We start from the raw sequence: 144,179 nt of genomic DNA on the forward strand, positions 1-144,179 counted from the left end.
GAGACCAGATCACTTCAAAATTTAAATCACCGATAATCTTAGATCACCATAATGATCCCCTTTTAAATTACCAAACACCACCTACGGGCTTGGTCCCTTCCAATAAGTTTAATTCCCGTCATTTGCATCTAAAAACTCGATTTTTCACACAGCCATGAAAGCAAACTACGGATTCCAGCATAAGAGGAGGAGGATAGCCCAGATATTTAATCATGAAACAAGGATTTCAGTGGCACAAAATGCGGACAAGATAAGGATCGAAAAGATGCTTAGTCATGATCAGAGGTTTTAGAGCCATAACGGGTGGACAAAACGTGACAAATAGGTTACGAATGTAATTTTAAGATACGGACGCAAGGTTGATAGCCCACCTTGGACACCAAACATTTTACTGCCAATGGAGATAGCTCTTACCGTACTGCAACTAATTCCAGAAAATTACTTCAATCCATTTGGGAACATGAATCCCCCAAGCAATGCTGCACTTTTCTACGGTTCTCTCTCTCTCTCTCTTTCTCTCTCTACTTCAAGTGATCTTCCATTCCGACCTAAATGGGCTACATAGAAATCTTCCCAACGAGAACAAAAACTACAGAGCCTCTTACGACATTCCCAAGCTCTGTTCCATCCAAAAAAATAACTATGACAAATAAAGAACAAAAACTGCAGTGTGCAAGCAATTCACTGATAAATGTTTCTTTACATGCACAGCCAACTTTATACACCATCTTAAACCTTTTCCAGCACTTGTCAAGGGCAGTATATATAATTAACTATAAAACCGCAAGCAGTACAAAATATTTGCTTCAAATCCAGAAATAACAACTTTGTCTTCACTCTCCGTCTGGAATACACCATACGTACACATCCCGCCCCACCACTAATGATGGCATTAGATGAAGCCAGCACCATCTCTCACAAAGCTAAAACCAAATTTGCTTACATCCTTTCAAATCAATTCCATTTATGCCTATTTGTTAGCAGCTTATGATGTACTTTGCCCATGCTCTGGTAGCACATGAAAAGGACAATCTCAAATATCAATCAGGAGATCAGGGTATTAAATTGGACAAAATGAATTAGAAAAGGAAAAAAAAAATCCTAACATTTACAGACCCCCGGTGGCCTTGCATCTTAAAAAAAAGGAACAGGCTCTAAACCTCTGAGGCCTACTGAAGAAAAACATCACGACACCTTCAGCCAAAAAAAAGTCGGCTAACAAACCCGTTCACAAAAAAAAGTGAAATGTTCCACTAGCCTGAATTGCATACGAGCATGTGTTGATGCTTCAGGCTAACCAAGAAGAAACCTGAATACATCACTTAGTGAAATTATGCCTTCAACATGCTTGCTTCCAGCCTCGACAATGATGATGCGCCGCACCCCTGAAATCAGGAAACACGTGGAACTAGGATGTGAAATTCAAAAATAAGAAAACTAGTATGAGATCCACTTAAATGTTACCAGGATTTGCCAACCGCTCCATCACTTTCTGCAGAGAATCAGAGCGGAGACACATCTGGCATCTCTTTCCATTGAAAAATCCATATGGAAAATTTGTATCTTGCCCAAGTTGAAGAGCCTAAAATTTAGCAGAGCATAAGATGGCCTCCAAGGAAAAAGAAGACAAGTGTCAAGCAACTGCTATTTAGTTCGCTAGAATATGCACATGTTCCAAATCACATGCTATCGCTATGTCCAATGCACATCAGAGACAGAACAATCAGATACAGTGAAGATACATGTCAGATATTCTAATCCTTAAAAAATGAAAAATAATAATAATTTTAAAAAAGAAGGCTTCAGATAGAGGAAACACCTCAAGATATGTTGGGGATCAGGGGAAGGTTTTACTTTTCCTTTGTTGTTACCATCAACGCACATGATGTATCAAATATGTGATGTTTATGTTGTTCTATGAAGTTTAGTCTATAGTCTATAAAGTACAAACTGAGAATGATGACCAAATCATGTGTGGATATCCATGTTATATTGGAGAGTGAGCTATGTTATTGCAATCACAAATTTCTTTGCAGTCATGTCCCAGTTGTATAGAATAGTAACCTATCAAAATTGCCATATCAATGTATCCATATCAAGTCATATCTATATTTCATATCTGCTAAGTGGACCTCATAAGGTGTTCATCATGAAACTTAATCCTCTTCCAAAGGACCTTCTGAGCTCCCCACAGTAAGTTCTTTCCTAGCAAATACTAGTTTGAGCACCCAACTAAATGAACAATGCAGTTTCTAGACTGTCCATTCACATGATGAAGATATTTAAAATAGCGGCAAGAACAAAATTTGTCATTGAAATCTCTCCTACACTAGCCTGCCCATGATTAGGTATGTCAAGAGACATGACCAATAATTAATTATTCAAATACCTGGCTACAATATGTTGGTTACATTTGATTGCTAGATATGTTATAGGGTAGTTTATCAAGTGTCAAGTCAAAGAGTAAATAAATAAACAGTGTAAAGAAATGTAGTTTTGCTAATGTTCCTACATTTGTTTTCCTTGAAATTCCACAGGTCCGAGACAACACTGCCAGCCTGATTTCAGTCTCGCACAATCGGCTCTCAAGTTTCTCCTGTCTGTGGCAATCACAAACCGTTTCAGTTTTTCAAAGCACGCTCCATTCATGAAACCCACTCCAGAAATGTTTTCAACGATCTTCCATTTTTCCAAGAAATAGATTAAAGATAAAAAGGATCATCACTCCATACCTCTAAACTTCTCTCCAAACAAATTCACACTAAATTGCATTCCATGTATTCATTTTTTCATTCTATATTCTCCTAAGCTTTCCTCTATATTCTGGTTTAGAATTCATCACCATCCTAAAAAAACCCACATATAAGCATGATAGGACCTCAGCCAGCATCTTGAAGAGCCATTTGCAATCAACTGCCCCTTGATACATCCTTTCATGTTGCCAGCAGAAAATTCTAACATGCATTTTCTTTTCCTTAGGAAATTCATGACAGAAACAATTGTAAAAAGAGGTAATGTATGATATTGAATAAGTGATGTGTAATATGCAACAATAGTTAAGTGCAACGAGTACTGATTTAAAGCAATGCAACAAAGTCATTTTTCAGAACAATAAAAGTGTCCAACATTAATAACCGCAACCATCAGTTTCTCCACAATTTGGGGAACAATTTTATATATCCTTGTGATCTATTCATTCTTCAATCTTATAGAAAGAAAAGATGGATCACTGCCTCCTTAGAGCATATAATTTTCTATAAGAGTTGGTTGTTTCCACACAGAGAGAGAGAGAGAGAGAGAAAGATGGTTCTAGCAATGGTATAGAGGTAAGCAGAAATGTCGCAAATCTGAATATGTTGAACTGCCTACGCTGGTGACTGAGCCTGTATGGAGTCAGCCTTTCACAATTGCCAATAGTACCAAATCATGGTAACTGACAAGTGAACTAATTATAGTAACCAATACAACAATATAACTTTGGATATGATTAACTAACCTTTAAAGAAAGATCGAGGAATTTTCGGAGTGCAGAAGCACCTATACAGTTTTTTCTTGGTTTGGCAAAAATGCAATTTAGAACAAAGAGAGCTTGCTTGGTGAATTCATAAATGCACACGTAAACACACAGAAACATACCCAACATAAATTGTTGATAGCTGAAAGAAGACCTGTTGACACGAGTTATATGGAGATACGCAATGTTGATTAACGAAACTAGAGTGAATATATCAAGGATATATAACATAATGCAGTACTATAGAAAAATAAAGTCTACTGCATAGAGAATCAAAATAAAGCATAAGGATTGCAATTTAGCAGGAATCTCGGAGTCAAAGGTGTAATCGAAATTGAGAGATAAAAGAATTCTCAAGCAACCAGGGTCTAAGAACTGCAATGAATAAAATTCCTGCAATAAATCAAAAGATACAAGAAAGTTCCTCCAATTAGGCTTAAAGCCAGGCAGACCCTGATATATGCCTAGAATGTGTCATGTGGATAATGTATCTGTGAGACACCTACAGTTAAGAATTATCACCAAGTTCAGAAAGTTGAGTAGCCAGTAGTGTCCATTAACATAAGCATGTTAAAGACGAATACGTTTTAACGAATGCGTGGTACAGTTAGGAGAATCTTGTAAGAAGTGAGTCGCAAAAAGGAGGATGAGATTGGGAAAAGCTATAAGAGATCAAAAAACTTGTTTAGCGATGTACATGCCAGTCACAACCATTATCTATAACAGGATTTTGAGTGTGGGCCAGAAGACCAAGAATGAGCAAGGAAGACCAACAAAGATTTGGTCAGAAATAGCGATGACTAATTTGAGGAAAGTTTTCATTTCAGCAGATCTGCCATAATAATAACTGATGGTAATGTAGGATCCATATAAAAATCCCAAACTAATTAAAAGATCGTTTCACGCATGTATACTCTTTTACTAGATGGATGATAGAACTCTTGGGGTTCATTTGAAATTTTGAATCAAACAAAGTTATGATGAATCATCTCAGCATTTTGCAATAAGATACACCTGGTGATAACAACAAAGTAGTCAATACAACTGAAGGGTAAAGGGTTTGTTCATTGGGCAGGGCAAGTGATGGGGAAAGGGGGAGAGATGGATGTGATTAGGAGTCTGTTGAGTCTTGAGATGTAGGTTATGATAGAAAGATCTCCTGTTTGAGATCCTGCTATCCCAATTTTATTGAATGCCCACCCTCTTCTAAAATTTAGGACTTGTAATCTCTCCTTTTGTCTTAATAGTAAAATATACTACAGAACTTTCTGATTGATGGCCCAATAATGATATATATACTGTATGGTCATTTAATGAGTATATGCCATCTACAAAATCAAATAATAGATAATAAAAGAGTGCCTTACATGCAACTAATGCCCTGTATGCAACTTCTTACAGAATTAATACAAAAAAGAGCTTTATTTACCTGATGAATACTCATTTCATCAAGGCGAATCAGTGCATAAGCTCTGTCTTTAGCCAAAGCCGTGATGTCACTAGAGATGGAAGCAACAGAACCTTAAAAACCAGATATGAAGAACATCTAAATCAGTTTCAAGCATACAAAAAAATGGAAACATCACATACCTTCTTGAATATGTGTCCAGCAACGAGTCATTGTCATCAACTATCGGTATTGAACTAACTCGGGCTGAAAGCAATTGATACGATAACATGTGTAAGATACCTCATAGAAGAATTGATTAATTCCACAGAACAAATTAATGAAGCCAATTAATATATGCATAATTAAATTCTCAATTGCCACTCAGAAGCATGAAAAAGAAAGAAACCATGCATGCTTCAATTAAATATGTAAAATTAAGATTTATCATCATAGAAGTTGTAGAACAATATTCATCTACCCAGTAGTGAAAAGATAATATCTTCATTAATCAAGAAAGAAAAACCTAATAAAAAGTTCCATCCCATTGGTCATCATCACTCCATCTAGGAGCTGTCAATAGCCACTAGCTAGAGCAGGCCCAAAGTCCAACATGCTTACAACAACACAGGTTAGCCTCTGAATTTAGTCTATGGTCAAATGAAACATTAACCTTCGTTGCAATGAAAATGGAATAAAAGAAAGACGAATTAGTGGAAAAAAAGAAATGCAAGAAAAGAAAACTAAGTATTTTCTCATGGTTGGTTAAGTCATAAAATTGCAAAGAAAATTGTTGAGGAAGTGAATAAGACCTGATTTTCTCGAACCATTTGCCTACTTGTCATTTTTCTCTCAAAATCACTTCCTTTTGGAGAAGAACTTTAATCGGCTTGTTAGAGAAAATTTTGTCATTTATTTTCTCTCACTGATTTTCTTTTTTTTTAGTACAAAACAACTGAAAACAACATCCCTCCCTAACTTTGTCATCTTTCACTTAACAAAGAAACAGAGCCTAGCTTCAGAAAGTTCTATATTTTCCCAGATCCAATGATAGTTATATTTTATGAGTGTCAGTTAGATATCCACTCTGTATCAGCTTCCCAGCAAATGATTGTCAAATGCCTTGGAGAAAAACAACATTTGAATGCGTTAGAAACTCCTCACTGACAGTCGTCGAGCAGGTTGTAATGGTCTAAAGGCGCCGTTACAGAATTGAGGACATAAATATCTATTTGACTTTATTTGACAGGTAATCTAGTTGGTTCGATAAATGGTTTATGTTCCCTCAAATTTAAGTCACTGGAGCCAATATGTTAGCAGCAATGCCGAGTGCAAGAAACTGGAGAAGAACAAAATATAAAAGTATTATACATATCTCCTCTTTTTTCCATTCTGAGCAAGGACCGCCGAACTGGAACCAGAGCCCATGTTGGCCGGCCAACGGTACGGTTCGGTATAGGTCTGTACCGTTCTATGCCGGGCCAAACCGACAGAGCAGAGAAGGGGAGAGGGAAAAAAAAGAGAGCAAGAGAGAGAGGAGGGGGGGAATGAGGAGAGGAAGAGGGGCCCGACGGCCGAGGCCGGAGGAGGGCCTCCGCCCTCCTCCCGTACGAAACAAGGGTTCACTCTTATTTCGCTTTTTTTTTTTTTTTTTGCTTTTATCACACGAAGTTGGCAAGGTAGGGCCTTCACCCTCCTCCCGTGCGAAACAGGGGTTCACCCTTGTTTCGCATTTTTTTGGCTTTTATTGCACGAAGTTGGCACACCTTGACGGCCGTTGTGCCGTTTTGCACATCATAACCTGATCGATTTTCTGCCAATATGGTTCGATACGATCTGAACCATCCACTTCGGGACGGTTCGGAGAACGATAATTCCGAGTATGAGGGATCTGGATCTCTATATTTGCTAGAAAAGTAGAATTTATGGCTTGAGAATTCGACCCTAAAAATAATAAACTCAACCAAATCATCAGTCCATGATTTTCTTTAAAATTGATCAACAAATCAGGTCCAACCAGTTGTGGTTTGTCCACTAAGATCAACTCGCATCAAGTCAAGCTCCACAATTTTGTCCTAGGGACAAATCTGAGCACAAAAACACGATGATGACATCAGCACACTAGGTTACAATGCAATATGCTGGCTTATAGATTCATTTAGCATATTCGATGTTAATATAGTGAGTGAGATCCTGCATCAACCCATGCCTCATTCAAAGCAATCAAAAACTCTGGTACAAACATGGCCACCTCTAAAGTGAAATCTAAAAAACAGTGAACCAAGAGGTTGAACACACAGCACAGACTGAACATTTTTTTTAAGATGAGTGGCCCATGTTTGTTTTGAACATGCCAGTTGATCATCCCACTAAAATTTGGTGCTACAAAAAATAAGGGCCACATATAACATTTTCACTTCATCCCCCAAAATCAATCCTAAACAAGTCAAAAAATATGGTATATCCTGTTTTCTTGTGTGTACTTGTATCAACAATTAAAAAAAATGTATAAGCCACAGTAATAAATAAACAGTTAGCCAACACACTGTTATAATATATGGTAGTGAACTAGAATGCTATTATGCGAACCGACATTAGCCTTCATAAGAGCACATAACAATGTTGTAACTGTGTGACAATATTTTGCAAAAAATTATAATATTTCATACATATAAAGAACAATTTAAGATTAGAATTACATACGAGCAATAGATGGTAGGAAGGTCATATAGACGGCCAAATGGAGGCATATGATGTAGTTGCAACAGTCATCATGCATATGTCATGGTTTCAATCATATATGATCATGTAGATTCATGATGCAATGGACATGACTGAAACCTTTTCAGCAAACACGGCTTAATGCATTGAGAAACACAAATAGAATAGATGTCAATGATGCCATGATAAACCAAATAGGATCTGTAATCCATCTCAGTGTAATAACGTGTCTGATGTAACAACAGGTCTTAAAATATCTTTTTAGTGCAAATGGCAATAATAATGCAAACACACAAAGGCATAAAGACACACAAAATGACACAAATAAAACAAACAGAACCAATAATATATTAGAATGCTAGATTGTAAAAGAAGTTTACAGCAGTCAGTAAGAAACTGTAAGTCCACCTTCCACCAACAAAGAGAGGGCAGAGCTTAGTGATGCAGTCGGTCTCAACATTGCCAGTGGACACCCATTTGGATCGCCAATTTTTGGAACCCATGTACCCAAGGGAATTTTGCAAACTGGTTGCTGTAGAATAGGCAAAGAACTAGAAGAGTGTCTAAAGTGCCTGCAGATGCCTGGAAATGTAAAAGAGAACTGCTAAGCACGCGTAAAATGGCTAACATTATAGCACAATAGTGCCATCGGCATGCCAGGTGGTTATGGCCATGGGCAAGCAAGAAAGAATACAGCTTACATTTTAGAATTCCAGAAAGGGATGCAAGATGCAGCAATTGCGGAAATGTCCCATCCTGTGGTGATGCATGGATAATTGGAACTGTAGCTACTTCATTTTGCAAAATCTTTAAAGCCACATCTTTCAGAGCGTCGTAAGGACAAGCCTGCACATGCCAAACCTCCATGATAAGTTTCGAAATGTCATATCAAAATGCAAAATGACAATGGCAAAAAAGTAGGACACTAGCATAATCAAGTACCTGAAACAGCGATTCACTAGAAGGAAATGAAGTAATGAACCATTCAAAAAAAAATCAAGAAAAAAAATGCAGTAAACAGTAGTAAAAATCATCCATAAGTAACTGTCACACTGACAAAGGATTCATAGTTGGATCACGACATTCTGCACAAGAAACAAGGATCATCAACAGCACATGTATAGAGTTTCATTTTCCTCAGAAATCAGGCCACTAATTATTTCAGCTTCTGTTGTCCTACTATTTCTCCCAAAAGTTATTCTATGTATTCTTCATCTAAACAATCTACTTCAGACTCATGAATTGATGACCTTTTTTGACTGAAAAGGGTATAGGTCTGTATTTTAAATAGACCTACCCCAAGGGAGGAATCCCACAGCATCGTGAGATTCCAAAAGATAAGTTTCTTAGGGTTCAAGTCATTACAGCAAAAACATATGTAAAGACAAGGTCATCCAAAAAATTCAAAAGGATTTGATAAAATTCCAGCTTATTTATTTTTCCCTTCCTTTCTCCCGCATGAAAGACTAAATTTAAATCCAAGCGGCTCAAACTTGAAGATTTTCCCCATGATCATGAATTTGATCAAACCTATCTTTTTTCTTTTCACTTTTCTCAAATTGATTTCAAAATATGATTTTTTGCCAAAAAAAAATTCAATTTCTATATACCATCAAGGGTTGAAGTTGAACTATACCATTATGCTTCCCAACTTTGTTTCACCTCCTTGACATGCACATCAAATTGCAACGCAACCATATGAATTAAAAATCGACGAGCTAAAGAGGCATAACCACATTAAGAATCATGTAAGAGCCTACATGTATCAGGCCCCGTTGACATGGTCTCCCATGTCCATCCCTTTGCCTGTAAAGTTGTTGTTTTCCTTCTTTCCAAGCAGATATTGTGTGTTTCTCCAACTCTTCCTCAGTAAGATTTGAGCCATGATTTCCAAGCTGCAATAGGCAACACATTATCACACACAATAAAGAGAATAGAAAAGAAGAAATAGACAGAAGAAAAAGGTAAAAAGATTGCAAAAACTTTCTTTCCTCTGTCTGTTCACAATAAATGAACAATATAAAGCAGGCATTACTTTCAATTTTAATGAACAAAATCTTTCCTCTTCACAGAAGCATACGTTTATAATTAAGGCTGCATATGGGTCGGGTTGACCCATAACCCAACCCGATCTGACCCGCGTAAACCCGATCCGAACCATTTTAAAGGACCCGTGTATCCAGATATGGATTTACTAAATTTTGACCTGGCCCGATTCATAGAGACTTTTGAGTTGATTTGGGTCTTGAAATAAATGACCCGATCTAACCCGACCCAATCCGAACCAATCCCTCATCTCTCTTTGTTTCTATATTACATGAATGTTAATTTTGATCGAGCCTGCTTTAATATCTGTTGTTCTTGAAAATGCATTATATTGATTTTTAAATACTTATCTTTTAAAATTTTGTTAGAATATTTTGAATTTGGATTAATCAAGTCAAGGACAATGGTGAGGTAAATGTGATTAGACTTTTTGGATTCTTGGTTGAAGAGTGTGGGACATAGGGGCTCTAATAGTCTCATGCATCAAGATTAAAATTTATAGTGTAAATAAGATTGTTTATAGATTTTCTACTTATTGATCTTGTTATTTATAACTCCGACCAGAGGCGGAGCACCTTTTGTATTGGGGGTTCAATTGAATCCCCAAATTTTGGTGCAATACCCATTATACCCTTAGGGATATGTACATATTACTCAAAAAAACTTGTGTGTGTGTGTCTATATATATATATATATATATAACCCCCATAGAATAAAAAATCTTAGTTAGCTTAGTGGTTGGAACCCCCACCCTCCATCCCTCATGTCCTAGGTTCGAATTGTTTCTCTCACTTTTTTTCTTCTTTTTTCCCTCTTTTCTTTCTCTCTCACTTTTAATTAATGTAATGTTATTAAGTTTGTTTTTATTTATTTATTTATTTTAATTTGTATATTGAACCCTCAAGGTGAAAATCCTGGCTACGCCACTGACTCAGACCCAAGTCGGCCCAGATCCGGACCCGAATCATACCCGTATTTCAGGGAGCGGGGCTGAGTTATATATGAACCCAACCCGACCTGATCTTTTGTTGGGCTGGGTTTGGATCCAATATTTAGACCCAAGCAAGAAATCAGGTCGGATCAGGGCCACTCATGATCCAGTCCAACCCAACCCATTTGCACCCCTATGTTTATTTGACAAAAACAATAATAACCCCCAGATTCAGGTTTAGAATGTAGAAATACTTAACAAAAGAAAGGATAACAGTTCCCACATACAGAATTTAAACCAATCAAACTAGTAATTGCCAACCCCATGATTTGTTCAACCAAAAGCAAACATATGATACAAATTTGATGCTCTCATAAAGAAGGCAAGCATCATCTGCTAACAAGCAAATTACTAACTCAGCCACAAAATAGCTTCCTTGAGGTTATATGATAAAGACAATAACCAAAAAACAGATGCTGCTATTCCATACTTACTCCATTCCTGTACATTCAGGATGTACTTAAATCGAAAATAGGATGTGAATATACATGCAAGTTGACAAATGTTGCATACAAACCTCTCTCAGAATTAATATGAAATCCAATGCACTAAGCACACCAACAAATCGACCCTTGTAGGAGTCCCATAAAGGAGCCACAGGAATTCCCTGAAAATGTCTTTGTTTCAGAAAATAAATATCCCCAATAATCAACATATAAGCACTGGCATGAAAGACAGAAAAAGGCATATACATTATTTCACATTTCTAGTTTATAGCATTAAAGGAATCTTGCTTGATGTCACAATGGTTCTCTAGAAACATATAAACCTAAACGTTAACAAGCATCATTGCACCATCTACATAAAATCATGCTTGGGAAGATTAGGAACATGAAAAAGCTTTTTGCGAAGGATTCAATGAGGTAAACATACAAGGAAGCATGAGAAGCCTCCAGGGGTTCATAGAAAAACCCTGACCACGTTAACTTCACTGATTTATAAAGAGGCCAAAACAGGCTGTTTCTTTCAACATTTGTCATCATCTCAAAGTACCCCAGGGCATAAATGAAATGTCTCTTGCATAACCCCAGTGCCGAAATGGGGTCATATGTCAGTAAAATCAAGTCAATCAACAGATCATCAGCATCACACATATGAAGGTATGTGCCATCTGATATGGAGTGAAAACCATCAGAGACTTTGAATTTTACCCAATCCTAGAATAAGCTAGCCAGATCTCTTTCATTTCAAAATGCCATGGTCATCATAAGCAAAGAGGCAGGTGCATGTAAGGAATCTGCTACAGGTTGCCATCTCTCAAGAAAGAAAGAAAAAAAAAGGGTACATGAAAATTTTCAAAATGAAAATACCTGCTCATAGAGGATATGAAAAGCTTGCTTCACAGGCAAATTAACATCGAGGGCAATAACCTGAAATCTTACATGCATGTTGAATCAGTGGAAAAATGCCACCAAACAAAATATATGCTCTGATAATGTTCAGGTTCCTTGGAAAAGGTAAAGTTTTCATACTTTGCCCAACTCTGGAAGCAAATCATAAGCAGTATGCATAGACAAGAATAAAGAAATGCGACGGCGAAAAATCTGTATATCAGTCTCTGAAATCCTGTGAGTTGCCTCCTGCATGGCACCATCTGACAATGTCACCTGCTTGGTATAGCAAACATGAAATTGCTAAAAAGATTAAGAGAAGTAATATCCAGTTAAGCAAGAAAATTTTCACCACGAATAGACAAAAAAGTTCGACAAACTCAAGAAATTCAAGGCTTCAGCTCGAACAAAGAATCTTTACTGAAAAATTAAGTCCTGACATTCCGATTCAAAAAGAATAAAATAATAGGCCTCATGTTTTCCTGGCTATTAGTAGCAAAATCTTTAGCTTAATTTATTGTATTCTTTTCTTTTGGGTATACATATTGTTTGTATATTGTCCATTTTTTGGGTATGTATTCCCTATTTCCTTGTCTATTAGCAACAAATGCTTTATCTTACTCTAACTACCTCTGTTCCAGGACTCTCTTTCCTAAAGAAATAGAAACACGTTGGACTATGTAGGCAGCATGTGGAAGAAAATTTTACCCAGCACAAGGGCCTTCTTACAATTGGACATATTGGAGAGCTTCAATTCTAAGGAGAATAGTAAGATGATTGCTTGAGATGGTATTAACCATTACCGAATTATAGCTACCTAGAATTCATTTCTTCATGTTTATAATGTCAATTGAAATGGTTGAGAAGTTAAGTGTAATCAAAGTAGATTTCCATTAAAAAAAACAAGTAGATGGGATAACAAGGATAGGCACGGAATATTATCACACATTTAAAATCCAAAAAGGTACTTTAGCGAATAGATTTAAAATGAACCCTCAAAGCATGCTCTAAACCAAGACAGGTCAAAACATTTTCTATCATTCTGAATCCAATAAGATGGCCCAAAGAAGTAATGGGATCTTGTGTATGTGATCACTGACTTCAGTTTGGTATAAGAAAAATCATATCCAAGTGCCCGTATAAACCCATTTGTTCAAGACAGAATCATCCAAAATTTCAAGAGCTATATACTCATTGACAAAAGTTTCACATTTTAAATGGGATAATCTGTTTAGGTAAAAAAGATGAAGTCTTATGAGCAATACAAAAGATTTTTTTGAGGTGAACTATATATAGATGACACCCACATAAATCAATTACTGGTTTGGACAATGGGGACTCTGAATAAAGATTTGATGATTCTTTGGAGTAGAATGACAGTCTGGCTAAATTGAACAAACAGCTGATTAATATTATTTCCAGGCACAGAGGAAGAACATTGAATATTATGAGCAACTTGTGGCAGATTTGAGATTGTCATGGGTAGGTTAGAGAGACTGATAGAGATATTACATAGATTAACCAACTTTGTCATGTTGAAACATGTGTTTCCTAAATTTTCAAGCACTGCCTTTATAAATAAAGTACCCGCTGAAAATGATTGTGACACTAGTCTGGAGTAATATACAGAAGTAGATGGAGAGAAGAAAAGGTTAGCAATAGAACATTGTCATGGAACACATTGGCAAATGGATGTTAAGTGAAATCAATACAAATTCAAATTTAGACATGTGGATAAGGCTTAGATTAACATAATTTAACAAGGCCCATAACCAAGGTCTGCCAAACCAGTACTGAAGGTCATACTGATCGGCAACCAGTTCGGTACGGGTTAGTAACATACTGTGCCACAGCATACCAAAATGAGAGAGGATGGGGGAGGGAGAAGAAGAGGGCGGAAGAGAGAGAGAGAGAGAGAGAGAGAGATGGGCTCTATCAATGGGAAGCTTCAAGAAGAGAGAGAGAGAGAGAGGGAGAGGGGGGAGAGGAAGAAGGAGAGGAGACCGAAGACCCAACAATAGGGAGCTTCAAGAGCTCCGAATCTGGTCACGGGAACCCCAAGTGAGGGGGGGGGCATGCGAGAGAGAGAGAGAGAGAGACCAAATCCTTCAATGGGAAGCTTTGAGAGCTCCGGATCCAATGGTGAGAACCTAGAGAGTGGGAGCGAGAAAGAGAGACCGGATCCATCGATGAAGACAAGGGCTTTGAATGGGGATGATAGCTTCGAATGAGGATGAGAGAGAGATGCATTTATAAGCCATTTCAAAGGAGGTGAACTGTGCCAGTAACAAACCGATCACGTTCGATACCTCCTAAACTTGCCAATTCAGCATAGTTTCACTTCCCTAGCCAATAACAAACACAACTCAACTCAACTAGGCCTTAATCCCAAATTGGTTGGGGTCGGCTATATAAGCCATTTTCCTCCATTCTGCTCTATTTAGGGCCAAACTTTCTGAAAACTGTAGTGGAATCCCCGTAACAAATACCCAAACAATTGTAAGTTAGCTCCATAGAAACACCCAGTATTCAAATATGACCTTTTGGATGTGCACATTAGCCTAAATATATGGCAACAAAAAACTAAAGGACAAATCATAAGCATGTTCGGCATTGCGAAGATGCCTTAACACTTTGTCTACCAAAAAGAGCCCCTTAACACAGCAGCGCATTGATAGGTTCTGATTCAAGTTAAAAAAAATGAAAACAAAAACATGTAAAATATGAAAATGTGGAACCAAGTCTTTAGTTCCACAATAATTGATTCCTCAAAACTAATTTACTGTTGTTTAGGTGAATTCTTGATGGCACATTTAGCAAAAGGAGCCTATATAGCTCAAGCAACTGAAAAATACAGTAAATTGATGATGGCTTTAATGAGGTTCATTTCTGCTGCTATCCAGATTATGACCACATATATTTGAAGATTTGAGACCACTGGTGGAAAAAGAGGCAAATATAGCCTTGACTAACATAAAGAGCACTCCACAATGCCCACTTATTTAGAAAATCATGAAAACAAAAGATGGTTGACACCTACCATTGTTGATGTCAGCTAATTGTCAAGCACTAGGGATGAAGTTGATGATGCATGTGGCAACAGCACATTATGGTATTAGAATGGATATACTTCTCAACATCACAGTGTGTTGTATCATGTCCATCAACAAAGCATAAGAGTACCTAAAAAATCACCACAGTGACCATATTGTCTCTCATTTACAAGGACAGATCACCAAAAAGAAAAGAAGATCTACAGCCTCAATTGATGTATACCATGAAAGTGAATTTGTATGAGGTATCTCCTGTCACACAAAAAATGAGTTACAGCCTCAGTGTATACCATGGAAGTGAATTTGTAGGTATCTCCTAGAGAATCATTGTATAGGTAAAGGACTTGCTAGGAGGCACCTCAGGAATAAATGATAGGTGAAGGTCCTTTGATGATTTAGAGTTTGAAGCTTGAAATGATTTAACGCAGATAGAAAGAAAAGGATCAGAAAAGAAAATTCAAGAATTTCTAAAGATACAGGCATGATAGTTTTTATATGTCAACTTTTTTTTTGCTAATAACAGACAACAACCTCCATTTTATAATCATGAATTGCTTTTACCATTAAAGTTAGAAAAATTTGTTAGAGAAATTTCAAATCACGATCTCATTGTTACTTAAGACTGATAAATTTTATGGCAATGTTCAACATTGGCATTAGGTGCTGGATGAGAAATAAATGTTTTGCTGGTCAACAAATTGAGAAAGACCACTCAATTGCTTGACTGAAGTCAAATATCTATCTTGATATAGAACAATGCAAATGATGATTACAGCACCACTTCAAAATAGGCAGGATCATCTGATAAATCATTTAAATACTACTGGGTCGGCTTGGACAAGGGAAAAAAGAAGATAAGGGAATTGTACTCTGTAGTTTTGATATTGCATATATGTTATTGCCAAAAACCGAGTCAAGCTGTTACATTTTCCAAAATCAAGAAAGCAGAATCCAGTGATGCAATTATCAGATGCCAAAAGAAAAATGACACTATATCTGAACATTTATCATCATTCAAGTCAAGATATGTTGCATTTAGTCTTAATATGTTTTTTGAGGAACAAATCCAGTCCATAATTAACAAGTCATGAAGACCCTGCTGGAAAGACTATTTATTCCTTTTGACTATTTTTCTACACTTTCTTAATTAAAATCTTCATCTTTCATCTGAAAGAACTATGAAAGATCCTATAATTATTAAAACAAAGATGGATACTGCAGTTTATTTATCTGAAATTGCCTCTATATCTCTTCTGTACAGGACCCATTTGAACTACTGATTTCAAGATGCACCAATGGGAAGCAACATAGAAGATAGAGCTTTGAGAAGAAAATGAAATTTGTAAAATTTCCTGAAGTGTTGAGATTTGTTAATCTTATCTTTATTTTCCTCCCTATACTATGTAAATGGTTATGTTTGACACAACAAAAAAAGAGAGAAATCTCCATGAACAGCTAGGTTTCCACAATGTAGCTAATATATGAACTTATGGTTTAAATAAAGGTCTTGTATGCATTAAAAAATAGCTTATCAAACCCCTTGCAGTAACATACAACCAAGGATCGCCAACTCAGAATCGGACCCATGCCAGTGTGCCGATGGTATGAGTCTGTACGCCCCCATACCGGACTGTACCAAATCCATATCAACACGGAAACGGGGGATGAACCGGGGAGGAAAAGAGAGAGAAAAAGAGAGGGGAGGGAGGGACAGGAAAAGAAAGGGAGGCCAGTGAAGACACCTGCGGTGGCTATCGGAGGGCCGTGGAGGCCGCCTAAGAGCTGCCGAGGCCTCCCAGGCTCTATGGTCCTTCGCGAGAGAAAATAAGAAGAGAGAGAGATAGAGAGAGAGGGGAAGGAAGGAAAAAGGAGGGAGGGAAAGGCAGCAGGGAGGCCGCCGGGTGGCCACCGTGCTGCCGGACGGTCCAAAATACGCCTGCAGCCATCACAAATTTGAAATAGGGGCGAAGCCCCTGTTTTGTCGCATTTTTTAAAAAACCCGATACACAGTGAAGCCAAATTAAAAGAAGAAGAAGACAGAAAAACATCAGTTCCTTTTGCATTGTACTCTATGTCTATGAGTTTTACTTGTGTGTGCATGAGCATAGGCGAAACCAAACTATGTCCTTACCACATGCTGAAAGGCTTCAATGTCTACATCCATGTTCCTTCTGTTGCCAGGTGTTCCTGGGCTCAATATTGCAGGTATAGGATCAGGTTCCCTGGTTAAGAACAAAGTGTTCACTATCCCATAGTTCCCTGTCACGAAAGGTTGCTGTTCATCATGCCGCCATTCTCCATCAACATAGAACTTGTACTGCATGTTTCAGAAGATGGTGGAAATTAGATTATGATATTATAGATAGCAAGATACTATTTACTGAACAATGAGTTGCAGAAACATGAATTGCACAGAAATTTTATATGCAAATACATATAAATGCATATAAGAATGTGGACCCCTGAATTTGTACCTAACAATCATGTGGTTCAAGCATGCATGTGTGCACAGTCTACGTGAAAATTGCAACAAAATTAATTGGGTTGTCCACATAAACAACCAAGAACAAGAACCTAGGATATCAAACAAATAATCAGCCTAAGTTACATCGCTTAATACAAGTCTATTATTTGAAATATAAAATGCAAAAATGGAGCAATTTTATGGAAAGAAGCATTATTTACTAGTAATAATGATAATGACCACAGCAACAAACAAACAATAATAAGGGAAATGAATTGTCAGATTACCTGATGAAAACCAGGTGTCAAACTGCAAATAGCCTGAAATACTGTAGGACAACCCTCTACGGCAGACATTGGTAAATGTTCAGACCACCTGAGGCATGCATTTGAACAGAACTATCAGATAAGAATAATAAAAATATCACAAAAAAATAAAATCACATCTGCTCAAATTCTGTGGCTGGAAAGGTCCTGATTAGCATTAAAGCATATCGGTTAGCTAGCAAACAAAATGTATCCCTGAGAGGAACAAAGATGAGTGGGCATTGTCTCATTGGCTCAATGCTTGTATCAAACATGAGATAGCCACCTTGTTACTCATAGAGACTAGGATATTAATGTGCATGCAAAGAATGCATCATTTGGTAATGTTCCATTTAGCAAACTTGTCATAACTTATAAGAACTATTATTACCTGCTATAAAGAAGATTATGAACATAAGTAAAGCTAATGTTGTCATCCGATCACAATTTTTTTATCAAATAAACATACTTATTCTGGCAAAGAAGATTGAAACTTAAGATAATTACTTCATATAGATACGTCGTGAAAATGACAAATGATGGCCCTTGTTCCCATTACATAATTGCTGGCACAGACAGATGACACCTATATAGCAATCACCAGTTAAGAGTCTACTATTCACAAGAGTAACGTAATGGGAATCCTTTAAAGCTGTTGTAATGCCAATATAGCCTCACAAAAGCTGCTATTTTAAACATAAATTATTGCTAAATACAATTTTTATATTTTTATTAAAAATTTATTTGCAAGAACATAACATTGTTTTGGGTAGATAACGTCCTGGAAGATGATGGCAGTATATTTGGTCATTTAAGAAAAAATGCTATTTGACATTTTCAATTTTTACCTGATTTAAAAAAATTTTAATTTCAAATCTTCATTCTAATTGTAAAAAAAATATATATATATATATAGGCTTTACTAAATAATGAGATGGTGTTATTTTTATTTTTTACTATTCTTCATTATTTTTCATTTTAATCACTAGTAACACCCACTTGTGCATTTATTATTTTACTTTTAGATACATTCTGCTCTGGATAAGTAACAATTGTTGTTTCCATTATTAGGAAAGCTAATGAATGATTTTGAGGAGTTTGGTTGTTTTAGGAAGGCTAGTGACATTAGAAATAGTTATTAAGGAGGTTGGAGGGAAAATGGAGTGGTGAGAGCATTCGTGGAAGACAATGATGAAGAGACCATTGTTTGGCGGGATTAAGACTCTCCATCTTTGGGATGTCAAAACCCTTGTCACACCTTCAGAGATAAGGGTTTACTTCCGTTTTGACATATAGTTCGCCGTGTATGTAGGTGATTTCAGGACCTTGTGCACAATGGAGCTAGAGAGGATGGCATATATCGAAGTGATTGAGCAAAAAAAAGTGAAACTCCTTGGACTATGCTATGATGATATCTAGTCTCACAGGAAGTGGATCAAAGACATTGAGGTCCATAAGTTGCTCCCCAAGCCTATGAAATTAAGTTTTTACATTAAAAAGTACTTACTGATGTTGATTAGTCTGTCTAATGCAAGAATAATATATACACCAAGTGCCATGCAACATATGCAGTGCTAGCTGACCCTAAAAAAAGAGGTGAACCCAATGTAGTTCTCTATCAATTTATCTCTCCTCTTTTTTTTGTCCTAAATAATAAGAAGGTAAGCCTTGGAGTAATGGCAAAGTTGCTTCGTTGTGACCTGGAGGTCATAGGTTCGAAACACAAAAGCAACCTCCCCACACACAGAGGTAAGGCTACGTACATCCAACCCTCCCAAAGACCTTGCAATGGTAAGCCTCATGCATTGGGCCACCCTTTTATTTTTTTTTTTTATGTGAACAAAATGTTGCAATAACTAGCTAATTGGAGCCTTATGCACTTCTATGAACTCGAGAGTATCTCTTTTACAAGATATGATAATGCCAGAGCATATCATTATACTTTCAGAGCGAAAAGTTTACTTCACTATTATATAAGGTTTCTGATGCTAATTTCAATACCCACACTAGTACCCAGCTGGTACAATATTGGTACGGTCTGATTCTTGGTATCAAGACTCAGTCACAAGAGGCATATCAAGCATCGATGCTCTACCAAAATGAATCAGTACATCAAGTACAGATCAACATGTTCTGGTATTGAAAGCCATCTCTCTCTCTCTCTCTCTCTCTCTCTCTCTCTCTCATATTGGTCCCTCCCTCCCTTTCTAAGCCAAAAGCAATAATGGCAAGTTTGGAGAGGGTGATTGTGGCGGTAGCTATTTTGAAGAGTGTGGTGATAGCAGCAAGGTTGGAGACGTAAGCATGGTTGTGGCAACAATGAGATTGGAGAAGGTAGCTATGGTGTCAAGCTTGGAATTGGGCAAGGGAACAACAACGGGGAGTTTGAAACACAGCTGCCATGAGGGGAAACTACTGCAGAACAAATTAACTAAGCAACAATGGAAACAACAGCTAAGAAAAAATTTTAATTTGGGAAGCAAGAAATGTGATTATAAATCAAGGAATATTAAATTTATTTTATATATTATGTTCATATGCAAAAAATATAAAAAATCTCATGAAAAATCACTACAAGGAATCAGATTCTAGATTCCATTGGTTTCTCAAACATGGGGTGACTAAAAGTAATCATGAAATTAATATAAAAAACCCCTCTATTTTTTTTCATTTATATTTGCTATTTTCAGCCTTTTATAAGAGACAAAAAGGACATAACATGCCATTATAAGGGAATTATTTTATCAAATCCATCGAAGAGATTATTTGAACTCCTTATCAAGTTGAAGTCCTAGTTCTAGTGATTTCCCCCCCTTTATTCTCACAAAGTTTCCTTGGACACTTGATACACACTTTGGAGTATATTTCCTCAATAACCGAATCCATTTTCCGATTCTATTTCCCAAAAAACTCCCATGCAAGTGAGAAACCCATTTCAGGTAAATATGGTTTGGACTTTGGAGAGTGCAAGGAAAGTGGCAAGTTTGAAGACAACTGCATGGTTGATGGCTGTGCCGAAATTGGAGAGGAAAACAATGATGGTGAGTTTGGAGAAGGCGACAATGGTGCAAGATTGGAGATGGCAACATAGTCAGTAGTGATGGGCATGTTGGAGAGTGCAGCAAAGGAAGAAAAGGGCATGATGCGAGGGATGTCACCCGCAATGATGTGGTTTTTGTTGGCAACAAGGTCAATGAGGGGGTAGGTGGCCTGGACATGGTTGGCAAGAGGGTGGGCCATGACCTAGAAGAAGAGTCATCAGTGGGTCCATTGCTATGGAGAGGGAAGGGAGAAGGACAGGAGAGATCAATGAAAGTGATCAGGATGGGAAATTTAAAAATAAATGTGAAGTTTTGGATGCTTTATTTTCTCTTTAGGGTATATAATCCATATATATTTAATATTATTCCTCTGGAACTAACAAAAGCTCATAATAACTTGTGATAGAGATAGGTGCACAGCTCACAAGGGGGGAAAGAGGGAGTGAGATAGAGAGAAAAAGAAAGAGGGAGTGCATTAATAGCTATGAACAGTTTATCCAAAATATAGATGGAATAACCAATATATCTTTTGAGGCCATGTAAGTTAAAATAGGCAGCTAAAGTGAGGATAAAACTGCAAATAGCTGAGTCATTTTCAAACATTTTAATCTAGATAGGGGGATTCAAGGGCCACCCACGTTCTATAGAGTAGAGAGGTTCTTTTAGCTGAAAGGATCTACTTGTCTTTAAGAAAATTAACTCGTAGAGGGGTCATTGACAAACATTGCCACTCAAATTAGCAAGAGGGTCACATAATCATCAATCTAGTTGTCCTAACAAAGTGATGAACTATGAATATCAGCGAATCATAGATTTCCTTATCAGCTTATTCCAATAGTTGCCTACTGGTTCAATTCATGCAGTTATTGATTGTCAACATTAAGCCTTGATCAGTCACTCTGGGAATAAGCAGATTTTGTGAATAACATATGCAAAAGATTGGTGGTTGGTGGTAATTGCACCAGATGCTTAGTATTGATCTTCTCATATATTGTAGTTTTCTTCGTAACAGAGCATTGATGATTGTGTTAATCAACTGTCTGGCATGTACATGTATGGTAGTTAAATTTTATCTCAGTATTATTTCACATTATAATATTTATCGCAGAATAAAACTTTCAAATGATTTCAAAAAATGCATGTATATTTTAAAACATGGCTCTTACCTAAAATAAATTTACAGTCATATGCAATTCAAAGATAAACAACATAAGAGGAAAGACAACTTATAAACGTTTGAATGAAGACATAACTGAAATATGTAAAAGAAAACAAACAAGAGTGTCATATATGAAGTGAATGGAGCATGGATGAAAGGAAAATGAAGATAAAGAAAACAAAACAATTTAATATACCTTGTGAAAGAGCCAGTTACGAAGACCCTTTTCCCACCATATGGCCACACAAACCTTGTCGGAACTAGCATGGCCCCCGCAAGTCCACTGGGCTCTTGTTGAGAATCAATCCCCGAAGAAAACATTTTCTCTCAATCCTTCGAAAGAACTACCCCGGAAAAGATTGCTAACAATTTTCTTCAGTCACTTCCAACTCTCAACCAAGACTTCAATCTCTAGCCCTTAGCTTAACTAACGACCTTGCAATCCAATATTTCCCTTCACCACAAAAGCTCGTGGAATTCATGGGAGGAAGAGAGCATGCGCCACCGAAAACGCACCACCAACAAAAGAGGATTAAAAAAGAAAAGTCTAGCATTAATTTAAGCTTCTTCCTGCAACGGGATCCTCCACAGCATGAGCAGAGGACCCCTCAGTGATCACACATTCCGACCGAGGAGATAGTCGAGTGCCCAATAAAGCATGAGATCACCACAAACTCCGGTCAAAAGATATTTTTTTCCACTTAAGTCTCACCCCCACCCGCCCAGCAAAAAAAAAAAGAAACACCAACCAGTGTACGAGAAAATCTCGAATTCTACAGCACCACTAGAATCACCACCTCCAAGTACTCAAATCTCCACGTCTTCACACCTCCTCAGATCACAAATCAACGCTAATCCAAAATCCCCGTCAGCTGGCCCTGCAATTTTCCCCATAATCAATCCAAAAACACCAAAAAACAAACAAATCCAATTTAATCCCCCCCCCCAAAAAAAAAGGAGAAGAATCTCAAAATCCTGATTTCCAGCAGTACGAGAGATTCCACGAGCAGTCAGAGGCCAAATCCAGAACCCCTAAACCCAGGGAGAAGGGTGAGAAGAGAGATCTTACTGTGCATGCTCCTTTCCTTTCGGATCCGAGATAGCAAAGCCACGAGCCGAGAGGAGAGAAGAGGAAGAGAGTGGAACGGAGACGAAAAGGGAGCAGAAAAAAAGCCTGGGGAGGCGTCGAGTAGAGAATAAAACGCGAAACTACCAGCGAAATAATATTCCCGACTTTTTCTGTGGGTTAAAACTATGATGGAAACGGGCAGGAGAGGGAATCAGCAGGGGCAGATGGACGGCTGCTGCGGCGGGGAGATCAGGGCCGCAAATATCGAATCGTACGGTAAGTACTGTTCATCTGTGGGCCCCGTGGATCACGAGCTCCGGGCAGGTGGCCGCACGGGGCTGACCGAGATTCTTGGGCAAATGGGCCGATTACCTGGCCGGGCCGGCTCGGGCTGGCTCATGCACGATTCACAAGATTTGCAATCCAATCTTATTTAAAAATTTTAATTTTTTTGTATTTGATTTTTTTTGGTAAAGTTGTATTTGATTTTAATATTCGTATTCAAACAACATTTCAAAAATATGAAATATAAAAGAAAACCATTTAGTTAAATTCTTTTTTTAAAAAATATATTATTATTTATTACTAATTGATTTCTCCTACCTTTTGATCTTCTTCTCAAGAAAAATCAGAGACAACTGGCTAGGATCCATCAACAATCTTTCACAAATCAGGGCAAATTATATTAATATTATTTCATAGCATGATGTTGATGGTATAATGGTATCAAAAGATGGATACCATAATTATAAGATTAAGACACAATTTATTATCAAAATTATTTGCTGCACAAAAATCATATGGTATAAGTTTTATTATATATTTAAGAAATATAAATGATGCTTTATTTTATGCATAATATAGATAATTTTAAATGCCGAAACTCCCTAGCATAGCTTGTATGTAGGATCCAGTTTAATTGAAATTAATTACTAATAGAAACAATAAGCCATATTTCTGCAAAATATAACTCATGGTGGATGGCTTTGAGTAAAGCCAAAATCCTCAAACAGTTGTTCAGTGACCACCTAAGCATCTATAGGCATCATGTGGTTCCAAAAAAGCACTTATAATAAATTTCTTCCTGTTCTGTGAAATAATGCATTTATCCGTTTCAAATTCAAAAATACATAACATTGCAATTTTCAGATGCTTTAGTGAAGGATAAATTGTATCTCTGCTTATAAAGCTACTGTTGGATGTTATCCTGCAACAAAATCACCTGAAGCATGTGCCACCTTCAACATTTGAATAACAAATATTCATATTAGGCACTTTCATGCTTATAGTAAAACTGTATATTATAAATATAATTTTGTTTCCTTTTGTTCCACATTTAATTTGGTAAGTGCTCATTAACAGCATGGGGCAGAGAAAATATTGAAGAGAGGAAACTAGAAGCATAGAACTTAGATGCACACTCTCTCTTTTTTTTTTTTATTCATAGCTTTTTTTTGCTAAATAGATTATAATTTTCAATGATGCATTGGAAAAATCATATTGTATCATACTCTATAGTTTATCAAGTTCTTAAATATTATGCGGAGGAAAACCATAATAATTTTGACCCATCCCAATAATTTTGGAGAGGCAAACCAAACCTTGTTTGTTTCATTTTTTTTCTATATAAGATTACTACCCTTTTCCAGACTTGGCAACAACCAAATCTAATTAGTTGAGAGGGAAGAAAAACTCTCGTCAATGTTATGCAATGAAAATATTATAGATTTTAAGAATAAAATCAAAGTAAATCATGATGCTGAGATGTATATAGAGTCGCTCCTGAATAATTTCTAAATATATACTACAGATTTTTGTAAGATAAAAAAAAACAGGCATAGCATCAAGCACCTTATTAGTAGTTTCTATAATTTTTAAAAATAATTATATACAATCTAAAAGCTAAAATTAGAATTTCTAAAATGATATGATCAAGCTATAAGTTAAATCAAACCACTATATGCTAGGTTAAAGAAAACCTAAAGATAATTAATCTAGGTTATGAATATGAGTTTAAAGAGCAATTATCGTTGTCTTGCACCATGAGGCAAAATAAATGCTTTGGAGTTAACAAGATAGTTAATTCATAGCTTAAATTTTATTTCAACACAAAAAAAAAAAGTTTATAAAAGTTAACAAAGTAAAGTGTTTTCAGACTCATGTTTATACTATTTTTATATTTGCTAATTAATTCTTGTGCTTTCTATATTCCACATAAATTCTTGCAAAATTCTCTATTTGTGCATATCAATACTTTTGCTAGTATTTTTCAATTGAAACTTGATTAATGTTGACTATGATTGTATGATAACTTTAATGCCCTTGATCAAACCCATCTCCATCAAATCTGATTTGGAGGACAAACCCATTTCAAGATCAAGTGAATCAAAACCTTGCTTCCCCATATGACAACTCCAGTAGTAGAATTACTATTGTAGCTAGTAGCAATAATATAAGAGCATAATCCTCATGTTGATGATGATGGCAAAAATGATGAGTGTCTGGGGCCTTAGGATGAGCGGATCCTAATGTTGGTGTTCCACTCACTCAATTGGGACCTCACATTTGATATATGTCGGTACTTGCATCCCAATTGCTTACATCCATACCTCGCAAGTGAGAAGCAATAAGAAAACATGATTATATGCTGATTATTTCCTTCTTCCATGCATTTATGTGGGCTTTTGCTAGGACAATTAGCATGTGAGATGGTAGGAAAAGAATTGGTTAGTAAAGATCGTTTGACCTCCAAAGAGATCAGTGGGTTAAAAAGGATGAAAACCATGATATATTTTTTGTTGAGCATGAACCTATGCCAAAGAGAGAAATTGTCCTCTAAAGATATATATACATGGCAATCTTTCAAGCCCTCCATGGATAATCAAATAAGAGGAGAGCCATAATACCTCTGTACCATTTGCCTAGCTCCATCTTTTGGAATGAGAAATTATACTCCACACTAAATGCACCACATCAGTAGTGCCCCATAGAAATAATATGAGATGAGATGAGGAGCAACAATCTGAAAAGCTACATGACAAATAAAGCTCGCAAAAAGTAGATATCTGATTAGTATGAGATAATGCTAATATGATGCATCTGATATAAAATATAATTTTTCTTGGCACAACCTCTACGTCTCATGTACCCCTCATGTATCTCTTCTAGAGGTAATGTTCTTTCGCCCATATTGATCGCAAGGTTCTCTGTTAATTAATTAAAATATATATATATATATGATTTTCATGATCACAATATACAGACGATTTATCCACTAGATTAGGCGTCAAGTGTTTTATACTTGAACCACGATTGATTAAAAAAAAAACCAAACAGGAGATAAAAACTAAACCAAAAACCTTCCTAGAGGTCATTAGTTGTGGCAACCTGGGGTAGTTCCCTCCAGAGCCTAATTTTTTTTTTTTAAAAAAAAAAGGGGGAACAAATGATGGAACTAAACCAGAACCCCCAAATTCTAGAGCTTATCCGAGTCGTGGCAACCAGGAGCAGTCCCGTCTAGATCCAGGAATCCACCTGCTTGTCGGACCGTCGTTGGCTTCTTCACGGTCGCTGGCCGCTTCGACGGGCCGCTTTCACCTTGCTGGCCGCAGTAGAAGTGAGCGGCCGTGGAGTGAGGGGGAAGCCGAGAGCGGTGACGGGAACATGGCAAGCGATGGAGGGAGGGCTCTCGATGAGGAAGGGGCATGGCCCTCACATTGGCGCCACCACCCCGCGCCATGAAGAAACTCCCATCGTCTCCCTTCCCCGACTATACTCCGTTCCTTATTCGCCGCCTCCGAGCCTCGCTCGACCTCGCCTTCGTCGCGTCCACCCATTCCAAGCTCCTCAAGTCGGGCGGCTCCTCCGCCACCCTCGCCGCCAACCATCTCATCGGTGCCTATCTCCGCTGCCAGGCCCTCCCGAACGCGCAGAAGGTGTTGGACGAAATGCCCGAGCCGAACGTTGTATCCTGGACGTCCCTCATGACTGGCTACGTCAATGCCGGCCAGCCCGACCGCGCCGTCTCTCTCTTCCATTTGATGCACGACCATCAAGTCCTTCCAAATTCTTTCACTCTCACTACGGTCATTGACGCCTGCTCCCGCCTTGCCGACCTTAAATTAGGCCGACAAGTCCATGCTCGGGTCGAGACTTTTGGCCTGCAGCCTGATCTTGTAGTCTCGACTGCTCTCATTAACATGTATGGAAAATCCAACAGCATCACCGATGCCCGCAAAGTCTTCAATGGCATGATCGATAAGAATGTCATTTCTTGGGGCTCGATGATCTCAGCTTACACTCAGAATGCTTGTGGCTATGAGGCGATTGCTCTCTTTGCTGAATTCCTCCAGGAAGGCTTATCGTTGAACTTAGCTCCCAACCACTTCATGTTCTCGAGCGTCATCAATGCTTGTGCCAGCCTAGGTAGGCTAGGCATGGGAAGATCGACGCATGCAGCTGTAATCCGACATTGCTATGATGGAAATGATGTGATTGCAGGTGCGCTGATTGACATGTATGGGAAGTGTGGATGCATTGATTCATCGAGAAAGGTGTTTCATGGTATTGCATGCCCTTCATTGTTTCCATTCACCTCCATGATTGTGACTGCAGCAAAGTATGGGCTTGGGGAATACTCACTAGACTTGTTCAATGAGATGGTCCGACAAGGGGTAATGCCCAATAGCATCACTCTCCTCGGCGTTCTCCATGCTTGTAGCCACTCTGGCCTCGTAGACACGGGACTTCGGTACCTGAATTCGATGAGCAGTTGTTATAATATAACACCGAGTGTGAAGCACTATACCTGCGCTGTTGACATGCTCGGTCGTGCAGGCCGTCTTGATCAGGCCTATGAGATGTTGAAAGAAGTTCAAGCGGAGGGTGATGAGACATTGATGTTGTGGAGCACATTGCTCTCAGCGAGCAGGACCCATGGGAGGTTAGACCTCGCAGTTGAGGCCAGCAAGAGGTTGGCAGGGTTCGACCGGGATGTCGCAGGTGCCTATGTTGCAATGTCAAATGCTTATGTTTCAGTTGGGCAGTGGGAAAGTGCAGGGAAGGTTTGGAACGAGATGAGGCGGCGAGGGATTCGCAAGGAACCTGGGTGCAGTTGGGTGGAGATAAAGGATACTGCTTATGTGTTCTATGCCGGGAAAGCCTCAGCAGCAGGTGAGAGGGAATGGGAGGTGATGGAGATATTGAGGGAGTTGGAGGAGAGGATGAGAGAGAGGGGGTATGTTGGTGGAGATAATGGATGGGTGTCTAATGAAATGGTCGAAGTGGAGGGAAAGAGATTGATGGTCAGAGTGCACAGTGAAATGCTTGCTCTGGGTTTTGGGCTGATAGCTGCTCCCCCAGGAGTAACCATCAGGGTGATGAAGAACTTGAGGATGTGTAAGGACTGTCACGAGGCATTCAAGCTGATCAGCGACATTGTTGGGAGGGAGTTCGTGGTGAGGGACTTGAATAGGTTTCACCACTTCAGGCATGGGTTTTGTACTTGCAGGGATTATTGGTGACTGCTATGCTCGCGTCCTTTTATCATACAGAAGCAATACATACTATGAAATCATTCACAAGCAACTCTACATACGTTCTGGGCATCATGCTTTTCTCTGAATTTTTCTTGCAATCTGAGATCTCTTTTGCTGAATGACATGAGCGAGGGTTTTTTCTTTTTCGCTCTCAATCAATTAGACTTGGTTATTGCCAAGCCAGGAAAAAGGGGTCGTAGTTTTACACAGGAAAAAATAGAGAATGAGGATTAGTTGGCCCCAAAAATGATTAGTGGGCCAAGATGGTTGGGACAGGGCCAAATGGTTATGGTTTTCCTCCACATAATGTCTAAGAACTCGATTAACTATGGAGCAGGATAGAGCATGATATGTCCAGTGTGCCATTGAATATTGTGATATCTGTTTTTGATGAATTTCAACCAAAGAAGCTATGAATAAAAAAAAGTCGATTCATCTAGAAGAAAAGTAGCAGGTTGATGATTCCTGGACAGCGGGATTAATGGCGAGCCTAGCAAGCAGGATCCTACTTTGAACTCCTGAAGGCAGAGTGCTGGAAACTGGCCACCTACTGCAAAAGCACTAGAAGCTCTTGCTTGTGGATTCCTTGGCACAAAGTGCCAGGGAGGGCTACAAAGGCCACAGCATCAAGTACTTCGACATCCAGATGGTCACACCAAGCACAAAAATCTGTTGGAGCTCCTAGTTCTTCTTCTTCCAATCTTGATAGTATTAGCCCCAAATTATAGACTCTAATGTTGGTAAAAATGAAGAGTATAACATTCACAAAATCTACATAAGCATTTGAATAGGACTCTTATTCATCCTGAGAGGAAAGTGACTCAGGAGTTGGCATGTGTTGAGTCTATAAATGCTGAGGTTGGAGGGAGGGGATGGTCGTTAGAATGATTCCACTGCTTATATCATGGAAAACTTCTTTGATTTATACTTTGATATTGCACACAAGTTATTGAATAGGTTGCGAGGATATTCTGTTCATCTCTGTATCTTCAAATTGATCTGGTTTGTCTTCGCAGAATCATTGTTCTTGAGGACTTCACAGCATCATATAAGTGATTCTTTCAATTAAAAATGTCCACTGATTCTTTAACTTCATGTCCACTAACCTACAGAGAAATTCCTATATTCATGATTATGGGTCCTGATTGAATAAATCACAAAGCAACAGTGACAACCTTTCTGAGGAAACTTATGCACCGCTATGCAGGCAAGCTATGAAGGGCACCTTTCCCTGGGAAGAGCTCTCGCAACAAATATGAAGAAGCTTATCAACTTGTTGACTAGGCAAGATATGAAGTGTACCTTTCTCTGGGAAGGGCTCTCGCAACAAATATGAAGAAGCTTATCAACTTGTTGACTTAAATTGATTATTGCAATTGCATTTATAATCAACTATGTATGAATATTTAATTCATGTAAGGTGGCAATATTCTTTGTGGATGACAGTTATATTAGTGAGGGACTGGATTTTCAGGTTTGTGTATGTTGAAGCCTCCAAACTTTAAGGTGTTGATGCTCTTTCTTTTGCTGTCCTTTGATCAGCGAATGGTGGGGTTGGTTAAAGGCTTGCATGTCTGCTATCTGATGTTTATCTATGACTCTTTGCTGTTCTTGTTTCTCAATATATGGGGCACTTTTTATTCCAAGAAAATGGACTGACCAAAATGAATGAAATCTATATTAAGTCATTCTATTTTCATGCACTTGTACATTCATTCTAGCAAGCTCGTTGACAAACCGGGATGTTAGACTCATTTTGTTCATGTTCTCTGTACCCGGTCCTAATAAATGTCGGGTCACTCTTGCATCTATTGTCAACTATTTTACAGGTCAGTTTCATTCTGTATGTCAATTCTCTCTGCCCAATTCAATCTATATGTTTCACTTGATGTCGTGTTCATATGATTGTAGAACTAATAAAGGACAAACGTAAAACGGCTCATTCACTGCATTAACTTGAAGGACTTCTGGTACTTTCTAATTGTGAAATAGATTTTTACTCAGCTGCTAAACAAAACTATATATTTAGAAGGGGATGTTTGGAATTATGAAAATGAAGGACAAAAAATATGTAAACTATAATATGTATTCATACATCTAAAATAAGATTCAAATTAATGGGAAGTATGTTAATTGATGAATAGTTTGTGCTTATTTGATTTTTCAGGATTGCATGATTATTAAGACAATAAAAAATCTTAAACAGGCAAAGGTCTTGATTCAGTTCAAATAAAACACTCATCTTTACTCAAAATACTTTCAGGTCATCTTATTTTATAAATGATTCCAGAAAATGTCTCATTATTTTGTGCGCAAATACAAAATTTAGCTTCACACAGAAATATAGAGCAGTCTGTGGATTCTCTTTGACGGTAGTTTGCATTCTTGACTATTTATGCCCAATAAGAGCACAGTGACAAATCTTTCTAATTTCTCCGTCTTTTCTTTTTCCTTGACAGCATTTAGAACCTGAAGAAAAGAGATATGCTTGGTAAATATATCATTAATATATGATTTTCTGATCATTTTGATCTTATAATTTCACCATAAGATAGCATTAGAATAATGAACGACAAAGAACATATATAACTTTCCTCAATCTATCGACTTCTTGTGTTATCACACAATGCTGGTATGCTCATGAAGGAATGAAGCATCTTTAAAATAAGTATAGATAGGTTTGAAATTTCATTTCTGGTAGTGAGTGAGAGTTAATTGTGTTTGATGCTTTGACAGGCTGAAAGAGAACATAATTGTGGCATTTCCATTGAGCTTCAGTCAAAGGCATTCCTCATCTTTGGCAACTGTTCATTTTGTGTCCAAACCATTTCCTGCTGATTAATAGGGAAAATGGTGAATAGACCCCCAAACTCTTTATCATTATTACCACTAAAAAATATTTTTATTGGCTTTACTTCCTAGGAGCTTTAAGGTGGCTTTCTAAGATCCGGATCAAATTATGGGCAATGGTTTAGGGTATAATTCTAGTTAGTTTAAACCTAATCTAACTCGACCTAACCCATTGTTCGGATCGAGCGGGGAAGATAAACTTGATGGATTCTCACTCATCAAGCATGACACAGACCAAACCATATATATATATATATATATATAATTCCCAAGGTAGTTCCAGTTTAAACCCCCCTCAAATGACCGGATTCTATATAACCCAATCTAACATGACTCAACCCAAGTAATATTTGAATTGAATATCTATGTTTAGATTTGAAATTATTGAGTTTGATTGAATGTGATCATTTATTTTTTTTATCATGTTGGCTTTGGTTAACTCTTAACCCAGTCCACCCCACAAAAAATTGGAACATATCTATGCTTCCACTAGAGACTTCAACACTAATTGCAGGATCCCATTGTAGAGCCTAAAGCCGTGCCCTACGATTTAACTAGCCTAACGGCTAGTTCGTCATGCTTTAACCTATGATATAAGACCAAACAAGATATTATTACACCCATACCTGTAGCACTCGACTTAGTTATCTAGCGATGAATTGGCATCTAAAATGACCCCTGCATGGGCCTTGATATATAAACTAACAACCCTGTCACACTATCACATGGTTAAGTATGCTATTATTTAATCACAACAGTGTCGCCATTAGTCCGATTAAATTAACACATATGTGACCTAGGAAATTGAGGCGGTTGACAGAAGATCATGCGGTGGAGATCTTGGGATCCATAAATTTTAGGGGAAACTTTGTGTGGTCTTGTTGTTGGGATACCAAAAAACAAAAGTTGTAGAATTGTAGGCTCTAACCATGCCATATCCTAGGTCGAGACTTGCTTTCCTTATATTAGTTATCATTCTTTTTATGGTCATAGTTTTTCTTCTTTGGTTCATAGGATTCATAGAACTCCGGTCTACTTAGCTACATGGGGGGTGACTTTAGGTCAACTTCTCGAAGGATGGGATTTCCCAAATGTCAAAGTTTCTGAAACAATTTTAACTTGCAGCTTGGGTTGTGTTAGTCTGTGGGCTCAGCTCAAGTTAAATTGACCTTGATTTGTTGCAACCGTAATTTGGATCAGCTTGGAATAGGGTTAGGTTGGGTTAATATCAACCTAAGTTAGAATATTTGGTAAAGGTTCAAGAAGCAAACAATCATGCTTCTACTCCTCCAGTAGCACTCGCAACCCGACTCAACTCAAACAAAATTAGTTGGAATTTGAAATGATGAAATCATCATTATAGATTCACGTAATCAAAAATTGAATCGAGGGGTACGTGCCATTTGGGTTAGGCTAACCTTATTCAAATTGCAGGAGGCTTAATTTTCCTAATTTGATCTAGAAGATTATACCTGTTGAATCAGAATCTGCTAATGTTTCATGCAAATTTAAATGAATAGGGCATTGTTGACGTCATCAATTAGTGCATAAGAGGCTGCTAATGACTTAGCCCCATCTAGTGTGTCATTTGCTCGCATGAAATGCCAGCAAACATGGCCTCTATTGATTGGGAGATTCAATCGATTGCAAACTGCTAGGTCCACCTAAATCTACACCTTGGAATTTGAGCATAGGTATGAAATTAACAGTTAAGGATTCATTCATAAATTAAAAATTCGTTCGTTAATTCTTTGATTCAAAAGAAAAAAAAAAGGCTTCATCTTCTTAAATCATAGTTGCTTGGTGATCAACCCCTCTCTGACTTTCATTCATTATCTCCTGAATTCAATCAGTATATCAACTAGGAAAGTCTCACACATAGTTTTGTTAGAGTTGTAGTTTCCACAAAGGTTCTATTTGTAGGGGACTTTCTGCCACCGTCCGCTTAGTTGTTTGAATCCAAACATTCCCTTCAAATACTAGGGCCCTCAATGGCACCAAGTCTTAAGTTTACTCCACAATTGCATATAATTATGCCTAACTTCACCTTCAAAAAATTCATATTTTAGGGGATAGGTTTCATGAGTTCGACATCACGGTGACAAATTCCACACGGCAAAATCTAGGTCCAAACAAATCAAATATCTTTTTTTGAATATGTCCTTGTCGTTTGATTGATTTTTCTCCCTTGTTTTCATGTCTCAAGCGAGAATTATGTCATTTAAAACTACACATAAGATGTTATACTAAGCAATATATGGGTGAAGAACAGAGAATGTAATCTTTGGCCGACTCCTTTTGGTGGATTCATTCGTGGGTTATTTTGCTTACATCACTAGGTACTCATTAAAAAGTATAATTGGACCTTGTCATTGTTTCTTCAAGAGTACAGGGAGACCAAGATTCTTTCGTGGCCAATAAAATAAGTCATGGTTTGGCTTTTTTATGGTTTGGTTGGTGTTTTCTGCCTAAATTCCATTGATTTCTTGTCAATAAGAATGATGTAGTGCACTACGTGACACTTTGGGAATTCATGATGAGTAGGTTGAAAGAATAGTAGTAACATTACTAGCATTTGTTTGATGGCAACTCATTTAATTGCTTTCCTGTGTTCAGCTACCAAGTTGTTATCACTCTTCACTTTTGGTCTGGGAATCCTTGAAGCATGAAAGCTTTATTTTTCACATATAGCATACGAAAAAGATTGAATTTTAAACTCTAAATTTATCATATTATATAATAGGTCCATAAGGTGAATTTACTTAATTATAGATAAGATCTAAAACAATAGAATTGAAAACATGGAACTTTATATATGCGTGCATGTGAAGATAGGTGTTTTATCCTTGGAAAAAAAACAAAAAGTAGAAAACTTGAGATGTTCCATACAATAGCAACACTTTTTAATTAAAACTAAAACTAGTAAAAGTTTGGAACTGGTATTCTTTATTGCATAGTTAAAAAAGGGGGTTGCATGCATAAGATTTACAAGAATGAAAATCTTGAATTTTAAAATATAAGTAGTACATATTTCTACTTCCATGTACTAAGATTTTCTTGAATTCTTGGCATATATGACACCAATTGTAAGAAAGAAAATATTCTTAAGTTATCAGTGGACATACAATATTACAAATTATCTAACATTTTGTACCCAAAAGCAAATTATTAGGATAGATACTTTCAATCAAAGCTAGTGCAACTACTTAGTAAGGATACACGCGTCAATGGTGGGGGTTATTTTTAATCGAGCTGGTTTATGTACCAAAGTTGGAAAAATTTGTTACCCTTTGTGATTTTTTCAAATTATATTTTTCATGCTTATTATTTTCACCAATTGTTCTAAAGATATTGATACCAATATTTTATTGTAAATAAAATCATATTTTTGAAAAAAAAGAGACTACCATTTTTGCCCTACCAGCCATTTCCAGTTAGAAATTTTTTTGCTACCAAGTTACCGTCATCCATAATTTTTTAATTTATCACATCATATGGCTCACTGACCATCAATCTTTGCCACCAATTACAAGCCGGCAAATTCATATATGCCACTCTTATTATGTCATTATTTCTCTTAATTGTTCAAGTATCAAATTATAGATCAACAAATTATTTGAATTATTTCAATTTTTTATGAATTTTTTCATGATATATTATGCTTGGCTGGTGGTCATGAATTAAGCATGACATCAAAATGACATATTTCTAAAATATTAAGTAATGATGTCATATTACAATATTTACACCATAACCTTAAACTTCCTTCTATGCCGATCATGGAGTGACGAGCTTGAAACATGGTTGTTGTTTTTTCATGCACAATTAATGTGATTTGTTTTCCTTCTTTAGTGTATATGATTTTTTTTTCTTTTTTAATAAGAAATCAATCTAGAGGATTAGCGTTGCCAGACACCTACCAGTTCATTGATAGACTATCAATGAAGTAGAAGAAATATCTAAAACCAAAAAAAAAAAAAAAAAAGCACCCAAAAACTGAGTTGAAAGAGAATTAAAAAGAAAATTTCTAGCTAGGTGGCTAATTAGTAGCAACCCAGGACTTAAATTGACACACTTAACTAGCTAATCTCAGTGCAGAAAGCAAAACACATCATAAATCTCAAAACCATTCAAGAGACCAGAGCCAGAAAGGAAGATCGATAAACCGCACCCAACACCGTTGGGCACTACGGCTACCTCCTCTTGCAATAAAAGATCCTCATGACAACAGATAAAAAACCAAGATCCTTATAAGATTGCAGGTGTGCTACTTGGATCCTATTCACGAAGAGAACACCCCCCCCCCCCACCACACCCCCCCCCCCCCCCAAAAAAAAGAAACCTCCAATCAACAACACAAGTGCCTCGTATCAATATCTTGCTAAAGTTTTAACATTTTGTCCAAAGTTTTTCCAATTTTTCAGAGTTTCAATTCCCACTTGCAGTATTATTTACAAATGCCTAACTTGTGATTCTATATATCACATAGCTAATATTTTTTTATTATACTGATATAACTATACACTCACCTAACATAAAAAAATGCAGGTGTATTATGTGCTCACCGTGGGCTATCACTCTTGAGGTCATAGACAAAAAGCGAGGAGTAGAAAAGAGGGAGAAGGCTAATAATCTAACAAGAAGGGACCACCTTCTTTAGGTAGTAAAATACAGTAGCATTACATCTTAGATGCTATGTTATAGCTAAGGCTGTTTTAATATGGCTTTGTGAATGGAACCTTTATTAATTGACTCCGGGTGGGAATTGTAACAATTAGTTCGGGTCTTCTTGTCCCATTTGCGAAGCAAGATCCAACCATATATACCAATGTGCTTCTACAAGGCATCTTTTCATATAGTCCATTGGATTGTCCAAATCAGGAGTGACAAGGAATGACTGAAAGCATCATTTTGTCCTTTAGCTATGGCAATCTTTGGCATTGTTCCATGAAATGATGATGAGCTAATTGGGTTGTCATGCGTTGGAATTTTTTTGCAGAAGAACGCCTTGTTAGAATGCAGCTTTATATTACCTTGACTTCAGATGCCGTGTTTTCTGGCTGTGATGCTAAAAATTGTTTGATTTCAAGGCCATGGTTGTCAATGATGGGCCAGAGATCTTCTTGACTCCTTAGATTTGTAGAATTTAGAGGGAAACAGGTGTGATTTAGTAATGCTTTTCCCAGCTAAGGCCCTTTATTTGATGAGCTGCATGAGGAAGCTTCTCTTTCAGTTCTATCAGCTAAGGCCCTTTACTTTCTATCAGCATTATCAGAAAGTTCTTAATGGCACCTTTTTTTTTTTTTTTGAGATAAAGAATGGAACCAAACTCCTTTCTTCCAAACTACTTAGGCAATAAAACAAAACCATAAGCATGGATTTCAACCTATCCAAAGCTTGGAGATATTTGTTGGTTTAGAATGCAAAAGATACATGGATGGAACCAAGGGGGTGATTGCTGCAAACTTCGCGATAAGATACTTTAAAGTTTCATGCACTTTTTTGATCTTTTCACTTTTCCATCAACATAGTTTCATACACTTCAGTACATTAATAAAAATAAAAAAAAACATGAAGCATTGTTTTCTTTAAAAAACGCACCTATTATTGGAGAGAGAGAGGGGGGGTGGTTGGGTGGGGGGGTTGTGATAAGGATTGGAGGCATCGATAAGAGCATGGAAAGAAATTTCGCCTTAGAATGAAGACACACTGCAGGCCAAACTAGAATATTAAACACAATATCTCTCTCTTCTTGTAAGTTTCTTAGTCTATGCATTATATTGTATTCATGCAAGGACCACAACGTTGTCGACCACACAAGGCACGTCATTCTTAAATCACTTTTCTATAACCCTAGACTTGTACAGGGACCTGAAGATTATAATAAACCTTAGGTACCCACACAACCCTTCATCTCGATTGTCATTTATTTGTTTATAAAAAAAAATCTCCTTATTCTCATTGATTCTTCCATCTTCATGTCTCTCCAGCAAGAAAGAAACGAATAGAGAGGGGAGAAGGAAATGAGACTGCCGGCCTGTCTTGAGGTTGATGGCGAATTAAGTGGTCATTTGGATATTTTTTTATCATTTTTTGAGCAATTTCATGGATGTAATATTTTTCTAATTTTTTTAAATATTCATTTTCAAGTTTTGAAACTACAGCTGCCCATCAGCTGAGCTAAGTTTCCAATGAATAAAGATATGAAATTATTATTGTTCTTCTAACAAATAACTAAATTGACTTTCTTATAAGCTTGGGTGATAACTTCTATGGCGCAGATTCTCTGCGGTACTCAAAAAGTACCGTAAGATACTGTGCATGGTTGGACATCGTCTATTTTAAGATGGACAGCTATGTGTGTGTTAAAAAAAATTATATATATATATATATATATATATATATATAAACTCCAATGGCTCCAATGGTATTTGGAGAGTTTAGACCATCCATTTTTTGATGAATGGCATCTAACTATACACAGCACTCTATGATACTTATTAAGTACTTTAGAGAATCACATTCCTAACTTCTATGGTACGCATGTTATAAATATATATATATTGGGTGTAGCCATTGGACGAGGGGTATGGTTAATAATATCGTCATAAATTATGAGCACTTGCAAATGGTATTTTTATAGAGATAGAAGCATATATCGAGGGGTCATCATCTAGATGATGAACCAAACCCATCATCAATAAAGAGGAGAAAAGTATTTTCTTGGATTATGAAAGCTGATATAGTCTAAACACATAACGACATTTGCAACTTTGTATATCTATAGGATTTTTTATGTATTGATTGGTATAGCAATACGTAAATGAAAAGGTTTTTTGCTTTTTCTGGGAAGATGATTTGTTTGAAAAGAGTTTTTTTTTTTCTTTTGATGTGTTGCTTTCAACTGTAAAAGCCAAACTAACCCACCAAATTTTGCTCAAAAATAACCTAGAGTTTTCAATATTGTCCTCAGCCTGAAGATGCCATGACTCAGATCCGGTTAAGGTTTTCCAAGATATCAATCTAGTATTGCAAATGACAAATTTCCATTGTGCTTAATATAGGACCATAACAAGGCTTAGTTTATCTACGAGTGAATCATTCTTCAGTGGGGTAACTACAAACAGTATAAACTCAGTCATATTAATTGATAGATTTATTGAGAATAAGCTGTGGTAGACCAAAGTCATCATACGATCAGCTCAAATTTTAACTAACTATCAAAAAAGAATGAAATTAAATAAAAATTAAAATTCCACTAAGTTCATCTTTGGTTGCTTGAGACAAAGTGAATTATTACATAGATGCCATTGATCCAAACTGAGCTGATGGAGTTTAAATCTTGCTCACAAGCTAAACCATCTTGTTATTTAGCTAATCCAACATCCACTACCATGGGAAACCTATCACTCATAACTTTAGTAATAAATTAGTAATTACAAATCTATAACAAACTCCAAAATCTTATACAATTTCATCATAATTAAATTACTCTCGTTATTGGCTAACATTTGCAAATAAAGTATTTTATCTCATTACACTTCTCAAGGAAAGAAAGATGTTATAAAATATTTTATCTCATTACACTTCTCAAAGAAAGAAAGATGTTCCTATATATAATTGAATCTTAACTTTTCATGAGACTTATCGAGCTAAGCTTGGTGTTGTTCAAGCATGGGTTTTGTAACTATTCAAGCTTCAAATTTACAATCAAGAGATGAGTCAACTCAGAAAAACAGAACCGAGTTTTACTAGGCCGGCTCGGCTCAACTAGAGTTTTAAGGGCAATCAAGAGGGAGGCTATGGTCAAGCACCTATTGCGAATAAAGTAATATTCCAATAAAATAATGGTGGGGAAGGTGAGGAGCGGAGGAAGGAGACCCGGTTCCACTGTTGCTGTTAGAATTGCCAGCAGAAGTCTTCCATTGCAGATTTGGAGGAGAATTCTCTGCCTTCTGTCTTTGGTTGATCCCAAGACCAAACAATCACTACTACTAAAAATAGACACTATTAAAATATTAATTTAAAAATGTGAGCTCCTATAGTTTATTCCATCAATGCTCTCCCCTCCTACCATAAAAGAAAGAGACCACTACCCCATAGTCTCCCCCTTCTCCCTTCCCTCCTCCCCCCACAACCACCATCACCATCCCATAGACTCCCCCTTCTCCCTTCCCTCCTCCCCCCTCCCCCCCCCCCCCCACCACCATCACCATCCTAGGTAGCATCACTGCCAACAAGAGGGAAGAGAAAGACATAAAGGAGAAAGAAGGCAAACAAAGAAGAGATCATTGGAAAGCAAGCAAAAGAGAGAAGAAAGAAGCGGTTGAAATAAAGGTTGTGGCCACCAAATGTCAAACATAACAGGAGATGGTGGAAGCTTCTCCTCCGAGAACCACACGGGAGAGGAGGAGGTCCACCAGAGCCAGCAGCAGCAACATCAACATCCACTCCATGGAACCGTGGCTGCCATGGCTAATTCACAGCCACCGGCACTGCCTGTCAAGAAGAAAAGGAATCTCCCTGGGACTCCAGGTATATGCAAACTTTTTTTTTTTTTGGTGGGGTGGGGAAGTGATTGGCAGGTTCAATTATTGGTGAGACGCTTGTCTGTTTGCTTCTCCATTGTTTTTTTAAGGCTTAAACCAAATAAAAGAGAAATAACAAACTCTTTTGGTGGTTGATAACTAGTGTCTCACTAACAGTATTTGGTAGCTAATATTGGAATAAATGTGAACTTTTCTTTTGCTGTCTACACAAATAACTAAGAATAACTAATATGATGATCCATCTATTTTTATAAGGAGATGAAAAGATTATCTCTCGTACTTAATTACTGAGAACCAACTTGTGTACGAGGATTCTCACTGCAGTCAATGGATCAGCCCATCTGTTTGTAAAAACAAAGACAAAAATCCACTTCTTGATCATTAATTTCCTCACTGAATCAATCTTATATGAAATGATTTTAGTTGTGTGACTATATTAAGTTTCTTTTTCCCAGTGATCCTTAAAGTAGGACACAATTATGCCGTCCCAAGAGTCATTTGCTCAGAGGAAGAGTCGTTTGTTAATCTATTCTGATTTGAATACATCTACCTAGCGTTAGACAATATTTTTCAAAAAAAATGTACCAAAGTAAAATTCTACTAATAATAATTTACCCATTGAATTTATCTGCATAAATACCAAAGATATTAACTCTTAGAACACCAATAATTTGACATGCTTTCATTTGAATTTTTTCCTTGTTATTCTCTGTCCCAATGATGTTCTATAAGATTTATTATTATTATTATTATTATTATTATTATTATTATTATTACGGGATACCAAAGATGAAGTTAAGCATAGCAAAGTTTGTTGTTTGCTAGGTTAGGATATATTGTATATATTGTAATAACCTTTCTCAAATCAAAAGATCAGATGATTGTGTAACCAGCAAAACAATTTTTATATTATCAAACTAATAATTTAATTGAGTTAATCTGCACAGATCCTACAGCAGAAGTGATCGCTCTATCGCCAACAACTCTAATGGCAACAAATCGCTTTGTGTGTGAAATCTGCAACAAGGGCTTCCAGAGGGATCAAAACCTCCAACTGCACCGCAGAGGCCACAACCTCCCATGGAAATTAAGGCAACGGACGAGCACGGAGGTCCGGAAGAGGGTGTATATTTGCCCTGAAACCACTTGTGTTCACCACAACCCGAGCCGAGCTCTGGGGGACCTCACAGGGATCAAGAAGCACTTCTGCCGCAAGCATGGGGAGAAGAAGTGGAAGTGCGACAAGTGCTCGAAGAAGTACGCAGTGCAATCAGATTGGAAGGCCCATACCAAGATCTGTGGCACCAAGGAGTACAAGTGCGACTGTGGCACCATCTTCTCCAGGTTCACTTCTTATACTAGTTTTATTAATGCCTGAGTTGTCAACAATTATAAGGATCACTTTGATTATGAGATGCATTAGTATAGGTATGAATCATGGTATTATAAGACCACAATGGCTGTAAAATATGGCCTGGCCTAACCTTACAGCTTGTGAATCATTGTTTGACAAAAAATTAAAAAAAAAAAACCTTTAGATTAATTTATCCATGCATTTTATCAACCATTTTTGGGTGTTCGCTATATTAGCATATAATGGCCTACAACAACAAAACAAAAGTATCAGGATATCTTACTGAAAACCAGCATAATAGATATCCTAGTAAATTATCTTTATATGGAAAGGAAAATATTACTAGCTTATCATTTTAATCATTTCGAATCGTGGCAATATCTTTCATATAACAAATGCAATTGGAGTACCATATGTTTAGAACATCAGAAGTGATCAAAGACAGTCATAAAATATTTAGACCCATGGTGTGAATAGAAAATTAAGTTTAATGAGTGGGTAGTATATATGTTAGGTATGGAAGATCAGAATACCTAGGATTCCTTCTGAAGCCTAGGAATGTGGTTTTTGAGCTTGTTAGTGCAGAATGAGGTCACAAGGTGAACGCTGATCTGTGGAAGGACGTGATGATTTCACCAAAGACTATTTCTATCATACTGATAGCACAAGAATGCACCAGTCGTAAGGTAGCTCTAGTTGATCCCATCTACTACAGTAGTACATGGAACTTATCACAAATCAGATTTTTGGGTTGTAGTCCACTCGCATGACATGAATATAACATGATTTACCTCATTGTACCTGTTGGGCCTGTTATGCTACTGAAATTTTAATAATTAATTTAAGTCCATTCCTATTGATGCATACAGCTGGCTAGCTATATGGCTTCCTATCCTATGGTTTTTATCCTTTTGTTCAACTTTTTAAGTACATAAAATATCCTTGATTTTTAAAACATGAAAGATTTAGTTTCATTGCAACGCCTTTCCTAGAAATTTCATATTTGAATCAGAATAGCTTTTTTTGCACCCTCTGAGTGCTACTTATAATAGCCACTTTATTGTAAGGCAAAGCAAGTAATAGATGCAAACCAATATATAAACATGATCATATTCAGGTTTTTAAGTAATTGAACTTGTATTCTAAGGGAAATAAAAATCCATAGATCAAAAGTAGCTAGTAGAGACTAGAGGGTGGGCAAAAAGAATCTTTTGGTTGAAGGTCTGTTTGAATAACATGAAAAGAAACGGCGCTACTGATAAAATTTTTTGAAGTCAAAATTTGTCCCTAAAAGTTGAGCATCCTTGCTTGGAAAAAAGTGCTTCATAGTAGTGCCACTACGAGCTAGTAGAGACTAGAGGGAACCTCAAAACAGGGAAGCCAAAACTTTCAAACCCTAGGCGAGAGATTATAGATCACTCTCGAGGTCTCAGTCTCACTGTGCTCAAAAAAGCAAAATGGTTTCTCGCACACTAACCACATTGTTTCTTAACACCAGTTCCTTTGTTTAGTAGCAATTTAAAAGTATGAAGCAAAACTTTTGGCATCAATTTATCAACTATATATCTTGTTCTCTTCAATCCAAAGAAGTCTTAAACATAAAAACCTCTTCCAACCAACGTAATACTGAAACTCTCTTGTTCACAGGAGGGACAGCTTTATCACCCACAGAGCCTTCTGCGATGCTCTAGCCGACGAGAACAACAAGGTCAACAATGGCCTGATGCCCACCATGAGCCCAAACCTCCAAGCCCACCAGGTGCCCGAGCTCATGATGCCCATCGGCACCAGCACTGCCGACTCCCCGGTTGGACTCTCCGACTTCAATAACCATGACATCAAGAATCCCCTCAAGGCCCTCCCCTACGATCTCATGCCCACTTCACTGCGTTCCCATGCCATGGCTGGGAGCATGCTCTCCACAACCTCTGCCACCACTCTCTTCAGCCCGAGGACCTTCCCCTCAGGTTATGCCGGGCTCGACAACATCAAGATGGGACAGCCGGCCTTCGGGTCGGCCGACATGTCGGCGACCGCATTGCTCCAGAAGGCGGCGCAGCTGGGTGCAACCGCCACCTGTGGCACTGGTGCCATGAGCTCCCCTATAAGTCACCGGAGCTTCGTCTTGGGGATGGCTGGGAGTGATCAGAACTCTAGCATTAGGCCTTATGGGTCATACAATGGGGTGCAGACACATGGGATGGGAGTGGATGGAGGAGGGTTTGTGAATCAATTTTTCGGTACTGCAGTGGGTGAAGGCTTGGGGGCGAGTGACATAGGAATGTTTCCGTCGACTGCCGGAATGTTGAACAATGGTGGTGGTGGCTTGCGGGGAGGGAGTGGGGGGTCGGGGTTGAGTTATGGAGGAGGGGGGAGTGGGGACGTGATGACTGTGGATTTCCTGGGGGTCGGCAGAGCAAGGACGGTGGCAGCGATGCGATTACATGAGCAGCGGCAGCAGCAAGGGATGGAGTTTGGAGGAGTTGGTCAGCAGAGGTTGCAGGGATTGCACCCATTTCAGCATCAGCATCAGCATCAGCAGCAGCAGCAGCAGCAGCAGCAGCTAAGCCATGGACAAGCTGCCATGGAGAAAACCATGTGGGACGTTTGAGTGAGAAACAATGTTGAGAAAACATATGAGTCTTTTTCTCTCCCCTCCCTCTTGAGCTGGTTAGAATTGGTAGGAGCATTTTGTTAGAATCCAAATTCCGACGTAGAGGTCTGTCAAATAAGTTTTAACTGTTTGATCAAGAAAATTTCTCCAGACTTTGTTCCAACAAAAAAAAAAAAAAATCAACCCTGGCATGGATGAAATGATGGCGGTAGTTTTGTCAAAGAAAGAGGTATATATTACAATTTCTCAGGACAAAGTCCACCATAAAACAAGATTCTTTCAAGTAATCTTTTTACCCACAATAAATCTATACTTATTTTAGAGAGAACTATTTTTGTTATTATACGCATGTTTAGTTTATGGTAACAAGACATTTTATCTCTACAACTCCATCAATGGAGTTTGATCAGTATCTATAGAAATGACTATGAACATTGTTATTTTTTTGTTTTGAAAAAATTTTGAACATGTTGTAAATATCTTTCAAAACTTATGCATTTGTTTCACAACTATAATTGGAGGCAGAATAAACTAAAATAGGAACAAATAAATTTCTGATTAATGTGTTTAATTGGTTTGTGATCAGAATCGAAATCGAAATTGAAATTGAATTTGAATACTAGGGGAAAGTAAGTATTAGCTTTTAGGGGATATAACTATTTTTATTTTCTCTTAAAATTATAATGGGATTCTCTTTAATCAAATGATTGAAATAGAAATCACTCATTCCCATTTCTATTCCAGAGTCCAACTCCCCAGTACATGCCCTTAATGGCAAATATAATTGCTAATGTATTTTTTTTTGACAAAATGTAACACCACTAAAAACCTCAAAAATATAAAAATAGCATGTAAAATTATAATTGTAATTATATAGCCTATTTAATTATAAAAAATAGCATAGACGTACATCAATTAATATCTACATATTCAATTATAATCCATAAATACATACTTAGTAAAAAAATAACTATATTTATTCATACAACTATGTGTAAAATCAACAAAATAATATCCATTATATGTTATTAATAAAAACTTATAGAATCTAATCCAATGCGTATAAAAATTGCTCAATCCCTCCAAATAATATGTGTTTCAAAGTTGGATTTACAAATATACCTTTCCTTCTTTGCTCCTTTCCAGATGCAGCCGTCGATGAGATGGAAGGGCTTTGAGGGAAGAAAAGGACATGCTATGGGGATTGAGGGTGAATAAACTATTTTTGAAATCTTATTTATTGCACAACAGAAATATCTCCTGACTTTTTTAGAAAGTTTGAATATATATATTTGTTCTTCCAACCAAATATTATTTAAATAAAACCTTTTTCCTAGTATGTTTTAGATATGTAGGTTTTATCAGAACTATAAAACCAAAGAGCGTGAACAAGTAACTAAGTGGACGTGTGTAAAATCTAGAGGACACAAAGTATAAAGATTTGATCAAACAATGAAAACAAATATAAATAGTTGTTCTTTTCAAATAGAGTCTTATTAGGTTGGATGCTTAAGAACAATCCATATAGAAGAGATAGAGACCCAAGAATCACATATCTGATTTTTTTTTTTTCCACAGAAAATTGTGAAGAGAGGTATTAAAAATATTCTGATGAAGAAAATTGATAGACAGAATCAAATATTATTAAGTTATAAGATGATGTATATTATATTATAAATTTTATATAATAAGGTTACATAGTATAGGCCAATTTGGTTTGGTTGTCCATCCCCTAAGATGGAATTGAATCAATCCAATCAATTTGAAAATCTAAATCAAAACTATTCATGTTAGAACTGAAACCAAATTAAGAATTTTTTTTTCTTTTGTTTTAGTTTTAAAAAGGGAATGCCTGCTTAAGTGAAAACAATAAAGTAGAAAATCCACGGCAACCTTATAAAGATAGAAGACTTCCTAACCAATATAAAACTTATATATAGTACAAATAAAAATAAGATAACTGATTTTCAAGATCTCCAACTGCAGCAGAAACTTAAAACACATCCAAAGAAGAATACCAAGATAAAGTAAATCAATTTAGAGAAACAATGTCTAATAAAAGAACAAGATGTAAATCAAATCAAGATTATTTGATCTAAAATAGTATGTATCACTAGCATATATCGTCGGTACTCTCAAAAAATTCAAATAAAGGTTGGGTTGAATCATGTTCGGGATCTTAAAACATAAATGTGGATTAGATTAGATCATAAATTTTTAGATTTCAAAATTTAAGATTAAGATAAGAACTCGTTTGGTTCACAAAAAAAAAAAAATTTATTAGAATATTTTTTGAGAAGTTGATATTTGAAAAAATAATTTTTACATATTTGATTGATCACGAGAAAATAATATATTTTAGAATGATTTATATTATTTAAATATCTAATTTTTTAAAAAATTTATGTAAAATATTTATTATATTTTTAATAAAGAGAAGGAACTCATCTCTTTCCATTTGAAAGTTTAGAAATATTTTTGAAAAAAAAAAACCTAGTGTCTTAATAAGAAAGTCATTTTTTATGTTTCATATAATTTTTTTTTTCACAAAATATAAAAATTATATTCTCAAAAAAAAATATTGTTTTAATTTTTTTGAGCACTCCAATATTTCTGTTGAACATATTTTTCTTCTCTTCTTTCCGGAACCAAACGAGTCCCTAGGATTGCATTTGGTAGCTGGCAATCTATTCAGATTACTAGTAATTTAATGTGATAATCTGAATTACTACGTTTAGTATGCTTTTTGAATGGTAATCTAGATTACCTTGACAATTCATATTACTTTCCATGAGGCAATTTGGATTGTTTTGAGAAGGGGTGACTATCCAGATTACCATTTCTTTGGCAATGTTGTAATAAAAATTTTGGATAAAATTATCCTTCGACAAAACACACAAAACTTATTGCTCAACCCTCCCCTCTCCCCTCACCCTTCCCTCTGTGTGCACCCCATCCGATGGCCCCTCTATCTCCCTTTGCCTGCCTGCAGCTCTTCTGTTTTTGTCCCCCATCACCCCCCTTTAGCTCCTCCATTCTCATCTCCACCACCCCCATGATTCCACACATGCTCGTCCCCTCCCCACCTCCAATGCTCGCGGTTCTCCATACCTCTTGGCCCGCTGCTTCTTCACACCATCACTACATTTACGTCACTTTTGTTACTTCTTATCAGAAAAAATGAAGAGCACCAAGATAAAATTATTGGAGATATTTTAAAATTTTGATTTCATATTTCTGATAATCTGATTATCATATCAAATATGTCAAACAAAATTTTTAATATTTTTATTATAATATTATCTATATGTATCAAATTTAATATATATATATATATATATATATATATATATATATATATATATATATATATATATATATATACATACGTATCTTGAAGAAGAAGCCTCTGTTTGCCATGTGTCCAAAACAGTTTTTTTTTCCCTCTTTGGCTTCGGCACGACAAAGAGCCATGGAGTAATGCTTAAATTTTAAATTATTATTATTTTTTTTAATTAATTATTATTTTTTTTTAATTTTTCAAGGGCATATGGGGAGGAGACCAAGAGACGGAGATCTAGGAGGAGAAGGAGGAAGGAGAGGAGGGTCATGACACCTCGGAGGGTGTTGAAGCAGGCAATCTAGTCGAGGGGGAAGTGGGTAGGGTCCTGATCGGGGGGGGGGGGAGTGCGCAAGATTCGAAAAGAACTCATGGAGATGGATGGCCTGGTCGTGGCGGTTGTCCTCGAGGAGCTCGAATGCGGTGATCAGATACTTTTCCTCCAACAGGAAATTCACCATCCAGTTGCACAGCAACGAGCGAGGGTGCGGAGAGGCGGTCGGAACTGTGGTTGGGACAGTTAGCGATGGTAAGGGACTCGAGGTGGGAGCAGGGAGGTGGGGAGGGGAGGGCAGCGATGGTGATGGCGGAGAGGATGGCCTGGTCGCGAATGGTGGCGACGTCAAAAGAGGGGGGTTGGAGGAGGGCATGGAGGGCATCAAGGACTGGGGCGAGGGCAGCGGCGGGTGATGGGAGGGAGGAGGGGTGGTAGTGGTCGTAGACTAAATAGGGTAGAGAAGAAGGCCAAGGAGGAGAGCAGGTGGCAATAGGAGACGGAGGGGTGGTGGTGGTTGTGGGCGTGGGCGTGGGATGAGGAACAAAGCTAGGCCAAATCCAAGCCTAACATGAACAGGGAAGCGTAGATAATGGCTGGGGTTGACTTAGGAAACATAACGCTAAGAAACATAACTTTTTTATGTTTCAAAATTGATATAGATTTAAAATATATATAAAATAAATAAAATAAAATAATAAAATTAAATAAAATATTTTTTGAATATTATATTTTTAAAATATTTATATTTTTATTTAGAATATTTGATATTATCCATAATATTTTTTATATTATATTAATTTTTTAATTTATAAAAATATTATTTAAAAAAAATAAATATATATCATATATTATATAAAATTTTAAATTAATATAATATTTAATAATGATAATTTATTCTGAAAGCAACCTGTTACCTTCCAAGGTATGTACCAAACGCAACCAAGAGTCCAGCATACTTCTGGTGGAGAGAAGCACGGGCGTGGCACGTGCACTATAGCGAGCTAGAACCTTCGTTCGCTGCAAGTCTGCAACCAGTTCCTGGCTCGTTCGCTTTCTGCATCTCTCTCTCTCTCTACACGATTGATAGCTGAAGCCTCCACCATAATTAGGGTAGAATAGAAAGGACGAAGAAAAGTGAGGGGGGATGGGGCAGGCCCTGCGGCGAGCTACAGGGAGGGTGCGGCCTTCCCGGTCCGACCACCCGGCGAGGCCGCCGATCAAGAACCCCGAGCGGCCGCCGCCGTCGCCGACGGCCGCTGCCCAGGCGAAGCCGCCGGATGCCCCAACGGTTGGCCAGGATCGACTCGGTATCTCCGATGCAGGTATGACCAGCAATCGATTCCTTTGATGTGCTTTTTGAGCTAACAAAGATGCGAATCCTTCATGTTTTTTTTTGGGGAACTTCGTTAGTCGATGATGTGATTTTGTTGCTTGGTTCAGATTTAAACGGCGAGTCTATGTTAGGCATGTGGTTTTGCTTTTTAATTTCCTTTCTTCATAGGACCGCGAATAGGTTATTTTGAAGTTTAAATAGCGAACAGGGCAAGGTCTTGGGAGCTACAGTCGAATTTTTTTTTTTCCTGGGTTCAAGTTGTTGGGATTGTTAGGGCAAGAATTTCTTTTCTTAAGAAAATTGTAGTATCAGAAGTGAGGTTTATGATTCAAAGACATATAGATTGACAGACGCGTAATGGAAGGTCTTGAATTTGGAAATTGAGGCTGATATGAAGCCTGAGGATTGATGGGAGGATTTGGTCTTCCTTTTGAGAAGATTTTGATATTCTTGCGAATGTTATTGCTGCTGTTACTGGATTAAAGAAAGAAGTAAAGAAAGGAGGAGGACGAGGAGGAGCAAAGAAGAAGGTGACAAGGAGGGTAATTAGGAGTCATGGAACTTACCACACGGAAAGGATGCTCAAAAGTTAATCTAATTTCAATGTTAAAATACATTTCTGGGATCCCCTTAGTTTTCAAAAGCTATATTCTAATTGGAAAATATATTTTTCATGAGTTCCTGCATCTTTTTCTACTAAAAATGCAAAATGAAAGGGAGACTGGTAATGGTTTCCCTTCGACTCAAGACTAGGAACCTCAGAATCACTTGCAGCAAATGTGTGAAAAGCTTATGAACTTCCGGTACCCACCCTTAGATGAATTTATTGGATGAGTCATGCCATCACTGGTCGAACCTTTTGTACTACTAGGACTTATAAAGCATCATTTCATTTTCCACTGCCTCTTGATGGTTATATTCCTTTGCTTCTTTCTTCCTTTTACTATGTAAAAATGGTCATCTTTTTATATGGAGCCAATTGTGCAAGCACTCTGATTATTAATTTTTGTTGATGTTTTTTCTATGTGCAACGTCTTAGCATGGAAGGATCAATCTCAGCAGTATGCAATTTTGACTGTGCACTCCCATGCAGTTGTACACATCTTGTAGATGAACTGAATGTTATGTATTGATGATAAAAATCTTTGTTGATCAGAGAAAGGCACAGTTGAATGCTATCTGTTGATGTGGCTTTCTTTGATAAGAGGAAGCACATTTGAATGTTCAACCAAAATCCTGGGTGGAAACTATTAAAGACAAAGATCTCAGGTCTGCAGAATTAAATGGACTTATGAAATGCAAATATCATGGAAAGAAAAGAATTTGAGCCTCAGAAATCAAAAATTTAAGGCTATGTGATCTCCCTTTTTTTTAAAAAGAAAAAAATTTAAGATCTGTATACAAGATTGGGGTAAACAGAAAGATGAATCTAATAGTGTCACAGTGGGTACTTAGGTGCATCATGTGACTGCCACGTCTTTCAGGCATAAGGATGCTCTAACCCACAACAACAACAACAAAAAAAAAATAGAAAAAAAGAAAAAAGAAAAAAAAGAAAAAAAAAGAGAGAGATTTCAATATCACACAAGTCAGAATGCTACACAATAAATGGGCTCAACTGTATCATGACAAAAGCGAAAACGATTGGGTGGACATAGCAGATCAAGGGTGAGTAAATTACAGGAATGGTGGAGCTTTTACTAATCAATAACAACGATGAAGTTCTAATTCAGATGGAAAGTTCAAGGAGTCTTTGATTAGGAGAAGGGCTCCATCTATGCTAAAGGATAATGGACAGGATATTATATCTAAGATAACATGGGTGGAATTTGTGATGAAGGCCTTGAAAAAGCTTGCTGTGTATTGATGTAGTTTGAAATAGGAATGACTGATTAAGAAGGATTCTTGAAGCTTGTCGGAAGGGTTGGTACATGGCTTAATTTGTTTTGGTTGTATTTATGTTTACTTCCTATATTTTTGGAACACATATACAAAGAAGATTTCCAAAGTGTTAAAAAAAGGTTTACTGGCTATGTTTATGGGTCATAGGTTGATCTATTTTTGCTTGTAATTATGCTTAATTCCTAATATTTTTGGAACCTGTATTTCTGAGTAGCATAATCTACATGACAATAGAATGCCATTGTTTACTCAAAAGAAAGAAAGAAAGAAAGCAATGCTATTAGCTGCAAAATAAATGTCAGCTTAGGTTATCAGTTAGTTCTACAGACTGATGCAGGCCACAGGATTCTGTGCAACTAATCTTACTTCCAATATCTAGTTGTGCTTATTGAGTTTCTTTTGAAAGGATTCCTCTACTGCTTTCCTTAAACAACACGAAAGGCCCTACATTACCTAACATTGACTTGAGAATGACTTTAGATTTAGTTCCATACATGGTCATTTGGATCAAGCTTCTCAGAATGTCAACTAGCTGCATCTATATTGACATCATCATTATCCTTTTGTTCTAGAGGTTACTGCAAGGGATAAAGATTACAATGGTGCCCTGGAAGAACGAGATCCAAAATATGATGAAATGCTTAAGCAGATGGTTGGGAGAATCACATCAAGGCCTGGAGGGAAACTAGAAATGGGTGAGGTGAAGTTAATAAACTCTGTTGCCTGTTTCTTGGCCAGCTCTTAATTTTCATGACTTACATGTTTAGCTTGAGTTTCTGTCTGTCACAGATGTGTAAAACTTGTCTCTATGTTATTTTCTCTTAGCTTAACATAGTTTCTCCTTGAACTTAATATACCATGTCTCACAAATCAAGTCAAAGCTACCAATGTCTGACATTGCCCATACCATTATAGTATTAATAATTCCGAATTTTTCTGTCCACCCTTGGTTACAGGAAACAAGAGTAAGGAAACAGTCAGCATCAATAACTATAGGATTTGAAAAGCTTAAAAAAGAGGTGCTTTTGCAGTTATATTAACATATGAGACTCGTGTGAGGTTGGCCATGTAACATGGATATAAATATGTTGATATATTGTCTAGCTGTATGCACTTTTTCCTCGAAAAAGGAGTTGCAACATGAAATCTTATCAAGACCATCTCTTATGAAGAAGAAAATTTTGAAACACTTGTAATGCGACATTTTAATTATTTCAGCAAAAGTTAACACCCCAATATCTTTTGGCTGAGGCATAGCTGTTGGTCATTAGGTGCCATATAATATTGATGTCTTCTTTTTGGTGTATCTATTTGATCATTTTCTCATATTGAATTATACCTGTGATTATTGCTTGAACACCAAAGTCTTCAAGCAAAATAGAGTTACAATTCAACTACTTTAAGACCTTTGTTTCTGCTAAGAGTGGAGGTGTGTGTGTGGGGGGGGGGGGGGGGGGGGGGGGGGGGGGGGGGGGTTGGTGGTGGTGAGATTTGAGAGTGTGTTAGATTTTATTGGTCAATCCTCAAGGACTAGGAACAAGGTTTACCATATCGTACCGAATTGAGCGAACCCACTTGCACTAAATATCCAAGTCCAAATTTTTGTGGATCTAGAACCTCTAGTCACTAAGTAAAGGGGTCTGACCATGGGGGCAAGCCCCACCTTACTTGTTCACTTCTATAATATTTATCAATTTTTTATGCATAATTTGCCATTCCATGTTTTCATTGATTTCATTTTTTTAATTATAATATATAGCTCAGCTTGGTGAGCAAATACTACAACCTTTTGTGGTTTCCATTACTATTCACAATTCACATTCATTATGAGCTTTTGTACAATTTATGCGACTTGGTTTCAAGATATGTTAACATGCATTTATTTTATTATTAGAAATTTGAAACTTGTCGGAACTAACCACCAACTATTATAGATGAACTCATTGTTGGGGCTATTGCAGGTCTAAGGTCAATTTGTTGAACATGAATGACAGAACTGAGTTTGTAATTTTGGGATGCATACGTAGCTTTTTTAGCTCATAATTAACCATAGGGCCTTGCTTATGCACATTGTCAAATATTCAAACTTCAAAGTAAGAGAACTTTATATGAAACTGAAGTAAAACCCAAAATAAAGGGAAGAAAAAAGATAGCACATTTAAGGATAGATTCTTTTAAGATTCCTACTCTTGAGAATTTCTACAACCGCGCCAACCCAATTTCAAAATGGAGGGGGATGACAATGATTGGCGGATGTTTGAGGCTCCTTAAAAGGCTTAAATCACAATGTGCCGTGTAACCACCCCATAGTAGTGGACAAACTTATGAGTGATGGTTGAGGCTCTCGCTTTACCATCGTGGTGAAGATGTGCTTATAATGATCTAGTTATTGCTCAGTCCATGGAAATCACAATGGGAGGCCATGTCTACAGTAGCTCTCTCCACAAAAAGGTCCAAGGATAGCTGTGGATCTCCTGCATAGCCAGAGCCTAAGATTTTGATTGTAGATGGCTTTTCAGAACCCATGGCCTAGAAAGTCTCAAGCCCAAAATCTATTGGGTGCTAGAATGAGCCTGTGACTTAAAAGAAGAAAGCACCCATTATGGCCCACATCAACATGCTCTAGTGGTTTAGGTTTGTCCCATATCCAAATCTGAGCCATTTGGAACACACAAGTGCAGGGAAGCATGTCATCTGGAATTATTTATTCTAATTTATAGAGGAAACTTTACTTTCTATTGAAATCCATGGCCATGCCCTATGTCGGCTCCAAGCATTCATTAGTCCAATCTAATGCTTCTCTATGATGCCATCCATTGCAAGGTACGCCATTATCATACTAAATCGGACAGTATGGAGCGACCATATTGTACTGTTGTGGTACCAATATGCGGTATGGGGGACATACCAACACTCGATATGCCAAAATAGCCCTCGTATTGGGCGCCCAACATGGTAATAGGTTGGCATTGATATAGGATCTAGTATCGAGATGGTGTACCTTGATTATCGAGCATCCACATCATCTTCTACTTCAACTATTTCATGACATGAAGCTATTGAGGTGGAAGAAGGATAGATAGCTCAAGCATCTTCCTCCAACCCTGTTCAACCATGGCTACTAGCTCCATATCAATAGCTGATTGGGGGAGCAAGCTGGGTCTATTAATCATATGGCTCTAACCTCCTCAGGGCTTAGCCTAAGGGCTTACAATGGTGACCCACCAATCAATTGTAATCACCTTGGATGGTGCAAAGGTAAATCCCATCCTCCCGTTCCACCTAAAGTTTCCAATGTTAATTCTATCATGGAATTTTTAGAGGCACAGCTACCCTTCTTTTCAAATAATTTTAAGCAAATTTTAAGGAATCATGATCTCAATATTTGCATGTTTCTTGAAATAAGTATATCTTGGGAGTTTGGTCTATGCTCAATGGGCTGTTGGTCAACATTGGATTTTCTCTGTCATTGGTTTTGAGGGTTTGTCTGTTGGGATTATTTTGGAAGAAAGTTTTAAAGGAAGTGGATTTCTTTAGCTCAAAAAGATCAATTACTTTTGGCTTGATCACCATTCTAGACTGTTTTACCTTGACACTTATGTTGAGCTCCAAAAATCTGTGTTAGAAACATATCAAATACTTTGTTTGAGGCTCCCATTTGCCCTAGGATTTGTTATGAAGTTGCTGCCTAGCTAAGGCCAAGGCTGTAGGCAAGGATCTAGTTAATGGTGAGGAAGGGCTTATGAGCACACCTCTCCAGCCCTCCAATAGGGAGGTCCTAGAGGTCGCTATTTTCCTAACTCATCTTTAGGTTCCTATGTACGCATGGCAAATTGTAAAGAAGAGAAGTGCATGAGGTTCTCTTTTTGCTTCTTTCTTCCTTGTCAAATGGCTAGTGGAGGGCTAAGGTTAGGTTTTTTGGATGGTGGCATGGAAGGAGGGAGGGAAAGGCTAGGGTTTTGGAGAGGTAGTTTCCCTAGATTTTCCAAATTTTGACCTAATTCTAAGAGATTTTTCCATGAATTTTTCTATGATTTCTTGTTAGACTTTGGAAGAGGAGAGAGGTATTTATATGGAGGTGAGTGGTTCTAGTTTTTGGGTTTAATGAGGGGTGAGGTTGCCCCAAATCCTAAGGCTAGGAAAGGGGATTTAATTGGCTTCTGCTTATTTACTCTTGGGTTGGAGGGGAGATATGGTGAGGTGGCACAAACAGAGGGTCGAGGTGATAGGTGAGTGTTTTCTTTGGAGGCTAGGATTGTATGCTGAGGGGAGGGATTTGTTCAATGTCCATGATTTACTGCTAAGAAATCTGAGTTATGATGGATTTGAGGTGACAAAATTTCATTGGCTAAGGGATATGAAGAAAGGATTGAAGAGGTGGATGGTGAGGATTCGAGGAGAGTGTGTTTCTTTAGAGGGCTAGGATTGCGCAAAGTGGAGGGGGTTTGATTTGATGGTCATGATTAAATCCTAGGAGGTTTTAGGATTATGATGGATTTGAGATGGCAAGGTTTAAGGCTGAAGGGTCTGACTGGAGAATTAACGAGATGGATGGCGAGGATTTAAGGAGGGTATATTTATTTGGTTGTGTTTTTTTGGAAGACTATTGATTAGTGGGGAGGGGGAATGGTTAACATTAAGGGAGAGGGTTTAATTTAAGGGTGAGGAGAAAAGTTAGATGGCGGAATTTGATTGGGTCTTTCTCTCCTTATAAGGATAGGTGATGTGGAAGGTGAATAGATGGTTAGGATGTTGTAAGAGAGGGAGAAAGAATCCAATATGTTGATTGGATGGCCTTGTTGTGACTATCTTTGGACCTAGGAGGAATGATTAGGATTATTTAGCTCTTTAGGAAAGATATGAGATCCAAACATGGGTCACCGACATTAGGCCAATGCATGTTAGAAATTTTGCAACCAAATGGATAGGGTCAGTTATGAAAGATTTGTCATCTAGTAGAGCCAAGGTGAAGGATGAGGTAGGGAGTATGTTAGAATTTTATGAGGGCGGACACATGGCAAGAAAAAAGTTAGGGAGGAATCAAGTTAGTTAGGGAGAATGTTAAAAAAGAGTTGGATTAGTTTGGATAGGATATGATCAAATGTGGTTGAGAATATCTAGGCATGATCAGTCATGAACTCATGTTTGTATGTGATCGGACTTAGTTGGTCAAGATTGGGTATACCCAGGAGTGTTAGTTTGGCTAGATTTGGATAAGATATGTTTGATTTGGTTAGTTAAGATTGGGATTGGGTTAGATCGGATAGACTACTGTTTGGTTCGGATGTATTTAGGATCTTGGTTGAATGGACTATGGTTTAGGTCTGGCAGGTTAGGGTTTATGTTTGATGGACTAGGCTTTAGATTTGGTGGATTAGGATTTTGGGAAAACAAACTAGGGTTTAGATTGGATGGACTATGGTTTAGGTCAGATAGTCTAGGATTTAGGTCAGGTGATTAGGATTGGGCCTAGGATTTATTACCACAGTGTAGGGAAACCCTTTGCAACTGGGAGATGTCTACATTTGGATGCTTGTGAAGTTCTTTGATAGCCACTTTTAGAGATTGGAAGAGAGTTGGACTTCTCCACCAATGAGTTTGATCCTCTAATTCTTTTGTGAGATTTGTTGACAATGTAGGTAAGGTCCAGAATCTTGGTATTGAGTATCGTATTGGTACTTTACCAATTTGATATGGTATGGTCAATATGATATGGTATGCACCCTGTACCCGGACAGCTTCTAACCTTTCTTAATTTTTATCAAGGTATCACCCAAAATTAGGTGTACAGGTTGGCATGGTATGATAAGCATCTCAGTTTTGGATGGTACCAAGTAGTACGATACAATTTGGCTTGGTTCAGATCGATAGGGGCCAGTTCAGGGCTTGTACTGACACACATGGTGTTTGTGCTGGTTCTGATTGGGTATGGGTCGGGATGCGGCAAATCAGGTGGTACGACAAACATTGGTTGTTCTTGTAGGTATTGACGCAACTTTGCAAAATATTATTTCGTCAATATCCTTCAATTAAATGGAAAGTTTGAATGAAAAACATGTATATTGAAACATCTTAACAAGCAATATTTTTTGAACATTGTCTATTTAATGATCAGATGGATAATATTTAAAGATATAGATAGACTTATATGTTATCCAACATACCCATGTATCTCTTTTTTTCCATCTTGCTGAGTTAGACATTTGGACATGCATTAGAATTTCATTCATGTCTGTGTCCATGCAAGTGGCTTCATATGTCAAGCCCTGGGTTGCTTGGTATCACTTGTGCTAGTACTAATGGTTTACAATGAAAAACAATTTGAGACATGGTAGTTTGTGCAATCTTTACAAGATTGCCAACTCTTTTCATAGGAGATTTTAATGTCTTTACTTCAAGCTCGGAGGAGAGAGGAAGAGGGGGGGGGGGTGCGTATAGAGAGGAGGTGATATCAAAGAATTTCAATACTTTATTTGGAATTAGGGTCTTATTGATCTTGGATTTTTCAGTGTTCCTTTCACCTCATGCGGTAATGGATGAGGCCAATCTAGGATGGGGGGGCAGTTGGAATGGGGTTATGGCAGGTGGATCTTGGCTACATCATTCTTATTTACCTTCTGTTGGTCTCTGTGAGGCCTATCCTCTGTCATTCTTATTTACCTTTTGCTTTGATGTGTTGTCGAGGACATTGAAAGAATCAGTGGATATTGGCTCTCTTACACCTTTTTAGATTGGAGCTTAGGGACCTAAAATTTTATACCTTCTGTTTGTAGGTGACCTCCTTGTGGCAAAAGCTTCCATCCGTAATGCTAGGATTCTCAAGATGACTATGGGTAATTATTTTGATATTTCAGGCCAGATGGTAAATGTTGATAAATCTCATATTTTCTTCAGTCCCAATGTAGAGCTTGCTGTCCAACATCAAATACACGTGGGGCTCTCTATTCCTACCATTCATGAGAAGTGGAGCTATTTGGGTGCTCCTTTGTCAGGCCACGGAGACAATGCTCAATTTTATTCCGAACCTTTATAAGGTCAACAGCCGTTTGGATGGTTGGAAGTGGAAATGCCTTTCACAAGCTGGCCGGATAGAGCTCTTATGTTCTGTGCTAACCTCCACTCTATATCTAGCCGCCAATTGCCCTATTCCTGCTTCAATCTTTGATAGGTTGGAAAGATAATTTAGATCCTCTGATGGGGGCCATGTTGCCAGCCAAAAGTAGTTGGATCTACTTTCTTGTGACAAGGTTTGCCATGCAAAGACAAATAGGGGCTTAGGAGTTCAAAGACCTTGACCTAAAAATGTTGCATTCATGGCAATGGTTGCCAGTCGGTTAATTCTCCATCCTCATTCTTGATGGAACAAAGTCAAGGCATCTAGTTACCATTTTTTCAGGAAACTGGGATAGCTATTGTATTCCAAGGAAGGCATCTGCTGTTTGGAGGGTTATTTGTGCAAATGCTTATGTTGTTCAAGGATCCTTTCACTGGGAATTAGCAATGGGCAACAGATTCATAATCTTGACAATCCTTAGATTGACAGTACTTTTAGATCACAAGGTCATTCCCTTCAATATAACTCTGATGTCTCAACAGACCACTATGGACCAACTTTTAGCGCTGGACAGACTGGAAATTAGACAAACTCAGCAATATGTTCCATGTTGAATGAATAAGTCAAATCTTAAGCAAGCCCATTCCTAGAGGAGGCAAAATGGATGGAATTGCTTTTTCTCTGTCTTCCTTTTGTGTGTGTGTGTGTGTGTGTGTTGGGTGTTTGTGGGGGGGGGGGGGGGGGGTTGGGTGTGATGAGGACAAAATGAAGATTCCTGCCCCAGATACAAAGTCATTCGTGCCATTATCCTTCATCTAATCTTAACTTTAATTGGATCTGGAAGGTTTCTGCTGCGCCCAAAGTTAAATTATTTTGGTGGAAAGTAGTTTGTGATTGAGTACCATGCAAGTTCTCTAGCACAATGGTGATCATTCATTATGACTTATGCTGTCACCAGCAAGAGGCATTGGGCCATATTCTACTTAAATTTAAACTGGTTCAAGAAACCTAGCCTTCTATTTTTCACAAGCTGAGGACAGCGTTGCAATTCATTGACGGTGGTTCCCTACTGGCCTTGCTTGCTGGCAACTATGTGGATGTAAGCAGAAAAGCTTATTGTGTTATGTGGGTGGAAATTATGGAATGCTAGATACCAGCTTTTGTTTCTGGATGCCATAACTGTTGTTAACCATCTTTCTGACCCAACAATTTGTTTGTCGCCATGGAGTTCTCAAAAGCCAATACCTCATTAGCCTTTGCTTCCTTCTTATGGTACCAGGGCACTATCGGCTCTCTGAGCTTTCCTTCCACTTCTCCTATCTTAGCATATTGGATGCCCCTCCCAATGGAGTAGCAAAGGTGAATTTTTATAGTTCCATTCAGGGAAATAGTGCAGGCACTGATTTCATCCTCTAATTGTTAGGTCTTATATGCTGGATCAAGTACCTTCCAATCTACATCTATTTTGATGGCAGAACTTCAGGGGCCTAAGAAGGACTAACAACAGCAGTTCATAAGCTTAATATACATAGGTTCTGGTTGTGGGGTGACTCATCCACTTCTCCCATCTTAGTGTATTGCATACCCCCCTTCATCCCTTCTTTCGGTCTTTCCTCTGTATCTCCGCACCCCCAACGCCCCCCTGTCCCTCCCTCTCCACCTCTCTTTTATAGTACACCCTGGAACAGCATGGTGTGGACCCGTACCCTAGCAACCTAGTTGCCAGCTGATATGAGCCCCGGTACCGGTTTGGCGGACCTTGTGGATGACTGTTTATTTCGTCGTTAAATTTGGATTGTAGGCGAATATTGTTTTTATCTCCTTGCACCAAACATTGCAATATAGACCATGATTCTCAATTTTTCAAGAATTTTGTAGATGTTACCTTCTGTTGGAACATATTTCATTGTGTCCTTTCATTGTAGCCCTCTAGTTCCTGTTATAAGAAGTCTAGAAAAAATTGCATTGTTATTATGTCTTCAAATACAGCAAAAAATTGGCTGCTTACCAACTTCCCTAAGCAGAAATGGCACAAGACCATCGTCTCATTTTCTTGCTTCTATTCATGGCATATTTGGTCTTAAAAGTTTTCTGATTTGGGTAGAGAGCATTAGATTACTTCATTTCATTGGTTGAATCAAGTCAAGATTATTTACTAGTGTGTAAGTCTTCAATTGCAGGCTTTCATAGTAGAAAGATACAACAGACCAATGCCAAAACTTCGGAGTTCAAAAGGAGAAGCTGTGCAAAAACCACTGCCTCCAGGAACTCTAACCATTGAACAAGTGCGCCAAATCATCCTTCTTCATCAGGGTAAGTCTGACGAGCACCAAGGGCCCATGGATGTTAATGACATTGCCTGCAAGTTCAGAGTTGATGCTGCTTACGTTCAGAGAATAGTGCAGTTCATGTCATTGCCCCCGGAAGATGGTAGTAGAAAATCTGAACAGTGACTTCAGGTAGAATGGCTAATTGTTTCCCATATCATCACATGCTTTGACTTATAATAAACCGGTCAGTCTGTGATGGATGCTTTTGTATCCTTGAAATATTGAACAGTTCCAAGGAGCTGATTTTATCTGCTCATGTTTCTATGTCATCTTCCAATCTTTTTATAGATGGAAGTGCTGCTAGTTAATTTTCACATGCCCTGTATCATACGAGTAATTGGTATTCATTCAGATTTGAGTGGAACAGGAACTAACCATGATGAGACTGATATCCTTTCTCAATAAAAATTCTTTTTTTCCCTTCTGAATATAAATTTACAGTTAAGTCACATGTAGGTACCTGAGGCCACATTTTCTGGCTGATCAGATATTTGATATTGTGTTTTGTGTGTAGGAGAGTTCATACCTCCCAATGCTTCCCCATAATCATTGAAATGTATTTCCAATAGAATGGTGTTGAGTATAAACCATTGCTGTTTGCTTGGATCTGACAAAGCCCATGGCACCTGGTCTCTTAATTGGATTTAAATGCTTCCTTTGAGGAATTCTTCAATTTCCTCCCAGAACATCAAACAAATAGCAAACCAGTATGCATCCTTTGTCAGCCAAAATTGTCAGTTTGTTATATGGCATGGTTTTTAGCTGTTGCCATTGAGTCCATAGAGAGCTCATATGGGTCTGGTAGCTATGTCCAACTTTTGCTGAGTTCTTTGAAACAATGTGCTTACTCTTAATTTTTATGATGCATGATGAATTATCTTGGTGAAATATTCAAAATTTTAAAGGGACAGAAGGTTTTCGGCAGTTAACCACCTCTTAAGGACATCATTCAAAGCAACTTGCATGTATGTTTGATCTAGCTTATTCCATGCCTGGGCCTTTTAAGTTCAGAAAATCTCATGATTGTGTTGCGTATTCCTGTTTCTGAGAAGAGACTTGAAATCTGAAATAGGTGAAAATCATAACGCTTGGTTAGAATAAACTCTGGCTAGGTTTTTTTGATGAAGTAGACTCTGGTTAAGTTAGAATAAACTTTTCCTCTTCCCTCATTGCCGGCAGCGACCGGCCTCCGGCTGCTTCATTGCTGGACAGATGGAAGTTTCTCATCGGCCTCCACCTCCAACCAACACAACTCTTTTTTGCCTTCTCTCTCCCCTCCTCCTCTCATTCGCTGACCGCCCAACCGTGGGTGTCCCTACGCCTCTAGTGGCCCATCTCCGCCTTCAAACAACTCCTTTCTGCCTCCCCTCTGTTCTTTTGCTCTGCACACAGATGGCGCTTCACCTCCGGTGAGTGAACCATCCACCAGCACAACCTCTTTGGCCCTCACCGCCTTCTATCTTCTATTTGTTTTGATTCTCCCCTTCAGTTCCCTTGTCAAAGTATGATCTATTGAATGCTTGTTGGCTGTTAGATATTTTTCTCAATTTGATGCCATGCAATTGTTTGTTGTTTCGTTACAATGAAGAATTAAGAATGATTTTACTGCAGTATAGATTTGATGTTGTTTGTTTTTCTTGTGTATTTGATCCTTGGGTCTCTAGAATGAGTTGGGCCTTTTATGAGATGCAAGTTCCTTTGGTTAAGACAGGCCAGATTTAGAACAGTAATATGCGGTGAGTTGTGAGCTTTCAATTTATATGAAATATAGCTAGCTTCAACCTATGTTTACTTTTCTTATTAAACTTTAATAATGTATTAAAGTATTTATAAGATCTAACTCCTAGGTGCATTTTATCTGTCCATTCCAGCTTGATGTTAAGTGATTCAGATTGTTGTCATCTTCAACAATAATTTATCATATCCATTAGTAGCATAGGACTCTGACTTGGAAACTATGATGAAGCATAGCTCTCATTATTATGAGGCTTTTCATTTCAAAGAAATTACGCATTCAACCCTTCTAAGCATTCTACTTCATCCCCATGATAAAAAAATCACTTTGTGCACTATTGTTCTGAAGCTAGGACCTGACCATGAACATACGTAAGTTCATCATTACTTTTAAGTTGGGAATTCTCCCTCCAAAGAAGAGCATCGTACTTTTCCACCCTGCTTATCTCTCATCTAATTTCTGCACTCCTATGTCTCCGTCCTGGTGGATTAATTCCAAACTTGATTGCTAGTTTATTGATCATGCTAGCTTATGAGATCAGATCCTAACTTAATTCTTTTGTCATCCATACTAATACCCACTGTCCACTCTTACTCATATTGATGATAAAATCTGCATGTTGTGCAGGCAAGAATAGTAAAAAAAAAAAAAAGGGAAAAATGTAGACCACAAGCTTTCCCAGTCTTCTGGAAGTTTCCAGAAACTCGTTGCCACTTGTGCTTCTTGTCATTGTCCTACTCTTTCGCCCACTTATTGCTCTATCAAACATATTGTTTGCCTCATTTGTTTATCTAATTCTTGAGCTACCTTGTTTTATCTTTCTTGTGTGATTTTACCATCTAGACAGAATACTACATGAATCCCTTGCAGTATCATGTCAAATAATGTCATTGGAAGCGTGTTTGGCTTACAAGCATGATATCAAATAACCATCAAAACCAAGTGACTCTGTGCTCCTTTGCTGCAGTTTTTTTATCTTCACAGGTTCATTATTTACACTTTTTTATCTCATCATTTTCTTCTATATCCAGTGAAAGGGTGGTAGAATAACCTTCTACCATGCTTATTATTGGCAAGAGTTCCATCCAAAGGACACACTATGTTGTTTTGTCGGTGAGGGAAGATGCTAGCTATGATGAAATCCGAGCTGGTAATAAGGCTGCTATCCTTAATTCGAATCCTGCTCATTTGCATGGGAAAATAGATAAATCGGGTCTTCGACACAAAAGTTCTGGGATGTAAAGAAGGCGTGATGATTTCCTTCTGATTCCGTGTACAGAGAAAACTATGACAATGGGCTGAAGCCGCTAGGCCTGTAGTGGAGGTTGCGGACGATGAAGCCAAACAGGGACATGGCTATGGAGACCCTAGGTGATGTTCAGGAATTCTTCTATCAGTGCAGACATGGCGATTATTTCTCGATCACGTTATTGGAGCTTGGGGAGATGGGCATCTCATCGCACGAGAATGTAGTAGATTTTTTTTTTTTCCTTTTTTCCTGTACTGCCTTGAATTGTTTGCGGTGTTACTAAAAAAAGGTTCTGATTCATTTGAGAGCTTGCAATCTTCAAGATCTAGACCTGTTGGGGGATACCCACCGACCGACCGACCGACGGCCCGACGAACGACTCTGACTGGCCGATCGTAAGTCGGGCGACAGGCCAACGGACGCCATCAGCGGCTAACCACGGCCATTCCACGGTCCATTCCCGACCGACTGAACCCAGAGGTCCGGTAGCCGACCCACTTGAAGCTCGCCGACCGACGGAGGAGTCCGACGCCACTCTGCTGGCCACCGACCTTGGGTCGGCCGACTCCACCAACCGCCGTACGACCGCCAGACGTTGTCAGCTCTGACACGGACATGCGGCACAGTTACCTAGGGGCATTGTCCCGCCGAGAGCCGGGTCAACCCTGGTGATTAGACGGCTACACGGCGACATGACGTTTTCACGGCGGCTCTGACAGCCTACAGTGAGTTGACAGTTCCTCACTTGTCCGCGCCATTAATGACGGCGCCATACCGTGCTCCACTATATATACCGGGGAAGGCAACAGTGCAAAGGGTCGATCCGCTCGTCTCTCCCACATACGCAGGCTCGCTCCTCTCTCTTCCTCTCCCTCTCTCCTTCTCAGAGCTCTCTGTCTGCATTTCACTGTTGCCCAGTCACCTCTCTGACTTGACCGTCGGAGGGTCCCCGTCGGAGCCGCCTCCGGTCAGTGCGGACTTCCTTTTGCAGGGGCACGCTCCCCGGCGATCGGACGACGAGGCGATTGGCCGCAACAGATTGGCGCGCCAGGTAGGGGACAGCATGACAAAGACAAGAGCTCAACGATCGAGAGTCACTGGGTCGGCAAGGCGCTCTTCCCGTCGGGAAGAGGCCTCTCCACCACCACCGACGGCGGAGCCTAGCTCTCCGCATCCTGCAGTGACCACGGAGGCCCAGATTGCGGCCATCGTACGGCAGATGACCGTACTGACCGACGCAGTCAAAAGCCTCCAGCAACAACCGGCGGCCCGACTTATGCCTTCCAGGAGCAGCCGCCGACGGCCGCGCCGACCCCTGTCGCCTCCAAGCGAGCGCTCTCAACAGCGCTCCCACGGAGAGGAGGAGGGGCGACCACGGCGCGACGACCGACGGTCTCAACGGCCCTCTCCTTCCCCGTTGGAAAGGGCGAGGAAGGAAAAGCGGCCGCGCACACCGTCGGCCTCTCTTTCAGAATCCTCCGGAGGCTCCACTCCTGGGGTCTCTCAGCATCGACGAGCGGACGACTACGAGCGACGGTTCGAGGAGATCGACCGCCGGCTCGCCCAACTGCAGATGGACGGCCAGAAGTCTTCGAACGACGTCGACTTCCAGACCGCCCAGCCTCTCTCTCGACTGGTCCTCGATGAGCCGATTTCCAGTCGGTTCAAAATGCCGAACGTGGAGCCATACGACGGCTCCACCGACCCAGTCGACCACCTCGAGAGCTATAAAGCTCTCATGACAATTCAAGGGGCAACCGACGCTCTTTTTTGCATCGGCTTCCCCGCCACACTTCGCAAGGCTGCCAGGGCTTGGTACTCCGGTCTTCGATCGGGCAGTATCCATTCCTTCGCGCAGCTCGAGCACTCGTTCGTGGCCCATTTCAGCACCAGCCGAAAGCCGCCGCGAACGTCGGATAGCCTTTTCTCCCTCAAGTAGGGGGAAAACGAGACGCTCCGACACTTCGTGGCGCGATTCAACGCGGCCACGCTCGAGGTCCGGGACCTCAACGAAGACATGGCGGTTTCAGCCATGAAGCAGGGCCTGAGGTCGTCCCGATTTACTTATTCTCTGGACAAGACCCTCCCCCGAACATACGCCGAGCTACTGGAGCGCGCATACAAGTATATGCGCGCGGACGAAGGAGCGTCCGACCGACGCCTGGTCGAGCCCAGGGGTCCGAAGGAGAAGCGAAGAAAAGGTCGGGAGCCCGCCGAACCAAGCAGGCCCCCGGCCGATAGTCGGCTTTCTCCACCCCGACAGATCCAAAAATCACCCCGCCGACAGACTCCGAGGTCGGTGCGTCCCAGGTATGACTCCTACACTCCTCTCTCCGCTCCCCGTGCGCAGATCTTGATGGAGATCGAAGGGGAAGAATACCTGCGACGGCCTCCGCCTCTGAAGGCAAAGGGCCTCGACCATCGGAAGTACTGCCGGTTCCATCGGAGCCACGGCCACGACACCGAGCGATGCATCCAGTTGAAGGATGAGATCGAAAATCTCATCCGCCGGGGGTATCTCGGCAAGTTTCGAAAGGGTCCGCCGACCCGATCGACTGCCGATCGACGCCCCCAGCCGACTGAAGAGGCACCGACTAACCAGCCGACGGTCGGAGTCATCAACATGATCTCCAAGCGGCTGGGATCGGGGACGTCTACAGGGGGGGAGCCGACGAAAAAGCCGCGCCCGGACGACGTGATTACCTTCTCAGAAGACGACGTTCGGGGCATCCAGACTCCCCACGACGACGCTGTTGTTGTGTCGGCGACAATAGCCAATTATGATGTAAAACGAATTTTTGTTGATAATGGAAGTTCGACAAATGTTTTGTTTTACTCGACCTTCTCCCGAATGCGACTACCGACTGATCGACTTAGTGGGGTCTCCACGCCCTTGATCGGCTTTGTCGGAGACACCGTCACGACAGAAGGAGAAATCACCCTGCCCGTGACGGTCGGTACCGAACCACGGCAAAGCACGGTCTCCCTCATTTTCGCGGTCGTCCAAGTTCCTTCGGCCTACAATGCCATACTCGGGCGACCCGGACTGAACGCCCTCAGGGCGATCGTCTCGACGTACCATCTCCTTGTTCGATTCCCGACCAAGAACGGAGTCGGGGAGATGCGCGGAGATCAACAGCTCGCCCGACGATGCTTCCAAATCTTCGCCCAAAGCGACGAGACGAAGGATCCCCTGACAATCGACAAACTGGATCAACGGGAGGAGGAAGAGCGGGGTTCGCCGGCCGAGCGGCTCGAGGCGATCCCGATAGGAGAAAATCCCGACAGAAAAGTTTGGATCGGGTCTCAATTGCCCGACACCGAACGCCACCGGCTGGCGGAGTTGCTGACGGCCAATGCCGACGTATTCGCATGGTCGGCAGCGGATATGTCGGGCATCCCTCCAGAAACAATTACTCACCGACTCAACATCGACCCGACAATGAAGCCGGTGAGGCAGAAGAAAAGGTCCTTCGCCCCAGAAAGGCAGAAGGCCATTGATGAAGAAGTGGACAAGCTGCTCGAAGCAGGCTTCATTCGGAAATCCACGTATCCCGATTGGCTCGCCAATGTCGTCATGGTCAAGAAAGCCAACGGGAAATGGAGGATCTGCATCGACTATACCGACCTCAACCGAGCATGCCCGAAGGATAGCTTTCCACTCCCGAAGATCGACCAGCTGGTGGATGCGACGTCCAGATTTCGACTGCTCAGCTTCATGGACGCCTTCGCCGGGTACAATCAGATCCGGATGGCGCCTGAAGACGAGGAGCACCCCGCGTTCGTGACCCCCAAGGGCCTCTACTGTTATCGAGTGATGCCCTTTGGATTGAAGAATGCCGGCGCCACCTACCAGCGACTCGTCAATAAGGTCTTCAAAGACCAGATCGGGCGTAACATGGAGGTGTACGTGGACGACATGCTGGTAAAGAGCACGCAGATCCCGGACCATGTTCAGGATCTCGAGGAGACCTTCCGCACCCTTCGACGACACCGAATGAAGCTCAACCCGACCAAATGCGCCTTCGGGGTGACCTCGGGGAAGTTCCTCGGATTCCTCGTTTCTCAAAGAGGGATCGAGGCCAACCCTGAGAAGATAAAGGCGATCCTCGACATGCGTCATCCGAACACCAAGAAGGAGGTCCAACAGCTGAACGGAAGAATCGTCGCTCTTAGCCGATTCATTTCCGGATCAGCTGAAAGGTGCCTCCCGTTCTTCAAGACCTTGCGTCAGGCGAACGGTTTCTCTTGGTCGGATGAGTGCGAACAGGCCTTTGAAGACCTGAAAAGGTACCTGGCTTCCCCGTCGCTGCTCGTAAAGCCGCAGGTCGGGGAGACCTTGTATCTCTACTTGGCCACATCTTCTGAGGCGATCAGTTCGGTGCTCGTTCGGGAAAATGAGTGCCGAACCCATCAGCCCATCTACTACACCAGCAAAGTGCTCCACGGCGCCGAAGCTAGATACTCGGAGACGGAAAAGATGGTCTTCGCCCTGACCGTCTCCGCGCAACGACTCCGACCATACTTCCAGGCCCACGCCATCGTGGTGCTCACCAACCAGCCCCTGAGGGCCGTACTGCGCCGACCCGACACATCCGGACGACTCGCTAAGTGGGCAATGAAGCTTAGCGAGTTCGACATTCAGTACCGACCAAGTTCTGCCTTGAAGGCTCAGGTCTTGGCCGACTTCATCGCTGAATGCCCGACGACCGACCTAAGGTCGGGAGCTGAAGGCCCGGGACGAGATTCGGTCTCTGAGCCGGACCCGATCTCCACCTGGGTACTTCACATCGACGGAGCCTCCAACGCTCAGGGAAGCGGGGCCGGGCTCCTGCTCACGAATTCGGATGGGGTAGTCACCGAATACGCCCTCCGGTTCGACTTCAAGGCCTCCAACAATCAAGCCGAATACGAGGCACTCCTCGCGGGCTTGAGGATGGCGAGGGAACTGGGCGTCGACAGCCTCCGGGCATTCTCCGACTCTCAGCTGATCGTGGGGCAGGTCAAGGGCGACTTCGAGGTGCGAGATCCGACCATGATCAAGTATCTTCAGAAGGTAAAGGATCTCGTGGCCCGCCTCGGGCATTTCGAGATCTCCCACATCCCCAGGACGGAGAACGCCCGTGCCGACGCTCTCTCCAGATTGGCAACGTCGGCCTATGATTCTTTGGGTCGGACGTTTGTCGAAAACCTCCAGCAGCCGAGCATCGATCGGGTCGAAGAAGTGCAGCAGCTAACGTCCGAACCAAGTTGGATGGACCCGATCGTCCGGTACTTGTCCGACGGGACCAGTCCCGAAGACCCCACGGAGGCCAAGCGACTCCGATGGTCGGCGTCGCAATATGTGATCATGGACGGCCGACTCTACAAGAGGTCGTTCTCCCTCCCTCTGCTCAGGTGCTTGGGACCGACCGACGCTGACTACGCCCTCCGAGAGGTTCACGAAGAAATTTGTGGGAATCACTTGGGGGGCAAGTCCTTAGCCTTCAAGGTCTTACGACAGGGCTACTACTGGCCGACCATGAGGAAGGATGCGGCAGAGTTGGTCCGAAGGTGCGAGCCATGTCAGAAGTATGCCAATATTCAGCACCAACCGGCCAGCCAAATCACTCCCATTGTCGCTCCATGGCCCTTCGCTCAGTGGGGAGTCGATATTCTCGGCCCCTTCCCACCGGCGTCGGGCCAAAGGAAGTTCATCGTTGTCGCCATCGACTACTTCACAAAGTGGGTCGAGGCCGAGCCCTTGGCGCAGATTACCGAGCGGAAGATGGAGGACTTCGTCCAAAAGTCCATCATCTTCAGGTTCGGATTGCCGCACACCATCATCACCGACAATGGACGGCAATTCGACAACCAAGACTTCAAGGACTTCTGCGCCAGGTTCCACATTCGTCATCGACTAACTTCAGTCGGGCACCCACAATCCAACGGCGAGGTTGAGGTGACGAACCGAACCCTGCTCCATGGACTCAAGACCCGACTGAACGAAGCCAAGGGCCTCTGGATCGACGAGCTGGGCTCCATCCTGTGGGCTTACCGAACGACCCCCCGCGTCCCAACCGGAGAGTCGCCGTTCAGTTTGGCCTACGGGACAAAAGCCATGATCCCGCTCGAGATTGGCCTGACATCTTCAAGGGTCGAGCAGTACCGCGAGCCGGATAACTCCGAAAGCCGGAGGGCCGACCTAGATCTTCTCCCCGAACTGCGAGATGAGGCTCAAATTCGAATGGCCTCCTATCGACAGAGGGTCGCCCGGTACTACAACGCCAAGGTCAGACCAAAGCTCTTTAAACCTGGCGACCTAGTCTTGAGGAAGGCGGAGGTGTCGAAGCCCTTGGACCAAGGGAAGTTGGCTCCCAACTGGGAAGGACCCTACAAGGTTGCTGACACCTTCGGGCCGAGGGCCTACCGACTGGAGACCCTTGAGGGGAAACCCATTCCCCGGACTTGGAACGCCGACAACTTGAAGCTGTATTACCAGTGAATTCTGTAATTCAATCGTTGGAATACAATTTCAGTTTGAAAAATCGGAGTTCTAACCCTTCGACTACTGATCGGCGCTCAGCCCCGACGCATCGACGCGGACCTGGCACCGACGACACATCGGCCCCTTACACGGACCGATGCATCTACGATGACGGGGGTTCATACTCCTTCTACGGTCGAATTTTCGGGCAGAATCCATCGGCCGACTGGCCGATCGGGCCCCGACCGAAGAAAGGCTAAAAGCCCACGCGGCTGTTGCCGCGACTTCCGACCAGGCTACGGCCGGTCGAGGGATATTCGGCTTACCACCGTCTATCATATGACGCGACCTTAGTCACACCCACTACTCGCCGACCGACCTACGGGCGGCTGAACGACACTCGGCTTGCCACCGTCTGTCAAAAGACACGAAACCCGACGCAAGAGCATGGGGACCCGACTTACTATCATGCCCCCGACACTGCACCGGATGATGACCGACTAAGTGCATCTACGGAGGTCCGGCCGCCGAACCTTCACTAGGTTCGGTCGGCTCCCTACTTGACAGATGCGCCCGAATGGCGACTACAATTATTGGAAACCGACCTAAAGTCGGGACACAAGCTACTTCGGAGCTGTGCAAGCCGGTTGAGTCCTACCGACTTACCCGAGTTGGCGACTTCTCTAAGTTGGCAACTAGGGTTCGACATTACAGCGATAAGAAATATTGCAAACAAGAAGCAAAAGAGAAGACAATTTCATTCATTGATCAAAAAACATTACAAAGTCGGGCCGAAGCCTGAGTACATGTATTTTCAAGAAGAGACAAAAGGAAGACGGTCGGCTGGACCGATCATTCGTCCTGATTAATCTCTTCGACCGACGGAGGATCGGGAAGGATCGGCGTCTCGACCATGAGCGGTGCTGGGTCGACGGCAGAAGGATGTCCTTCAGTCGGCAAGGGACCTCCGGTCGGCTCCTGCTCCGGGACGGCTTCCTCCGTTGGGATGATGCCTCCCGACAGATGGTCGGCCTCCTCTTCGGTTCCCTCCTCTTCGGCGAGTAGCGGGGCGACTCGGCTGACGTCCACCTCCGGGTACAAGGCATGGACGGCATCCCGACCGTCCTCAAACCCGACCCGGTAGGAGGCGAAGCCCGACTCGAGCATCTCCTCCTTGTACCGGTCGGAGGCCCGGAAGTCCTCAACCGCACGATCGGCCGACTCCCTCGCCGACCGTACTTCGTCCTCAGTATGGGCCAGCTCCTCCCTCGCCAACTCCGCCTCGGCCCTGGCAATTTCGGCGTCGATTTGGGCGATGGACAAATCCTCTTCGGTTTCCGCGAGCTTCCCCAAGCTGGCCCGAAGTTGCTCGCGTTCCCCTTGGAGTTCGGAGGTGGCACCGTCCCGTTCGCGTCGAAGACGACGCACGACCCGACCTTTGTGCTTGGCCTCCTTCTTGGCCGACTTCAGTTCGGCCATGAGCCGGGAGACTTCGTCCGTCAACTTGGCCTCCCGGTCGACCGACTCCTGCAGTTGGTCGACTAGCATCGTTCTTTCGGCCTCGACCGCCGCCGACCTTTCCTTGAAGGCTGCCCGAACGTCGCCGAACCTTCGGTATCCGGCCTCCAACTCGGACATGGTGAAGATCAACTGCCGACGGGAAAAAGCTTCGTCAGAATTATGTGGCAAGCGAAAATTCTTCTAAGGAAAAAGGTGACGCGAAGCTTACCTCCACCATCGACGGGTAGAACCGCGACAGCATCTCGGTCACCTGCCGAGACCGCAACGACTGAACGTCGGTAGGGAGGAGGATCCCCTGGCACAACCTCCTCGCAAGGTTGTGGTCGGCCAAGGCCGACGCACCCTCAGGGTAGTATGCGCTGGGGGGCATTGATCTCTCCTCCTCCGAGGGCTCCATCGGGGCTTTCCCCCGATCAGCTGCCCCGACCGACGGGGCTGGCAGCGATGGGACGCTGGAGTTCGACCCGGCGACCCCGTTGCGCCAGCGGACGCCTCCGGACGCTGTTCGGCTTCCCGAACGACATCCGGCTCCACCCGCGGCGGCGAAACCGCCGACACTCCTTCGGCCACTTCCTCGGTCGGCCTCCCCTCGACTCGGACGGTCGGAGCTGCGAGGGCTATGATCGGCTCCGACCCCTCGGTCGCCGACGCCTCCACGGTCGGCGGGACTGGGGCTGGTCTCTTGGAAGGGCGCGAAGGGCCAGCCCCCGACGCTGGCCTCTTCCTCGCGGCGGCAAACTGACGAATTTCGACGTCGGTCGGCCTCATCCTCGGCGGTGTCCCTGCAAAACCGACCAATGTCAAAGACCGGACCAGAACTACCCTAAAGCCGAACAAGAAGAAAAGCTGGGGGATCGGGCGATACCTATTCGGGGGACCAGACTCAGGCCGGCGTCATAGAGAGCTTGCTCGGTAACAAGCTCCCTCTGCTTCGGGACCGACATATCTTTGAGTCGGTGGAAGTCCTCCCGGTCGTCCACGTCGACCCGACTGTTGTCGTTGGCCTCAGTTCGGGGTACACCCCAGCGAGAAGGAAAGCCCCAAGAGGAGGAAGTGGAAACAAAGAAGAACTGGTTCTTCCATCCATGAATGGACGATGGAAGACCGGTTATGAAGGCAAGACCCTTCCGGGGGTTGAAGAGCCACCACCCTCGGGCTTTAGGGTGGGGTCGGAGCACAAAGAAGGCCCGGAAGAGGGAAACGCGGGGGTTGGTCGGCAAGAGCTGACACAACAGCGCGAAAGAAATGATTAGCCGGACAGAGTTCGGCGCCAGTTGCGCCGGACAGAGTCCGTAGTAATCAAGCAGATTTCGGACGAACTCCGGAATCGGAAGTCGAAGACCCGCACGAAGGTCCTCAACATACAGCGCCAGGTCGCCAGGCGGAGGGTTGTTGACCCGACCGCCGGCCCCTGGAGCAGAGAGCCGAAACTGCTCCGGGATGCGATAGTGCTCCCGAAGCTGATCGACGTTCGGCCCCGAAAGCGAGGAGGCCTCATCTTCTGGAGCCGATCGGTTGTCGTCGGTCGGGTTCCCCGACCGAGCTCCCTGAGTCGGTTTCCTGGTCATTGTGCAGGAACCGAAAGAAGAGAAAGAAGAGAAGAAAGCAAGAAGGGGAAGGAGGACCACGAACCCGATGGACCCTCCGGAAGTAGAGAAGAGCTCTGCCCGCGACGACCGAGAAATCGCCCGGACAGAGTTTCCCCAGCAAATGGCAAATGTGGGTCAGGGTCCGGAAGGTCCTATATATATAGGGCCGACCGACGGCCGAGATGCTCCCGCGCCGACCAAAGACCTCCAGATGCGCGACGCGTGGCGCCCGCCGGTTGGCTGAGGATTCGGCGCGCTTCGTCCCGGGACGCCCGCACCGCCCGCATTAAATGCCGGAGCGGGCGCCAGCCAACCACCTTGACACGCGGCGCGCGGGGGTTGGCTCCGCAGTCGGCCGCCCGCGCCGGTCCGCGTTCTCGATGGGACGCCTCACCCGCGATCGACGCCGAATATCCGATCGACTGACGCCGTATCGTCCGGCACCCGATCTTCTGACACCGACGTGACGACTGACGACGACAAGACGCGGCGTCTGACACCGGACGCCGGCGCGACTTCTGGCATCGACTAGATGTTCGGATCACTTGGGATTCGTGAGGTGTCAGACAACGGATCAGCCGACGGTACGGTCGGATCTGCACATGCGACAAATCCACTCCCAGTCGCCCGGCCTTGCTACCCGAATGAAGGCATCGGCCAGCTCTCCACCCGACTTAGGAGTGGAAGGGGGCAACTGTTGGGGGATACCCACCGACCGACCGACCGACGGCCCGACGAACGACTCTGACTGGCCGATCGTAAGTCGGGCGACAGGCCAACGGACGCCATCAGCGGCTAACCACGGCCATTCCACGGTCCATTCCCGACCGACTGAACCCAGAGGTCCGGTAGCCGACCCACTTGAAGCTCGCCGACCGACGGAGGAGTCCGACGCCACTCTGCTGGCCACCGACCTTGGGTCGGCCGACTCCACCAACCGCCGTACGACCGCCAGACGTTGTCAGCTCTGACACGGACATGCGGCACAGTTACCTAGGGGCATTGTCCCGCCGAGAGCCGGGTCAACCCTGGTGATTAGACGGCTACACGGCGACATGACGTTTTCACGGCGGCTCTGACAGCCTACAGTGAGTTGACAGTTCCTCACTTGTCCGCGCCATTAATGACGGCGCCATACCGTGCTCCACTATATATACCGGGGAAGGCAACAGTGCAAAGGGTCGATCCGCTCGTCTCTCCCACATACGCAGGCTCGCTCCTCTCTCTTCCTCTCCCTCTCTCCTTCTCAGAGCTCTCTGTCTGCATTTCACTGTTGCCCAGTCACCTCTCTGACTTGACCGTCGGAGGGTCCCCGCCGGAGCCGCCTTCGGTCAGTGCGGACTTCCTTTTGCAGGGGCACGCTCCCCGGCGATCGGACGACGAGGCGATTGGCCGCAACAAGACCTAATTCATTTGGGGAGTGATTTGGTATTTTATATCAAGACCGGCATGCATTTGTTACAAGTTGGGATCTCACTCAAAAAGACTAGTCGGAAGATATTATTTGAATTTCTAGGTTCTATATAAATATTCAGAATCTACCCATTGCATAGTCGATGCGGGATTAAATATTCCTCACATACTTCATTTGAGCCTTGGCATTTTTGTTAAGCTAAAAATTCGAATTCATGCAATTTGTTGACAAATACCATAAATCCAATTATAGACACCATAATTAGCTCCTGATATCCGAAATAGGTCCATTCTATAGTTACTCCTAGTCCACATGGGCGATGAGTTATGTTTACTTTGATATTATTTATCATAATTTAGTATCTCATTCAAAAAAATTAGTTGGAATGTGTTATCTGGATTCTTTAATCCTATATAAATATCGAGAATCTATCTATTTTATAGCCAATATAACAAATCTAGTATTGCCTTGTCGGTTCTTAAGCTAAGGTTGAGTTGGCTTTTGAAGGTTTTATGGTGAAATATTAATAGTAACAATACTTTATATTCTAAAAATTAACATGAGCGAGATTTTAATAACCAGTGAACTCGTAACAAATCAATCCATTTTTCTTAAGATATGTTTTGATGTTGATAATTTAAAATGCTAAGAAACTTGATATGCATGCAGCTAGAATGGCAATTTTGATTAAAACAGCTCTAGCTTTCTTTGAATGTAAATCAAACAAATGCCTAAAAGCCCCTCACCTACAACAAACTTGACCTATAACTGTTGGGATACTTGGTAGGCTCACAATATTTAACATTTTCCCATTTGATATTGGAGTTACGTATAAATTGTGCTTAGATACGTATAATGCACATGAGAGGAAGAAAGTCTTGAATTAACTTAGTCTACCATAATACATTATGTTTACTCAAGAATTTCTCTACGAGAAGGATAATAGGACAAGCAAAGTATTAATTTCTATTTTTCCTCCGACCTAATGCAACGGGTATGCTACAACTCCCATTCAATTCTGAGTGGGTGTATTTTTTCCACTACTCATAAGCATGGCATTCTCCGTGCTCTGTTTTTTATTGTCCTTTTAGTATGGGATGGTGATTTATGGTTTGGATAGAGATATAGGTTGTAGGTTGTTTCTTTTGCACGAAAGAGTGATTGGTTTCTTTTTTTGACATCATCCGTCCATTATGTGATTCTCAAAGTACTCTAATTTTTTTCTTCATCTATTTAGACAGATCTCAAAGCAGCCATTGCAAGATCCGAGTGCTAGAATCGCGAGGGAAGATGAATGCTTTCGCGTGAAAGATGCAACCGGACCCTCCCAGTAGGCGTTCCTCCCTTTCTCTCTCCAAAAAAGTTTATAAAACATGAAATATTTGTTTGTATCCCAAGTACAATAAATGGCAGATGATCCCATAGCAATTTGCATAATATACAGTAAAGCTTAATGCTTGTCGGAAAGCAAACCCATAAATTTGTTATTTATAGCAAGTAGACTTCTAATTAATGTGTAAAACATGCGAACAACGCACGCCAAAGTCGAGCAAAAGGCAGTGCCATAAAATGAAACGTAACGCGAAATCCATTTCACTCCTCGAGATCTGTGCATCGAATGGCCCAGTTTGCTAAATTCACCTGGGTCCCACCCACACCAGTCAGCATTCGCTGCACCCTGTTATCTCCACTCAGCGGATCAACTCCAGCCCCAAATCCACCGCTCCTGCAAACCGTCCGACTCGGCGCAGCTCACCCGGCTGCGTCTGGTCTCGGATGCTCCTCACGGCCAACAGCACCAAACCAAGCATGCTCACGAAGCGCCACGCGTCAAAAAACGCTGTCCCTCCCTCGCCGCCTTGCTCCGTTTCGATCTCGGATTCGGGCGCACCAGCGAGCCCCGAATCTTTTACAACCCCGCGCCACGCATCACCCGCGTAGGAAGGAAGGGAGAAGGGCTCGGGATCTGAAGAAAATAGTCGGAGAAGAAGCCCAAGTCTCCGCACGGCGCCTGGCTCTATAAATACTCCTCTCGGCTTCTCGTCTTCGTGCTTTTCCTGCTGGCGTCTTGGCGTCGTACGAGATCTTGCCGCCGGCGCTCGAGCTCGTCCTCGGAGGGATGGCGATCGCGAGGGCGAGCTCCGGCCCCGCTTACCCAGAGAGGTTCTACGCCGCTGCCGCCTACGCCGGATTCGGCGGATCCTCCAACTCCTCCTCGACCGGCGCGATCTCCAAGTTCCAGAATGATGTCGCTCTCTTGCTCTATGGGCTCTACCAGCAAGTAAGAACGCGTTTCTTTTCTTTTATTTTTTTTAACCTACTTTTTGGGAATTTTTCGTTGATCTGCCGGTCTTTTTTTGTGAATTTGATGTTTTCTAGGTTTTGGCTTGTTCATCGGGGTTGGGATCTCTGTCTATAATGTTGGTTTTCGATTTTTTCGGTAATATTTTTTTGTTGGATATCGTTGTCGTATCGGGATGGAGGTAGATCTGGGGTTGAGGGGCGTTATTGGATCCATCTTGCAATGTTGAATGAAAGCAGGGGGCTATTGGCATTAAGATAGATATGATGATTTAAGTTTCTCGTTTGGTTTTTTGTTGCATTTCGATCTATGATGTCGGAGGTGGAATGCATGTGAGTGTAGAATTAGTTGCAAAAGTGTTCGGGTTTCTGAGATCGTTGGTGGCATTGATTCTTGGCTGCAGGCAACGGTAGGGCCTTGCAATATTCCAAAACCCAGGGCATGGAATCCTGTGGAGAACAGCAAATGGACCAGGTTTGTGTTACTCAATTGCTGCTTGTGCCAGAAGTTGTTATGCTTGTTGTCTGTTTGAATTTTGAAGAAAAATGGTAGACTTTGACAAAAATAATCAACCTGATCAATTAATGGGAAAATAGAAAACTTCTGACATTTGGGGATGTAACATTTATACTTGCCGCTGTCTGCATGTGCTACGTTCTTTATGTATATTTGCTCGTGCTCTATTTGGTGCTATAATTTCTTTTATAATTAAACATGTTACATTACGGAATAAGGCAAGAACAAATTTGAAGTTTTTACCTACATTGCTCAAGATATTAGTGCTAAGTTAGTTATTAAGAATGTAGAGATAAATCCACATATGCCATCACAAAAAATTACGAAAATGTCAAAATCATGACAATTAGCATGCTTTATCTAAAGAAGCAGAACTACATTGTACTTTTGGAATCTTTATGAAGATAGAGTAGGTTTGGCGAGCGAGTTACTAATTTTGTTAGATAGGTGGCTTTTGAAAGCAAGGAGGTAAAAAATATGGAGATAATTAATTTTGACGTGTCTGTTGTTAGCTCATATAATTAAATGAAAAAATAGTGATACATTTTGTGTGTGAGAGAGGATAGCTTGGGACATCATGCCTCCAGTTAAGGTCCAAAGATTTCATCTCATTAGCCACTATGGAAGGATCTTATCCTGTGCGAACATCAATACGAGAGTGAACAATGTGGATAACATTCATCACTAGTGTGAGGAGGAAAGCGAGGCCATATGTGTAATACTTTGTGATGATAACATGTGTAGGAACCACCACCTCAGTTGTAATAGCAATATTCATAGTACAAAATCATTCATTACCTGTTTTGTATGCTTGCAGATGTGACTTTATGAAAGTGAATAGCCAAGACCTTGTCTAATGGCTGTGAGGTGTGGTGTCTTTATATTAACCAATGCTTGTTGTAGGTCATTAATGTAAACTTTTAACTGCAATCCTGTTTGATCAAACATTTTCTAGTGTTTTGAATCTGTTATCTATTTGCCACATATGTCTAGTTATTGAAGGTATTTGTGTATTACCATGAAATATGTAAGTTCCATTACCCTTTGGGGTATAATATTTTGGAAGAAAAGAATAGATTCTGACAAATGATTGCAAGAATATAAAGATTTGTTTCTTGTACCCTTGTGCATTTGTTAGAGTTGGCCACAGTGCATCATCAACCAGACAGAGGTCCAGCCATCCTGACTTCAAGCCTAATATTTGAAGCTCAAGCTTGGCCTAGGGTCGACCTGACCCTATTTGGCCAAACCTGCACCATCCATCCCTCCTTCCTAGCCTCATCCTCCGTCTTTCTTCTTCTTTAAGCCCAAAGCCCTCACTAATCCCACGCCTAATCCTAGCTCTCAATCTCAAATGTAGTCATGTTTTAGACTACCAGACAGTATTTTTTTAATAGAACATAGGGAGGGGAATCCCTAACTCTAGAAGAGGTTCCTCTGGATTATCATCTGCAGAGGAGTCATGGTCCCAATTTACCCTTTTCTAGAATTGATGTAAGAAGAAGGTTTGCTTCTCAAAGAAGAGAGAGAGAGGCATACCAATGTGTCCAAGATTGCTTACTGGCACGCAGCTATGGCAGTCTAGCTGCAACTTGATGAAAAAGAGGAGAGGAGGTGCGAAGGAAGAGAGAGAGCCGAAGGAATTTACGGCAGATGACTTTAGTCTCCCCTAGATTAGCTTGGGTCCAAAAATGGAATTGTAGAATTGGTAAATTTTGTGTAACTGTTTTATAAAATATTTTTATAGAAAATGCATAGTTAGGTTGGTTCAATCTAGGCCTATTCATTATTGAGTGAGTATCGGCTTGGCTCAAATCTTGATCAGACCTAGAGATTCAGTTGTAGCTGAGGCCATTGGCCCAAAATGAACATTGGTTATCTTTGTTCGCCCAAGGATTTAAATCTTGAGGTATGGTGCCATATTACTCACTAGTTAGTACAATAAGTAGTGCAGTATCTAATACCAAAACAGAAAAAAGTGTGTAAAAAAATGCAATATGAAGCCAAGCAGAATGGGGTTTGTAAGGGGTCTATATATATGATATGGGTTACCAATGATTAAACTCTGATGGGATGCTGAATACCAGCTTCTTGCCAGTATGTAAAGCAAGATGGGCCAATTTTTGAATTGTGTGGTCTGCCCAAAAGGGCTAGGCTGGTTGAAGTGGGCAGATTAGGCCAGGTTTTCTCAGGTCTGATCTCTTGCTTTTGACTTCATGAACTCTAAAATTTGTTATGTCTACCTTTCAGAAGTTGAATAACATGACATGTTTGCTTTGATGCATTTGAGACTTTTTTAATGAAAATTTTATAATTCTAAAAGCCAATAATTCATATAACAAACCACATGATCCAAATATTAATACTAATCTAGATCTTGTGATCCTCTCTAGTCCTGTTCTGAGAATGAAGTTTACATTATCTAAGTGCATTTCATTAGAGGATACTAAGATCTCTATTGTGGCTGGTAAGATTTTGACCACAATGATTTTAAGAAAGTGGACCAAGTAACAGTGACATTGAAATAGGGTTCCATGTCAGTGACTGAACCTTTTAAAATATGGAATGAATTGAAGGCTTTAATTCTCTTTAAATACTTATGATGATTAGATTTAATTATGATTTAGGTGATTGCTGGCTGATGTTCTCCAAAGTGTATTGTCGGGGAATCCTGTCAAAATTCGAACATTCAAAAGAATCAAAACAACATTCTAATTGCTGCTTGCTTGGATGAAAAGAGAGGCTCTTTAGGAGCAATTGAGTTACTAATTTATCTACGTCGATATAGCTACTACTAGGAACAATTTATTCTCTTTCAAATTTGTTCTTAATCAACTGAATTTCAGCTTAAAATTGTATTAATTTTCCTTTGAAGACTTTTGTTTGATACTATGCTAGTATTGTTTTCAATGCTGATTCTTTGAGGAAATCAATAAATTCCTAGAGCATATTTTTGGGTCTTTATTTTTGTGAAGGTATATTTTGTGGGCATGGTGGAATTGGTAGTCCAATCATGAATCTTAGGGCCATAACTGACAAGAGCATCGCACAACATGATGACTAAGGCAGTTCATCATTATGCCAGTTGATCAGTGGTAGAGAATTTTGTCTTACTATTACTACCATGATTTTTTCCTAATATAAAACTCTGTATCTTTTATGGTGCCTGCATTCATTGATTCTGAAGAGTCTCTGGTTCAAATAGACTATTTAAGGTTAGCTATCTAAATATTTGGTGCTGTCTCAGGCATTTAGTCAACTATTTCTGCATGTCCTGTTTCATCATTTCTTTTACCAAAAACCATAAGAGAATTGCTGTATTATATGGTTGCATGGACATGTTGTTTTCATGATCTTTTTGCTTTATTGAACCACATTTTGGGTAAATATTTCATATGATTATGTACATATGAAACTTCAGTTTAATTAATTTAGTAGAAAGTAATATGCTGTCACATAGTTGAATTTTAATTACATTCTCAGCATGAACAGTCTTTACTTCTCATCTCTCTCTGTCTCTCTCTCTCTCTATCCCTCTCTCTACCTCCCTCTTGTCTTTTGATTATGTAGAGTATTTAAAACTAATTTTATTTATCCTTTCAGTTGGCATGGGCTTGGGAACATTCCTTCAACAGAGGCAATGCGTCTTTTTGTGAAAATTTTGGAGGTATACATGGAGACATAATATTATTGACAACGTATATCTGGGTCAAATGACTGATCACCGTAACATCCTTGATAGGAGGAAGATCCTGCTTGGTATTCAAGTGTCACTGTGGAGCCTACTGTAGATGTTGAGATGCATGTAAGTATGCTGAGTCTAAAACTCCTCTGACTTGGGCACCATTTGTTTGTTATGTTGGTAGGAGGTTTTTAGCTGTACATTCTTTGTCCCAATGAATTATCTTGCTTTTTTTTCTCTTAGGAAAACTAAATGATCACCTGTTTTGGCTACTAGAGGGAAAGGGGGTGGGTTAATATATCTGGTTTTATGTGCTAATAAATAGTAATTCACACTTGTTTTAATCCTTCATGTTAAACCAGTTGGATGAGTGGATTTGCTATGATTACTCAAATGATATGGTAAAATGCATATCGAATAAGGAAAGCAAAAATTATTGATTATGATTTATTCAGTTATTCAATAAGATATGCTCTTGACATAATTTGTTTAAGTTATTGGGATCTTCATATCTTTAAAAAATTACCAACTTTGTAGGCATTTTTAATTTTTTATCCTATTGATCCCAACCATCAATCAAAACTTTGAGGTTTTTATTTTGTTCTTTTCTTGAAATGATGATTTCAGTAAATTGTTCACCGGATATCTTTTTTTTTTTTTTGTGGGGGGGGGGGGGGATGCGGCGCAGTGATTCAACACTTATTCTTTTCTCTTATCTTATTAACCTAGTGATCTTGATATTTAAATCACCATTTATGCTATTGTTTACCATTTCCACAACCAGTGGTATGAATCCCTTCTGTTTTGTCAAAATCTGTAAGGAAAATTTTGTACAGCATGGTCCAATCAATTCAACACTTTGTTTGGCAATTATTCTTTAACCTATTTGAACAAGCCTCTCCTAGTATCATTTAAGCAAGCATTAGAGCAGCAATGCCAACTGCATTTTTGCAAATGACTTACTGATAAATAGCAGAAAGGATCATGAGTGAAACTCATTGGTAGATTCTACTGAAGATAGCCCACATCATGATGGACATGCACATGAGGTAATTTACTTATGCATACATACTACATACATATGTATATACATATATATACATACATATACATACTTTGGGCTTGCACTCCATTGTAAAACCTCCACCTTTCTCAAACTCAAGATGCAGTATATCCTTTGTGGGAAAATTGTAGCATAAGAAAGGTGACGTAGTAATAAAATTATAGGGGACCATATAAAATGTGTCCAACAAAGTTCGCCAAGCCAGTACTAGGGCTTGTATCAGCCAGTACCCACTTTGGTATGGCACTGGTGTATACCGTACCACGCTGAGGCATACCTAACCCGGGGGAGGGAGAAGGAGAGGCATGAAGAGAGAGAGAGAGGCTTACGAAGAAGGGGAGAGAAGAAGAATGAGAGGGAGGAAGAGATTGATGACAGTAGAACCTCTTTTGTGTGTGTGAGGGGGAGAGAGAGAGAGAGAAGGGCTTACCTTGAGAATAATAGCATTTGCCAGTATCAAAGGGGAGAGAGACATGCTGGTTGGCATTGAAGAGAGGTGAGAGGTGTCGATCAGCATAGAAGGGGGGGGGGAGTGAGCAAACGAACAAGAGCTGTTGAGAGCCCTCTTAAGCCTTGTGGCCAAATCATCCCAATTTGGTGTTGGTTCAGTTGGGTATGGGCCGAACTGCCCGGTTCGGGACAGTTTGGCGAATGCTAGTTGCCAAGATAATCGGGCAGTTCGGCAAATGCTAGTGGCCAAGGTACTTTTTCTAAAAGCATAAGCTTGAAATATGATTCTTGAGGTCACAGTTGTGGTGAAGCATAAACAACTAATCAATAAAGCTTTAGCGATGCAGTCAAGCTGTTAAAATTTACCTCTAATGTTGGACAAATGATCAAATTACCTTCAAAAACTGATATCGACAATTGGATACTGCTGGTTGCAAGATGGGGAGGTTGGCAATGTAGACTGGTAACAAGATGTGCAAATTTGATGTTACATGGAATGGTTACTTTAAAGGAAGAAGATCTAGAATGGTAACTTGTACGCAATCAATGTAACTGAGAGATGAACCCTGATATGGCAACATGGGGAAATACTTCTAATTGGAGCCCACCAAGGTAATCACCTATAAGAACACTAGAAGCTTAGAGGCTGGTCTTCGAGCTCCACTGGTACCAGAGGCAATGGAAATAGGTTTTTGGTATGCATTTTTTCTCAGTGCATGTTTGATGAGTGACAAATTATAATGCTTAAGATCTTAAATATCTTTTGTTTTTGAGTCAATGTGGATCCAGGTCTTCATGTCTAAAAACTTGAAAGAGGAGCAGTGACGCCTTATAGAAGGAATAACATGTCTAGAAACAAGAGAATTTGAATGTTTAGTGGAACTGGTAAATAGTGGACACATCAAGGCACCTAATGATGCTCCAAGGGAAGGCTAAAACATAACAAAGGAATTGCATTTGCATCAAGGACATGTAGCAGATAGTAAACAGGCTAACCTGGGATGTTGGATTGGTGGGACAGTGCTATTTTGTGGATAATATCGCATGCATGGAGCACAATCCACAAGATTTTCTCGTGCTATGACTGTAGCACACTACTTCGTGATGGGTTGGCAGTGATGACAAGTAGAAGAAGTAGACAGGTGAATGGTAGCCACTTGTTTCCACAAAATATGTAAAATAGGATTTCCGCATGGTGATGTAGAATGAGATGGAATATTACAATAAATGTTATATACAGATATACAAGGCTAAGAAGCCTGATTTAATGTCTAAGACCTATTGATTAGTAGGGAGACATGGATTCCCTTCAACGTTTATCAAACTCCTACATAGTTGAAGAATTCCAATGTATGCTTAATTATTTAGTTCAATGGATCAGCACACAAGCTAGCAATATAGTTTAATGACAAAATGTTGCCGTAAACTTGTTACATATTGAATGCCTCAATTTCAAGTGTTAGGAACTTAAAAGGATAAAGGAAGCAGCTAAGATGTTGGCATTAGTGAAAAAGGAGTACAAGAAAATTCAATCGGGGTTTGTGTGAAGGTACAAAATCAGCTATAAAAGTCTTTAAGATCAGGATCTTAATGAAAGAGAAATGGACTAACATGGATTAAACTGATAGGATTTTGAGCCAACAAACACCAAGAAGAGACTCAAATGGATGCAAAACATGCTAAGGCCATTTATGCATCATTGTGATCTGTACTATTAATGCATGATATGTCTATGTGGTGTTGATTGATACTGGCACAATCAATGATATTCTGAACCTTGAAAAAAAAAAATTACTGTTATAATGCTGCACTGTCCTGAGCATTATCATGATTCAATTCTCTTTACATCAGTCTGTCTCCTGATATTAATAGCTAAAATATATATTGAATTGCCTACAAGATTCAGACAATAGCTCTGCTAGCAAGTGCACACCCAGTTGTTTTGGGACTGAAATGACAGTTTTTGCATACATTTTGCAAGCATTCCTTTATTTCAGCAAGTTGTGTTAATGATGGAATGGCACAATGGCATATAAATATTCTTGGCTACTTGCCAATTAAAACCTTCACCTAACTATCAAGAATCAACTTATGGTTAATTATAGCATTCCTTCTCTTAAATTGTAATGCTTATATTCATCAAATCCTCATTATCTCTGTTCCTGTTTCCTTGCAGAAGTCAAAAGTGGAGCCAGCAACTCAGTCTGCCACCCCTAACGGAAATTCTTTGCCAGAGACTAAAACTATTTCAGCAGAAAATGGAAGTGTGCTGGAGGCCCAGGACAAAGATGTTGTGATGGAGGGTCTTAGTTCAGTTGGTATTTATGACCAATGGGTGGCACCTTCAATATCTGGACAGCGCCCAAAGCCCCGCTATGCGGTCCTCTATCCATTATCAGATTTGACTTTAATTTGTAGGACTGAATTTTTCTTATGTTCTCAAATACTAAATAGTATCTTCCATCTATGCACAGCATGGAGCAGCTATCGTGCATGACAAGATGTATGTTTTTGGCGGAAATCACAATGGTCGTTACCTTAATGACCTTCAGGTTTGTAACATTAGTGACAATCACCTTATAATTTCAGTTAGAAAGAACAACATGTGTTTAGGATTGGTTAACTGCTTTTGAAGGGCAAAGTATCTAGTTGAAAGTTGCAGGCTGATGATAATTAAGCCGTACACAGTATAGGTTGTTTATCATGTCTTTGCAATTTTATTTTAGAAATTCCTTGTATTGATTATCGGAGAGATAATGGTAATTTTCTCTTTCCCATTATGCAGTGTTCTTTTTCCTGATCAATTTTGTCTAAACTATTTAGTCCAAGGGGTTTTTCTTATATCTTGTTTTAATTAAAGGTTCTGGATTTGAAAAGTTTGACATGGTCGAAGATAGATGCTAAAGTGCAAACAGGATCTCCAGAATCACCAACCATAGTGCCAGTAGCTCCTTGTGCTGGCCATTCTTTGGTAATCTTGAAAATTTTCCTAATGTAGTACTTAGATTTGCTGCAAGCTAGTTGTTGGCACATATAGTCTGTAATAAATTATATCCATCATCACTTCTCCACAATCCCATTTTATTGCAGATTACATGGGGAAACAAAATTTTATCTGTTGCTGGGCACACCAAAGATCCTTCTGAGACCATTACAGGTTCAAGTCATTCATTTTTCACAAGCTTCACTGGTAATTTTCTTTTTTTAAGGAGAATTTGCCCATTGTAGTAACCTTTTTGGTTTTTTTTTTTTTTAAATTTTTATGCTAGTGAAGGAATTTGATCCGCAGATTTGTATATGGTTGGACTTGAAGACTTATGGGAAGCCACCGGTAATCTTATTCTGATCTCTGCTTGAGTATGTCATGTGTAATGTCATATTTTCCATCTTAAAATCATTAAAACATGTGTTTCTTTTTCTTTTTGGTATTCTGCATATTTCACAGTTATGAATGGACAGTTTTGATCGGTCCAATCTGAATTAAATGATTTTATTAAATTTAACATTGCACAAAGCAAGCATCATGGGAAACAGGTGTTTATGCCATGAAATATATTATTATAGCCATTTCTTTTTTAAAAAATTACTTTGTGTTATGCATCCTACAGTTGTATGCCTTGAAAACTATCTCTTGAAATGTTTGTTATACATTGTTTGCAGCTCTTAATTAAATACAAAAGTTAGCTGGAAGGCACAAAATTCATAGGCAAAAAGATGCATCACTATTTATTTTTTTTTAGTACCAACAATTCATGATGTTTACTTCAAATTCTGATTTTTCCTGTTTGTATTAAAACTCGAAAATCTCAAAAATGGATTACTAATTGCTTGTTTTTATTATAATTTTATTTAATTTATTATACTTCTTTTTTTTTTTTTTTTTTTGTAGATTTCCCGTGGAGGTCAATCAGTGACGCTTGTTGGGAACACTTTAGTCATGTTTGGTGGTGAAGATGCAAAGAGATCTCTTCTAAATGACTTGCACATTCTTGACTTGGAAACCATGACCTGGGATGAAATTGATGCTATGTAAGGGTAGAATAATTTATTGAATATGAATAAATATTTGGCATTTGTTCTCATGATAATTGTAGTAGTGTTGCTTTCAATTGATCATTTGAATGAGACACGCAGAAAATGATACATATTACTGAAGGTGTGCATATGGATCTCCACATTACCACCCTAAAGACCATGGCCCCATTACCACCTTAAAGACCATGGCTATTCTACGAAAAAAAGGACCATGGCTATTATGCTTTGTCATTTTTGTGTGACTTTAAATAAAAAATGTGCCTTCCTTTTTCTCTTTTTAATTTAAAACTTAATTTTTTTCACATATGAAATGTCATCTTCCTTCCGTAATGTCCATTATTAGATAGGGGACAAAAAAAGAAACAGGAATTTCACAGATGCAAATAATTGTGGCCCTAAACAGCAACTCAGCCAGCATTATCCTATCTATTATTGGCTTTATTTCCTGCATGCTTTTAAGAGATATGTACCCCTCATGCAACTTTTTTTTTTTTTTTTTAAATGCTTCCTACAAGTTTCTTCCTAGTTTTATAGGTGCTTTCCTCTTTTTTAATCCTTTGCACAAATCTAAGCCCTGCCATTTTTTAAAGAAATTCTTATAAACTTCATTGCAAACAGTCATATGACTCATATTGCCTCAAAGAAATCTGCATTATTTGATCCTATTCAGGTACAACTCAGAGGCTTTCTTATTGTGCTTCTCAACTTGTAATTTCTTTTTCCTAATGTCTTCATTCCCCTCAATGTTTGCTAATTGGTGGTTTGTGAATTGTTGACACTCATACATTCACACCTATGTCAAACATCTGTCTGCTAGACTGTCTGTATACCTTATATATCAAGTATCAACATCATACCATTATCTTCGAAGGTTTTTCACTTTTAAGCATGGATCCTCATGACATTTTAAAGAATATCTTTTACTAATTCCCTTTATATTCCTCCTAAAATTGCATTTACATTCCAAACATCTAAACTTCAAAATTTATATGTATATCTACTAAAGGTGTATTCTTAAGGTACTAAATTGTTTCTTAGACCTACATGACTGCATCCTCCAATATTTCTCCTATAAGGTTAGACACCAATTAGGCTCGTAAATCAACAGACCTTGTGACAAAGGTTTCATACAATGTATTAACAGTATCATACCAAAGCCAATTGCAATGGAGGAGTTTAAAACTATTCCTTGGTGTGAGCCTATTGCAATAGGAACTAATTGCCTTCACCACTGCGTGAATGCTGGTTAATCTTATACATGTCTGATAATCTGAACATAACCATTTTGCATGCTTTCTTCCTAAATGGATCCGAAGTTTTTCTGCAGCACCTAGTCCTTTACTTCCAAGTTGATAACATGCATTTTGTTGTTTATCTTGTGAACTTTTCTATTTGTTGCCATAATCATACAATACTATTGATTATTGACAACATAAACCCAGTCAATGGACTCAGACCCGTTCTACTTTCTTCCATTTTTCTCTAAAATTTGTATTGATTGTTGACCTGACTAACATAAACCAAATTGGTTCACCTGGATCAATGTTATTTTCATCTCCTCTCTTTATAGTTTTTTAGTAAATTGGAGCTATACTACTGTAACTTGATGATGATTGATGATTGAAGATTGCATAATGTAGACAGGAGGGTTTGGCAAACCTTCTCTTGGCATAGTGTACGAGACCATGTGTTTTAAGATAATATAATCTCAAGATTCTAATCATACAGCAAACTATTTTCTCACGAATGTCTCCTAATGCTTGGGCACAAACCTAGAAGCACACATTAAAGGCATCTGAACTTGACTCCACTGTTAACATATGTTTTAAACTCATAATATTGTTAAACTGAAACCTCAGACTCTTTGGAACATGAGGTTGCCTTGTATTTTTTGAACAGTTAGGTTATCATGGTGACAACATGAAACCGGTTAAGAAATTATCGTAGCAAATAGTCACACTGATGATTGATATTCTTATTCTTTATTATTATTATTTTTTTTAGAGGCACTCCTCCTTCTCCAAGGTCAGACCATTCTGCTGCTTGCCATGCAGAGCGGTATCTTTTAATTTTTGGTGGGGGTTCTCATGCCACATGCTTCAATGATCTGCATGTCCTTGACCTGCAGACAGTAAGATCCGCTCTCTCTTTAAGCATATTAGAAGATGAACCTTTTCTATCACTTCTTTTAGTAATATCTTTTGTTGCAGATGGAATGGTCTACAGCAAAACAGCAGGGTGTAACTCCAGGACCACGCGCTGGCCATGCGAGTGTAACAGTAGGGGAGAACTGGTTTATTGTTGGTGGTGGTAACAATATAAATGGTATGTTTGTGAAGCATCTGCTTTTTAAATGTCTCATTTCATGGCAAATGGTTTATTCTGTTTGGATCATGTTCTGTATTTGTATCTGTGAATAGCTGTGATTATGCCTCAGTTTCTGTGAATAGCTGTGATCATGCCTCAGTTTGTTTCAGCTCTTGTTCCATTTGCCATTCGCTTTTCCTGTTGGGTTTTTTTTTTTTGGGTATGTAAATGTGATTATGCATATTAAACAACTTATTTTTTTTCTATATTTTAATTTATTAACTTTTGAGCTGGGTTTTGTGTGAAAATACATAAAGCAAACAGAGATGCAATTAAAATATAAGCACAACTATGGTCCATAAACAACACTTAATGCCCACTATATGATAGTGTTGGTCTAAAGTATCCTTTTTCATGTTCTTAAAAATGACATGCAGTGGGATACCTATCTTCTGCTGGGAAAATAATTTTCCTGATGATCACCTTCTCTGACTGCACTTTCTGGGATTTTCTTTACGTTCTTAAAGTTTCAGTTATTTTTTCATGCTTGTTGCAAAAATATTGCTGCGCCTTGTTTTGGATAAAGATCATTGGCTAATGTTGGAATTGACAAACCTAAAAAGTAGGATTTGAGGATTTTTACTATACAAATGAGTTACGTTATTAGTCCTAGACTCTGAAAATGATGAAAAGGTCTGTAGATGTATTGCAAGTAAAAATTGGTTTCAGATTAGCATGTCATGGATGACTTTTGAGCATTTTTGGAAGCTGGCTAAATCTACAGGACATAGGTTGCAATGATTTAAGATATCATATACAACCTACGAGATCAAAATTACTGTCTCTCAAAGGGAACATGTATACCTAGATGTGGTTTATCAGTTCAAATCTAATCACACATCTGATCTTCTTTCAATACTAACAGAAAAATATAATATGTGCTTCCACACATGGCCTACAAGCCCTAGAGTCATAGAAAAGGTAGAAACAGAACAGGGTACAATAAATCTAACAAGAAACTTCAGCTATCTATTAATTTATGGATGTTCTCTTCAAATTTTACTAGCTAGAGCCTTATTAGAGATTTATGGTAGTTTTAACCCTTTTGGCATAGGAAGTTGTCTGTCTGATGGCCTAGTAAGGGCAATGCAGGAGCCATCACTTGAATATGAAATTAGGTCCTAGATTGGTGGCTTGGCTGAATTAAAAACAGTTGGTCGAGATTTCAGTGAACACTTGGATGCCTATTTGCAGCCTTTTTTCTGGTTGAAGACTGCATATCCAATTAAGATCATGGGGATAACATGAAAACCCAAAAACTGTTTTCTAAAACCACTGCAGTACTGAAAAATGGAAGAATGCTATTTGTATTGCAGCACCACATGTACTTCTTCCCATCATGGCACTCATGTCTAATAAGGAGGGTTGTTTTTTTAACATTCATGTAAAAATCATGCAGAATGTAAATAGAAAGGTCAGATCAATTACAAAACTTGCTCTTAACTACTAATCAAAGAGAAGAATATTGTGACAATAATCAATAATAAAGAAGGTTTGTAATAGGAACGATCTAACAATATCTCCAATACCATAAATTTTTGTTTTACTCTAAATTGCCAGAATTGGGATCGAGTGTGGAAGTGGGTATGAGTGGAGGTGCAGCGAAGCATATATGTAGAGAAGACTTGAAGGTAGCCTTAGGAAGTAGGTGCAGGTTCAAGAAATTTGGGAGGTTCTGAAGCAGGTACATTATGGTTTCTAGAACTTTCTTGCTACTAAGGATTAACTCTATAACCCATAACGAAATTCTAGAAAAAATTGTAGCAATGTTACATTTCTGTCCGTGTTAGATTGTGGTCTCATTTTACTGAATGGTATGCTGTAGATAACCCGGCCAAGCACTTGGTTAGATATAATACTTGTAGAAATCATCTACAGACCTCATATAAATCATATGCCCGGTAGTGGCAGTAGCAAAGTCCTTTTAGGGATTACTTGGTAGCTAATAAAACAAGAAGTGGAAAAATAGCAAAAGAGAAGATGGATAATGAAGAGAGAGGGAACTGAGAGAGAAAAGAATAATAAAAAAGGAAATATGGGCATACATTCTGACTGATATGGTTTTTTACTGTCTTTTATATTTAGTGAAGACTGTGACCAGTTGTGGGCACAAACACAATATGTACAGGCTGCATACGATGTTGATCACATTAGACTGTTGAATGCCTACAGCTTATGGAACATTTACACAAAGTATATGGATATGATGCAACACATACAACAAAACTCAGAAAACTTGGATACCATATGAATAGGATATGGTAATATAAAGATATATTTTTCAAATACACATAAAAGAAGCATCCATAAAACAAATGGGTTTTGTCAATAACATAACTGCTGCTCCATACAATAACATGAAGATTCACAAACTCCATAATCTGGTTGTCGCTTGAATTCATAGATCATAATCCATGCTCCATATAATGAAATCACCATCACAAATTCTAAAATTTAATGTCCATCATGTCCATCAGTAAAAGGTCATTATTCATTCTTTTGTTTAGCAAAAACACCCTACTTATCCCCAATAGTATCTAGGAGGTATCTAGGATGTATCCAAAAAATATGGAAGACCTTTTTATTCTAAAAAACAGGATTCAGAAAGTAGGTATCCAATGTACATCTTAGGCATATCCAATGATTCTTTATAAAAAAAGGGAAAATAGGTATTTTCTTGGAGCGAGCGTGTTTTGTAAAGGAAGAATTAAGAATATGTTTTCAGTGAGATGTCGGATGCTCATAAATTTGCTTATGCACAATTTCATTACCCCCTATAAATTTCAACTTCTACTCATTTTCACACAGCCACATTGAAAGTATCAATTCAGCTTTAGTTTCCAAGATAGTTTATGTCAACATTGAAAGCACCAACTTTGTACGTACATGTTTATCAAAAGTGAACCTTGAAAGAGTAGTTCCAATTGATAAGGAAATCATATTAGGCAATATTTTATCATAACTTCTGAGCTTGGTTTGAGTTTTTTTCATTTATCAGTATCATGGACTCTGTAAATCAAGTGAGTGATTGTAACTTGTTGTAATCGAAAGGAAAGCCAAAGGTTGTATTGTTGTTTATTTTAAGATTTAAACAAAGTTAATCAATATTTTACTTAAAGTGTAAAAAAAAAAAAGCAATAATATGATGGCTTTTGATCTTTTGTAAACTTGCTAAGTTCATTTGAGTATTCTTGTTGGTAATAACACATTATTTATTTCAGGGGTCTCTGAGACTCTTGTGCTCAGCATGTCTACATTAGTTTGGTCGGTTGTTACCACTGTTCAAGGACGCATGCCCCTTGCCAGTGAGGTATGTTTTGTTTATTTCATATTCTCACATTTAAATGGAGCTTGAGGTCCTTATGATATTGCCATATCATGTAATTATGATATTAGCAAGTCAGCAAAAACTTCTTGTGCAGTGGCATGTAAGTTCATAAAATCATTCTGTTGAAACCCCCCTACCTTCTGTTTCGGAAGCTTTAAAAATGGAGAGATGTAGTCATTAACTGAAGTAAATGAAAACTCAGAGCAAGCCAACAACAGGAAAGCGGAAACTACCTTCATCCTCTATACTGTTATTATTATTTTAAGTTTTAAAACTGAAAGCATGCATGTTATGTGAATTCAGTTACTAAAATATGATGCAGCCCATGGTTGATTTCGGTTTTTGATTGTTAACTTACGAGTATCTGGGATTTAATTCCTGAATTCTGGTCAAACAAATTGGCCGCTTGATATAAATATCAAAAGGTAGAATCCCAAATTGAAAATATACTGCAAATTATTAGATTCCTAGTCCTGAAATATGTATGTGATCTAATTTCAAATATTAGCTTCTAAAACTGGGTACTTGCTGAAGTATAGAGAACAGGAAAGAGCAAAATTTATGTTGCAGTTCTTATATACGAGTGTAACATATTCCATATACTTGCTTACAAAGGGTAAAAAGGATTCCATGCAATATAGTTTGTCATAACATTGCAATAGGGAAAGATATGGATTGACCATGAACAAGTTCCTTGCTTACTAGGTTGTGTGTATTAACCACTCCACACCTTTTTGGAATCTAATCATCAAACTAAAGCACTAATTTTATGTTCAGTGCCAATGCAAGTTATTATAGGAATTTATCAAACCATTAATTGCATTTAGTTATTGATTAGCAGGCCATGTTCTGTAAGATGGGCCAAAATCATTATGAAATAAGCTCTTGGTCATGAAAGTCCAAAGTGTAGTATTGCATGAACTAGTTTGCTTGGTTGGAGTATAAAAGAATTCCCTGTTTTGGAGATCTCCTGTCCTACATGGTAGGATGATTGAATAGTTGTTTTTGTTTGGTCATTGATGTTTGGATTTTTTCCCCCTTTAGGGCCTGAGTTTAGTTCCAAGCACCTACAATGGAGAAGATTTTCTTGTGTCATTTGGAGGATATAATGGGCGATATAGCAATGAGGTAAAGAATAATCATACTTATATTGTCCCCCCTTTGTAACTATCTGTTTTAAGATTCTTTCTGTTGTGTAGGTCTATGTGCTCAAACCAAGCCACAAAGCAGATTTGCAGTCCAAAATTATAGAGGGGCCTGTGTCAGACAGTATTGCTGCCCTGCTGCCAACAACAAATGCCAGTCGGGATATGGAACCTGAGATTGAGGCAGCTCAAGATGGAAAAATAAGGGAAATTATAATGGACAATGGTGATCCGGAGCTTGTGGTAAGCTGATGTGGAATTATATTATCTTAAGAATCTAGGTTTACTTTTTCATTTGAAAATTAATTCTCATGCATAAAAAAGTAGAATAGGTTTTTGTGCCATACAATTACAGACCTAGATAGATCTGTATATCATATAAGAGATCTTTTTTCTCATAATCCTAACACTGGCAAAATGTCGACGTAAATATATCCATGTGAGCATTTGTACATAACAGCCTCTACATAAATGCAAAAACATGCAAATGGTTTAGGTTTGTCAGTTCAAAATTGGACTGATTATTTTAATTAATTGTTTCAGAATTTTTGAGATGTCAGTTTTTTCTAATTTTACATCCTTTACCGAAAATTCTTAGAATATCAGAAGTGAGGAAACAGGTGAACAACTGGTAGCAACACTCAAGGCAGAGAAAGAGGAATTAGAAGCAACACTTAGCAAGGAACAATTGCAAAGCCTCCAATTTAAGCAAGAGCTAGCTGAAGCAGAGACTAGGAATGCAGAACTTACGAAGGCAAGTTTCATTTGTACTTCATTGCTCTTTCTTTAATGAAATTTGTTTTTTTTCCTGCTGCATTGCAAACATGAAAAATCCTAGTTGGTGTTCCATGCCACTTAGAAACTGATTCTGTTTATACCTCATTAAGTTGGTTCCTTTTTCTTTTCTTTTTGGTGTCATAAAAGGTATGCTAGATCTGCTCGTTGTTTAGGTTTGTTAATTTGATGCTTTGTTCTGGAACTGCAAATACTAAGAATAGACTTTCCATAATGGCATCACAACTTGATATTTCCAGTTTGTCTTTCTATTCTTTATAGATAACAAGAGGCATAACCTCACAAAAAACTTGGAACATTTACCCAGAAAAGTAGCTTTATCTTTTCTTTGTGTATGAACTTTGTAGGAGCTTCAATCTGTGCGTGGCCAACTTGCTGCTGAGCAGTCAAGGTGTTTCAAACTTGAGGTATGTATAATGCAAGGTTGCTTTTATCCATCTTTTTCTTTTTCCTTTTTTTTTTTTTTCTGTTGTGTGGGGTGCGGGGGGGGGGGTTCTATTGCTTGTCTTTGATGTAATTTTAAATGTTCTGACTCACCTAAACTTGCAAGCTACACTATAGCGTCTTAAACTAAGAAAGAATATTTGTTTATATTGTAAAGTTGTTAGTGCAAACTACCCCAACCATGATAGCTCTTTTTTCCTGAATAACCGACCACCTCTTGCCTCCGCTTGTATTTCTTGAGAATCATGGCGGAAGTTCCAGAAATTATCTTATAGTAATGATGCAGGAATTTCTCATGTCAAAAACTTGGGGAAACATCTCTCAAGATTAAAGAATGAAAAAACCTCCCAACTGAAGAGAGGTGCAAGTATAGCACAATTAGTCTCTTCCTTTGGTGGTCATTTTTCATATTGTTGTTTGACCTTTTACTAGGTTCCACGGGTAGTTGGATAACAAATTGGAGATTATATAGGTTGAAACTTATCGGTCTTGGAATTCTTTTGGTTCAAAATAATTGCACACAAATTATACACTACATATAATGTTGGCTAAAATGGATCAAAACATGGCTCAACCTTTTGGAGACCAATGCTGCATTTGGTGATGCAAATAAAAGATGACTTGTTTTGCAAATAACAGATTGTAGTAATCCATCATGATAATATGAGAAGAATTCAATATTTTCTGGTGGAATTGAACCATTATTTTGGCATGTCATCACATATATTGGTAATGTTCTAGTTCATTGATATTTTTCATGGCATATACAACATGTTGGTGCCCCCCAGCATTAGCTACAGTGTTTAGAGAACCATCACCGGAGGGTGTTGGCAGCTTAGGCCACCAAAAACCCATAGTTTTTAAAAAAGCAACCAATCTGGTGGTTTGTGTGGTTAAATTCTTGAAGCCGCCCAGTCAAATTGGTGCTGACCTAGATTGTTCAGCGGTTTAAAAAAAATGGCTATGAAGGCTTACAGGGAAGTTGGCATCATGAGTGGTGGCAACAGGACCTTGGTGAGATTGATGTAGGATCAGTGGTCATGGGCTCTTTCCTTGTCATTGGCCATCGATCATTGAGGAGAGATTGAGATCAATAGAGTTTGAGACAAAGAAGGAAGTAAGCATTAGAGGTTTAAGATGGCTGGGATGAGGTCGGTAGAATTTGAGATGACAAAGGAAGTGAGAGTTCTGCTTCTTAAGAACAAAATGGGGATTAGGGATTTAAGATGAAAGGAGCCATTTTGGGATGGGGATTCTTGCTCTCAAAAGAGGAGTTTTGGGGTTTTAAATGGTTGGCTCATAGTTGTCCCATCTTCGCACTGCTGACTCATGACCCAGCCAAGAAAATGGGTTGGGCAAGGTCATAGGGTTCAAAGCACCGATCAGCTGTATGGGTGCTACTGCACTTATGGTTTTATTAGACCAGGTATTGTGGAACAGGAAGTTTCTCCAAATCATCTCCCATTACCTCCAGTTCTTTGGTCCACATTTTTCTTTTTCCTTCTTTTTTTTTTTTGAATCTGTCCTGTATTTGTGCTTCCAGCCTATGCTGCATGTATGAACCATCTCAAATAATTTTTCCATAGTGCTGTATTTTTGTTTCATACTTTCCTCTAACGTACTCATTTTTAACTGTAGTCTTCATAAACATACTCATCTCCATAACTTATGCTTTTAGGCCATACACATTACCAACACTCATACAATAAGCTCTTATTTTTATAGATAAAATTCCTTTCAGTCTAAATGAAGCCAAGTTATTTTACAACACTGGGAAGGTTCATCTTCATCCGCCTTGTATCCTATTTATGTATCACTTTTTAGCTATTTCAAGGTTATGAAAGGGATGCGTGTGGGCATGCTCCCTTTTCTCTGCAAATAATATGATTCAGTAGGCCTCTTTTTGGACATGGCATTCAGTGCATCAGCATCTAAAACGAGCCTAAAATGTATGCTGGTTTGAAAAAATAAAAAGCCTATTGTTACCAATGAATTTCTATCCTTCCCTCACATTTTCACATAAATTACTTCTCAATGCAAAAGGGGAAAATCAGTTTGGCTGAGTCAGGTCTGTTCTAGGCACTGGATTTCCCAAAAGCCTCTAGAAAAGCTAATTGGCATGATCAGATTAAAGTAGGTCACAGTTAAACCAACCTGATTCTTAAGGGAGTCATGCAGATCTCTTTGTACTCATGTCTTCACATATCAGATAGCAACTAACCAGATTTGACCCGTTCTAGTCTGATCAAATTGAAGTAGCCCCACTATTTGAATCTAACTGATCCTCCATAAGTGAGTAGGTCAGCCAATTAAGAAACTCTGATAGAAATCAAAGTCAAGTGTCAAGCATCAATCATGATGGACCAGCATTTGAGTTGATCTTTTCGTAACCCCACAAGCTGGATTTTAGTTTTTCTAAAATTAAAATGACATGATAACTTTTTGGCCTCTTTTAGCTATCCATTCTCCCTTGATACATTCCCCTATTAACTACCATGCTAACCTTGCTTCCTCTTAACCCATTCTGATGTGATACTAGGCTTGGTATACCTCAACAGCCTGCAAGTTTTTAATAGATACTAGTGGGAGAATTCAAGGATAAACTCATAATTCAGGTCTTCTAGATTTATCGTCTTTTTGCTTGCATAGAGTTGCCCATAATGTGAGACAAACATCCTTGTCAACGGATATTATCTCTTGGATAGGAAATTAGCTTTTTGGTAGTGGCCCAACCACTTAAAGTCTTTTTACTCATTGCTGATCTTCAGAATTTATATTTTCAATTACTTAATGCATGTTGGAAAGGTCCTTACCCCACATACAAATGAAGTACTCTGGCATGTCTTTGCAATGTGCATTCACTCTTTTTGGGCTTTTCAATATAAAAGCACATAATGGAAAATGCCTGTAGTCTAATGCTGAATAATGCAAAAAGGATATAGGTTGGTTTGGGATAACTATGTGGTCAATCTCCACACAAAAGGCTCAATGCTTTGTTAAATTAAAATGTCAGGATTTGCAACTCCTACCTCCCAAGGCAAAACATATGCTACTAATTAAGAAAATTTACTAAGACCCTAAGAAATGTAATAACTTATCTTGGTTGTTGATTTGAGACCAAAGAGTCCTGACATATCATTGATCCGACTCATCAACTGGGAAAGTTGGCCAACAATGCAAAAGAACCTAAAGCAGTCAGAATGCTGGGTTGTTTTCTTTAACGGCCTGATGTATGACCTGTATAAACATCAAATCATCATTTTCACTTGATATTCCAATGGAGTTGATGATGAAGTTGTTAGAAATAGATAGAGTCCATGACCGATGAAGTTGATGGCTGGCATGTACATATTGCCATGCCTGGCATCAACAGGGCAGGGCCTGTGGCAAATGAAATGGGTCCCTGCTGGTCTATACTTGTCTATGTTGATGCATGCTGGACTGGCACACATGCACAGATCTATACGAATGGGCATGCATGATACTGTGATATGTGACCCTTTTGCTGTACCCAACCTTATTGCTACTGCATGTAATATACTGAGTGAATTGGCATCATATGGTACCTCAATCATTACAGTATCCCATAATGTTGGGGTTGCGGGAACTATGTTCTTGAATCCCTTGACTCATTTGTTCTGCATAATGTTTCCATAGGGAAAGTATCACATGGATAAGCTGGTAGGTGTCCATGAGCCCTTTCTTCATACATTCCAATGGCACCATTACCAACAAATACAAGTTTATCTTGAGGGAGCCAGGAGGCAACTCTACTTTTCTTGTTTCCATCATATTATTGTGGATAATGAGGAGTTTGCTTTTTAGAAACCAGGAACCGGCCTTCAAAATAATTAAACAGAGCAAGTTATCGGTTATTTACAGCTCATAGATTGTGTAACGGAAAGATAGCAGTAGCGGTCTCATCTTGGGAATGGATTTTTGTTCTGACATCATACAACCAAGTTTGGACGTGAACTCTGCTTCTCTGGCCATGTGGAGGCTCGACCACACCGAAATCCTTGTTTCTGCACCAACCACATTTGTTAAAAACATTGTATTTGTTCTAATCATTTGTCATTCAAATATTTCTAGTTCCCTTTTTGACCAGAATGAAATGCATATCCAAAAAGTATTAGTTTTGATCTTTGAGTGCATGATTTTTGGAAAAATAATATTTGAATATCTATCTCCCTGCTGAGAGCTGATATTTCTAATGAGGCAATATATGCACACAATATAGCATGCTGAACTGGTACTATTTACAGGTCGATGTTGCAGAGCTACGCCAGAAGCTACAGACAATGGAGACATTACAGAAGGAAGTCGAGCTGCTTCAACGGCAGAAAGCTGCTTCTGAACAGGCAGTCTTGAGTGCAAAGCAGAGGCAGAGTTCTGGTGGGGTGTGGGGATGGTTTGCTGGAAGCCCCCCTGAGAAGTCTGATTCTTGATATAGGATTAACTTTATAAACAAGCCGATGACTCAACCCATACAGGTCAATGTGATTTCTACTCCATAGCATTGTTGATCCTTGTTTATATTCCTTTTTGGTCTGTGTTCGTTATCAAGTGAAGACAATAAGCGGTAAAAAGTTTAGCCTAGATGGTATTTTGCTTTTCTTACACAAATGCTTGATTCTTTTTTTATGTTTAGGAGCTACACCAGGAGTGTTTTTTTTTTTTCCTTTTCTTTATATAGTGCTCTTTTTCTCTGGACGGTCAATTGTAATGACATAATGTATCATCTGATGAAGCCATTTGATTTTATTTGCTGAGAACAGAATTGTTCCAAGATCCCACTTTTTGATTGTTATATTGGCAGTAGGTTCTCTGCTTGTGATGATCAACCCAAAGCTGTGTCCATTTGGAATAATCATAAAAGGAGGCTGTGATTATATCCCGGAGAGGTGAAATCTCCATGTTGCTCCAGGTTGCCTCGAGGTGTCAATGAAAGCAGGCAGACATGTCTATTCCCATCTAATTTCTCTTCAATCCATGATGACTTGAATGCTCGTCTGTTATACTCCTGTTGGCTCCATTTTCTTGAGGTCTCAATTCTGTGGTGGAAGAAAAGGCCACCTCTGGGATCCTCAGCTGCAGGGAACCATTTGACACGGAAGGTAGATGAGTCTTGTAAGTTTAAATTGCTTTCAGGTAAGACAGTTGGGATCCAAGCCTTTCCGATGTTTATTATGGTTGATTATCCTGCTCCGTGGACTACAGTAGAGATCAGTCTGGAGTTGAGCCGGGCCATCTACAAAGGCTCCGTTGATGCCAGCTGAGCAGTCAAACTAGTGACAATTTTTCATCCAAGGCTTGGAAGGGATGGTTTTGAGCCCCCTTTTTTTTTTTTTGCTGGAAATTGAACAATGGTTTCGAAGGTCAAAAGGGGAAATCTATTAACAGCTAAATGATTTGATATGGCACGTGATTATGGCTTAGTTTTGAATTACTCAATTCCTAGAGGAAGAAAAAGGTCATGTGCCTGCAAATAATAATTCTGAAATATCACAGGAGGTTTAGCCCCAAGCCTTCCAGATTACTGGTTAGGCTAGGCAAGGGTTTTTTACTGCCAACTGATTTCAACATCTAAGTGGGTGCCACAGCTGCTCTCATCGTGCAGTGGTGCAACCAAAAATATTATGTTCCTGCTTTAGCTACGCTTGGTATGCAGGGGCAAAATAAGATAACAAACTTTCCAGAGATTACAAACTCTAACCAGTAAAACCCTGTTTAACAATGCTCCCAAAAAAATCATTAGCTTTTCTACGTTAACCATTTAAGGAAGGAAGAAACATGCCTATAAACATTTATGACAAGTTAAGCCACAAATCCCATAGAAGCACTATGCTGAAAAAAAAAAAAAATAAACAATTTTTTTTTCCCCATAAGTAACAACCTTTCATATGCGGGCACACCTGAAGCAAACCATCACAACTCAAACAGAAAACTACATGATTACTAAGAATATAAACTTTGAATATCAAGAAAAGAAGATAACTGCCTGTTGTCTTCATTTTGCATAGGCTGCAAGTGTTCAATAACCTGCTCATGTTAATAAAAAAGGTTGAAGAATGTCACCAATTAATTTACAGGGAAGCTGCATAAGAGTAAATTTAAACCCTACAATTAGTTGGTGTAATGTCTACTCAGTGCAAGTATCCATTCCTGACAAAATGATTGATGTAACAACCATACCAAGAATTAACAAAATTACTTTATCAGAGGAAAGACCAGCATAGCCTTAAGTAGCCATTCACCTGGTAATGCAGAAAATGGGGGCATTATAGTCATTTACCTGGCAAGACTCACTTGTAAGTTGATCCGGTAGCTGCAATAAAACCCTATTCATACACACATATGTGAAACAACCATATCAGATCATGAGTTATGCTCCACATGGGATCTAATAAAACATATTTCATACACAACATGCACACTATATCCACATAACACGGCATGCATGTGGCTATAATTCATAATACTAGGATGATCCTTTGATAACAAATGAATGATAAAGTGGTTTAGTCCTAGATAGCTTCAAATTATAGTTTCCTAAAAGTTCTAAGTGGCAAAATGTTTTCTTAAAGGTATGTCTGTCATAGAGTTCAAAATGAGCATATGAATGTGCTTCTTATAAAACCATGAAAAACAAAAGGATGAATAAAACTTTAGGTTCCTTGAGTAATGAGCAGGTATCTAAGAATGTAACCGTGTCACTTTGTTATTAAAAATGCCTGACCTAAAGGTTTTTGTCGAGGAAGCAAATCAGGTTTCTTCAATAAAAGAATTACCAACTTGGATTTCAATTTTACATCTTTGAGAGATTTTTCAAGGTCCGCTATAAGATAAATGTGGGTCAACAGTCTTTAATAAAAATCTGAGGAGCAAAAATAGGCTGTAGCTGGAAAATGAGGATTTTTGCGACCTGAGGTCTAGGCTGTTGAACAAAGTGAGCTGTTCATGAACAGCTCATGTTTGGCTCGAGTTCAACTATTTGATCAGTAAATGTGCAGAGCTAGAGCAAAGCTTGGCTTATTCAAGCTGAGCTCAATTGAGCTTGACAGGTTACCAAATAATATATCATATACCATCTTAGTTATTATTTGCAAATAAAAATTTATTTTACTATTCATTTCATTCAACTTAGCCTAATATACAAAGAATACAAAATCATCCCCAACCACCTGCTTTGGGATATACTAAACTGAATCGATACAGAATCAGGAAGGTTCCTAGCAAGGTATGCTGAACCCGTACCGTCGGTCGTTTCGGCCGACCGGCGGTACGGTTTGGTATGGTTTCATACCGTACCGAACCGACGACCCGAACCGGAAGAAAAAAAAGAGAGAAATAGAGAGAGAGAAAGAAGAAGAAAAAAAGAGGGAGGGGAAGGAGCCGGCGGGGCCGCCGGACGACCTCCGACTGGCCGCCGTGGCCGTCGGAGGGTGCAGTTCACGCGCGCGGCGCCGCAGGCGCGAAACAAGGGCACCGCCCCTGTTTCGCAATTTTTTTTAAAAAACATAGTTTTAAGTGAAGTCGGCAAACGATTTGCCGACTTCACGATTTTTGTTTTTTTTTTTTAAATTCTTAAGTCAGCAACCCAGTTGCTGACTTCATAAGTTTAAAAAAAAAAAAAAAAAATCGAAACATACGTTGTCTGTTTCGAAAAAGAAGAAGAGGACGGAGCCGCGAAGGGGCTCCGCCCGCTCGACCGCCCTCAGGCCATCGGTGTCGGCTCGCCGGCCACTGGGAGCCTCGCAACGGAGGCACCGTTCATCCGGTAGGTTCCCCGCCCCCCTTCCAAGCGCTCTCTCTCTCTTTTGTGCTCTTTTGAGAGCCCTATCGGGCGATACGGGGCTCGAAAGCCCTCCGACGGCCGCAGCCGGCCACCGCCGGCCTCCGGCAGCTCCCACCTCCCTCCCTCCCCTCTTCTCTCTCTCTCTTTCTCACTTTCCGTTCTTTTTTCTTTGGTACTGTCGGTATACCGATTTTACCGGCCGAATCGTGCCGGTTCCCCGCCGGTCCGGTACGAGATGGGGTGTACCGACCGGTTTGGCACGGTAAGGTAAACCTTGGTTCCTAGTTTCGATTAGGGTCAAACCAGGAACTGGTGTAAACCAGTCCAAACCAAGCAAAGTCACCCTATTTTGCTTGGTTTAGCTCAGTTCAGACCAGTTCCTTCTAGTTTCAGGTCTATTCCAGGCTAAAACAAAGGAAGGCCATGCCAATGCCTTCTCTTCTTTCTCGTCAACCAGCACCTGTTGGTACAGTACAATACCATACGGCTTCAGCCTGGTTCCTTACAGGTACCCGGTATCGGTTCAGGAACCTTGTAGTACACATAGAAAAAAGACCACATTTTAGTTAAGGGTTAAGATCTTGTGCATACCAGTGGTATATTGGCCAATGCTTACCGGTCATGAGTAAATACAGGGCAAATTGGTCCATGGATATCATGCCACATTGCCTATATCAACGTGCATCAAGGAATATTCCCACCATACCAAGGTGTATCAACCCCATTACAGCTCAATACACTTTTTATTTAACTTATTTGTACCAAGGTGTATCAAGGCTTACTAGCCCTAGTTGAGGATTGTACCACATCGATCAGCCATCAACAAGTTACCGATCCTCAAGATTTGAAAACCTTGATTTTAACAAATAGGATTCAAGGGTGACCACAGTATTTAAGGCACATATATATATATATATATATATATATATATATATATATATATATATATATATATATATATATATATATATGAAAGCCTCAAGGGACCTCAGGCTTTCATCAAATCTCTTGAAATAAGCTATTCATGACCAACTCAGTTATGGCTCAAAATTAAATAAGTTGAGCTCCAGCTACGCCTATAGCTTGGCTCGCTTACACCCTTACTACGGATCAATAACTAAACAAAACCTTTCAACATGTTTGAAAACCAGAATTGGCAATAACACTATAACTTATGAGTACAGACGGGTGGATAGTGTGATGCGTTAGCCCACTTGTTCCATCATAGCTATATCTGCAATATTCTTCTATTTGGTTTGCAAATAGACCTATTTGATTATCTTCTCTCTCTTTCTTAGTTTCAGAATCACTTGTTAGTTCAACTGTTATAATCACAGTAAGACTTTAATCTAAACCTGCCCACACAGCAATCATGACTTGCTTGAATGTGCTCAAAGATCCAAGAACTCTGCTGCTGGGAAATGTTTCAAGTTGGCATTTAAAGAGGGTACTTTAGACACTGATTCAATGCAACTGAGTCACCTTGTGGTTCAAACTAAGGTCTTAGAGGGACAAGAGCTAGAAGATCAGGTACCAACTATAAAGAAATGATGTAAAGGAGGGCAGAAGATAGAGCCTTCCTTGATGAAAACAATGACCATACAGACGTGATGTTTCACTATTTTTGTCATACAAACTGTAGCATTTTCACCTAAAAACAGGTCACTTTTCTAACAGTTTTCCTTAGATGAATTGCAATTCCCCTCACTTCCAAAATGAGAATGTCCAACATCATCATGCTTGACCAAAAATTAGCAAAACTATCCTAAGTTCAACAACTAACCTTTTTTTTTTGAGAATATGATGGGGTTGCCACCTTCATTTTGTAAACAGTTGAAGTGGATATCAGCATATACTGATATTCATGTACTTGAGAACAAAAAAGAAAAGTAAGAAGAGAATAGATTATCTACTACTCAACGTGATCTTCTTGTGCCTATCAAGGTAGCAACAAAAGTTTGATGAAACTGATCTCTACTTATTCCAAAACAATGTGCTGGTGAATTTCAAAGATTAAGTTAGGCCAGACTCACTTTGAGTTTTTTCACACTACTAATTTTGAATCTTGTGCTGCTTCAACACTGGCATTCCCTTGAACCCGTTTGAAATGCATTATCAGTAAATATCTGATGGCAAATTGCTTTACAAAAGGCTTAGCTTCCATAGTAATGTACCTCCATTCCCCATTTGATATAATCTGGTGATTCGCATGCCTTATATTCATCAACCAAGCTTTCTATTATTTCTCGAGATTCATCGAATTCAGAAAGGTCATTATCCTGTTCAGGATAGAACAAAACTCACAGAAATCAAACTGATTCAAATATAGTGAATTTATCAAAAGTCAACACATTGTTTATGCATGCAAATGCATACATGTACTAGTCAAATTTAGAAGATCAGTGTTCTGCTTTGGACAGCTCAAACTTGAAGACATCAGAATGAAAGGCATGGACGGAGCTTGTTATAGATAAGCATATTTTCCATGTATACGTGTGCAATGCAGACAGACATACATGTGCAGGTATGCCTACAGAGAGGGACTACCATGGTATCAGTTAGCAGTGCAACATGACTACGTAACTGAAAACAAATGTTACAATAACAGAAATCAACAGCTAGGATAATCCATTGAAATTGCATCTAACTTTAATTACATACTTCTAGTTCAAGAAATGTGGGGTATAGCTTAAGTTGACTATCCAGCAAGCATGACATAAAAAAGGATCGCTTTGAGAAGTGCAAGAATAACCATGTTTTATTGTGTGTTCCATACATCTGTTCTTGAGAATACATTAGTATACAAAGCACATGGAACAAACTCCTGAGGCCATCCAAATGGAAAGAAGCTTACTTGCAAGTATCATCATGCTACTGCCATCAGTCGTGATGTCTTTACCAGATCATCCAAATTTTATGAATATCTAGAAACTAGTGACCTAAATTCATTTCATCCAGATGGTTTTCTTCCATTTACGTGACTGTTGCTGCTTCTTGCCATTTTACAGAACTGGTTTTACTGAAGTACATTATACTTTTTAGAGAGAGGTAGAGAGAGAAAGAGAGCTCATGCCCCCAAGGAGGAGGAAAGCCCTACCATGGAAGTTGTGACAACTAAATTACTAAACCGCCAATTGTCCAGGAAGTCAGACATCATGGACCACAGACCAGGTCAGAGACAATTATTAGATTTGGATCACACCTTATCAAAAAAGGCCAGATAAGTAGATAAACTCCAATCAGGATACGTACACAACCAGGCTCAGAGCTTTGAACTAGCCCAATAATTGCCTAAACATTTATCACAAGATCTAGAAATAAAGTCAGCTAAAAATGAAAAGTTACATATTATATAAAAGCATCTAGGAACAACTCATGATATTTGTCAACTTACTGCAAACATTGGGAATTTTCGATAGTTGTCAAGGAAGGCTTGCTTTTTCCTCAGCTTCTCATACTGGCCTAGGCACTTGCTAAAGAGGTGCCGAATACTAGTATGGTTTGCTAGCATCAATCCACTAACCCAAAGGAGCAGGTAATTCAAATAAAACTAGTGATAATACATTAAGGTTTTATGAAAGACAATGGTGTGCTCTGTGTTTCCTTTTTCTTTCTTTCCCTGTGCATGTGTGTGCGCGTGAGAGAGAGAGAGAGAGAGAGAGAGAGAGAGAGAGAGAGAGAGTCAAACAAGATATGATCATGTTGAAAAAGGATAAGGTGGGAACAAAGAGTAGTCTTACTCTATGAGTAGTTTGTACATAAGGTGATTTTCTGGACAATGCGACCTGCAAATTATCATAACAAAGACTCAATGAACAAGAAAAGGAACCAATTTGATAAAGCAAATTGATGTATTCTTTAAATAAACCTGAATGCTAGCAGGCCCCCATTCAATGAAGTTGACAAGCTTCCTTTCACGTATCCTCTGTAAGCTTTCATGTACCTGACTCAATTTAAAAGCTCTAGCATGAAAAACAGCAAAGAAAATTACCAAAACAGTGAAAAAAATAAAATATATTACATAAAAACTCCAAAGCTAATCAAAATAATTGCTAATCATCTGCATGACAAAAAGAATTAGCGCCAGGTTTCACTGTTTAAAAATGTCATTATAAAGGTGATTTCAAATGTGACATACTCACATCCTTTAACAGTTTCAACTTTCGACGGTGGCTTTTCTTTCTTTTTCTGTAGAGGCGTTTTAGCCAAAGAAATACTAGGTGAACCAACCACATAAAAAATGGTTATTAGTAAGACCAGCATGTTTGCTTAATTGAAGTGGTCTGAATCCAAGAGTCAATCAACCCTTTGTTTGTGTTGTGACAGATTTATTTGACCTTCACCACAACACAAACCCATCAAATTTGAACCAGTCAATAGCTAAGAAATGCAACACCAAGACAAGCTCCCATGTAATGATGATGCAGAATGTTGCAACCAACAATTAACGTGAAAGCAGACCTCTGAAAACTAGAGCGAAATTCTAAGAAATTCCTAAAATCGGATATTTGGGCACTGATTGAAGAGTTGAGTTTATATATATATATATATACATATATATATAACTATCTCTTTCAAGTTGGCTTATATATCTTAAATTAACTTGTTCATTAGTGGAAGACTGGAAGCATGTGAACAGTAATGTAAAGATCTAGTTACTTTTCTTGTTCCAAGCATTAGTCTAGGTGAAAGTTCAGTTTCCATTATCAAATTATTGAATCCAATAATTGCCCTAAGGTTGTTCCAAATTTTAGGCTTGTACAGAAAGGGTGTGCATCTGACATGCACCTTCTATTCTAGTTCATAAGATGTATGGCATAATTTTAATGAAAAATAAAATCAAAATTTTTGATATTCTGACAAAATAATGCAGGAAGGTGCTTTAAAATTTTTAGGATAATAAAGTTTTCTATTGCTTGGTGAACTGTAAAAAAAAAATTAATTGTTACCAGGCAAAAGATAATGCATCAAATCTAGTTTTTTTAACAAAATATACCTGTGTAGGGTCCACATCTCCTTGAATTATGTTTAATATAGAAATATATTTTGCTTGACTAGCTTCCTTTGTACGAGCATAGGAAGAGACCATGATATTCTTTGTCTGCAGGATACCAAGAAGATAACATGTTTATTTTAAAGTAGCATGAGCAATGAAATGTTTAAACAAAGAGAATAATCTTGCCTGCAGAAGTCTTCTCATAACATCTAGCACAGTAGTCTTACGTATCATGTTGACCTGATGGTACAAAAGTTTGCATCAGAAAGTCAATCTGGACACTGTTTGTGTCACCAAAATCAAAATTTTCCCATGTAACACCTCCAGTTAGACTATAATGAAAGCAAAGGTAATAAACATTGATCCAAGAAAATAAAAATTTACAGACAGTTGTTTCGCCAAACAAGCAATATCTAACAGTTTTGCACAAATATTGGAAAACATGATGTGAAATCTATGAATTGACTTTGCAGTTCCATTCATAAGCCCAAATACATACAAATTAAAAACAATTTTTCAAGAAATGGTCTAAGCTCAGAGAAAATCTCATGATTATCAATATATCAAGAATGCTAAGAGTCTGTTTGGAAACCCAGATACACAGCCCATCAGATAGATTCCTAAAATAGTCAAAGTTGGATGATGAGTTGAGGTGGGAAAGAAGAAATTGTTGCAATTGGGGAAACTCCCAGATTGCACAATCCCAAAAACATATGGATTCTGTATTCCTTGTAAATGTAATTTCCAGCATCTTATTCTTTTTCAGGGATTGTATGATTCAAGATTTCCCTGCAATTGAGAGAATTCGTCCACCCACACCGCCAACACCTCATCATTAGCCATGTAGACAATATTCAACAGACAAGCTGTGGAACAGGCCATAAATTTTATCCTTGAAAAATACAGAACCTTTAGAACTATTATCATTACAGATTAGATCATGCTGGGACAAAAAGTCAATTGAAAGCAAGTGAGTTCTTTGATTGAATGATGTAAGCTTTTAAATTAGAGGATATAAAGGTTTCACGACGAGTTCCAGAAAGTGTCTCCTCAATCAAATTTCATAATAAAACACCAAAATATATTCCAAAAACCTAGTCACTAATGAATTTAGGAATTGGAAACTTCAAAGTAAATGCATATCTATATTGCATTTGTTTGGTGGTTGTTTTCTGTCTTCAATTCCCATATACCAACTCTCAACATAGGAGATATAAATATTAGATACATGAAAAGTTTTATCACATCAAGATTTATTGCTATCTTAATAAGGATAGGTGACTAAATTGTTGTCTTCAAACCTTTTTATAATTATCCACCAAACTTGATTGCAATTCTAGAATACTTCCTGTAGCATTCAGAATGTCTACAGAAAAAAGCTTACTCATAAAGAATTTTAGCTTGTATAGGACGTAATATGTTCGCTTGGAAAAAGAATGCACATACTTCTTTTATACATTTCAGTCTTTATCAATGTTATTAAAGTGAATAGTATTTCAGCCAGATTAATAGAATGATACTATCCTTATATTTTTAACCAAAGCTAATGAAGATATGGAATCATATATGAAGATGGTCTAACCTGGCGCTCCACCATAAGTGGTGTATAGCCTGTCATGAGAAAATGACATCTTGGTGTCGGAATTAAAGAAGCAAGTAGACCAACCAAGTCATTATTCATGTATCGTGGATAGCGCAGAGTGGTTGTGCTTGCAGACATAACCGTAGAAACCAATGAGTTTGTTTGTGCAAAAGTAGGATTAGTTAGATGAAGGCGTTCCACAGCAATCCTATTTAGTGCCGTATTGTCAAGAACAACAACACAATCAGCATTCAGTGTCAATCGCTTTAAGGTTAAAAGCGAGTTGTAAGGCTGGACGACCACATCACTTGTTTCCATTTGATTGGGGAATACACTGTATGTTTGAACTAGCTTTTTGCTATATTGCTCATTCAGGGTCTCCAATAAATATGAACCCATACCTGTACTAGAGGAAAAGGCAAGAGAGCTAAAAAGGAGGGGATCATAGAAAATGTTGCTTTTAAGATGGCTTTACATTTGAAAAAAAAAAAAAAAAACAAAAGAAAAGAAAAAAAGATGCACATTGGCAAAAAGAAAGAAACTAAGAGTTCTGCTTAGAGCATATGCACACCAACACAGTTGAAAAGGTGACCTACTGCAACTTAGCATGACAAAGATGCATATTCCACCATCATTGATGTTTTTTGATGGTAAAATGGAACTTGATATAGGAGGGAGGAGGTACTTAAGGGGCGATGTTATGTCAAACTAAGAAATGAAAGATGGAAAAAGGCCAAAAAAAAAAAAGAACTCAATTTATCATGAAAGCAAACACTAATATTTGCTTAAATCCTTGCTTTTTGAGACCAACTCTAAGTCAATTGCAAGAAGGCCATCACAGTTGAGCTTTGACAGTGTTAAGAATGGGACCTATGGTACTTATATATTGACTTTATTCTCCGAATACCAACCAGTTCCTTTCAACCAACAAACAAGAGGAAATTTTTGCATCCAAATTCCTGACGACTAAGCCCTTGCCAAAAACGAAAGAAAAGGTCTGAAATATTAAACTATAAAAAGGTAAAAGAAACCACATCTTTGTTAATAAGTCATAACAATCAGAGATGGAGTATTGGTGGTGGAATTCCAGATGTAGGAATTTGCCAGTACTCAATTATTTTAAGCGAGCTACATTTGGTTTCCCAAAAAATTTGCCACAAGTCAATATATAGTTAGCAATTTGAACTCTAGCAATAGCTACAAAGATTTATCACCAAGCAAAGGTAAATTTTCAAAGTAGTAGTATCCATGACCCTTGTTAATTCAAAGGCAGTCCTATATTTGTCTAATTAAGAATATGACTGAGGTTGTCATGATGAATCCATAACCATATCAAGCTTGGCTGATTAGGTTGGCAAAGCAACAAAACAAGCATGATGTGCAAAGCATAAGATTGGCCCAATCCTGACTTACTTCTACAAGAGAAAGCAAGTAGATGGCTTACTTTAGTCAATTGAATGGCAGACCTGTGGACTACTATCTCAGCACAAGCTAGACTTGCATGAAGTCACTTGCCAATATAGGGGGAAAAATGAAATCTAAGCATTAGAGCTCAAAATGCACAACACAGGAAAAATATAAGTGATGAATAAGACAAGAACCTATAAACCATGCTTATAAACATAGATCTTTTTTTATTTTAATATATAATAATAGCGAATATTCATTACATATGAAGACAAACAAAGGAGCGCATCAGTTATCTATGCCTTAAAAATCAGTTTACAAGATTACTTAAGAAGTTTCTTCTAAAGATGGGTCATTAAATCATGCTTTATTACTTGTAGAATATCATTCCCAAACATGCATCATAGACCAACTCCTATGTTCCTTGTCCATCCAATATTGGCAAGAAGAGGGATATCCACTGTGCTAGCACTAGATTAACATTTAACAAAGTTCAAGCAGATTCAAGATTCATGTGGAATGGTGAGGAATCAGCAAACAATGGTTGATTAGGCAACAAGAAACAACTAAACAGTGATCCAGCAATGGACGGGATAGCATGTTGTACCTAAATATTGTCATAAAATTTTCATAGCCATGTTCAAACCAGTCAAGTAATTATTATCATGCCAAGTAATAAAAGCCCAAGACCAGCCCAATATCAGGCACTGCTTGCACCTCATGAAATTTGTTAGCTTCCCTTGTAACCAAATGACACATGCTTACTTTTAAAACCTATAGTTTAGATATCATCCATTCAAAAAACTAAGCAGCATAAAGCTCAAGGTGAGCATGTGCTTTGTAGTGCAATTATTTGTCAATATGCTCACTAAGGTTGGGGGTGCACAAATATTCATTCAATTAGAAAATATTGCCACACACTTGTAAGTTGTAACACTATGTCACATTATTTAGTAATCAACAAAAACTTAATCTTTGCAAAAGTTTCAAAAAGCATTGTAAAACTCCTAGACTAACAACTAGCAAAGCATAAGATGACTTACACAATTAGTAAATGACAACAAAGGGCCAAAACCTTCTATATAGAGCTAAAATATATGAAGAAAGACTGAGCAAACCATAACATGGTCTACCCAACTAGTATAGGAAATAGAAGAACAAAAATTTATGCCAACCCCAGCTAGAGTGCATTGGTCTCAACATAAATGGAAGGCCCAACTCCAAATTACCAAAAGCAATTACTTCTAGGCCTATGCTTTTCTAGAAGTTCACCAGAAATTCAAAAGACAAGCATCCCAACAACATCAAGATCACTTTTTCAACTTTTACAACACAAAAGAAAACAAAAAAAATTCACCTTTCTTACTTCAGCCCCCAAGTCACATTGATCCAACCATGAATAGGGAAGGATATCCTTCAACCTGCTCTCGAATAACTTTTTTAAAAAATAGGAAAATTGGTGAAAGTAGAGTTTAGATCCCCTTTTCTTTCATTCATGAATGATAAAATCACAAAAAAAAAGCTAAAATCCAATAAGAGTAAGATCTCTACTTCTACATCGATTGTTTTCAACTTCATTGCATAACTCTTGTCGAACTAGGAGATATGCGCAATCAAAATCTTCTTCGAAAAGAAAATTTTTGCTTTGACTGCCTCCATCCTAGTTTCCCCATGGAATGGACATGCCGCATTCGGATAGTCATCCCCATGGGATTTCCTAGTACTTTTTTGTGTGTGATAATAATCTAGATATGCTACATTTTCCCAAAATTATTTTTCTACTATTTAAATAATTAATTTATCTTGAAAATATTATAAATTTATGAAAATAGAATATATATTTAAAAATATAATCTTGTAGATTGATCCTAATCCTACAACATATCACAATTTCATACCAAAAAATGGCATGATTCAACTATTTTTCTTTATTTTTGGCCAAATTATTGGCAAAAAAAAGTCAACTCACCTCGGCTACAAGCTTCTCAGTGTTAAGCAGTCAAAAGTGGTCACCAAAATACCAAATTGCATGAATGTTCTTCCCTTCATCTCCTTTCCTCTCTCTCTTTCTCTCTTTCTCTCTCTTAGTTCAATGCGGATGATGCTCCTCAGATATCCTTGAAGCCTCAAAAAGGCCATAAGACAATAGAGAACTGTGTATGACACAATCCAACCTTGTTTCAATTCCCCTTAATTTTGAGAAAAGAAAATCCAGTAGCCCATGAACTGGGACAGGGGAGGGGATCACACGTATCACCCTCTATCCTAGGAAGGACCACCACGGGATGGGTAGGGTACCCGGTGTGTGATGGCATCAAGGTCCTGAGCTCGTCCCATGTCCTGCTTTCTCAAAGGAATGGAACAAAACAGCAAAGATACCCTACGTCCCACCAACACTTAAAATCAATCTTGCATGCAACAATCACACGGCAATCCAAGTGAAAATCTAGCCCTTTTTATCTTAAAATGGCTCTTTATGGTCATTTTCAACAACCTTTTTCCCTAAAACTCGACAATGTTGTAACAATCATATGAGAATTCATATAAACATATCAACTTTATCCAAGCCCTCTAATTTGTTGGATGTCTTTGTAAAGCACTTGTAATCTTCCAGAAAATAAAATGTGGATAAAGAAATAAGTCACTCTAAGTATCTTATCACCATTGATTTGTACCAATCCTTTATTTCCATGTGCATTTCTACAAAAACTCAATCCTGCATACTCCTTGGAAGCATAAAGCTAGTATAGGGAGCAAGATTAAGATTTCTTGGGGAGGCAATAAATCTTATGTTGCTCATAACTTAGACTGGCACAGAGAATAGGAACAAGAGCATGGTTTGGGTACTTTTATAGCACACTTTTGTATGTTGATAATTTGACCCTTTATCCTCTAAACTTTCATCCATATATCTATTTTTGCATCAGATAATGCTCTCATATCACAGACTGGAAAAGCATTATGCGGAGCTAAACATGAACATTATATGACCTTTGTTCGACATTAGGACACAAATATCATAAGAGTAAGAAAAGGGCTTCAACCTTTATCATCCAAAGATTTCCTCCATATTTCTAGTTTTGAATTTGATCATGCTCGCATTTCATTGATTCAAATTGCATTTGTAGCTATGCATGAATATTATATGACCTATTATTCAATACCATATATCACGTCTATGACAACTGAGAAGAGTTAGTAAAGGGGCTTAAGGAGGATCATTATTGTAAACCCATAGAAACTGGAATTTCAATTGTCCCACAAATCGCTTACAATTGTTACTGCTTTCGCATGCATGCCTTCATTAGTCTCAAATTAACCCTTTAATCTTTCTTAATGCCAACCAGATTACCATCAAAAGTCCTAGAAGCATATGGTTTTAAGTCAAACAAAATAATTTTCCTATTTTCTTTGTTTAGACCTTCTCATTCCTAGATGATTGCAACACAACTGTTTAATAATAAAAGAGGCAAAAGAATGTAGTTGCTAGTAAAGTAAAATACCATCACTGTATTAGCTTCCTAAATCCACACTAATCAAACAATTAAGAAGCAAATCAAGCAATGATTTAAACCCAAGTCACTCACAGCAACTTCTAGCAACTTTACCAAATCTGCCATTGATGATCACAAAAATTAAAATGTCAACAAACCAATAAAACTATAAGTCCTCTAAAAGTAATTGTAAAAAAAAAAAGAAGAAAGAAAATGCATTGGTATTACTTATACACAAGTGAAAATGAATGAAAAGCTAATAGGTTAAACTGGAAAAAAAATGGAGAAAATAAAAGGGAAAGTAAACACGCATATGGGATAGATGTAAAAATGAAAGAGATTAAAAAAGGCCAGAAAAATCAAATGTTAAGATAAAAAGGGGTAACAGGCAAAGTCAAAAAAAATAAAAGGAAAAACCTGATCCTGTTCCACCAGCAATTGAATGGCAAAGGACAAAACCCTCAAGGCTATCACTTCCATCTGCTTCTCTATCAACCATGTCCATGATATCATCTACAACTTGCTCTCCCTAACAAGAGATATTTATAAGAAAATATCTATATTACAGATCATTGGCACTTCTGCACTTTAAAGCATGTAGGAATAACAACAATTAAAAGGTGATTTATGTATGATAAAGGGTACAAGACATCATCATGGTTTAAAATATTCCGCACTTTAAAGCATGTAGAGGATAACAACAAGTAGAAGGTGATTTATGTATGATAAAGGGTACAAGAAATCATGTTGGTTTAATATATTCCACATATGATGGCCTTGCACATAAAATAATATTCAATCCACTCCACTCATCACCAAACTTTAAACTCATGGAAAATTTATAAAGACAAGATAGAAAATTGACTTCATGCAAGCAAGAGAAACATGGACATTTAAAGTGAATCTTCAGAATATCACACTAACAGTAAGAATATCAAGCAAAAAATCATTGGTTTGTACCATGAACTTTCATGTCAGCTCTTATTTGCCAGAATCTGGAGCTGGTGCAGGTGTGGGAAAGCCTATATTTTAGAAGCACTTTTATTAAGCACTTAGGAAGTCGGTGCAGGTTTGAGACTTCAGGAACATTCTGAAGTGGGTGCATTAACCTAAAAAGAAGGTTCTAGGCTTCTAGCTATTAAGGGTCAGATTCTAATGCATTTTGAATAGTTCTCAAATTTAATATTCCTTTGCATCAAGAAAAAATTATTTCAATCAGAATGTATAAATTTCAAGGCCAGACCCAAAAAAATCGTGAAAAAACAGGGTGCTTAAAGCATTACAAGAACAATGGAGCAGGAAAATTATAACCAAGAATTTCAATCAAAGGAAATTTAGAACAAGAAAATGAAGCATAAACACTAAACAGCAAAGTCAAGCCCCCATTAGATGGTAGAAGAACATGAAGCCTCTTTTGTTTTGATTGATAATAGATATTGTTTTTGTTGTTCACCAAAATATTAGTTTGTTGCTAGAAGATAATTAAGTCCCTTGTGCCAAAGAGATATGAGATACCTCTCCTGTTATTCAATGCCAAACCGTATTAGGCAAAATTATTTACAATTACATAATTAAGATAGTTTCACAAAGAAATATGAAAAATTAAGCCGCCTGTTGGAACCAAAAGAGCAAGTGAATCTTCCTAGACAATTGAAACACCTAGCACAGAAAGATTTTGGTTAAATCAAAGTTTAGATTTTAAGTTCCACCAATAAAATGTGATGTCTTTGGCCTCTCTTCTTTTCATATTTTCTTCGAAATCATCTGGTAGCTTTGTTTAGTATCTTTGTTTCGTATCGAAGTACAAGTCATAGTGTCATCTTGTTAGCAAATATGATGCCTTCTAGCAATATTTTTGCTGTGGGCAATGGGTACTATGTTGACATGTATTTTCTGGCTCTAGACTAAGATCCATGTTGCACTTCACCTAGGTATATCACTTTTAACTATATTATCTAGGACTTCCACGTTTCATGAAAACCGTAATACTCATGTGAAGCATCTTAACCAAATAGGTAGAAAAACAAACTAGGCAAAAGTTTCAGTTATATGGAGAACAATGGTCTCAATCAACACCAAAGGCCATCGACAGACCTAAAAAAAAAGCATGTTACTTTGACTAAATAATTATGCGAAAGTACCGACTATGTATGAAAACTATTCAACAGAGAGATGTCAAACCAACTTACAGATATAAGGAGTGTATGTGCAACATGAACTTTCATATAATCTAAGACCACATTGACAAACCTGGTGATATCCATTGGCCCAATTGTTTCCAGCACCGCCTCCGTGTTCTGAGACAAATATGTTCTCGTGATTATAAAGGTTCCTATGTTCGCTGTTCTGTATGCCATTGATCCCTCTAGGTTCGAGGTCCATTAGGAGAGCCCTCGGTATGTAATGTTGGTCATCAGCTTGATAGAAGAAGACATCCTTCCTATCACCACCCTGCAGTAGCTCTGGTTAAAGAATGAACCATGATAGCTTTTGTTTATGAAGTGCAAGATAAAGGAAAATGCATGTAAGACTCCCAGACATGTGGTTTCACATGTAACTCTACTAATATGGTGCTTCTCTATATATTTGGGCCCGATAGAACTTCAGATCCTGATGTGTAGAGGAGCTCTATAGCAGCACTTTTAGTTACATTAAAGTCAAAAAAACTCTGAGCCTAGCTAAAATTACTCATAGAAATAATGCCTGTGAAGCAAATACACTGCTTAACAAAGTAGAATTGGACAATACTTCTATAAGCTGTAAATGGATTCAATCATTAGAAGCTCCAAAGGCATGATGAATGATGCAAGGCCACAAAACAATGTAACTTCTATGAGCACTTTTGTAAGTCTGGAGTACTTGAGAAATAAATAATACTAACAAAGCAGGTATCACCAAACCATATTAATACTCATATGGATAAAAAACATAATTTTCCTTATAAAAAAAGCTTTCCAAGATATGAATTAGGAGGCATGAAAGGATGCTGGTTAAAATGTCAATGGCAGTTTCATAGTTGTATGAAGGGAATTCATTTATCTGATAAAATTTGTTGTTACTTCCAAGTTTATACCTAGAAATCCTATACTCCCTACTAATAGGGTGTTGCAACATGCCATCTTTACAAGATCATTGATTATACATGTACTCTCTTGGCAGGAAATCTACTCTTTGGTAATTGTGTAAGAATCAGTATGGTAGCAAGGAATTATGATAGCAAGTCATGTCCCATTGGGAAAGAATCCTGATAAGAAGCAAATGGCATATATAGCTAAACGATCCTTCAACGATCCAAATCCATAGCCCCCTACCGAATGATACGTTGGCATTCAGAATCAGGGATGGACAAATGATGGCGCCAAAGCTACACTCAAACAAGCCCATCTCTTTCTCATGTTTCTATTGCTGCTTTCAACAATAAGCAACTAAATAGTATTTGTTATTTCCTTCATTGAATCACATCCTTGCATTCACTCATTTTACCCTTCGGGACTTGTAAATGCCAGCAACAAGAAAGAACTCCATCCATCCTCATGGACCAAAAACCATTTGATGGTTTTGCATCTTCTCTTCCCAAGCATGACATCAAAACTACACATAGAATATAGCCCCATTTTTTTAATCCCTCCATGTAATGGTGTCGAGCAATCAATCCTAAAGATAGTAGGTGTTAATAGCAATTTAATCATGGAAAGGCAACAACATTGAAGGCTCCAAGTGAAAATGAAGGAAATGTGAGATTATGTCATGCAGAACCTCCAATGAAACATGCATTCTATCACGAGTAACAAAAGGGGGAGCTTAGTGCATGAGGCTCATTGCAGGGTTTGGGAAGGGTCGGATGCGTACACAAAAAGGCTGTTTTCGCATTTCAAACCCATGAAATCCCAAGTTACAGTCAAGCAAACTTACCATTGCACCAAGAGTCAAATATCACTTACCAACTTCGAACCTAGCTCCAACACCCAATGTCTTATTTCATATCAAAATTTTTTGCATGCTACCAAATAGCTAATAATGACCACAGCATGCTAGTCAATCTTCTCATCAAGAGCATCTCTACCGAATCTCCAACATCATAAGCCCTATTGTTTTATAATCTTTATAACCACTTATTATACCTATGGACAGCTTGTTGATATTTTAACATTATAATATGTCTTTATATATCCTACCACATTCACAAGATGCATTTCCTTATGACCCTAGAAACCCTAGTTGGTTTTTTAGTCATTCCATAAATCTAGAAAATTATGAAGATGACACATGAAAGCCTGCCATGAACTACATGTGCAGGCGAGTAACAACTCTCTAAATAGCCAACTTCTTCGACTCTTTCAACATTGGATCTTCTTAAATACTTGGTAGTCATCCTTGATCCAAGGTATAGTACAATATGCTTAACAGGAACCAGAATAAGGATATAATCATAAGTTAACCACAACCAACAGCTTTTTTCTCATCCATTTGAACCACAGGCAAAGAACTGATCTAATAAATAATTTTATTTATAGTCACCCCCTTGGAGAAAATGGAAAGAAACTTGAGAGACAAATTATATTTCAGCACCAAATCGCCATGAACCGCCTGTCTCTATATGACTGCTGGGTCATCTTTTTGGTGCATCATAGAACATTAGTAATTTCCTCAACCTTAGGCCCTTTGGTTGTCATTAGTTACAACCCTTAAGCAAAGGATCGATCAATTTTAAAAGCATTGTCATGCAGCCCTCTTTCTTAACCTCCAAAGACACTTACATTACAAAACATCCTCCTCATTGCTTATCAAAAGAAGGTTTAGCTTAAATTGAATTTTAGTCAATGTATACAGGTGTTGAGACATAAATGAATGGCTCTGGTAACCGACATTTCAGCCATAGTAGAAGGGGCTTCCCCTCCAGCATCACTCGATCCTCTCTTACAAATATATGACACAAGATGCATTTCCATGTCAATTTCAGGTTTCTTGTTCGACCCATAATACGTAGCGCTTCACAAAAGATAAAGAAAAAATTATATTAAAAAAAACTCAGTAAAACAATTAAATTCATCTTGCATGCGCCAACCCATCCAATCCAGTCAAAATTCCAGATACTGATAAAAATCAGTGTTGAAACCGACGAAATTTTAAGCTACATTATGATGTCCCCATCTCATGATAGATCTGGAACTATAAATTCAAAACCGAAGCAATCTTTTATCATAGCTCCAAGAAATCACACTATGGACCCCCCCAACTGCTCCATTTAACTAAGAGATCTCATCAAATAGAGCCAGAAATGGACGAGATTATCGAAAAAGAAAAAACAAAGAAGGAGAGATGGGATAAGGGAAGTGCCTGGGTGGCGAAATCCTCGAGAACGCCATCCTTGCCGATGCCGTGCTCCGGGCAGAGCTGCTTCCAGAATTCCATCCCGATCTGGTTCCCGCATTGCCCCACCTGGATCGTTATGATCTCGCGCGGCATCTCAACGAGAAAGAATCAAGAACGACGTTTCAAATCTGAAGGGCTTAGGGCTTCTTCTTCGCTTGCTACTTCATCCCTTGCACGGGCTGAGGGGGTTTGAAAAAAGAGAGGGAAATGGACTGGATTTGGCACCGGAACAAATGGGAGATTCTCGGGGCGTTTTATAGCTGCCATGTAGCGTTCTCTCTCTCCCCGGCCAGCCGCGAGTCATCTTGCCGCCACTCTGCCACCACAGTCCACGGACGCCGAGCACGTGTCAACAAAGACCATGCACGTGACAGGAGACCCTGTACAATGATTTTTTTTGTTTTTTTTCAATTTTTATGTGTTTGTATTCGTGACGGTGTTTAAAAACCCAGTTGGCCCGGCCGAGTCGACCCACTTCACCACCAACTACGAGTCTTTAAGGGTCGGGTCGGGCCGGGTCTAAACTCACAATGAGTAAAACTTGTTCATAAGGCTGCCATTTGGCCGCGTCAAATCCATACTTCAGTACATTCAAACCCAGACCAATGGAGATTTTGGATCTAAATTTTATTCTATGCCCAACTTATTAGAGCATCGGCTCTAGTCCGAGTTAGGATAATAAAAATATATAAGAGAATTGGGTTGAGTCCAGATTAGTAATAAAAATATATCGAGTTATTGAGTCAAATTCGAGTCTTAAGGATATGTTAAAAATCATATCAAGTTTAGATCAATGTGATTAGGTGCAAGTTCCCATCTGATCTGCGGCAAAATGGTTGACTTTTATTTAAATATAAATTTTGAAAGTTGGGGTACCGGACCTTTCCTATTGTTATGGAATATACTATTATGATATGGGTGCCTACTACAAACTACACTAATATGGTCCAGGATGGTTACTATAGAATAAGTATATAACATAACACGGCTTAATGACATAAAAAGAATCTCCACTTGTTGAACATTAATTGTACGTCCGAGTATCTTGACATCAATCTTTCCATCTTTATATAACAACTATGGTTATACTTTCTTTCATTTTTCACAACATAAAAATATATACTTTACCATCTATTTGCTTTCATTCAATCCCATCAATTTTGGGATTACGATCGTATCATGTGATTATAAATATACATATTAATGAAATATTTAGGTTAATCCTTTTCATTAAAATTTTCAATACCAATATATATATATATATATATATATATATATGAAATAATTAGTCGATTTGAAACTAAAAGTTTATTAATAAAATATCTAAAGAAATGATCTAAAAAATAAATTATAAACAATAAAAATTTAATAGTTGACTGGATAATAATGATTGACTAAAAACTATAAAAAAAGACTTAATTTAAAGTAAAATATAAATATCCAAATATGTTCTATCACGTGATGAGTTTATTCTTTCTATCCCACTAATGTATAGAATTAAATTTAGTATAGCAGTAGTTTAGATATTGAAGAATATATAAAAAAAATTATTTATTATTATTTATATATTTTTATATAAATCAAGTATTAATTAGAATCAATTTAAGTCAGGATTAAAAACTTCGAACCTATACTTAACCTGAAATATTCAATAGGTCTAACTTCAAACCCATACCTAATGCACTCATTCAATGGATCCGTCTTAGGATTAAATTGAGTACCTTTTGAAAAAAATTTTAAATTTCTCGCATGTATTTTAATTAATCATATTAATTAAAATAACTTCATATATTTTTAATTAATTATATTAATTAAGTAGAGTTGGAAAAGAAAAATAGATCTAATCTATTCTATCAGTACAGTGGAAATAAAACTTAACTACACAATCCTTCATGTGAAAAAGAAAAATCTATTTCCAAGATCCCAATGCATAGATAAGAAAAAGATTAAAGAATAAGAAAAATAACTTTTTCTTTTATACCTTTATGTGGATAGATGAACTCCGCAACTATAGAACATAGATTGGTTCTTTCTCTTATAGCCACGCAAGTGCCTGGTCTTTATAGATATCTATACAAAGATGAAGATCAAATCATCAACTTTCTGATTCTCCAGGGTGCTAGCTCCTTTATGGAACCTTTGCTTGGTGGAGGATGTTCTCAACACCTTGAGAATAGCAGGAGAACGACGGCTTCTTCAAGATCTTTTTTGCTAAAATCTAAATTTTAATAAGACAAAAGAGAGGAGAGAGAAGCTCTGAGGCATGGAAAAGAGGAAAGAGAGGCTTGGGCAGCAGCCTTGGGGCTAAGAGAGAGGATCTTTAGGGCATGGGATTCCTACAGACCCTTGGGGCGTGGCCATCCTTTTATAGGTTCAAAATCATAGGGTGCCACCCCACCTTTAATGAAAAAAATCCCCTTTCCTAAAGAGGATGATGGCACGATAATTAGGAGAGAGATTTTTAGTATTGCCGCCCCATATAATTCAACTAAAAAGTTTCTTTCTTTGGCTTGGGTGGCTAGGGTTTCAAAAACCCTAGTGGTGCCACCCCATACTTTTCCTATTTGGTCCCCATATGGCACCTAGGGTTTCATTCAAGAAGTTCTAGGGTGTGAACCTAGTTGACTAATCAAAGATCATTTCAAAATAGGTTATTTAGGCTAGACTCAAATGTCATACATCCGATGCATCCAAACTTATTTGGGTGCATGTAACCTAAGTCCAAATCTGGATCCAAATTCAATTGAACCCAAATTCTTATTTGATTCAACTTGAATTCAGCTATAATTAATTTAATCCAATCAAATTAAGAAATGCAACATCTGCACATTAGTCCTCCTCAAACTTTTTAACATTTAGCAATTAAGTCCTTGCTATTTGTAATAATGACAAGTTAATCCAATTATTAATCATGTTAATAATTTTGATTCTGTAATGATTCATAATCATCAACCAACTATTTGATTAATTTCAATCTCTTTATGTATGATCTTATATGTTCTATTCTATCTGGTGATGAGATATGTCAAGATCTCCATCACAACAATATTGAAACTCCTTTCAATAGATTGAAATATTCCTAATTCTTTTCAATAAGAATCATTTGATCATCTATCTGATTCTTTATAGGTCTCATAATCTATCAGTGATATTTAGCAGCATATGGTGGCAGTCCAACAGAATGGAATGGAATGAACCTCTAAATACAGTTAGTATGTCATACAGTCCTTCTATCATAGGTCTCAATAAGATGGAGATCATAAATTACTCATCAAATCACATCATCTATCATATATAAAATTTACTCGACTTGAGTTTTTGATGTGAAGTATATGAAAACTTATTTCTACTATTCACATTGCCCTGATCAAGATTTTTTAAACTCAATCTTATAAATCATATAGAACCATCTTTCTTGTCTATCAAAGATGATAGATTTCATCTTGGTGTGCACCCAATTCCTACAATAAACCTACTATAGCCAACATATATTGCAAGAATCCATATGGTTAGGGATCAAGCGTATATACAATCAAACTATAGCAGCCTCACTGTGAACAGTCGAGACATCTCAGGTTAAAAGGCTAGTCACACAACTGTAGCATTGAGTAAGTCATTGATGAGTGGGTAACCATCCAAGTGACTTCTCGTAATGATCACACTCAGTATCTTTATTCTCTAACAAATACCTATACTCTCACTCTAATATTTTCACATTATAAACTCGAGACTCATCTATCCTAAGAGAAGTAATTCGTACATTATCTTACTAGATCAATCACTATCTTCGTAATGATCCATTAATCGAGAGTAATTTAAAAATTAATCACCAATGATACATGTCTCGAATTCTCAATATTTGAAAATATATGTCATCATCTTATTAATCTCTTGGACGATTTATGGATACATAACATATTATGAATGAAAAATAATCTAATTTTATTTATTTTAATATTTTAAATATAAAATTATGCTCCTAAAAAATTTATATGTGTCAGTCTAATTGATTTATAGGACATACAATCTAACACTTTTTATGGCTTGAAGTATATTTACACTATATCTTAATGCTTGAGAATCACTGCATAGGTGTGGGAGTTTTGAAATGAAATCTGAAAAGAGATATCAAGTATTAAGCTAATCCAAAACTTCTGTATCATGTATTTACCTAAAGATTGGTAAAAGTAAAGGATAACTAATCAAAGCAAATAAATATAACATCAAAGGAAGTCGATCAAATCGGCTCAAAAATACCTTAGTATAATGATTGTATTATAGACTGATGAAAGATAGATGACCAAACCGAACTATTATGATGTAAGTTGAATAAAGATATCATAACAAGATCGAGTCTAATCATGTGATAATAATTCTGACAAGTGGTGCAAAGTTTGGATATTACAATAATATTAACAGTGAAGAATAGTTGGCATTAATTGTCAAAACTGACATAAATAGATGTCAGACATGTGTTGTTGTATTGAAGAGTAGACAATTATCATACTATATAGTTTATATTCTAGTATAAATAAATAAATTATATTTTATAAAAAAAAAATTAATTTTTTAAGACATCAATAAATCCAATCTTTAGTTATCTTTATTTTTTTATCATAATTTATCAGTAAGACTCATTTATCCTCAAAAGTAGCAATAGAGTACTCTAATCATAGTCTCAGCTACATCCTATCTTATCTTATCTTTCTTTTAGATGAAAATGTGTCCATAATAAAAGTCATTGAAGGTTCAGGTATTTGGACCCATGCTACTTTGTTATCATCCTTTGATTATCCTATTTCTAGCTAGTCTAACATAAGTAGCATGCCTGTACATTTATCCAATATATCCATCCAATGTATTTAATTATCCTTCTCTTGATCAACCCAATGAGAGAAAGAGGTGGTATCAACCTCTCCAGTATGCCCATCTGTCTCTCTCTCTCCACAAGCGAAAAAAGAAAAAAATAAGTTCTTTAGCATATCCAATTGGATGTTGCTACGTAACCATCGTCATATTATCAAGAAGAAAGTTAGATATTTGTTGAATACCAGCAACCTATCTAATAGTTGATCTTTTTTATGAAGTAGCCATGCAACTCTAATCATATCCAAAGAAAGTTCGAATGGCCTGTTGGAGATGCTCTCATGTCAAGTGGTTATCGTGTTAAAGCCACTTGTAGATTGAAACTAAGCAATCCTAAAGCGAATGAGAGAACAAATTAAGAGATGCATTTCTATTATCAAGAATTGAAGTTGTCGGCCACAATGTGTTGTGGTATAAATTATAGTAGACTCGATCGATCAAGCCATTAGATCAATCTAGTAGTTTTTAAAAAAGAATATCAAGATCCTCAAAAAATCTGATTATCTCATATTATCCAATCAAAAAAATAAGGCTAAATGTTATTATTTGCAGAGCTCTTGGAGTTCTGAGATTGAGGCAAAAAATTATACCAATGTATAAGAGATCATATTAGATCGAGGAAAGAATACATACTTCAGTCATCAAGGCTAGCTATCTCATAACAGAGGGGGAAGGATGGGGAGAGTAAAGTGATAATCCTAAGGTATCAACTACCTTTGCCATGAGAGCTAGGAGCAACAATGTTAGAGAATTCTTATTAAAGAATGCTTGACCAAAGCATACAAATGCAGTGTTGAAGGAGTCAATTGAATTAGCTTGAAGATATATTTGCATGAAGATTATATTGTAGGCTAATCAAAGGGACATGGCTAAGTCGAACTATTATGGTGCGGGCCAAATGAAGATATTGCAATAAGATCGAGCTTGATCATGTATAATCAACATATAAAGTAGATTGTAATAATATGAGTAGTGGGGGATAGTGGGAGTTAGTTGCCAGAACTACCAGAGATAGAGATTAGATGTAGGCAGAAGAGTAGATGATTATCATACTATATGATTTATCTTCTAGTATAAATAAGTGGATTACATTCTAAAATATGGACTTCTCAACCTTTTGATACATCAATGAATCCATCTTATCTTTAATTATATTTAGCTTATCTTTATTTTTCCTAACTCATAGTTTACTAGAAAGACTTTAATTTATTTTTAATTTTATTATCGCATCGGCTATATCCTATTCTAATTCTCATCCTATATTCTTTTCAAATGGATAGTGTGCATGATGGCACTGAAGTCCTTTATAAGGTCAGAAATCTAGATCTATATAATTTTATCATCATCTTTTGATCATCTTTTTTCAATTAGTCCAATATTAAAGGTACATCTATGCATCTACCTGACATAGTCATTAAGTCTATTATCCTTTTTCTGATCAACCAGCAAGCCAAAGAGGTGCCTTCAAGCTCTTCAATGTGCCTATCTCTCTTTCCAATAGAAGAAGAGAGAAAACAGAGTAATAGCTAGACTCATTCAAATGGACCATCTAAACGTTCAGTCTTTTTTGAATCATCTTACTGAACCGTGTTGGCCCATATTAATCAACTAGCAAATAATAAAGAAAAAGAAAAATCTTAATAGGGATGTCATCTAAGATGATGGTATCTTGATTGATGGATATATCCCAGAAGAGTATAGGCATAGCTAGATAGAATCCAGAGGAATAGAAGGCTCGATTAGCCAAATCCAATGAGAATCAAAAATTTTGTGCATAGATAAATCTATTGGGATTCAACATACGTTAGCCATATCTAATACAAGTCAGGGCAAAGATCATGATTCCATGGATGTAAAAATAAGAAAGCACGTGCTTGGGGGAGGAGAAGTGAAAGGGACAATACTAAACTTAATAGAGCCATAGAAGGCAATTCAAGACAATTAGATATAGTGAGAGGTGAGGTCTGGTAAGATTTAGGAAAATAAGTAGAGATAGTAAGTTCAAAAGAGAAGCTGTAAAAAATTTGTTAGGAGTTAGACATCTCAGTTGAAGCCCTAGAATAAAGCATGGAAGATATTAAAGTATTGAAAAGAAAGAATATATAGAAATAAGCTTTATAAGAAAAATCTCACATAAACTATTGACCATCTGAGCTCAAATAAAAAATACATCAAATGGTGGTTATGGTGTTTTTTTTGCTTTTTTTCTTTTTGTGATAAGATAGATAGATCACATCTATCTTATATGAATACATCCAATAAGATCAAAAAATAAAATATCACAACTATAGTAATCCAGGTGAAAGGTCTTGTAGTGCATGTATTTTTTTTTCAAAATGAGAATTTTATTATTTTTTGTGTATTTAATATGATAAAAACTCATGTTCTCTCTTTTTAATTTTTTTTCTCTTAGATTCCATTTAACTTAACCTTTTGTCATTAAAATCTCATATTTAACAAATATACAATAGTTAAATTTTATTATATTTATTATTTTTTTCTACCATATATCTTGTTGCAATTATAATATACTCCACTTTTTTCTCTTTTTTTTGATCTATAATTATTATATACTAGTACTATACTAGTAAATCTTGACAAATAAGAGAATGATATAGAATAAATAAATTTTATAAAGATAAACATATAATTCTGAAAGTTATTTTAACTATGGTAGCTGGATCATTCATCATCCTTTCAAAATTAAACCAATAATATCTATACTAATCAATTAACAAAAATGCATAAAGAAACAAAAGATCTATAATATACTTTTAACAAGCTAAAATCATCACCTTGAGATATTTTTGCATTGTATTTGGTAATTTATGTCATGCTAATTTTTAGCTTCAAAATAATGCTCAAATTATAGTCTAAACAGTTTTATTGATAAAATATAAAATATTAAAGATTTCATACTAGAAAAGTATGAAATGATAAATATTTAATAAAATATTAACTTACTAAATAGTTAAAATATAAATATTTAATAAAATATTAATATAATATCATAAGACTTTTTAGATTTTTGATCATCATGATCTATAAATTACACAAAAATTGGCCAATCGATGTGAAATTAGTTATTACTAAAAATATTTTATTATTATTAAATAATACTTTCTAATTTTTTATCAATATATAAAGTTATTATCTAAATATATTTTCTTATCACCATTAATAAATAATTTAGGGTCACTAACAATATTATCAACAAATTAAATCTTCTTTTAAAGATTGATACAATATAAAGAAATGAGTTGATAAAAAATTAAATAATTATTATAAAAGTTTGAAGAGTAATAATCTATATCTAAAATATATCTAAGAGCAATACTAAATCATCTTATATAAAAAAAATTATGTTTATTTGGTTAATTCTTCTATAATGGGTCTTGCTTAGGAATACAATTTTTGTTGTTGTTTGATCCAAGATGTCATTGCTACCCATTTCTTCAATTTTATATTCATAACAATTTTCTTTGTTATTGATAAATCAATGTATATCCTTATTGATGTATGACAATTGTCTATTGAGTTAAAATTTAATGATAATGAAATTTTTGTATTGCAAGGTATTTTTTCTCTTTAGTTCTTTTACGAGCTGATGATAGTGTACTCCTTTGATTAATAGAAGGGTAGACCATGATTAACTTGGTGATCCTCTTATATTATTTAATGAAATAAGAGTCCTCAATTCTTTACTATGGATATGAATTCTTATTTTCTTTTTCTTCTTCTTGATACTACTATCTTATTGCAGATCTTATATAACTCTTTGATCCTATGTACTCTATGATATACTTATAAATATTTGTTTATCAATAGAAATAATGTTTGTAAAATTTAGGGTTGTAAATAAATCAAGCTATTAATGAACAACTTGGGCTCGACTTAGTAATAGCTGTTCAATCTTGACTCATAATTTAGACAAGTTTAAATACTTAAGTTTGCAAAATTGAGTAAAAGAATAGTTTTGCTCGATAAGAAGCTGTTTTAAATTTTTAAGTTTGGTCAAATGATAAATGGAACAAACATGATATCTCTCTCAAGCAAGACTCAAGCTTCGTTAAAGCTTTATTACTCTTTTCTTTAAGCAACTGAGCTTAAGCAATCTACTAAACTTCTCTCGATTTGTTTGCACCTCTAATGAAACTAGTTGATGCATGTGGAAGAGTTACATGATTGTAAGATGGATTGATTTTGGGAACTAGTTAAGAAGGATAATGATAGAATTGGAAGGATAAAGAGGAGAAGTAATGAATTGAATTGATATAAGAGAATAAAAATGATTGTCCCTAAAAACCTTGAAGAAAATCAGTTGTAGTATTATGCATTAAGGTAATACCTCATGTGTTTGAGGTTTTAAGTTATTTAGAAAATAATTGCTAATTTGTGGTAAGATCATGAAAAAGAATAGAAAGATGGTTGCAATCAGAGTATTAAGATAACTATTCTTTTACATTTCTTATTATTTTATTGCTCAATTTTCATCAAATTTTAAAGATCTTATGTGTGTGTTTGTTTATATATATATAATATGCACAATCCATGTGCAAATACATGTGGCTATTATTAAAAATTTAGTTATAGATAAATTTTAAAAAGATTTTAGCATGAGTTAGGCACCAGTAGGCATTCCTCATGAAAGCATTTAAGATTTATTTATTATATCATGTTCTTAATCTAGATAAGCTTAAGTTTTGCTATCTCATGTAAGTAACCATAAACTTACATTTTGGAGGATGGTAAATTCTTATAATGCATAGAATCATGCAAAGCTCAACTCGAGGAGAGTTTTTTTTTTTTGGACTCTTAGAAGTTCAGCAACATTAGGATCTTTTTTTTTTGGTAGAAGTTTAGCATGGTTTTAACTGTTAAGGAAGAATCTTATTAGGATTATTGTGAGAACTAAAAAATTTAGAATATAGCTGCTTTTGTGTACTTTTAGGATCATGATTATGATATAACTCTACTATCATAAAGAACTCATATAGAAATCATACTTCTTGAGGGTGAGCTTTGATGCAACAGGAATGTTACATCATTGTGGGTGTAGCTTGTAGCCATGTATTCAAAATATAAAAATAGTCTCTTTATATATGATGGTAAGGCTGTGTATATCAGACATTCCTAGACTTGCAATGTAGGAGCATTATACACTAGACATTGCTTCTTATAGATCGAATGAAAATATATCTTTTTTTGAAGTTAAAAATACAAGATGACAATGGTTATTTAAATGGATTTTCATGCAAATATAATTTAAGATATTTTTGAAAGGTAGGATGGAAACTTAGTTTTAACTCGAGATCTAGAGTTTTATATCAGGACTCATCTCTTTAATTCGAGAATGAGATTAATGAGTAAAATTGGATCTAATTAGATGAAACTCATCCTTTGCTAATTTCTCTATTCGTATAGTACTCCATTTTTGATCTCACACATGCCTTCTTACCTCAAACCCTCCCTTCTTCCATCTATACACTCACATTTACCTTTTGCTTCATCCTTTTCACCGCAAATAAGTCATATTAGATCCAATTTCATATTTAGATCTCGATTTGTAAAATAGTCCTATCTTTGGTTTCAGGTCATGTGCATGTGATTTATATTTGTACAGAGCAGTTGGAGTTGATATATCGACTATTATTTCTCCTACTCAATGGATTATTGAGATATATGATTTGAAGCAAAAATTTAGTGCAGGGGCAAAATGGTAATTTTAAAACTTTTTCAAAATTACTATTTTACAGCGGAATTATTAATTAATCTCATTAATTAATACTAATTAACCCTACACTAGGATCTAAATATGATACAACAGCATGCATTTAAATTTGAAATTCAAATTTGAATCAGTAAACGTTTTACAGTACTGTGTTCAGAACACATCACTTTTTGCGGGTAGTCGATCACCGCAATCTGATCACCGTCGGAGGACTCTGATCGTCACGTCGCAGCCACCCAACTGTCTGGCCTCTGCGGATCGTCCACACGAAGCTCCCGTCTGATCAGCTCCTCACGAATGCTAGTTCATGATTTCACCCTTTTGATGGCAGATGTTGATCGAACTCCTTCGATCGATATGTGCCGACTTCTCGGATGCTCTGGATCATCTGCACAGTTACTTGAGAGGCTGATGGATCTCTCTCTAAAATTTGGTGGACTCACGACACTCGTGGCACACCAATCTCACTTCCCGAACCCTAGGTAGAAACCCTAGGGTACACACCAAAAACCCTGCACCCAATTTTCTCTTTTTTCTTTCTTTTTCTCTCGGAAGGTTTTGGACCTTCACCTTGTGCAGAAGCCTTTCTCATGCCCCAAAGTTTCTCTCCTAATTTTTCTACGCACGTCCCACCTTTCTTCTCTTTTTAAAACAACGTCGAACGTGTCTTATCCGCGTGAGAGGATAAAGACAAGAGGTTACACATTTGAATTCAAATCAAATTTGAATTCAAACGAAAACCAACTTATCCCTATCCTTTTGGGCGTGAGAAGAGAAGGGGCGTGGCTCTTTGTGCATGAAAAAGTTTCACGAGAAACCTTTTCTCGTATAAGTAATGTGGCGCACAAAATGGATAAGGATGAAAGGGCAAGTGATAAGTTATCCATTCAAATTCAAACATGCTTTGAATTTGAATGGCTAACTAATTAATTTATCCATCCATATGGCGCACAAATGAGGACGTGGGGAAGGGTTTTACATGAGAAAAATTTTACGAGAAGTTTCTTCTCGTGAATTCAAATGGGTGCAAGGAAGTTGGGTGACGCAGGGAATTTAAAACAAGGTGGTTTGATTCAAATTGAGCCAACCTAGTTTAAAATAGGTTGAGCACAATTAGACCAAATTAAACCCAACATAATTAGGCTTAATTAGGCTTAATAAAATCCTAATCAAATCAGGAATTAACTAAACCTAACCCCTGATCAAATCAGGGACTAAACCACCTTAGCGATTAGGTCAACATTTAACCTAATCGGGTCAATCCAAACTGAATCCAATTCAATTGGACTTGATCCAAAAATAATTACTCAATCAAATTGAGTTAATTAGTGATTAAATTACTAATTAAACCTCTCATAAATGTTGAGTCTAAATCCGATGGGCAATCAGGCATCAGAGACCATCGATATGAAACCCTGATCAAAGAGTTCAAATTTCAAATTCAAAATTCGAAATTCAAAATTTTGACCCCGGTACCCAAAATGTGTGAAACTCATGATTAGAGAATCCTAATTCTCAATCATAGAGTTCCAGATAGATAAGACTCATAATCAGCCATCAGATCAGAAAGGAACCTCTAATGTGTGTGACTCCGCAGGTTCGAACCTAAGCCGGTAGCACAGGAACCAATTTCTGTACTAATCGAAGTGACCATCTAGCAATGGTACCCGACGATCGGATAGGTCGAATAATCGCAATCGCAACATTCAGAACCTACGTGAATATGGTTACCGTATAATTCATCCCTTTTGACCCCTGTGTTTAGGATGACTCAGGGTTAAACTGTCAATCCTGATGATATCATCCGAATCGTGCTCAACTCAATTAGTCCTGTGACTCCTCACTAGGACTACCCTGGCCAAGGTTTTGCTAAATTGAAACACGACTGTACACAGCTCCTAAACTGGAGTGGTCAATCCCATCTTGACACACGCACCGACAAGTCAAGTACTTGACTACACCCAGCAACCTTCCGTCACTGAATTAGAAATTCAGATAGTCCAGTGCCTAAGTGCAGTGAGTTGCTTGCAAGTCACCGTGGCGGTCTCAGGTCGGAGGGATATTTATACCCATATCCCATCGGAGCAAATCTTGACAGCAGAAATAGCTTCGGAGTTGGTCACGTTCAGTGCAGATGTACCATTACATCTCACCTGTATGCCATACCAGTGTCTCCACACTCTTTGGTTATGAGGACAACCAACCCATATGGCACACAACGACCTATGCTCGATAAATGTTGTCGTCCTTGGTAACAACGTATCATTTGGTCGCGAACATGTTTAAGGACTAAACGACAAATCCTCCTTTGTCGAGTCTAAATAGTCCTAAGGACTTCACCACAACACAGGAGTTCATTAGAAGATGAAACATTTGTGATGAAAAAATATCAAAATAACTTTTATTTATTTATAATTCATATACTAATACAAAAGGAGCACAACCATCAACAGGCTGACGATTGACTTTGGGACACTATTCCCAACAATCTCCCACTTGGCCTAAAGCCTATTGGTGCAGTATCTAATACCCATCTTCGACTTGTAGTCGTTGAACTCCTTCACCGCAATGGCTTTAGTGAATGGGTCGGCCAGGTTCTCCTTCCCGTCGATCTTCTGAAGGTCGACGTCACCTCGATCCACGATCTCCCGGATGAGATGGTAGCGGCGCAGAATATGCTTCGTCCGCTGGTGTGCCTTTGGTTCCTTCGCCTGAGCAATGGCTCCAGAGCTGTCGCAGTAGAGCAGAACTGGACCAACAAGGGAGGGTGCTACTCCGAGCTCGGTGATGAATTTTCTCAGCCACACCGCTTCTTTGGCAGCATCTGATGCAGCAATATACTCCGCCTCGCATACTGAATCAGCCACAGTGTGCTGCTTGGAACTCTTCCAGCAGACAGCCCCACCATTAAGGGTAAAAATAAATCCTGACACACTCTTGCTATCATCTCGATCAGACTGGAAACTAGAGTCTGTAAACCCTATAAGTCTCAAGTCCGATTCACCATATATAAGCCACTGGTCCTTAGTATTTCTCAAATACTTCAGGATGGTTTTAACAACCTTCCAGTGATTCTCTCCTGGATCAGATTGGTATCTACTCACTACCCCTAGTGAGTATGCCACATCTGGTCGTGTACATGTCATGACGTACATGATAGATCCCACTGCCGAAGCATATGGAATCCTACCCATACGCTCTCTCTCTTGAGGTGTTGTCGGACAATCCCTTTTCGAGAGAGAAATTCCATGGCCTATCGGTAGATAGCCTTTCTTGGAATTTTCCATGCTGAACCTTTTCAGCATAGTATCAATGTACGTGGACTGGGATAAGCCAAGCAACTTTTTGGATCTATCCCTATAGATCCTCATCCCTAGGATGTAGGAAGCTTCTCCCAGATCCTTCATGGAGAACTGTGACGATAGCCAAATCTTTATTCCCTGTAATGCAGGGACATCATTCCCGATTAAGAGAATGTCATCCACATACAATACAAGAAATACTACTGCTGGACCATTAGCCCACTTATAAATGCAGGGTTCTTCTCCATTCTTAACGAAGCCATACGTTTTGATCGTCCTATCAAAACGTATGTTCCAACTCCGAGATGCTTGCTTAAGTCCATAAATGGACCTCTGTAGCTTGCACACCTTAGACTCATCTGTGGATGTGAACCCTTCAGGTTGTATCATATACACCTCTTCGTCCAGCTCTCCGTTTAGGAAAGCTGTCTTCACATCCATCTGCCAGATTTCATAGTCCAGATGGGCAGCTATCGCAAGCATAATCCGAATGAATTTGAGCATTGCCATAGGAGAAAACGTCTCGTCATAGTCTATACCATAACGTTGACGATATCCCTTGACAACCAGACGGGCTTTATAGGTCTCCACCTTTCCGTCTGCGCCCCTCTTCCTTTTGAAGACCCACTTACACCCTATGGGTTTTACTCCTTCGGGTGGGTCAACCAATGTCCACACATCGTTGACCTTCATGGACTCCATTTCGGATTTCATGGCCTCTAGCCATTTCTCAGAGTCAGATCTCTGCATTGCATCCATGTAGGTGATCGGATCCTCATCGTTTTCATCAAGTTCGATAGGATCACCATCCCGGACCAAGAAACCATAATATCTGTCCGGTTGATGTGGTACTGTACCAGACCGCCTTAAGGATGCATAATCAATGGGCTCCGGATCTGATCTAATCAAATCCGGTTCAGGTTCAGTAACATGTGTCGATTTTTTCACCTGTCGAACTTCGTCAAGTTTGACTTTAGAGGCAACAGTTCCTTCACTAAGAAACTCCTTTTCTAAAAAGATTGCCTTAAGGCTGACAAACACCTTTTGCTCGTCAGCAAGGTAGAAATAATACCCTTTGGTCTCTTTTGGGTACCCTATAAAATTACACTTGTCAGACCTAGGTCCAAGCTTGTCTGTAATTAAACGTTTAACATAAACCGGACACCCCCAAACCCTAAGGTGCGAGAGTACTGGCTTACGTCCTATCCATATCTCATATGGCGTTTTGGCTACAGACTTACTCGGAACTCTATTTAGAAGGTAACAAGCCGATTCGAGCGCATATCCCCAGAGGGAGATCGGCAGACCAGCAAACCCCATCATGGATCGAACCATGTCTAACAGGGTCCGATTCCTCCTTTCAAACACACCATTATGCTGTGGTGTTCCAGGAGGAGTCCACTGAGAGAGAATCCCATTCTCCCCTAGATACGTCAGAAACTCATTGGAAAGGTATTCACCTCCTCGATCAGATCGAAGAGTTTTAATACACTTTCCAGTTTGTTTTTCTACCTCATTTCGGAATAGTTTGAACATTTCAAATAATTCCGACTTATGCTTCATTAAATAGACATACCCATACCTAGATAGGTCGTCTGTGAAGGTTATGAAGTAGAAAAATCCACCTCTTGCACTTGAGCTCATGGGTCCACATACATCAGAATGTACCAGACCTAAGAGTTCACTGGCTCGCTCACCTTTTCCAGTAAAAGGTGACTTGGTCATCTTTCCAAGAAGACAGGACTCACAGGTTGGAAGTGATTCACAATCACTAACTTCAAGAATTCCTTCTTGAGCCAACCTGTTTATCCTGTTCTTATTGATATGACCTAGCCTACAGTGCCAAAGGTAGACTTCTGACACATTATCTATTCTAGAGCGTTTACCGAATTTTTGAACCACATTAACAAGCTGTGATAGTAAGTAAATTCCATTATTTAATTGTCCAACAAATATTGTAACACCATTCAAAATGATATTGCAAATATTTCCTTTTATTAAAAAATCATAACCGTACATGGCCAAAAGGCCTACAGAAATAATATTTAATAAAAAACTTGGACAATAGTGACATTCACTCAGAATTACATTACGAGAATTGATTACAAGACTCATGATTCCTAAAGCTAGAACTGGAACTTTGCTTCCATCTCCAACATTCAGGAACCTCTCGCCTTCATCAAATCTCCTACTGACCTGCAGACCCTGCATCGAATTACAAATATGATAAGGGCTTCCGGTATCCAATACCCAGGCAGTAGTATCACAAATCGAAAAGTTGCAATGAGTTATCATATAATTACCTTGCTTCTTCTTTGGCCTGTTCGGGTCCAGGGAGGCAATGTATTGAGGACAGTTCCTCTTCCAATGCCCGTGCTTCTTGCAAAAGAAGCACTCCGCCTGGCTCTGGTCATGCTTGCGCTTCTTGGTCTGACCCCGTGCTACTGTCCCAGCATGAGATTGCACCTTCTTATTTTTCTTCTTCTTGTTCTTCTTCCCCTTCCCAAAGGGTTGACGACGAGAAGAAGACCCTCCCACTACATTCACCGACTCCTTATGCAGTTGGTGATCCTTCTCAAAGTTCTGCAGCAACCCCAACAATCTGTGGTAGTTTACTGCAGGCTTTGTCATTCGAAAATGAGTAAGGAATGGGAGGAAGGACTTGGGCAAGGAATTAAGGATCGCATCCTTACCGAGCTGCTCGTGCAGAGGAAAGCCCAATTTGCTTAGGCACTCAATCATCTCGATCATATACAGTACATGATCAGTGACTGAGGCCCCATCCCTCATCCGAGCATTGAAAATAGCACAACTAGTTTTGTGCCTTTCAACATCGTCAGGCGTGCCAAAGGAGTCGTTCAACATTTGAAGCATCTCCTGTGGCTGGGCGTTCTCAAACCTTCGGCTGAACTCGTCATTCATTGCTGCCAGCATAATACATCGAACGGTGGTGCGGTCATTGAGCCACTTCAAGTAAGTGTCTCGGATCGCTTTACTAGCGTTCGGAGCTGGCTCCTCAGGTGCTGGATCCGTTACTACATAAAGGATCCGTTCATGCTCAAGGACGATTTTTAATTTTCGATACCAGCTATCGAAATTGGGTCCCATGAGCTTGTCATTATCTAATAATGACCGGAGCGACAGGGTAGTGGCCATAGCTGCTTAAAGAAAAACGAGACCTCTATTAGTACATAAATTAATACTAAAGACTTGGACTTTAGTCTAAAGTTTTTCCCAATATTTTTACGAACTGGTAGCCTCATCCTCCAATTCGAGGAATTACTTTAATTCCTTAATGGGTACTAGAATCCACACAGACTACACACGAGCCCAACTTTGGTTGGTCAACCCATGTGTATCTATGGGTAGGTTCTTAACCAGTTGTTTCTCTAAACAACTTCTAGTAATTTATTTTGCCCCAGAACCTAATCAGTAGGCTTTGGCCTCCACTGAAAAGATCTGGTTAGGTCCAACCATTAACATGACTTAATTTAGTGAATCGGACCAATAAATGATCAGGCCCGACTTTGGCCGGCCAACCTAACCACCATCAGAAAGACTCAATCAAATTATCATATTATGAATAATAATTCCATTAGTCAATGAGCACCAGGCCTTTGGGCCTCCAATGATCATTGAACTAATGGACTCATTATCATTCACTTAATGGGAGGCTATGACTTAGTTATCATTATAACTTAATCATTTTAGGGACCTAATAATTTTGAGGATTTTATTAAAGAATAGTAGAGAAGAAATCATCCAGCCAATTTCAATCCTCCCACTGACTTCACCAAGTCAGATTAAAAAGGATTTAATTAAAGCTGGCATTAGGAGCACCTAAATCAGTCTTACTGATTTACCTAATGACATGGGTGAGCTCTAATCACCAAGTGATCTAATCAAAATCTAACTTACCAGATTGGCCAGGTAAGTGAGATCAGTGGTGGAGATTTGCCATTAACTCGTCAATGATCGAATCAATGCGAGTAGCTCCCGCTTAAGAACCACTGGTCAAAACTGCCGAACTTACCTTAGACACCAACCGGTTCATTAGTTTTAATTTTGATCAACTTAGTAAATAGAGCTCCACCGCGTAGCCATGAATTAAGTCCATCTTGGTCTAGTTAAAGACATGGACCCATTCAACTACAACTATTGAAGTTGAGTCTAGAGTATCCTTGACCTAATCTAATTTAACTTTTGATTAGATTTGACCAATTACTCCAATTCGTCCATTTTTTAAACTAACCTTAGGTCTAACCCAATTATGGACCTAATTCATCTAACCCATTGACCCAAAAGTTTATGCAATTGTCTTAGGTCTTAATTCACAATTCTAGACCTACTAGACAACACTTAATTTCTTTAATTAAGTACTTGGGCTGATGGGTCAGGGTTTGGCATTTCGAAAATAATTTTCAAATTTGAAAGATTTTATTTTCTGTTCACCAAATGTGTTAACTCATTTCACAAACGGGTCAGCACATTTCATAAACAGTAATTCTATTACTCATTTCATAACAGAAAATAACTCAAAATAAATCATAAATTTTCTTTTAGATCTAATCTAACATATTCATGATAAATTTCTTAATTGAGTCCTTTCGCTGCTTCATCGGCATGGGATATAATTGCATCGGCACCCCTACCGCCATAGGAGACCCCATCGAATGGGAAGAGAGGGCCTTTAAACTCTACTTTTCTCCTATGACCGGACGGCCATGGCAACCAACCCAATTAGATTACTTGCTACTTGGATCAAGTATATCTAAATATACAAATTTCAAAATTTAAATTTTGAATTTCAAATTTTAAATTTTAAATTTTAAATTTTAAATTTTAAATTTGAGATTTCAACCAAATTTCAAATTTCGAATTTTCAATCTTTGAATTTTAAATTTTGAATTTTGAATTTCAAATTTCAAATTTCAAATTTCAAATTTCAAATTTCAAATTTGAGATTTCAACCAAATTTCAAATTTTAAATTTTGAATTTTGAATTTCGAATTTCGAATTTCAAATTTCAAATTTCAAATTTGAGATTTCAACCAAATTTCAAATTTCAAATTTTGAATTTCAAATTTGAAACTTCTAACAAATTTCAAATTTCAAATCTTTTTAAATTTCGAATTTCAAATTTTGAATTTCAAATTTAAACTTATAGATTACACCTTAATCTACGCATGCATATGTATATCATATTCTAGAACCTGCTCTGATACCAATTGAAGCAAAAATTTAGTGCAGGGGCAAAATGGTAATTTTAAATTTTTTTTAAAATTACTATTTTACAGCAGAATTATTAATTAATCTCATTAATTAATACTAATTAACCCTACACTAGGATCTAAATATGATACAACAGCATGCATTTAAATTTGAAATTCAAATTTGAATCAGTAAACGTTTTACAGTACTGTGTTCAGAATACATCACCTTTTGCGGGTAGTCGATCACCGCAATCTGATCATCGTTGGAGGACTCTGATCATCACGTCGCAGCCACCCAACTGTCTGGCCTCTGCGGATCATCCACACGAAGCTCCCGTCTGATCAGCTCCTCACGAATGCTAGTTCGTAATTTCACCCTTTTGATGGCAGATGTTGATCGAACTCCTTCGATCGATATGTGCCGACTTCTTGGATGCTCTGGATCATCTGCACAGTTACTTGAGAGGCTGATGGATCTCTCTCTAAAATTTGGTGGACTCACGACACTCGTGGCACACCAATCTCACTTCCCGAACCCTAGGTAGAAACCCTAGGGTACACACCAAAAACCCTGCGCCCAATTTTCTCTTTTTTCTTTATTTTTCTCTCGGAAGGTTTTGGACCTTCACCTTATGCAGAAGCCTTTCTCACGCCCCAAAGTTTCTCTCCTAATTTTTCTACGCACGTCCCACCTTTCTTCTCTTTTTAAAACAACGTCGAACGTGTCTTATCCGCGTGAGAGGATAAAGACAAGAGGTTACACATTTGAATTCAAATCAAATTTGAATTCAAACGAAAACCACCTTATCCCTATCCTTTTGGGCGTGAGAAGAGAAGGGGCGTGGCTCTTTGTGCGTGAAAAATTTTCACGAGAAACCTTTTCTCGTGTAAGTAATGTGGCGCACAAAATGGATAAGGATGAAAGGGCAAGTGATAAGTTATCCATTCAAATTCAAGCATGCTTTGAATTTGAATGGCTAACTAATTAATTTATCCATCCATATGGCGCACAAATGAGGATGTGGGGAAGGGTTTTACGTGAGAAAAATTTCACGAGAAGTTTCTTCTCGTGAATTCAAATGGGTGCAAGGAAGTTGGGTGACGCAGGGAATTTAAAACAAGGTGGTTTGATTCAAATTGAGCCAACCTAGTTTAAAATAGGTTGAGCACAATTAGACCAAATTAAACCCAACATAATTAAGCTTAATTAGGCTTAATAAAATCCTAATCAAATCAGGAATTAACTAAACCTAACCCCTGATCAAATCAGGGACTAAACCACCTTAGCGATTAGGTCAACATTTAACCTAATCGGGTCAATCCAAACTGAATCCAATTCAATTGGACTTGATCCAAAAATAATTACTCAATTAAATTGAGTTAATTAGTGATTAAATCACTAATTAAACCTCTCATAAATGTTGAGTCCAAATCCGATGGGCAATCAGGCATCAGAGACCATCGATATGAAACCCTGATCAAAGAGTTCAAATTTCAAATTCAAAATTCAAAATTCAAAATTTTGACCCCGGTACCCAAAATATGTGGAACTCATGATTAGAGAATCCTAATTCTCAATCATAGAGTTCCAGATAGATAAGACTCATAATCAGCCATCAGATCAGAAAGGAACCTCTAATGTGTGTGACCCCGCAGGTTCGAACCTAAGCCGATAGCACAGGAACCAATTTCTGTACTAATCGAAGTGACCATCTAGCAATGGTACCCGACGACCGGATAGGTCGAATAATCGCAATCGCAACATTCAGAACCTACGTGAATATGGTTACCGTATAATTCATCCCTTTTGACCCCTGTGTTTAGGATGACTCAGGGTTAAACTGTCAACCCTGATGATATCATCCGAATCGTGCTCAACTCAATTAGTTCTGTGACTCCTCACTAGGACTACCATGGTCAAAGTTTTGCTAAATTGAAACACAACTGTACACAGCTCCTAAACTGGAGTGGTCAATCCCATCTTGACACACGCACCGACAAGTCAAGTACTTGACTACACCCAGCAACCTTCCGTCACTGAATTAGAAATTCAGGTAGTCCAGTGCCTAAGTGCAGTGAGTTGCTTGCAAGTCACCGTGGCGGTCTCAGGTCGGAGGGACATTTATACCCATATCCCATCGGAGCAAATCTTGACAGCAGAAATAGCTCCGGAGTTGGTCACGTTCAGTGCAGATGTACCATTACATCTCACCTGTATGCCATACCAGTGTCTTCACACTCTTTGGTTATGAGGACAACCAACCCATATGGCACACAACGACCTATGCTCGATAAATGTTGTCGTCCTTGGTAACAACGTATTATTTGGTCGCGAACATGTTTAAGGACTAAACGACAAATCCTCCTTTGTCGAGTCTAAATAGTCCTAAGGACTTCACCACAACACATGAGTTCATTAGAAGATGAAACATTTGTGATGAAAAAATACCAAAATAACTTTTATTTATTTATAATTCATGTACTAATACAAAAGGAGCACAACCGTCAACAGGCTGACGATTGGCTTTGGGACACTATTCCCAACAATGATTAGGGCTGAAATTGGATTGGATTGGACCTGGCCAATCCCTATCCAGGCCCACCATAAATTTTTTTTGGCTTCCAGTCGGGCTTAGGCCTGATTTTTTTTTAAGAAAAATACAAGCTCGAGCTTGATCTGAACCCATTTGGGCCAGCCCAAGTTAGCCACCCACTTCTTGGTCTTGAGTCCTCTTATCTTCACCCTAGCCTTCATCTCTAGATCAATCTCTGATAGTAGTTTGCTCTTTTTTTTTAGATCCACTGCCATCGATGCCTCCATGCTCTCACCGGATGTCAACATCGTTGTCTTGAGAATAATGATGTTCTTGGCATCATGGACGAAGGTCAGAAATGATCCATCGTCGATATAGACTCCATTAAAAAAGATGGTTATGGAGATAGATCATAGAGGTACACAGGATTGCAGATGATCACGTAAAGGTTGAGGCAAGAGGTGAGCTAGTTGGAGGTGGGGATATTGAGGATGGCGAGATGGATAGAGGAGATAGTGAAGTTGGGGTAGTGGGGGCAATAAAGGATGTAGAGGATGCCATCAGAATAGGAATAGGATCTAGATTTAGGGTTTGGGGAGGATAGTGAGAGAAGAATGGATCTATAGGAGAGGAGGGGAGAGGAAGGAGAAAAGGGGAGGGAGTTTGTAGTGGGCATCAGCGACGGTGGCAAGCCATGGAATACAAGAAAGGAGGAGAAATCATGTTTTATATGATTGTCGATTGAAGGAGCTGGTGAAGCCACAAAACATCCAACCAAATCCATTTTAATTGAACCAGGTTGGATCGGTTGGGCCTTTAATCAGACTTTATTTCGGGCCATATATGGGCTCAGACCAAATCAATAATATCCAAGTTCGATCCAAACAGAAATAGACTCTATATTTAAGCTCAAACTCAGTCCAAACATTTTTGAATCTAGCTTGAAATCTGATCCAAATTTGAGCCGATCCAAATCCATTTCTGGCCCTATATATAATTTTAGTAAATCATGACTAGCAATAGCCTTACAAAGCAGTCACATTTACTAAAGTGCAGTTGAAACCTAGTTTGATGGATCCCTACACATAGAGACAAAGAGAGGGGTAAAGGCCTTAGCATCATGATCATTCCTTTACAGATGGTGAGCTTTTAAATTAGTTAAAAAACTCAAAAAAATTAAAATTGAACATTAACCTATACTAGAAGGAAAGGCAATCTTGGTATTTGGGTTAAAAGCCCTAAAGAGTGCATAACTTGACCTAAAATATCTTTTATAAGAACATTAAGAATATCAAAATTACACATCAAGTGGATATACCAAAATATCTTAGGCATAAATAAGTCTTGAATAATGCAGTTGTAAGTTTAAAATAATTCAAAGTGAAGTATTTGACCATCAAGTTATTTGTGCCTCCATTTGTAAGAAAATATCATCTTTGTTAGTGGTGCACATGGCTAGGATTGGTTTCAATAGAGGCCCAACTTAAAGTTGAACCAATCACAACCCATTCTCAATATTTGAGACTAGATCAAACCAATAAATGTTGAAACTTAATAAAGCCAATCTAATTAGAATGAATTGGGTACTTTCATTTCTTTGGTTATTCCTAGGAAACAAATAACCAAAATGATCTTTTGATTCTATAGAAGAAAATTCATTTAGAAGTAGTAAACAACACAAAAGTATATTTAATCTCTTTACCAAAATCATATAATAAAATCTAAAATAAGAATTTGAATATAGCACGCCACAAAAATAAAACCCAATATTCTATTTAATAAGATAAAATTAATATAAATGATTACACTATTATATAATAGATTGTGAGATGATATATATATTACTATAAACTTTATATTAGTATAATATTATACATGATAATTATAATATAGATTGATTTTTTAGGACTACATTGGGTTATCCAACTCCTTCACCCTTTCAATTAGAATTTTCAAAATGAGAGCCATAATTTAACCAATCTACTCTTAAATCCAAACTGGATTGTCCTGATGAAGTCAGTTTCATAAGATTTTCAAATTAACTTGAAAAGATGTACCTCTTAATCCTTTCGATAATGCTAAGTATTGATTTGTATTGGATGGCTATCTTCTCTGCTCTTGATTTTTTTTAAGATTTGATAAACCATCTCCTATGACCCCCGCCCCTCCAGGAATAAAGAAACAAACAAACCAAAGAAAAAAAGCAATAGGAAGGAAGCCATAAAGCTTGTAATCCAAAGAGATTTCCTAAAAACTACATTATCATTATTAACTATCTATAGATTAATATGTGATCAGCATATACCTCATGATAGAATTAGTGAATCTGTCTTTAATCTTTGTCTAATAGTACTAGTCCCTTTTTACTCTAGTTAATCTTTGTAATTAATTTTTTTGATAAAGTCAAGAATAAAATTGGATACAGCATGTCACACATTTGTGCTCCTCACACTTTAATGTGGCACCAATGAAATTGAAAGTATAATTTTTAAGTGGCTTTGACATCATAATTTATACTTATACCATTTCTCAATGAATAATATATTTATAAGCCCACTAGCCTTTGAACTATTTTAAGAACAGTAAGAAATATCAAAATAAAATATGAATCTAGCAAGCACCAAATATGAAAAGTAACTTAAAAGTAGCTAAATGCTAAAAAATGGTATATCAAAACAAGCCAAAGTCTATATAAAGAGACATGTAATGGAACTCACATTACATTGTCTTGTGTTTCACTTACACCATCACATATGACCAAGGAAGTTATGGATAAGGATATGAAGATCTATGAAAGTCAAGTTCTATGTAAGCTATTTATCCCTCAATATCACTGAAATATACGAATCTTCCATCACTTTGATCTAGTGAATGTGCCATTTTTTCAAATTTATCATCTCTTCACATGAATACAGATACTATAGCCTTATATTCTAAATCAATTCATGAATAATCTAATTTTTTATAAAATTAGTTTTATCTAAAAGATTGCCCTTTTATGGATAGAAATCACCTCCATTTAACTTAACCCTCTTCACTAAAATTTTCAATACCAAAAAATATGTATTAAACAATTAGACCAGTTGAAACTAGAAGTTTATTAATAAAATATCTAAAGATTAAAAAATAAATCATAAACAATAAGTATTCGATAGTTAACTAGATAATAATGATTGACTAAAAATTATAAAAAGACTTAATTGAAAGTCAAGTACAACTATCCAAATATGTTCTATCATGTGATTAGTTTATTCTTTCTATCCCACTAATGCATAGAATAAAATTTGATATAGAAGTAGTTTAAATATTGAAGAATATATATATATATATATAATTTATATATTTTTTAAATAAATCAAGTATTAATTGGAATAGATTCAAGTTAGGGCTAAAAACTTTGAACCTATACTTAACCTAAAATATTTAATAGGTCTAACTTCAAACCCATATTTAATGCATTCAGCCCACGAATCTGTGTTAGGATCAGGTTTGAGGATCTCTATATATATGGGGGTTTTGAAATGAAATCTGAAAAGGGATCAAGTATTATGCCAGTTCGAA

At 38.5% G+C, this 144,179-nt stretch overlaps 7 protein-coding genes and 1 long non-coding RNA gene across 11 annotated transcripts; 6 read left to right on the forward strand and 2 right to left on the reverse strand.

Annotated features, from left to right (window-relative positions):
- Positions 1-650: 650 nt before the first annotated feature.
- LOC105052483 (sucrose nonfermenting 4-like protein) lies at positions 651-23,224 on the reverse strand. Of its 3 annotated transcripts, none has more exons than XM_010933307.2 (14): positions 23,082-23,224; positions 22,209-22,890; positions 17,795-17,882; positions 17,175-17,360; positions 12,132-12,239; positions 11,970-12,029; positions 11,177-11,266; positions 9,383-9,517; positions 8,324-8,468; positions 8,031-8,204; positions 5,105-5,168; positions 4,944-5,013; positions 1,465-1,582; positions 651-1,385 (listed from the first exon to the last, which is right to left on the reverse strand). In XM_010933307.2, exons 2-14 carry the CDS (start codon positions 22,331-22,333, stop codon positions 1,294-1,296), a joined length of 1,455 nt encoding a protein of 484 aa, XP_010931609.1. In that variant the 5' UTR covers positions 22,334-22,890; positions 23,082-23,224; the 3' UTR covers positions 651-1,293. The 3 variants fall into 3 exon arrangements, with proteins under 3 accessions (XP_010931609.1, XP_010931608.1, XP_019708968.1); XM_010933306.2 differs by having other exon boundaries at positions 12,132-12,266; XM_019853409.2 differs by lacking the exon at positions 651-1,385 and having other exon boundaries at positions 1,465-1,609; positions 12,132-12,266.
- Positions 23,225-26,164: 2,940 nt separating this feature from the next.
- LOC140852095 (uncharacterized) lies at positions 26,165-30,269 on the forward strand. Its single transcript, XR_012135013.1, has 2 exons — positions 26,165-26,251; positions 29,826-30,269. It is a non-coding gene; the product is annotated as an uncharacterized lncRNA (long non-coding RNA).
- On the forward strand, positions 26,545-30,151 carry LOC105052484 (pentatricopeptide repeat-containing protein At4g15720). Its single transcript, XM_010933309.4, has one exon. It carries the CDS (start codon positions 26,786-26,788, stop codon positions 28,601-28,603), a length of 1,818 nt encoding a protein of 605 aa, XP_010931611.1. The 5' UTR covers positions 26,545-26,785; the 3' UTR covers positions 28,604-30,151.
- Positions 30,270-39,682: 9,413 nt separating the features above from the next.
- LOC105052485 (zinc finger protein GAI-ASSOCIATED FACTOR 1) lies at positions 39,683-44,167 on the forward strand. The gene is made up of 3 exons (XM_010933310.4): positions 39,683-40,003; positions 40,965-41,361; positions 43,019-44,167. Exons 1-3 carry the CDS (start codon positions 39,820-39,822, stop codon positions 43,980-43,982), a joined length of 1,545 nt encoding a protein of 514 aa, XP_010931612.1. The 5' UTR covers positions 39,683-39,819; the 3' UTR covers positions 43,983-44,167.
- Positions 44,168-48,573: 4,406 nt separating this feature from the next.
- Positions 48,574-60,535, forward strand: LOC105052486 (uncharacterized). Of its 2 annotated transcripts, XM_029266921.2 has the most exons (4): positions 48,574-48,924; positions 51,410-51,532; positions 57,611-57,670; positions 60,072-60,210. In XM_029266921.2, exons 1-4 carry the CDS (start codon positions 48,747-48,749, stop codon positions 60,170-60,172), a joined length of 462 nt encoding a protein of 153 aa, XP_029122754.1. In that variant the 5' UTR covers positions 48,574-48,746; the 3' UTR covers positions 60,173-60,210. The 2 variants fall into 2 exon arrangements, with proteins under 2 accessions (XP_029122754.1, XP_010931613.1); XM_010933311.4 differs by lacking the exon at positions 57,611-57,670 and having other exon boundaries at positions 48,586-48,924; positions 51,410-51,537; positions 60,072-60,535.
- A 269-nt stretch (positions 60,536-60,804) lies between these two features.
- Positions 60,805-63,510, forward strand: LOC140852204 (uncharacterized). Its single transcript, XM_073245172.1, has 2 exons — positions 60,805-63,194; positions 63,281-63,510. Exons 1-2 carry the CDS (start codon positions 63,016-63,018, stop codon positions 63,486-63,488), a joined length of 387 nt encoding a protein of 128 aa, XP_073101273.1. The 5' UTR covers positions 60,805-63,015; the 3' UTR covers positions 63,489-63,510.
- Positions 63,511-76,103: 12,593 nt separating this feature from the next.
- On the forward strand, positions 76,104-99,102 carry LOC105052489 (acyl-CoA-binding domain-containing protein 6). Its single transcript, XM_010933313.4, has 18 exons — positions 76,104-76,476; positions 76,901-76,971; positions 80,617-80,680; positions 80,756-80,818; positions 84,385-84,588; positions 84,683-84,760; positions 85,069-85,179; positions 85,299-85,365; positions 85,478-85,539; positions 86,098-86,237; positions 88,248-88,374; positions 88,454-88,568; positions 91,832-91,920; positions 92,983-93,066; positions 93,138-93,326; positions 93,682-93,837; positions 94,226-94,285; positions 98,588-99,102. Exons 1-18 carry the CDS (start codon positions 76,315-76,317, stop codon positions 98,768-98,770), a joined length of 2,025 nt encoding a protein of 674 aa, XP_010931615.1. The 5' UTR covers positions 76,104-76,314; the 3' UTR covers positions 98,771-99,102.
- Positions 99,103-99,658: 556 nt separating this feature from the next.
- LOC105052487 (tubulin gamma-2 chain) lies at positions 99,659-119,297 on the reverse strand. The gene is made up of 10 exons (XM_073244091.1): positions 118,937-119,297; positions 115,850-116,050; positions 114,017-114,128; positions 108,699-109,099; positions 107,303-107,356; positions 107,117-107,221; positions 105,989-106,063; positions 104,154-105,905; positions 103,904-103,989; positions 99,659-100,663 (listed from the first exon to the last, which is right to left on the reverse strand). Exons 1-8 carry the CDS (start codon positions 119,063-119,065, stop codon positions 105,693-105,695), a joined length of 1,290 nt encoding a protein of 429 aa, XP_073100192.1. The 5' UTR covers positions 119,066-119,297; the 3' UTR covers positions 99,659-100,663; positions 103,904-103,989; positions 104,154-105,692.
- Between the last annotated feature and the right edge of the window lie 24,882 nt (positions 119,298-144,179).

Source organism: Elaeis guineensis, chromosome 10, assembly GCF_000442705.2.
Source record: "Elaeis guineensis isolate ETL-2024a chromosome 10, EG11, whole genome shotgun sequence".
In the NCBI taxonomy this organism is placed as follows: domain Eukaryota; kingdom Viridiplantae; phylum Streptophyta; class Magnoliopsida; order Arecales; family Arecaceae; genus Elaeis; species Elaeis guineensis.

Bases quoted from the DNA above. Each gene is read 5' to 3' on its own strand.
- LOC105052487 (XM_073244091.1), bottom strand. From the start codon at position 119,065: ATGCCGCGCGAGATCATAACGATCCAGGTGGGGCAATGCGGGAACCAG. The intron at 116,051-118,936 runs GCACTTCCCTTA...GAGCTACTGCAG, and splicing joins TCGAGGATTTCGCCACCCAG to GGTGGTGATAGGAAGGATGT. The intron at 105,906-105,988 runs GTTTATTTAAAG...GATAATTTGCAG, and splicing joins GGGGGCCTGCTAGCATTCAG to GTCGCATTGTCCAGAAAATC.
- LOC140852204 (XM_073245172.1), top strand. From the start codon at position 63,016: ATGCTTATTATTGGCAAGAGTTCCATCCAAAGGACACACTATGTTGTT. The intron at 63,195-63,280 runs GTAAAGAAGGCG...CCTGTAGTGGAG, and splicing joins CGACACAAAAGTTCTGGGAT to GTTGCGGACGATGAAGCCAA.
- LOC105052483 (XM_010933306.2), bottom strand. From the start codon at position 22,333: ATGTTTTCTTCGGGGATTGATTCTCAACAAGAGCCCAGTGGACTTGCG. The intron at 12,267-17,174 runs GTAAGGACATAG...TATACCAAGCAG, and splicing joins TTGAAGCCTTTCAGCATGTG to GTGACATTGTCAGATGGTGC. The intron at 8,205-8,323 runs GTAAGCTGTATT...TTACATTTCCAG, and splicing joins CCTTTCTGGAATTCTAAAAT to GCATCTGCAGGCACTTTAGA.
- LOC105052486 (XM_010933311.4), top strand. From the start codon at position 48,747: ATGGGGCAGGCCCTGCGGCGAGCTACAGGGAGGGTGCGGCCTTCCCGG. The intron at 48,925-51,409 runs GTATGACCAGCA...CTTTTGTTCTAG, and splicing joins ACTCGGTATCTCCGATGCAG to AGGTTACTGCAAGGGATAAA. The intron at 51,538-60,071 runs GTGAAGTTAATA...CTTCAATTGCAG, and splicing joins GGAAACTAGAAATGGGTGAG to GCTTTCATAGTAGAAAGATA.
- LOC105052484 (XM_010933309.4), top strand. From the start codon at position 26,786: ATGGCCCTCACATTGGCGCCACCACCCCGCGCCATGAAGAAACTCCCA.
- LOC105052489 (XM_010933313.4), top strand. From the start codon at position 76,315: ATGGCGATCGCGAGGGCGAGCTCCGGCCCCGCTTACCCAGAGAGGTTC. The intron at 76,972-80,616 runs GTTTGTGTTACT...TTATCCTTTCAG, and splicing joins GAGAACAGCAAATGGACCAG to TTGGCATGGGCTTGGGAACA. The intron at 88,569-91,831 runs GTATGTTTGTGA...TATTTATTTCAG, and splicing joins TGGTGGTAACAATATAAATG to GGGTCTCTGAGACTCTTGTG.
- LOC105052485 (XM_010933310.4), top strand. From the start codon at position 39,820: ATGTCAAACATAACAGGAGATGGTGGAAGCTTCTCCTCCGAGAACCAC. The intron at 40,004-40,964 runs GTATATGCAAAC...TAATCTGCACAG, and splicing joins GAATCTCCCTGGGACTCCAG to ATCCTACAGCAGAAGTGATC. The intron at 41,362-43,018 runs GTTCACTTCTTA...TCTTGTTCACAG, and splicing joins TGTGGCACCATCTTCTCCAG to GAGGGACAGCTTTATCACCC.